The sequence below is a fragment of the Juglans regia genome, chromosome 7 (genome assembly GCF_001411555.2).
Source record: "Juglans regia cultivar Chandler chromosome 7, Walnut 2.0, whole genome shotgun sequence".
Classification (NCBI taxonomy): Eukaryota; Viridiplantae; Streptophyta; class Magnoliopsida; order Fagales; family Juglandaceae; genus Juglans; species Juglans regia.
Window position 1 is genome coordinate 42,970,408 of NC_049907.1, and position 129,975 is coordinate 43,100,382.

Genomic DNA, 129,975 nt, shown 5'->3' on the forward strand with positions numbered 1-129,975 from the left:
GATGAATCATCAGCCTTCTTCTGAAATATCTATTTTTAATGCTCCAACCAAAGCGGGAGACTCACATATAGGGCTCCAACTAAAGCAGGAGACTATTGAGCAACCTTTTTCTGCTCACCAATGTCACCAAATAAATGTATTTGCATATACAATTATACCAGAATGTTCAATTAATGCCACGAACCACTACAAGGGTAAGCTAATAAATTTGGGTAATAATGCCTCATGGTTTTGTGGATTTTGCATTAATCTAGCCGACTCAAGATTTATCTCAAGTCATTGCGTTATTTGGAGCGACCCATTATCAGGAAAAAATTGCAATAGCAACACGATGCTATTCAAATCTATTAGCCATGGATTTCACGTTATATTTAAAAAAAAAAAAAAAAAAAAAAAGATTATCAATTAAAACATAGATACAAAAGGAGGTGAAGAACTCAATTACAAAAGGTGCAAAACAGAAATACATCGGACACAATAAATAGCCGAAATGAAGCAAGCCCTGGCAGCATAAAACACGTTTTAAAGACCTCATTTCCTTGGTTGAGCTTGAGGATCGATTCAAATGTAGCTCTGTACACTTTGAAACAGTGGATTGTCACAGATAATGAACTAATTGCAGATGATACGACCCTTTTGAGTTAAAGAACAAATATTACGAGAAGAAAAGTAAAACGTTAAACGATGACATAAAACGTCAACTCGTCCATTTTACAACACTACCAAGCCTTGTTTGTACTAAGAACCAGGGACCTTGATTTTACACCACTTGCAGTGATCAAGAACAAAGTTCCTCCTGAAGCTCCATTTTGAATATTGAGTATTCCCTCTCAAACAGCAAGAATTCCTGAAAATGGAAAATCAATCAAATAGATGAAATCACAGTTTCTTAAGCTTTATTATAACAAAAATTTGGCCTTCTAATTTTATTTAGGGGAGAAGAAACTCAAGCCCACAGAAAATATATTTGAGAACCCCTATATAATTATGAAAAAAAATTATAAGATATACAAAAAATTCAAGAGAAGTATTGCGACCCCCGCCAACAATAGTAGACCATTCTCAAGAAATGCAAAATAAAGTCCGGAAAGAAGCAAACATTATTAGTGGAAAGCATTGCCAATCCATAGAAAATCCATGGGCATGGTGTTAAGAAGATCAGACTTGTGCTCATCATCCCTATCCACCAACTTAATGCCTCTTTACGACAAGGCTGGGGTCAAGTTATAGTCCAAGTTCCCCTTGAGGAAGGGAATGCATGCAGCTCCCCCACCATACAGGCCCTACCAAGGGTCTCCCCAACTAATATAGAGAACTGCCATGCTCACACCGAGGTGGATGGTACCAACCTTGGATCGTGTACCTTACCCTTTGGCTTTGGAAAAAGAAAAAAAAACTCAAGCAAAGGATTAAATTTTTTTTTTCTCAGAAAAAATTATCAAAACTATTTGTTAGCTTACCTGCAATTGTTGTTGGCTAAACAAATGAAGAAATCCACTATCAGGGCACGCAACTAGTTCAATCAAATCATCATGGCTTTCAGGTGGATCACCCGACTCCATGAGCGAAACTGATACCTACAAATGAGACAAGGACAACCATAAAAAGCTGCTGATGTAAGGAAATTTGAAACAGGAGTCTATAAAAATAAAAACGGTAGAGGGGAGCACTGTATTGTAAATGATAATTTAAAGATGGACATTAACTAGAGACTTCTCTAAAGGGAGAAGCTTACTTGCATGCATCGAAGAATGACTTCTGGAAGACAGCACCTACGACAAAGACTCCGTACAATGTATGTTGCTGGGCCTTCTAAAGAACCATCTCTGCTTGAATACCAAGCATCTAATCGTGAGATCTCCATCGTAACTCCAGCTTGAAATCGAAGAAGCTCACCTGCATTAGAAACAAGCAAGACGGTATAAAAACCTACACAATTCTTCCCACCCTCCAACATCTACAAACATTTTTTTTCTATTGAAAATTAATGAATTTTATTAGGAGCACAGACGGACATAATTAGGAAATATGCCAATGGCCTGTGGGTCAACGGGCCACTACCCAGGTCCTAAGGGACTTAGGGACCATGGGGCCCTCAGCTGGGGGGTTTGAATCCCCCCTAAAACTGGGCTAAAATGCCCTCCTAAAAAATTGCCTGGCAAAATAAGTACACTGGAAGTATATAGAAGGAAAAACCTAATTGAAGAGAACAAAAAGAGAAAAGCCTTTAAAGTCTAAAAAACTAGGAGATTTAAAACTGGGGTGAACAGCCATCCAAACAAAGAGGGTGGGTGCTGAATATAGTAGCTTTTAACCCTGGCACCATCATTTCTCGGCCTTTAAAAGTTCAAACATTGTATTGTTGTGAAATACACCACATTAAGCATAGGAGAACCATCCTCCAAACATTTGAATTTCTATGGCCTCCATGAGGATTCATGCACCCCACCACTCGTAGGGGTATTACCCACTCAAGCCAAAACTACTGAATATCACCACTCATACAAGCATAGGAGAACCATCCTCCAAACATTTGAATTTCTATGGCCTCCATGAGGATTCATGCACCCCACCACTCGTAGGGGTATTACCCACTCAAGCCAAAACTGCTGAATATCACCACTCATACTTCCCTAGCCAACTCATAATGTAGCAAAAGATGACCGATACTTTCCCCAATTTGCTTACACTTTGAACACCAATCCAATACTACAATGTGCCTCTTTCTCAAATTATTAGTGGTTATGAATTTTTCCAAGGTGGACAACCAAAAAGAAAGGCAACCTTCAAAGGCGCGTTGTTTCTCCAAATAAACTTCCAAGGATATAAAGAGCCAACTAAAAGAATGAGCACAGTGAAATAAGACTTAACCTAAAAAATGTCTTTGGACTATATCCAAAATACTAGATCACCTCCTCTTCTCCCCTGAAAGATTACAACTTGTTGAAGAACGAAGAGAGCATCACCATCTCCCTCCCAATCTTGGGCTGCTTTGATGGTTGTTCACAACTGCAGTCTTGCATTGGGATAAACAAAACAACTTTGAAAAGATAGTCTTCAAAGGTTGATCCCCGCACTACATCAAACCAAAATCTAACTTTTGACCCAACACCCACCTCATATGACATATCTAATAAATGGGAAATGCCCCCCTTTGCCTGATATCTTTCCACAGCTAAACCCCTAATGACCCGCTAACCTCATTGGAACACCCCTCCCCACATGTGTATTTGGCTCCAACCACCACTCACCACAATACTACCAACTCTATAGCATACCTCCCAATCCAACTCCCCAACAAAGTTTTGTTGAAAAATAACATATTTCTAATCCCCAACCCGACTAATAACGATGGAGTGCACATCTTGGACCACTTGACTAGGTGAAACAACTCATTGCCTATTCCTCCCCCACAAGAAGCCCTCTAAAGCTTCTCAAAATGGTGAGCTACTCAGAGGAGCAGAGGGAATAGAGATAAGTAATACATGGGAAGGTTTGAAAAAGTACTCTTAACAAATGCAACATACCAAATCGATTTCACCTTAAAAGCGCCACCAATGAGAGATCCAGAAGCTTTATAAAAAGTGATGACACATTATAGCCACGGATACGTACCAACCCGCCAATGCCATCCCCTTTTCCAACTAGAACTAACTCAAAGTTGGCCAAAATGATATTCAATCCTAAGACAGCCTCAAATCATAAGAATAAACTATGCAAATGATGGATATGCTTTTAGAATTTATCATCAATGAGCACGAGATGACACAGGACAAACACTTCGTTCTTCCTGTCCCCCAATGAAAACCTGATAAAAGCCCTCTAATTTCAACAGCTGACAACATTCTGGTTAGTGCCTCCATTTCCACTACAAAGAGTAATGAACATAAAGAATCCCCTTGTCACAATCTCCAAGAGCTTATAAAAACCTGAGGGGTACCATTTATCAAAACTGAAAACTGCACCGTAGAAACACAATGAGCAATCCACCCCGACCATCTCTCCCTGAAATTGCATCTCCTGAATAAATACATAAAAAAGGCCCAATTCATATCGTCATACGGCTTTTCCAAGTCCAGTTAACCCCTGGAATCCTTTATTTGATTATGCTATCAAAACATTCGTTGGCTATCAGAACTGAATCTCATATCCGTCACCCCTTGATGAATATATTCTGAGAGTTGAAAATAATCTTTTGCCAATAGCACCTATAGTCAACTAACTAGGACTTCGAAGATAATCTTACAAACACTTCCAACCAGGCCTTGATCTTCACCGCCTTGGCTACCTTGGGAATAACGGAAATAAAGTAGCATCGATGCTCTTGTCAAACTTGCCACAAGCATGAAACTCATTGCATAAATTCATCAAGTCTACTTTGAGAACATCCCAACAAGACTGAAAGAAAGCTAGTGAGAAAACAGAAAGGCTCAGTCTAATCACCATTAAGATCCCTCACCACCTCGAAAACCCCATTCTCCTCAAAAGCTTGCTTCAACCACCCCACATCCTTCTCGATAATAGAACCAAGACCAAGGCCTCCAGGTTAATCGTTCTGAATAGAGTTGGGTAAAAAGACAACAGAAATGTCCTGCACTTCTCAGGTGTCTAAAAAACAACATAAATGTCCCACACTTCTCTGGTGTCTAAAAAAACAACATAAATGTCTCACACTTCTCTGGTGTCTGAAGAGAGTTCCCCATCAATAGGTAGGGCATCAATATAATTGTTTTTATTACTCAAGTTGACCATAAGATGTAAAATTTTAGTATTATTGTCTCCCTTCTTAGGCCAAAGAACTCTCGTTTTCTGTCTCCAACTAGTTTCCTTTAACAGAATAATCCTTTCCAATTTACTAGAGACTTCATCCCTTCTCATCAATTAGGCCTCACACAAAGGGCGTTCTGCATGAATATCCAGATCATGAGTTCCTCCATAAAGTGGCGTTTCCTCTCCCCACCATGACCAAATACCTTGCTCCATTTCTTAAAATCCAACTTCAAAGCTTTTAATTTGCTATCTAAGATAAGACTGCATGTCCTAGAAATTATAGGACCCCATAAATGTCGCACCCTATCCACAAAACTTTTAGTTCTTATTTGAATGTTCTCAAACCTTAAAGGACTGTTTGTTCGACACCTTACCAGCACAGACAAGAACCGATGGAAAGTGGCCAAAAAGTAATCTGGAAAGTCGTAAAGGGAAAAAAAGGAGAAAACATCTTAAGTAAAACCACTCATTTTTCTTTTTTTCTTTTTTTTTTTTGATAGGTAAAGTATCATTACCTGGCCCATGCACACTCATTTTTCATTGTTTAGTGAAGATTCAAACAATATTACGGAAAATATTCAGGCGTTTGGTTGGCTAAAATTAATTTGCATACCACTACTGCCAATCCATCGAAAATGTCCTCTATAAACATAATATTCCCACAACTCATCACTTTGCAAAAAGTCAACCTTTTTTAACATAATAATTTATTGCCTTGGGCAAGTCACATATTGCTTGTTCCCGCTTTTTTTATTATATATTATAGTTATAACTTATTTTATCTTAATATGAAATAGAAAATGAATATAAAATATAAAAAATCTAATAGAAAAATTAAGGCCTTGGACACGTAATGGATCTTGAAGTAAGATTTCAGCATCCCCCTGACCGAATCCACCCACATTTGGATTACTCGTTAATGGTAAGTTTGATAGATTCTCCCCAATTCAATACAATATTCCGAAAGAGTTATTTTTTCATGATTGACAATAGTAAGTAGCAGCCAAACACCACCAAGCACAAAAATATTTCAGAAAAACCAAATTTTGGTGGAAACAAGGGTAGTCTGAGAAGAATTATCAGCTTCCCCTATAGTAAGAAAAAAAACAGTCTATGTTGCCATTGTTCCTTAAAAATGAACTATGTTCACACATGGTTTGTCAACTGACTATAGAAATCAACACTTCACAACAGCAAAAAATAGCAAAACTTTTTTTTTGGATCAGTAAATAAGATTTTTTTTTTTATAAGTATAGTAAATAAGATTTTATTGATCATAGAAATAGGCAAAAGCCCAAGTACACGGGTCATATACAAGAGCAATGCCTAGGAGTGAAGTCCTAGTGATACAAGAGCAACCCACATGCAAATTTACCAAGTTTGTACCACTATAGTGCCTCTTACCTTTGAAGCCAGCAGCCAAAACAGTACTGAGTATGCCACCATCTTCCTGAGGCCCAATTCCATCACCTGCTACTGCCAAGCATCGCAGTACAACCTCAATGCAGTAATTGTCCCTCGTTGATATGGAGACATTCACCTGCCCAGAAATGTTCAGAATGTGAGCAAAAGCAACTATCAAACAAAAATATAAACAGTGTCGATACATTAAAATTTTGGTTGCCAAAGGCCAACAAGGATTTATGTGGAGTGTAGGCTTAGGCTTTAGCATTGATTACATTTTCTAGGGTGAGGTACAGAGCCAGGACCAGATTTCTGGGTTGAATTTCTGTAAGATGTTAGGTAATGTAGAATTGATTAGGTTAGTCTGTTTCATTTGTAATGTATGAAAGATAATAATCATATACATTTTCATTGTTCTTGGCCATGACTACATTCCTCAATTAAGTCTACATTTATTGTAGGTTATCGCTGAGCCCAATGAATACTCTTTTAAAGGTTAAGCTTTTTTTTTAATTGGTAAGCTTTTTTTTTAATTGGTAAACAAAATTTTATTGATCATAAGAATAGGCAAGAGTCCAAGTATACAGGACATTACCAAGAGCATAGCCTAAACGTGCTAGTTTAGTGATACAAATAATTCATGAAAAGTCATGCAATTAAAATCAACTAAATGATAAAAGAAAAAAATGTAGTTTTTTAGCTTTTAAAAAAAAGTCTATAAATCAAGCCAAACGGATTCTTTATACTCAAGGTTCATCTACTTCTACCTATGATATATGACCTATGATGAGCCATAATTTGACTATCATTTTCCAGAGTCAAAGAAAAATGAAGACTGACGAAAGCATACTCGTAACATCAACTCAATACCAAAAAAAAAATTTATTTTTTCCATTTATTTCCCATCAGTTGTCACCCACAGCAAAAAAATTAAGCATACCATTAGTTGTCGATTTAACACAACTTCCTCGCTCACTGAAGAGTAAAGGGCACTTGTTAAAGTAGTGCACATTGTGGCATCTGGAGACATACATTCACCAGTCGGAAGGCAGAGCATTGCTGTGGCATGCAATTCTAGAAATAAAGGCTCTTCTGATTTATATATATGATCTTCAGTTGCGGCCAACCAAGGATTTCCTTTTCCTAGAGAAAGCAGTTAAAAAAGATAATTTAACGAACTTCTTAAAAGTAAGTATTATGAGCCTGAATCCACCATTCTTGACGGAAATTATACCACAAAAGAACATTCTTGCAAATTCAGAATAAAAGTTTGGCCTATGCTTTTGCATACAATAAAAAGATAGTCAATTCAAATTTTTTTTTTTTTTTTTATAAGTAAGATAGTCAATTCAACTTACTTAGTAGAAGTGAGAGAGATGCATTCAGTGTCTCTTTGGCCGCTAAAATGGCTCTTTGTTTTTCCTCCTGTGAGAGTTCTAGGGGTGAAACCTCTGCATTCTCCAATTCAATTTTGAGCCAATTCCGATATGTTGCGTCACAAGAGTAATACTCACTCTATACAATATTAAAATGCAAATTATTGTGCGGAACTATATTAAAGCAAGCTAAAAAAATCCAACTAAATGAGTAAGAATGAAGCATACCCAGTCTTGGAACTCTCTCAAATTATCAGAAATATCATAATCCTCCAACATATCATGATTATCTGAAAGCAGCTTCAAAGGTTCAGCAAGAAGACTGAGTAATGTGTGCGCACCAATTGGCACTGCTGGCACTCTCCACATGGAAATCAGAGCAAACTCCCTGAATAATATATTGCTATAGAAAAAAACCAAAGGTTAGATTCCGGAAAATCAAGTGAGACAAGATCAATAAAGGTTGTAATAAAGTCATGGCAGAAACCCATCTTCCAGAATAACACCCCAAAAACCAGTATATGATTCTCATTCTGTTTCTTCATATTCAATTAACACGTGAGGTACACAATTCTCCTGGAATTAGCTTTTGTGAGCCAGCCAGAACAAAAGATACTAATAAACAAATTCCATCAAACAGCTATTAATCCTTGCATATAACCTGCTGGGGCATCACCCTTATTGTTCTTATAGGGTATAACATTTTATTGTAACATAACATAACAATAACATTTTATTATACATCCAGCTATACAAGTTGAAATCAACTACCTATGTATTAGGGCTCGCAAAAGAAGTTTTGTGCTAACATCCTTAACATCGGCAATTGTGGATGGGGGTGTAAAGCAAAGCCATTGGATAACCATAGCTTTTTGAAGACCCTGCTGCCGGTGTTGTTCTAGTACATCTGATAACTTATCATATTTACCAACTTTGATCTCCCGAGATCTTGACAATACCCTGTTTAAAAAATATTAGAAATTCTTTTAACAGTATACAGAAATAGCATCATTTGCGTTCTTTCTACCTCAAAACTCCAAGAATCTGTTGAAGAGATACTAATACCTCTCAATAATTTCCTCAAAACTGCCTTTTGAATCGTCCCCAGGAGAAAATGGTAAGTACTCCATGGCAGAAAGGAAGATCTTATATTTGACATGCACCCTGTTGGCATTCCAAAAACTATAATATAAAACATTCACACAAAACATAATAAGGAAAAAATAATACTTCAGATACAACTAGATACACCACTATAAGATGACAATCCTAGTCATTGCAAAATGAGTATCTCTTAGACATCAACCACTGTTGCATATTAAACCAGAATATCAACAACAGTAGTATACTGACAGTGACTCCAAAACTTTTTCCCCTCTCTTGGGGAAGGAGTTGGCTATGATTCAGCTATAAACCTTCCCCCCCCCCCCCCTTAATCGGGGCAACCGGTTTTTGGTTTAAGCATAAGAATCGGCATTCAGACCCACTGTGCATTGCGCTCAAAGGTGCATTACAGTAATTGAAGTTGGTTGGCATTTGGCAATGATCCCACCAACTAAGGTGTTTAGTTCATAAAACCAATTAAGGCACAATTCTTATTACTCTGTGCTTGCCATCATCCTCAATCATCTATGCAGGAAACAATATTTTCTACCAAAAAAATAAAAGAAAAAGTATAAGAAAAAAGTATGACGTCAAAGTAATATCAAACAAAATCGAGTTTTTTTCTTTTTATATGTATTTCCTTATGCCTACCACATGTATTATTTCTTGTTATACAGAGACATAGATACATAAAAGTACACAGCGAGGAAATAAAAGAATGAAACTAAAAGCTCAAAGCTAGACCACAGATAATGTAAAGTTGACATAACACAGGCATCTCATTTTGTGGATGTGCCTGATGGTCAAGGGTATCGTGTCAGAACATTGTCTATGGAAGTCTTGGAAGACAATCTAGATTCACTCAATTACACATACAACTTATCTCCTTCAAAACTGGGACAAATATATACCATGACAGGTCTCAAAGTTTATCGCCATTTAGGGTAGGTTTGGGGGGTGGGATGAGACACAAAATTCTCATCTCATCTCATCTCATCATTACACCTTTTTCAAATCTCCATACAAAATATAATAAAAAATTCAACTTTTTCAAATCCCAATACAATAATAATACTAAAACATAATATTTTAAACACTAAAACAAAACACAAAATTCTCATCTCACCCTCCAAACCTGCCCTTAGTGTTTAAAATCTAATATATTCATATCTGAAAATCAGGACAGATCCGATTTTCAAAGTAGATGAAAGGCATAGTGAGTCACAAGTGTAAGACAACAGATTGTTCACGTGTAAATGAGATTAGTAATCCCACACTCCCCTTGGGCCCAGTCAGGATAAGATAATATCACATGTGGCCAGAGACAATATGTTCTTGACAGATATCAATTGCATTCTTCATCCCTAATCTTCTGCTTAACTGTCTTAGGGTTGGTTTCTGAACATTCGTTTTTTTTTTTTTATATAGGTAATCAAGAAGTTTTATTCATAGAAGTTTCTGAACATTCTTAGAACACAAGTAGTGAATTGGAAAGAAAACTGCACAACCCCCTCCCTTTAGAAAAAGATATCACTCTTCAAAATAACACCCTCAAGTTCTCATCACATAAAATTATTAGGCAATCTATATAACTCAAATCCCAGCGCCGTGATTTTATTTTTGAGAAAAAAAATAACAAAGAGATGAGAAGCACAAACTTGATAAGAAGTTATTTATACCCGCTGTTCAGCCTCAGTTCCATCATATGCACAAAGAGGTCAATGCAACGGTGATGTGCAAGCTGAGAAGCATATATGCCCACTAACTCCTCATGCTGCTTTGAAAAAAGAAACATTGCATACCTGAAACCAGAAAAGACAATGATATAAATGACAAACAAAGTAAAATTGTCTATTACCACAAACATAATAATCCTTCATAAACCACTTATGCACATGGTCAAATTGCGTGCATTTTTATCAATGGAAAAAACCAGAAGAAACTTCAATGCATTTTGTTACCAGTAGTCATAAGCCTGCAAAATATCCTACTACACGAGCTCATTTGTTTTCCTGCTAAAAATCTAGTTACTGGTTATCTGCTCCCTAGTTACAGCATCATGCTTATAAGATTCACCAAGTTATATTGGTCCTTGGTATATGTATGTTAACGTAACACAACTTCAAGCTACTTACATGTGTAGAATGAGATCACCAACATTCATTATTTTTTCTCTGAAAGCATCCTTCATTTCGTCAGCAAGTAAATGTCTAAGTACAAGCACTAGGTGTGCACCAAATCGAATCATTTGGGGATCTCCATGAGGCCTGACAGGAACCACATTACCCATTGGTCAATCAACTTATTCTGAACAGATTCAAATATTCTAGGAAAGTTTACAAGGACATATTTGTTCCCAGACAAACAGAACAATAAATATAGCAAATCAATGACTCAAACCAGAAAATTCACTCAGCAAACCACCAAAAGAAAGAGAACCAAAATAGATCAATTTCAGTATCAAAAAGTTATGATGATCTATAGAAGAATTTGCTTTCAAACACTTTACCTTCTTTTAACCATCATTTTATGGACTTTCAGTAGGTAGGAATGAAAAGAGACCATATCATTATCATCAGTATGTAGCCATACAAGAGGTCACCAAAAGTAGGAAGGTTCATATTAATAGATAGGTTGGTTAGAACAACAGAAAGGACATTACACAATTAATTTGTGCACACCAAAAATATAAAAATACAAAATTTTAACAGGGAGTTACACTTTTTCTCTCCGTACACATGCGAAATCGTTAATGCTGTTCAGGTAATGGCGTAAGTTTTTTGTGTTCATTCTCTTTTGTTAGTCATCTGGATGGTTGCAATGGGGTCATGCAAAGATGTTATTATTGATCACAAGACTTTTGCGTTTAAGAGGGAAAACACGATGTGGTGGAGAATCACAGAGTAGTCACCGAGTGTTGAAATATATCTCTATAGATCATGAAGCTCTGGTGTGGTTGGCTTCAATGGCATCCTCAAAGTTTCTAAGAACTCGTAGAAAAGGGAACCAAATGCTTGTGGTGTAGAGGGGTCAAAATTATTATGGCAGGTTCTTTTCTCTATCAAAGTTTGGTCACGAGAAGAAGCGAGGCCTGATTGTGGTGCCGGAAGGATGGAAGGGGGAGGGCTGGAGGAATTTCAGCAACACCTTGAAGCAGCTTTCTTCGTCCTCTGGTGTGTGCGAGGAAAACAGAGTCAGAGAAGGTATGAGAAGGTTGGAACAAACAGGGATGTCGAAGGAGGTTAGTAGAGGTGCTGGTCCTCCAAGGGTGCCCCCACCATCGTCGATGGTGCATCAGGCAGCTCCTTGGTCTTACACTGAGGTACTCCTAGGGCAGAAGGAGCTACCCCGAGCCGCAAAGCTTGCAAAGAAGGCAAGCCTGCCAGGTACAAACGGCCTTTCCATTTTGGCTGAGGCGCAAAGTTGCGAGGGGGGTTGGCAGCGACGTGGGGGTTCTGAAAAAGGGATGGTCATTGCAAGCGTTGGCTGAAATGGAAAATCAAGTGGGTTGTCTGTGGGATAATATTACTTGGCTTAAACGGTGCGTCAAGGGGAAAGGGGTTATGCAGATGGGCCTAGGCTTGGACCGGGGTTTAGGGATGGGGGGTATAAGGTTGTCTGATCACACTGGGCCGAGTCAGGGTTTAGGCCCAAAAAGGGTTTGGATGGTGAAGAATCGGGTCTCGGCCGATATTTTGGTCTCGGGTCTTAGCAACTCTCCCACGGCTCCGAAAAGTGTCCTACCGGACCCAGCCCCGACACAAAAATTTCCGTCGGTCGCCGACGACCATCTTGGTGGGTCGACACAGTCACTAAGGATATCAAGGTTGAGGATATCGAGGCTGGGGTTGTTTTTTATGGGGAGATCAGGGAGCTCTCAACACAGCCCAACTTCCTGGTGGCGGAGGTCAATGTTTTGAATACCGTACCGGTCAAAGCACTGGAACGAAATATTTCAGTACCGGTACCGTTTCGTGTACTGTTTCAGGATATTCGATATATGAATAAATTATATATATATATAAAAATATATATAAATTATATTCCAAAATAATAGTCTATATATGAATAAATTATATATAAATACATATATATAAAAATTATAAATAGCCTAGTCTGAATTGGGAATCAAAAAAATAAGCTTGTAGTTTGAAAAAATGAAAAAAAAAAAAAAAAAGATGGAAGGCCGAAATATCGGCCAGTACCAACCGATACAAGCCGAAATTGAGGCTGGTATGACCGGTACCGGCCAGTATTTGGGCCAGTACGAAACGTATGGGGTACCTGTACTGGCCAGTACGAACAATTTTGGCCGTACCGACCGGTACGGTACGAAATTTAAAATTGTGGCAGAGGTACCCACGACAGAGCTTGTCCCATGGTTGGGTGACCAGCTCCTTTCGGGTGGAAAGGTTGTGGATGATTTGGGGAGCACAACAGAGGTGCTGCCTAGGGAGTCACAATCGGCCTGCTCTTCAAGGAATGTGATGTCAGTTGGCTTATAGAAGGGCATTGTTATAGGCGGCGGAGATACAGGGGTTGTGCAATCAAATGGTTTTTCAGATGGTGGTTTGTGAGAAAGGGGGCGATAAAAATGAGTTGGGTAGTCCTACCCCACTATGTGCTATTCCACCAGTTCCCAAATCTTGGGATTGGGTGCTGAAAAAGGTGGCGGAGTTATAGGGGTATGTGAAGATTTCCTGTGAAGGCTTTGAAGAGCAATTCAAGGCCCTTTTAGTTGCTATAGAAGCAAGTAGACCAACGGTGCTGAAGCCGACAGCCAAAAAAGATAGAGAGCTGAAAAGATTGATTTGTTCTATTAATTATGATAACAAGGAGAGTAGTAGTGGGAGGGAAAGGTTGAAGGGGCGGGGGAGTTGTTAAACTTATGAAGCGTAGAATTTTATCGTGGAATAATGATGTTAACAAGCGACTTTGCATTATATCTCTCCTTCGTAGTTGGAAAGCTGATATTGCTTGTCTTCAAGAGATTAAGTTGTGCTATGTTGACAGAAATATTATTCGAAGCCTATGGGGATGTTCTTGTGTGGGGTGGAGTTATTTAGCTTTTTTGGGCACTTTAGGAGGGGTGGTGTTGATGTGGGATACGAGAGTGGTATAGTTAGTAGAGGATTGTATTGGGAATTATTCAGTGGCTGGGTCTTTCAAGAATATTGAGGATGGGTGGAGGTGGGATCTTGCAGGTGTGTATGGTCCTAATGCAGTTTGAGAAAGGAGCTCTTTGTGGGAGGAACTGGCGGGTATGCACTTTGGGTTGTGTGCGGGGGCTTTAATGTTGTACGTTTCCCGTGCAAGAGGAAGGGGGCTACTTATTTGACAAGGTCAATGGAAGACTTCTCGGAGCTGATTTTGGATCTTAACTTGATTGACCTTCCTTTGATTGGGGGGTTTTTCACGTGGTCAAATAGTAGAGGGGGGTTAAGGTTTGACGAATTTCTAGTTTCTACTTCTTGGGAGACACATTATCCAGACCTAAGCCAAAAGAGATTATGCTCTGATCATTTTCTCATCTTATTAGATTGTGGGGGCATTCATGGAGGTAGGCGTTACTTTAAATTTGAGAATATGTGGTTACAAAAGGTTGGTTTTGTGGAGAGGGTGAGTGATTGGTGGGCTTCCTATTCCTTTCACGGTACCCCCAGTTTTATTGTGGCTGGTAAACTCAAAGCCCTTAAGCTGGACCTAAAGAAGTGGAACATTGAGGTTTTTAGACACACAAATGAGCAAAAAAGTTTTCTTTGGAATGGGTTGCATTCTCTAGAAGTTGGAGAGGTCACCGAGGAGTCCTCGTTGAGAAAGATTGAGGTGGTGTCTGAGTTAGAAAAGGTTTTGTTGATGGAAGAAATTTCTTGGAGACAAAAATCAAGGATAACATGGTTGAAGGAGGGAGACAAATGTACTAAGTTCTTCCACAAAATGACAAATTCTCACAGGCGCAATAATGTGATTGAGGTGATCCACTCAGGTAACACAGTGCACCAATCCCCGCAGGTTATACAAGACCGTATCATGAATTATTATGAAGATCTTCTCAAAGAGACTGCAGTGTGGCGTCCTAAACTGGATGGGCTGTTTTTTTATCAGCTGGATGTTAGTGCAGCAAGTTGGTTAGAGAGACCATTTGAGGAAGCCGAAGTGCAGCAGGTGGTAAGTGGTATATTGTGATACCCCATATGATATGAATAATGGTAGGTAGTGTATGGGATCTCACATTGCTTGGAAGGAGAAGTTCTTGCTCTTTATAAGGTCTCAATGGGGCTCCAATTGTATCATTGACTAGTCTTTTTAGAGTATAGGTCAAGTGGTTTAGACCTTCCATTGGGGCGTTACAAATAGTATCAGAGCCTATCCTAACAAAAAATGTAGGACTTGAGCCATGCCACCTATAATTGAAAGGCCCGACGAGGACGTCGGGAATTTAAGGGGGTAGATTGTGATACCCCATATGATATGGATAAGGGTAGATAGTGTATGGGATCTCACATTACTTGGGAATGAGAAGTTTTTGCTCTTTATAAGGTCTCAATAGGACTCCAATTGTATCATTGACTAGTCCTTTTGGAGTATAGGCCATGTGGTTTGGATCTTCCATTAGGGCGTTACATATGTGCAAAGATAAAGCCCCTAGATTAGGATGGATTTTCTTTGACCTTCTTTCTAGAGTGTTGAGACATAGTGAAGGATGACGTGATGTGGGTTTTTCATGAGTTTCATCTTTGTCACAAGTTCGAGAAGTCCCTTAATGCTACCTTCATTGTCCTTATCCCGAAGATAGAGAGGGCCTTTGAGTTGAAAGATTTTTGTCCTATTAGTTTGGTAAGCGGGATTTATAAAATCATTTCAAAAGTGTTAGTAAATCGTATGAGCGGTGATAAAAAAAATTATCTCCAAATCTCAAAACGCTTTTGTAAGGGGTGGGCAAATTTTGGATTCAATTTTAATAGCAAATGAGTGTTTGGGCAGCCGGTTGGGGGATGGCATTCTGAGAGTCCTTTGCAAGTTGGATATGGAAAAGGCCTACGACCACGTGTGCTGGGATTTTTTTATAAATATGTTGGGAAGATGTGGCTTCGAGGATAGGTGGTGTGGATGGATCAAACATTGTGTTTCGACCGCTTGGTTTTCTATTTTAGTTAATGGCCAATCTTGTGGATTTTTTCAGAGTTCGAGGAGTTTGAGACAAGGGGACCCGTTATCTCCTTTCCTCTTTGTTGTAGTAATGGAGGCTGCTGTTAGGGGAGGTTTTCTTGCTGATTTTTCAATGGGTTATGTTAATAATGAGGCTTTATCCATCTCTCATTTATTATTTGCGAATGATAATCTAATTTTCTGTGATGCTGAAAGCAGATAGATTCAAGCTTTAAGGGAAGTTCTATTGTGTTTTGAAACTGTTTCGGGACTTAAGGTGAACTTGGGCAAGTCAGAATTGGTCCCGGTAGGGGAGGTGGCGGATATCAACCTTCTAGCCGAGCTGCTGGGATGCAAAGTAGCTGCTCTTCCTATGAAATACCTTGGACTCCCTTTGGGAGCCTCTTTTAAAGCGAAAAATATTTGGGATGGTGCCGTGGAGAAGATAGAGAAAAGGTTGTCGAGCTGGAAGCGGCTCTATCTTTCAAAAGGAGGGAGAGTAACTCTCATCAAAAGTACCATTTCCAATCTTTCCACGTACTTTCTTTCCTCATTTCCTTTACCGGTGGGGGTGGCTAATCGGATTGAAAAATTATTTAGAGCCTTTTTGTGGGGTGGAATGTGTGAGGAAAATAAATTTTATCTTGTGAATTGCCAAAAAGTATCCGGTCCAAAGGAGTTGGGAGGTTTGGGGGTGCGTAACTTGATCACTTTTAATAAAGCTCTATTAGGAAAGTAGTTGTGGAGAATGGTTGTGGGTCGGAAGTATGGTTGTGATTGGGGGGGTTGGTTTTCCAAGGAGGGTAGGGGGTATTATGGTGTGAGTCTTTGGAAATTTATTAGAAAGAAGTTGAAAGTGTTTGCAACACATCAATTTTGAGGTTGGAGAGGGCACAAGAATTAGGTTCTAGTTTGATGAATGGTGTGGTGAGAGAGCTTTATTTTCTGTTTTTCCAGGTGTTTTCAGATTGGCTGGAAATCAGCAGGCCATTGTCTCAGATGCGTTGTGTCGAGCCAATGGTACAGTGCATTGGTGGAATACGATATTTTCTAGAAATGTGCAGGATTGGGAAGTTGAGGAGATAGCAGCTTTTTTCAGCTTGCTTTATTCCAAGAGGATAGGAGGTAATGGGAGCAATAGAATGCTGTGGAAACCTTCAGGGAGTAAAAAATTTTCTGTCAAATCTTTCTATAAGGTGCTGACAAATTATTAGCCCATTGCATTTCCATGGAAGGGTATTTGGAGAGCTCCTGTGCCTCCCAAAGTTGCATTTTTTACTTGGACAACAGCTTTAGGAAATATTTTCACAGCTGACAATTTAAAGAAACGGGGATGATCGTAATGGAGTGGTGTTATATGTGTATGAACAATGTTGAATCGATTGACCACCTTTTTCTACATTGCAAGGTGGCAAGGGAGTTATGGGATGGCATATTTAGTAGATCCGGGTTGACTTGGGTTATGCTCAAGAGTGTGGTGGAGCTCCTAACATGTTGGAATAGGCATCATCATAGCCCTCAACTGGCTGCAACATGGAGGATGGCTCCTTTGTGCTTATTGTGGTGTATATGGATGGAAAGAAATGAGAGGTGCTTTAACAACAAGGAGAGAGCTATAGGGAAATTGGAGGATGGCTCCTTTGTGCTTATTGTGGTGTATTGGATGGAAAGAAATGAGAGGTGCTTTAACAACAAGGAGAGAGCTATAGGGAAATTATGGAATTTTTTGTGCTTTGGTTCAATGGCTTTCTGCTATAGTTTTGAAGGGGGGAATGTTCGTGAGTTTTTGCTATCTTTTCAGCTTTCTAGAATATAACCAGCTGTCTCTTTTATATACTTCATGTGTACATGGGCTTTGTCTAGCTTTGTTCAATCAATGAAATTTCTTACGTATCAAAAAAAAAATTTGTGCACACCATTCTAGCAGATAGATAAAGGGACCCAACACTTGGCATTACCTGAATACATTTTGATCATCTTCTGAAGGTGCTATCCACGACCATATAAGGTCCAGCAGGCGTGGTACATCCCCTAACATCATAATCATCTGTGAAGCATTGTGTTGTTAAAGAAAACAGCCAATGAAAGTTAATCAAAATGAGAAGAAAACCTGTCTCTTTCCTTTGAAATATTAGAATAACGTAACTAAGGACCTAAAGTAATGCACAAAAATATAGAGCCATTGCTGAGCTAAGTGCTATCTTTGATATGCAAGGAGGTGAAGAAAGACACATTTCAATCATATAAAAAATCCTCTCTAATTCACTTGATAAAATCCTAATCAAAATGCCAACGTTAATTCTTTTAGGATAGGTTTGAATAGTGAGAAGAGAATTTTTGGTTTTAGATGAAAGTTTAAAATATTATTTTTTAATACTATTATTGTTTTGGGATTTTAAAAAGTTGACTTGAGATTTGAAAAAGTTGAATTGTTTATTATATTTTGTGTGGGAATTTGAAAAAGTTGTAATGATGAGATGAGAATAGAATTTTGTGTCTCATCCCACTTGCCAAACATATCCTTAGTCTCTTTTAGTTACTACTTCCAAGTCACCCTCACATGAATGCATGCTTAATGAGAGAGACAACAGCGTTTTTGGGGATAAATTTGAGGCTACTACCTTTTGAAATTAAAGGAAACTGCCGAGAAAATAACTTAAGCAAGCAGGAGGTTCCTATATATCTTTGCACTGCAATCTCATAGGGACTTGTCCAGCTACATTCAGCCGCAGATCATTTTAAGTAAATCATTCTACACATTTCTTTGGGTCGAAACCATCTAAACAATTGTACTTAGGCTATGCCTATTTCAACATCAATAAAATATCTTCTCACTTATAAAAAAAACATCTAAACAATGAAAGGTGGATTATCAGCCAGCACCTTCAACAGCCAGTGGGACAAATGCTGTCATACACTATGACAGCATACACTATGACAGTATAGGTGGTGAATGGGATCCCACATTGCTTGAGAGGAAGAAGTGCTTGCTCTTCATACTAATTCCAAAGGACTCTAATTGTACTATTGACTAGTCCTTTTAGTATATAGGCCCAAATGTGACTTGGGCCTCCTTTAGGCCATTATAGATGGCAGCAGAAATTCAATTTCAGATTCAACGATGATCAGGCAGGGCAGGATGAAGCAAGTAACAGGGATTATCCAGCTAAATTAAACTAAATTCTCTTCTTCAGAAGTACCTCAATTTGACGTTGCTGCTCTTTGCATCCACGAGCAACACTTTCGTGCACTGTTTCCCTAATCAGAAATATATTTTTAAACCAAAAGATTAAACAGATTAAACATTACTAAAGAGAAAGGAACTCAATATTTGAATGAAAACTGCATTATACGTTGAATGAAGCTTCTGAAGAAGAGCAGAAAGTTGTCGTGGCTGCTGGTTCAGAACTTGGACTGGCCAACTTTCCGACCCAACAGGAGGCTGATGACCACCATTGAGATTTCCAGGACTTCCATCAGCTACATCTCCAAAACGGCTCATCTGATCCACTCTCCCGGGTTGTAGATGAGCTAGTTCCAAATCCACCTGAACATCTAGACATGATTTTGCCATTGCCCAGCATGCAGACTGCATCGATATTGTGTAGAAAATTTAAAAAAAGCTTCCAGCATTGAAAGTAATCATAAAGAACGTGACAGCAAATAATTATTATGATCAGAAACCTAAAAATAATCCATGCCAACACCTCAAACACAAAGCAACAAGATACAGCAAATATCAAAAATTAAAATGTCTCACGATTTTATAGAAAGCACTAAGATTTTCAGTATGGTGAAATTTGTAGCATGAAAATCTAATCAAATGCAGATCACCAACTTGATGACCCCAAAATCAAGGATTCACATGTCCACAATATTTTGGTACACAACCATATTTAGTTGCCGATTACAGCCAAACAATTGTCTCTCTCCTAGTACCTTGACAACCCACTATTTTACATGCATAATAAGTGAACAGAAATCATCCATTCTCACTCATCAACAAATTCAATGCATACAATGAATCATTGCTTCAAAAACAGGAAGATTCATTGTGGTGTTAAAGTTATACAATAAGCGATTAGTCAGCAAAGCTTTTCAAAATCCGCTTCAGTAGTTCTATATCAGCAAACCCAAGATATAAAACCATATAGTCATAGTCTAAATTATCAGCATATAACATAAACTAAACAGATATGATAACCAATGGAGGACATTCATTTGAGTAGGAATAGTGCCAATTTTGTTCCTCTATTCAAGTTTAAATGGATAAACATGACTTCTGCAGTCTTAAACATTTAAATTGCTTCCTTATCAAAAAATTTTTTTTGATCGGTAAACAAAATTTTATTGATCAAAAGTGATACAAAGGATGCTCAAGTATACGGGACATATACATGAGCAAATTTAAGTCTAGCTTAGGGATACAAGGAAGTCGTGCAAAGACCTGCCCTGAAAATCAAATACAATTGACCAATGGAGTAAAGTATTAAAAAACAAAGTTCTAAGCTCTTCCATTGATCTCTCTTGATCTTCAAAGCATCTTGCGTTCCGCTCCCCCCAAATGCACCACCATAGACAAATAGGTAGCATCTTCCATATGAAAGCAATTTGAGAGTTGCCCCTAATACCTCTCCAAGAGGCTAAAAACTCACTTACCTTTTCTGGCATCACCCATGCTAACCCCACCCGTGCTAGGACTTCGGACCATAAGGACCTGACAATCTCACAACGTAGTAAGAGATGGTCTACGGACTCACCACTCTTCTTACACATATAACACCAATTCATAACTATGATGCCGCGTTTCCTCAGGTTATCTATGGTAAGAATCTTTCCCCAAGTGGCAGTCCAAACAAAAAAGGCTGCTTTTAGAGGTGCCTTCGTCTTCCAGATGCTCTTCCATGGGAACGGGACTGAGTTGTGCACATGTAAGTAATGATAAAACGAGCGGGCCGTGAAAACTCCTTTCTTAGAGGGACGCCAATATAACTTGTCTTCTCCTTCCTCCGACATCCGAGTGGAGTACACAAGGTCAAAAAAGGCCGAAATGTCATCCATCTCCCAATCTTGTGCATTTCTATTGAAAGTAAGGTTCCATTGGAATGAGCCATTTGTAGAGCTAAGTAGATCAGCAATGGATGCATCTTTCCATCTTGCTAAGCTGTAAGCTCCTGGATAAACATCCTTGAGTGCCCGATCACCACACCATAAGTCATGCCAAAATTTTACCTTAACACCGTTGCCGACTTTGAAGCAAGTGTGTGCTGCATAGATGTCCCATCCTCTTCTGATATGTTTCAAAAGCCCTACTCCGTGGGGACCACTCACCTCATTGGAACACCACCCTCCCCATGATTTCCCGTGCTTCAAGGCAATGACGGTTCGCCACAAGGCCTCCTGTTCATGGTGGTATCTCCATAACCATTTGCCAAGCAAGGCTTGGTTAAATGCTCTCAAATTCCGTATACCTAAACCTCCTTCCTTAATGGGAGAGCAAATTGTAGCCCATTTCACTAAGTGATATTTAAACTCTTCCTTGATCCCTCCCCACAAGAAATCACGTTGAATTTTCTCCATGCGATGAGCCACCTTGGCGGGAAGTGGAAATAGTGAAAGGAAGTATGTTGGTAAGTTAGAAAGAGTACTTTTTATGAGAGTTAACCGGCCCCCTTTAGATAAGTACATCCTCTTCTAACCAGCTAGTTTCCTTTCCATTTTTTCTATTATTTCATCCCAAATAGCTTTCGATTTGAATGCTGCCCCCAACGGAAGACCGAGATATTTCATAAGCAACTGAGATATCTTGCACTCCAGGATGGACGCCAGACTCTCCACATTGGGTACATGTCCCACTGGCACTATCTCTGATTTAACCAAATTCACCTTCAAACCTAACACAACTTCAAAGCATAATAGAAGAGCTCTTACAGCTCGAATTTGCTCATGTCTGGCTTCACAAAAGATCAGAGTATCATCAGCAAACAATAGGTGGGAAATGTTAAGTGAACCTGAACTTGTCTCTCCTACTGAGAATCCTGATATGAACCCTCCCTCTACTGCCCCTCCAATCATCTTGCTGAACGCTTCCATCACAAAAACAAATAGAAGAGGAGAAAGGGGGTCTCCTTGTCGCAAACCTCGGGAGCTTTTAAAAAAACCTTTGGACATCCCATTCACCAATACAGAAAAACATGCTGTGGAAATACAATGAAGGATCCAAGAACACCATTTAGAACCAAAGCCACATCTCTCCAACATATAAATTAAGAAACTCCAATTGACGTGATCATAAGCTTTCTCCATGTCTAACTTACAAAGGAGTCCAGGCTCTCCGGATTTAACTCGACTATCCAAACATTCATTGGCTATCAGTACCGAATCAAGGATTTGCCTACCTTGAACAAATGCATTTTGAGGCTTCGAAATCAATCTTTCCATCACCTTACTCAATCTGTTTGCCAATACTTTAGATAGAATTTTGTACATACCACTCACCAAACTAATGGGGCGGAAATCTTTCACTTCTTCCACGCCTGGCTTCTTGGGAATGAGAACTAAGAGAGTAGCATTAAGACCTTTCTCGAACCACCCGCTTCCATGAAATTCCTGAAAAACCCCCATGATATCATCTTTAAGCACATCCCAACACGTCTGGAAAAAAGCCATGGAAAAACCATCCGGACCTGGAGCTTTATCACCCGCCATACCCTTGATCACCGACCGGATCTCTACCTCTTCAAAAGGCCTTTCGAGTCGTTCCGCAACTTGTGGGTCAAGAACATCAAAGGCCATCCCGTCAAGTCTCAGCCTCCACTCAAATTGTTCCGAAAGCAATGTATCATAAAACTGAACAATGTGGTTTGAGATCTCGGAATGGTTGGATGAGACCACCCCGTCTATCAATAAGGTATCAATCGCATTGTTCCGCCTATGTGAATTGGCCACTTGGTGAAAAAACTTGGTGCTTCTATCCCCTTCCTTCAACCATAACGCCTGTGATTTCTAACGCCATGATATTTCTTCCAATAGAGATAGCCGTTCAATGTCCGCAACCACTTGGGATTTGCGGGCCCGCTCGATTTCAGAAAAAATCCTCACCTCTTCCACACCTTCCAAAGCCTTAAGCTCCTCCATTAGAACCGATTTCTGGCTTTCCACATTACCGAACTCTTGTGTATTCCACTCTTTTAAGTCCTTTTTCAACGACTTTAATTTGCAAGCCATCTTGTAACTAGCAGTTCCATGGAAGTGGTAGGAAGACCACCATTGTCTTATTCTGTCCAGAAACCCCTCTGACTTCAACCACATGTTCTCAAATTTGAAGTGCCTTGGGCCATTTCTAATGCCTCCACAATTCAATAGAATAGGGAAATGATCTGAACACAACCTGGGTAGTCTCTTCTGAATAAGCTCCAGATAGTGTGCTTCCCAATCCGTTGAAATTAAAAATCTGTCTATCCTTGACCAAGAAGGAAGATCTCGATTGTTAGACCAAGTGAAGGAACCGCCTGCAAGAGATATATCTTGTAAATTCTGCTCAGAAATGAAGTTAGAAAAATCTACCATGGGTTGGTTGTAGCCCACTCCACCCGATCTCTCACTCGGAAAACGGGTTACATTAAAATCACCTCCAATACACCAAGGTAAGTCCCAAAAACTGCTAATACCGGCCAACTCATCCCAAAGTAAGCTTCGAGACCGATCAAAATTAGGCCCATAAACGCCTGCAAAAGCCCACTGATAGCCATCGATGACATTCATAAACGAACATGCCACCACATAATCCCCCATGAAATTTTCCTTATTTTCCACCACTCTTTTGTCCCGCATGACTAATATACCCCTGGATGCTCCAATGGACGGTAAGTAATGCCATCCCACTTGCAAACAGCTCCACAAGCTCCTAATGATGCGAAGAGAAATAACTTCCAACTTAGTTTCTTGTAGGCAAACAATGTCTACTTTCCAACTTCGGAGGAGGGATCTAATATATAGCCTTTTATTCACTTCATTGATCCCTCTCACATTCCAAGACATTATTTTAGGCTTCATTAACAGAAGAAACATCCCTCCCTTTTGTTCTATCTCTGCCCGAAGTGCCCTCCTTATTATCATAGTTAATGGAGCATTGCAACCGTTTCAGCTCTCTCTTTTTTAACAGCTGACTTCGTTACTGTGGATCTACCAGCTTCCATGGCTATTAGAAGGGCCATGAATTGGTCTTCATACCCATCACAGGAAATTCCCACCCAACCATAAAGCTCCTTTACTTTTTTTAGTACCCAATCTGATGCCTGAGGTGCTATTAGCGGTGGGAGCATCTGTAAGGGTGATGGGCTTCCCATATTCTCTTCCTCACTACCCACGGAGTCCATAACCAGAGCCAAACAGTTAGTACCCATCTCCTGTCCATCGACAGAGTCTCCTCCCACCAAGGATGTGACCATTTTCTCCACTTCCGGCCCCAAAAACCTCTCGTTTGACCCACCCATAACCTCCTCCACTTCAGTCGACACTATCTGTGTCTGTTTAGAAGGCAAGGGCTCGCCCACAGTCGACCCTTTTTGTCCCGAAATTTCTCCTTCCCTAAGGTGAAACTCCCCGCCTTTTCACTACTCGCAGACGTCGCCAATGGCTTCGGCGACGTTGTCTGTGCGTCGATAGCTTCCATCGTTATGGTCTGTGTACTGTTTGGGTCTTCGTGTTCTTTCGAGGCAGCAGAAAATCCTCCTCCATGCTCCGAGAATGCATTTTCCGACGACGAGCCATCCATCGGCGTCACGGCAACTTCCCGCGGGGTCGCCCGACCCTTCACCGCCGGTGGTGGCTCGGCCCCATCCCCTGATGGGCCATCGTCCTCCATCAGGGAACGAGGGCCTTTCTTCCTCCAGAAGGCTCCAACGTTCTGTTGGGCCTTAGTGGGCTGAGGCCCATCGCAGCCCACAGTCTTTGCTTTCCCTTTGGGCTCACTCGGCTTGGCTGTATTTTTCCTCTCCTGGCCCAGACTCAATCCTTCCCTCTCATTAATTTCAACGCAGCATTTTTAGTATCCCACCCTATAAGTTAGCTCTCCCAGCTGCGTCTCTATTTCACACAACACTTGCAGCAGATTTTCCTCTTTCATCCCAGCAACTACTCTGCCACCTCCATCCCGCAACTGAGCATTCCTCAAAGAAGTGACGGGTCCTGACTTCAACAGGTCTACTTTCTCAGCACTGTTCCCATCTCGAGTCCTCACCAACTCTCTGCCCCCCTGTAAAATGTCTCTGTACGAAGGAAAGTTTGAATTTTGTGTCGTCGTTAATGGTAACGACCGCCTTGAAACACCACCACTGCTGCCCTCCTTCAGCACCTCCACTAATTTTCTCCAGCCCATTCTGTCCTTATCACCTGGGATGAAGATGAAATTTCGACGTCCCCCCCCACCATACTCCACCAACGCCATATATTCTCCCCTGGAGTTACAACATCTTTGAGCAATGTATCCCCTGTCCCCATCCCGATAAGCAGTATAGAATCCCTTTCCTTCTAACAACAAGCACTCTTCCAACGCATTAGAGAACCAACGTACTGTCCCCAACCCCAAACTCAAATTTTTTACAACTTTCCATCCCACCTCTGTAATGTTTACGTACCCCCCATCCTCAGCCACCTCAAACACTTTAGACTCAATACTGATGCACTTCATGGGTAACAACCTATCGAATGAAAACTAACTAATGCACCATGATACGTTAAACTTCAGATAGAGCTAAAGCCATTAACGAAACACCACATTAACGAAACACCCCATATTACGGTAAAAATACATTTGAAATGTTTCATGTAGCTTATGGAACATACCACATATTAGACAAAACCAGGCCCTTGCACGCATCACATAGTGATGCAAGAGAGCACTTTGACCATGAAACCAGCCTCATAAGACCTTTTCTATATGAAGTGAAAGGTAAGGCCCTTTGGGCATACTTACTTGTCAATGTAAAAAATATTATCAGGGGAAACATGCTTCTATAAAGCTTTAGCTTCCACGAAATACATTTTTTTTATCGGTAAACAAAATTTTATTGAGCATAAAATAGACAAAAGGCCCGAGTATACAGCACATATACAAGAGTGTTGCCTATGCATTCAGCTGATGCTTATTATACAACAACAAAAGAACTAACCAGTTAGTTATCTATTGAACTAAAACATATTTATAGTTGCAAGAAGGTAACAGGGCTAAATCCCTTTTTTGGTAGGTCCCAGTTCCACTTTTCATAAGGGAAAACAGAAGATTTGGGTTCAAAGGGTACCAGCTAGGAATTTCACCTCAGTTTCAAATATTACTTCTTTGCTTTCTGTCAAACAGTAGAGGTACCCCTTGCCTCGTAAACCCCAAACCTTTTTTGGGTCAAACCTTAAACCCTCCCTAAAATAGGAGAAGTAATGCCATTAGGCTACACAACCATCAGTAAAACTCAAGAACCTAAAAATATAGACCATTAAATTGGAAACATAAGCAGGCTGCTGACTGTTATCAAACAAAAGCATGCATACACAGAAACATGACCCTAACAAAAGGAAGAAATGTTTTCAGTTCTGACTCAGTTTTGATTGCTAGTGAATGTTTAGATAGTCGGATGAGGGAAAGTATACCGAGAGTTCTTTGGAAGCTAGATATGGAAAAGGCGTACGACCATGTGAATTGAGATTTTCTTTTCTACATGCTCTAAAGATGTGGGTTTGGGGATAGGTGGTGTGGATGGGTTAGAAATAGTGTATTGATTGCCCGGTTCTCAGTGATAGTAAAAGGACAGCCTTGTAGTTTTTTTCAGAGTTCAAGGGGTTTGAGACAGGGAGATCCGTTATCTCCTTTTCTCTTTGTTATCGTTATGGAGGCGCTGAGCCGAATGGTGGAGGCTGCTTGGGGGGTGGGGGGTTCTTTCCAGTTTTTCAGTGAGAAATGCTAATAATGAAATTATCTTAATTTCCCATTTACTCTTTGCTAATGACACTCTTATTTTTTGTGATGCTGATTGTGAGCAGATTCAAGCTTTGAGGGCTGTGTTATTATGCTCTGAAGTTGTCTCGGGTCTTAAGGTGAACTTGGGCAAATCGAAGATGGTTCCGGTGGGGGATATGCATAATATCAACAGCTTGGCGGAACTTTTGGGGCGTAGAGTTGCTTCTCTTCCTATGAAATATCTTGGGCTTCAGTTGGGGATGTCTTTCAAGGCTAATAATATTTGGGATGGGGGCGTCTATCACAATGCTTAGCTTGTAATTAGGTTTACTTTCAGTATACTCCATGTGTACCTGGGCTATGCCTAATCACACGGATTAATAAAAAAATTCTTACTTATCAAAAAAAAAATTATTTGGGATGGGGTTGTAGAAAAGATTAGCGGGTTGGAAGCGGCTATACTTATCAAAAGGGGGTAGAATCACTCTTATTAAAAGTATTCTATTTGATCTCCCCACTTATTTTCTTTCATTATTCCCATTACTGGTAGGTGTGGCAAATCGTATTGAGAAGTTATTTAGAGCATTTTTGTGGGATGGTATGGGAGAGGAGAAAAAATTTCATCTTATGAATTGGAATAGAGTTTGTTGTCCTATCGTTGATGGAGGATTGCGGGTTCATAATTTGAGTAGTTTTAATAAGGCTTTGTTGGGAAAGTGGTTGTGAAGGTATCAAATGGAAGGGGAATCGATGTGGAGGGAGGTTATTGATCGTAAGTATGGGAGTGGTTGCGGAGGTTGGTGTTCAAAGGAGAGTAGGGGGACTTATGGTGTGAGTTTTTGGAAATTTATTAGAAAGGTATGGAACAATTTTGTGAAACAAATTAAGTTCGAAGTTGGAGAGGGTTCAATAATTTGTTTCTGGTTTGATGCTTCGTGTGGCGAGTGTGCTCTTTTTAGAGCTTTTCCGGCTATTTTTCAAATGGTTGCAAATCAGCAGGCTTCCGTTTCAGATTTGTTGATTCATTCTAATGGAGCTGTGCAATGGGATGTTAGTTTTATTAGAGCTGTTCAGGATTGGGAACTTGATGAGGTTGCAAAGTTTTTCAGTTTGTTGTATCCTCTGGATATTGGAGGAGATGAGAGGGATCAAATGTTATGGAAGCATACGGGAAGCAAAAAGTTTTCAGTTCGGTCATATTATAAGGTGTTGACGGTTCAGCATCACACTTTTTTTCCGTGGAAGAGTATTTGGAGAGTTTATGTGCTGTCCAAAGTGGCCTTTTGTACTTGGACAGCATCACTAGGGAATATTTTGACGATCGACAATTTGAGGAAGCGTGGCATGATTGTTATGGAGTGGTGCTTTATGTTTAAGAAAGAAGGTGAATTGGTGGATCATTTACCTTTACATTGTGAGGCGGCTAAGGCATTATGGGATGGTGTGTTTAGTAGAGCCGGGTTGTTTTAGGTAATGCCTAAGAAAGTGGTGGACTGACTTGCTTGCTGGAATAGGCCTCATAGCTGTTCTGAAGTGGCAGCGGCATGGAAAGTGATTCCTTTGTGCATCATGTGGTGTATTTGGATGGAAAGGAATGAGCGGTGTTTCAACAATAAGGAGCGCACTGTAGATGAAATCTGGAAATTCTTTGTGCTCTACTTGCTTTAGTGGCTTTCTGCTATTGTACTTAACGGAGGGATTGTTCATGAGTTTTTGTTTTCTTTTCATTATCCTAGAATGTAATTAGGTATTTCTTTTATATACTTCCTGTGTACATGGGTTTCGCCTATTTCATTCGATGAATAAATTTTTCTTACTTATCAAAAAACAAAAACAAAAGGAAGAAAAAAACCTACTAAAAATGCATAAACATAAATTTAATAATAAATGCAATTAAAAGTTGATCACGGGCATAAATAGAGGGAGAAATACCTCCCAGTCTGTGCAGATTGGAAGCATGCGCTTTAAATTGCCACACTGTGCTGCATATACAGCTGCTTCAAATTTACCACCATCTTGCTCCACAATTTTCTTCAAAAAACAAAGGTGAAGAAGCCAATCCACCGAATGAATGGATGGATGGATGGATGAGAACTTACAAGAGCTAATATCATTAAGCTAAGAATGTCTAGAATTTAAGGCATAACCACATAAAGGGAAATAGAGCACAGAAAACAGAATTAAAAACATAATGGCTTGACCTAAAAATGCAAGAAGTTTATCTGATGGTGTCCTTATAACCTACCTCAGATGCACAGTAGGAAGCCCATTTCCAAAGACGCCATTGGTGTCCTGGGCCACTTTCCAGTTCAATGGCTTGCAAAATCCTACTCTTTCCATTATTCACCACGGCTTCAACAGAAGGGAAAAGGTCCAACCCCCCAAATGGGCACAATGTTGCAGCTCTCCATGGCTTCCAAAATGCTACCATGTATCAGAACAGCACCAAGAAACATAAACTGTAACCTAGTTAATACAGAACATTGCTCACCTGTCCGGCTGACCGGCAAAGATCACATGCTTCTTCCAGTCTTCCAGCCCTTAGAAGAGTCCAGACATCTTCCAAAAGAGATTCATCTTGTTTCTGTTGAGCCAAGACTGTTATTGGTGAATTTAAGGAAAATACATATGCATTCAGAAGTATACATTTCAAATTCTAAGAGTTCCAAATCATGAAAATTACATCAAAATAATTACTTTCAGATTAGACACCAGAAATTCAGCATTGTGTTGTGCCCTACAGTAACATCACGCGCCCAAAAGGGCTGTTGTGCATTTTCAATAGCATCATTCAAACATATTCCTATTCATATTCAATAAATACAAAGGAAATAAAATATAAATAGAAGCACCGCCAGATTGTAATGAGCTATTACTTTCATCTCTCTTCCTATTTCTAATTAGGTGTTCCTCATGTATTCTACCTGTGTACTTCGGCTATCTATGCTTCTGGCACTTTTTAATAAAATCATCAATTACTTGTCAAAAAAACATAACATCACTAGTAGTGAAAGATGACAGTGTAAATGTAGACAGACTTTGCAGAAGTTTGTAAGACAATAATAAGTGCGTACTTTGTCATCAGGTAGCTGATGAGCATGTTCACGTGTTGGAGCATCAAAATCCAAGTGATTAATGGTATTTTTATTGGAGGCTCCTTTCTTAAGATACCGTTGAGTATGATGCCAAACACCAGAGCTGGGTAGATAGGTACCAACATGAGATCCTCGCACCTGAAAATCTTGATGAATTCCCATGTCAAACAGAAATAATGAACTCTTGACTGATTTTTTTATAAGTAAAAATTTAACAACAAACCATTACTGATAATAACAGAAATGTTATCAAGAAAACAAAAGCATCTTTTTACCCAAGAAAGAATGCAACAGAGACCGCTGTTGCATGATACTAATTAAAAAGCTTGTACGCCAATGAGAACAAGAGAAATACCGAAACGGGAGGGTGGATGGCAAAAGTCACAAAGTTGGGGGAACCAATAGATTTCATCCTGACTTAATCCCTAAGTTTAAAATTCAAGAATAATTGACAATACAAAGGATATCCTGCGAAATATATCACCAAAAGATTGGATTTTGGAAGATCTGCTCAACTGCTATACAAACTAAAGTCAACTGCAAGTATTTTTTCTGGCCTCAATATTTTTTATGGTTTTTATAAGAATCTTGTCTGTCGGATAGTTATATTTATTTTTTACTTAAAAAAATTATATTTATTTTTTTGATAGGTTAGTATATAGTTATATTTATTGTTGGCTCAACACCTATTACATCCATTTCAATAGCCATCAACCACATTCACATCAAAACTCCCTCATCCTTTTTTTACAACATGGAATCTCCTCAAGGCAGGGCCCTCTGGACCCACCCCTAGGAACTGGGAAGTAAACACAAAAATACACAATCTTACCCATCAGAACCGTGTACCAAATCAAAGGGAACTCTTAGTGCACACTCGAGCCTAGGATGTCTGAGTCTGCAGCTCATCCCATGTCCATCCTTTAAACATTAGGCTGCACCCTCAAAGCTAGAACTCACTCATCCTTTAAACCCAATCTGAACCACAAGTGGACCTTTAGCAATAACTATGCCCAAACTTTAATTTCATAGAGCATCAAAACACCAATTATGCATGTCATTTCCAGGAAATTCCATTGTTTACCTGAACGCAACCCAAAATTTGTAATAGCATTGCTTATAAAAAAAATTGTAATAGCATTATTTTTTATGATAAAATTTTAACAGCATTTATATAACCACGATCACAAAATAATTCATTAAGTGTGACAGTAAATTAATGATCAATCATTATTGCGGTATGAACTAGTGATAGTAACAAAACAGCACACAAAAAATTATTTAGTTACAGAGATAGCAATCCTCAGGTCAATCATTTTAATAGTATCAATTTGCAAAAATTTTAAATTCTCAAAGGATTTTTAGATGGACATCTCATAACACCGAGTCACCAACCATATATGGCAATGCAACTAAAAGCCCATCAGAAGGGAAACATGCAAAAAATAATGACAACGATAACAGCAGCAGCAATAATTATAGCTCAACGAACTAACAACAGGGAAGGCAATTATTCGGCCAGCAAGAAAGACACGAATGCTGTCTAGAAAGGGGCCTAACAAACAGACAAGACCATCGATCGACGGATTAGCAATAACACTCTCAAACCAAACAAAAGAAAGATACAAAATTGATCACCTTGCTTTCCAAATCAAGTGCTTTGGAGGCTAAACCCTCAAGCCATTGAACAATCCGGAGGCACAATTGTGCTGTATGATCATCTGCAACAAACTGGCAGGCCTCCAAGTGTGATGTTTGGGGGTACTGTCACAAGCCAATCACCTTAAATGAGAATCTGTCGTTTAAAAAATTCAAATAACAGAAAGTTTCTTCTTTACAAAATTTGAAAGACTATTCCTATGAAGCAGCACATGCTGGAAAAATGCATTACCAGGATTAGCTCTTTCGGGAGTTCTTCAGACACTGCAAGAAGAACCAAATCATCATGCACTAAAACCAAATATTTCATCTTTAAAATCAGAGTTTAATAAATCTTTGTTTCTGAAGAAAACACAAACAAGATTTCAGAGTAGATCTATACAGAAACAATATCTCATGGTCAACACATTTGCAAAAAGATATGCAGTGGCAGTTATATAATAACGAGGTTTTGGGATTGCCTACAATTAGTTATGATAGAGCATAGGCATAGCCAAGTACACGAAATGCATAATGCTATTATTTCAATTAAACAACTCAGGAATCTACACTTCTGAAACATTAACATTTCAAATACGCAGACATGTACAGACACTCCCCACTAAGATTTTTTGATAAATAATTGATGATTTCATTAATAAACGCAAAAGGCAACGCCTTAGTATACAAGAGGGCGACTGAATATACATAGAAAAGGGAAAAAAAAAATCACAAAAACTCTGCCCATTAAATCTAAGTTGCCCGAAGGAATAAAGCATTGAAAATGAAAGTTTTAAGCTATCCTCAAAAACAAGTCAAAACCCTCAAAAATCTCATCATATCGTACGAAGATATCAACAAATTCTATCCATAAAAGCATCAAAAGTAGAAGAGATTAAAGATTTATTTCCTTTCCCATAAAGGTACCACAAAAGAGACCAGGAAGCAGCCTCATCAAGCAGGAGCTGAGCCTTCTGCCTCATCAATTTCTCCTCTACGGCCCCATGCCTTACATTGGACCCATACCTATAGAAGAAATGCACATCAAGAAGTCAAACAGACACCGAATAAAACTAACATTACCAATATAATGCCAAGAACAAAGAGTATGTATTATTTTAAATTGCACAAGTGATGGAATGCAACGCTGCTTGATTCAAAATCCAGATCAATTTACAATCACACAAACTCATATGATTGTAACCGATACATAAGCAAGCATCTATTTTCGGACTTGGGCTAATCGTCGCAGGTATAAAAAAGAGAGGCTTTTATTCAGTTAGCTTAATCTAGCAATCTGGGATAATTTAGCCAAGAAGAGTGATAGTGCTCTTCCACTTTGAGAATATTATACATTATACACTCATACAAAAAATATTAGACATTGTTCTTGCATAGGAATTCACGTTTGGATGCTCAAACCTCAGAAAATTGTGTAATATCTAGAAAATGGAAAAAGTAAATAGGGACAAAAAGATCTGGTAGACAGCACACAGCCCCTTGTTTCGCCTTTTTCTTTCATTTTTATGATGAAAAATCCAAAGATTATGCAAACATGTCTTTAACTCAGTTAAACCCCAGACTCGTGTAGCGCATCCTTATCACATGAATAAGGTAAATCGTTGGCTTTTGATCAATGGGACGTGAACCCAAGAAATTTTTTGCAGCAAAAGGTTCAAACGTAAGACCTGGAAAGAGCATACCACTAAGGCCAAGGTCCTCTCTACTTGAGACAAACTTAAAAATTTGACCCTCCGCCCACCCACTAAGAAGGCATTGCATCTATCACAATCTTTAAGGAATGTAAATAGGTAGATTAGTAAAATGGGTGGCTAAAATTAACACCAAGACATCATTATCAAAATATAGCCAAATATATGAGCATTTGCACACTAAAAACATATGTATTAGCACATACACATTTTCAATCTTACAGGACACACCTAATTGACTCTGAAACATTTCGGCAAGATCCCTCAAATCTTAGTATGATATCAGGAATAGACATCAAACCTGCAAAAGAAAATTCACCATAGAAGTATGCTATGTCAAGCATTATTGCAAGACTTCAAAAACCCTAAAATAATGAAGAAAATTCAGATCGGCAACAACATGTTTTAATTTACAAATCATTCCAAACTAAGAACGTTTTTTGACTAGATAACTACATACCCCACCCCAACTTTGATAACAAAATACAGTCATGAAATAGAGACAACATTATTGAAAACAAAAAAGGTGATGTTATAGATGACAATAAAGGTGAAGGAAAAAGTATAAATTTGAGTATTTCTGATGTCGGAATTTGGCACTAGAGATATTAAGAGATCAAAGTGAGAGCGGTAGCTTTTCAAAAAATGGCCGTATGTCCTTTTGAGTCCATTTGCTTGGGTTACTTCGAATAGTTTAGATTTTATATTTATTTAATTTTTATTAGACTATTCATGCCTATAAAACCTAGCTTAAGGATTGTAACTGAATTATTATTCAGAATTGCCAAATACATTTGTAAACGGTGCCATTACGGTGAATTAAGCAGGGACTTGCAACCCTTTAAAAAAGCTGCTTCTGCATCAATGCATTATTACATATATACATCAAGCACCTTGAAATGCGGAATCAAGTAGCGATGCAAATATGGTAAAAGTGGTGTCTCCACCATCTGCCAATGAATCATCCTCATGCTTGCAAGCTTTCAGCAAATAGCGAACTGAATCAGCACCAGCATCCATGTCAGCCATTCCATGACTATCAATGGGCGGTCTCCTTTTAGAAGCAGATAGTGTCCTTGCAGGTGTTCCTTCCGAGCGATCAGCGTCAATGCTCTCCACCTCTTGTTTGATATTTTCAAGAAGTAAGGCAGCATTAGTTGGGCTATGGATGCTATGTCCATCGTACAATAGCCTGGATCCACTGTACTTAGAAGTTGAGTGTTCATGATAGGATGATGAGCTTGATGCTGAGTGCCTTTTCCTGCACATATTACATGTTCAACTGCCTGACAGAAAGCACGCCTATATTTATGCAGAAGCAAAACATGCATATTCCATCAAGGGTCATTTTTTTATAGGTAAAAAAAAAAGGCACACTCCTTTTTTTAACCTGATGAGAGTAAAAATAAGTATGAAATTAGGCGCTCTAATAACCCCCAGAAAGGTACACTCCCTTCCTTTAACTGCTGAGACAAACATCACAAAAGTAACATAGTTGGGAGGATATAAAGGCAACCTAGTATTCATGTAATAAGCAATGCCAAGTGCCGCATGTCCTTGAATTTGAGTCTTAGGATAAACATCTACTCTGTAGAATAGTTCCATTTTTTTGGTTAAAAATTCGTGCCATGTTTATTTAATGTTCAGAACAAAAGGAAGCTGCACATGGAAATAACTTCAGAAAGAAAAAAGCACCCAAACAGACTAATTAATTTTCCTAAAATGTCTTATGACTCACAAAACAAATATAGGGCCCCTCCTCCTCCTATAAAGCAATCCAACCCCCACAGAATTTAAATGGAGACATTCTGCTTCTATTAGCATGTTGTGTACAAGTGCACCAGTATGAATGGGACAATTCAAGAATCGCAACCATCAACCCAACAAAGAGTTACAATAAATAAAAGCCGCCAAAACCCTAATTGCCATAAAACGAAAATGAAATAGAAACATCGTGGAATAGCCAAAACAGCCCTAAAATTATATTCTGATTAGATAGAAAAAAGCAATCATTCAAATCTTATATATACACCAGAGCATCTAACGACAGTCTACGTGCTTAATTTAACTGTAACCGCTTAAACCCCAGTAATATCCGACCCAATTTCAGTTTTTTCTTTTTACCACCATTTGGAATCCAACAAAGACACTCGCAGGAAAAGAAATCAAACGAAAAAATAAATAAATAAAAAAGTGGACGGTCGGATTATACCCATATCGGCGGAATGGCTCCCTGATGGTGAGGTCTTCAGGGTCGAAATAGCTGGGAGAAGTGTCCATGCGAACGTCCATTTCCGCGCTAAGATGACGTCGTTTTTGCCCTCCAAACAGAAAACCCTAGGGCTTTCGCTGGCTAGTGGCTTGAATCTTGATAGTTAAACCCTAGAAAACTGCAGCGCGGTGACAGTGGGAGCAGTAGCGTGTTTAATAATTCAATTTTTTAAAATTTTAAAATAAAAAAATTATTAAAAATATATATTCTAATAATATTTTATTTAACTTTTAATTTTTATTTCAATTTATCTTATCTCATCTACGAAAATATTATCTAAATTAAACATTAATTAGGATAAATTTGAGAAGTAAAATGAGACTATAATTTTATGAATAGGAATAATATAATTTGTAAATGATAATGAGATACTTTGAGTTGAGTATTTTTTAGATTTTAAAAAATAAAAAATAAAAGATTGAATAAAAAATATTATAAAATTTAAATATTGTAAAAATATAATTTTATTATATTATTTTTATTTTGAATTTGAATTTGAAAAAGTTTGAATTATTTTTTATTTAAAAATTTAAAAAAATTGTAATTATTAATTTAAAAATTTTGTATTTAAATTATATTTAAAAATAAAATATGATGAGATTAAATGAGAATTGTATGTTTCATCCCATATTTCAAACATGCCATTGCGGCTACTATCACTTGTCAGCATTTGGTGCATAAGAAAAATCTACTTTGCCTATTTAATTTATCTTCTCATGTATTTTAATTTTTTTTTTACTTAATAATTAAGGAATTGACTATTAATGTATTGATATTTTTTAAACTATTTTAAAGTGATAAAACATTATGAATAACAAATTTGAAAAAAAATAAAAATGATATTTTGACCTAAGCGATAGAGTAGCACCGCTCTTTACACAATTTGATCATAACAATCCATCACATTATTCTATTATTTTTATTCAAAATTCTACTAGATTACAAATTATATTCTAATTTATTAAAATAAAATTAAGACTGGATTTTATAGACCTTGATAGTAGAGTTTTTCAACTTTCATACGTTAAATAATAATTATCAAGTATTTTTATGCAAGCGTAATATATCTTGTGTGTGTTTATATATTCATTTAGGAAAATACACTAATTACAAAAAAAAAAAGTATACAAAAAAAATTATACAAATTGTTATGACTTGATATGATTTATCTATTTTTATTGTAAATTAAATCTAATAGATCAAATGAAATCATAAAATTTATGAAATTATTTTATATAATTATTTTATAAATGTAGCAGTACTCATTTATTTATATAAAAGTAATGTCAGATATAGTTTATATATATCAGTATCATATATAGTTTTAGTGTGTGTAAATCACGCGTATTTAAAAAAAAAAATTATAATTAAAAAATTATTTTTCATATGAATTGTATATTTACTTATTTTTTCAAATGAATGCACAAAATTTACACATTCTATAATTGAAAAAAATGAAAGTATAATCTGTCTTTATACATGAGACGATGTTATTTATATACTTAAAAGTTAAAACCTAAGGATTGTAGGAGCTATTAGCCTATTATGATAAGAAATCAAACCTCTTGGACCAGTCTTGACAAGTCAGCAAGCCAGTGGCATCTAGTGTTGTTTCATTACTATCCGAGGTTATTTAACATACTGCTTATAAAGAAGGCCACCGGGACAATCCCCAACGTTTATCCGAAGCAATGGCGGTTGTCCTCCGTTGCTCCTGCTTCTTCACTTCTCCGAACCCTCGCCGATCTCCACCGCCCGTTCCATTAGTCAGAAAATCACATACTACAGGTCAGCACTCCTCGTCGGTTGATATCACTTTTTTATCATCCAATCATTCTTGGAACTTTTTGATTGCTCTGATCTCTTTTGACGTATGAAGAAATTATTGCTCACTGCTCTGGGTTTTTTAGTGCTTAATTTATCTGTAAGCTAAAATAATAAGAATGAACTGGAGTAGACCTCAATGTAAGCATAAGTTTGCCCGAGGATACAGGGAAATGCGAGATGCAAATTTTTTATTATTGAAGTTCTTAAATGGAGCTTCTACAATTTTGTTTATTTGCAAGTAAAAGGTGATAAATTCGTTAATGGAATAAAGGGTATTTGAGAGCATTGAGGAATCGTGATAGGGGGATATGAAAAGAGAATATAAGTGTTGCTTGATTTCCACGATGATGGCTCCGCATAATGACCAACTATTTTACAAAACTTTAAACTCTATATGATGCGTGTATAACATTGATCATAAACCCTCCATTAATCCATATAAAAGGAAGGCATAATGTGGCATAGTTGAACGGTTTTGTAAAGCAAAGGCAATGTAGACAGACATCCTGTTACTAATACAGAAATATATTCATTAACTGAATCAGGGAAGATGGATTCTCTTTCATTTAAAGGGGGGAGGTTTGTGTTGTCCCCAGGAGAGACTTTTGATGTACCATCTGAGATTTGCCATATTTTGCCAAACTTACAATGTCAGGTATGATGGTGAGTTCCTTATATCAGTTATTATGTAATTCCTGCAAATTATGGTTTCGACATATGTTGCATTTTCTTGCTTTAGTGCCTGAATAAGACAACAACGAATGGAAAAATGCAGAATCAATCCCTCTAAGAAATACTTTCGAGAACATTATCAAGTAAATTTTTGTTGCAGGTTGTTTTTTTGCTGTTTCTAAATTTTTTATTAAGTAGACCTACTTCTCAAGTTAACTACGCCTGTCAAGTTCAGCAGGCAATTACCCTGTATAAAATCTTCCAGGTTTGGTTTTCATTTAATAGACACCCACAACCAAACTACAGCACCATAGACAATGGAGTTACTAAGTATTAATGCTTCAAGAAATAATACACGTGCTCCAAGTTTCCGTCTGTGTTATATCTCCATCCATTAGACATTCTCAATTCCCTCCTTGATGGCTATTGCCATAATTAAATTATGCCATCTGATCAATAGTTTCCACTTTGGCAGGGGAACATACAGTTAAGGACCCCAACAATGGCATTTATTGTCAGTAATGCCTTGATGTTAACCACACCTTTTAAAGCTCTGGCAGAAACGTGTGAGGCTGAAAACTCTGTTTTCAACATGAATATGCCTTTACTGCTATTTGTGGCCCTTATAGGAGCCACTGTTGGAGGTAAGGTACCATTGGCTTCATGGTCTCCTCTAATATTACTTATAAGCTCTTTGAAGAATGTGTTCGGAGTACATATGTATGGTTTTCCAAGGGTGCGGTGCACGGGACCGGGGTTTACTCTGCAAGGGTGGGTCCGAATGGCTTTGCCTTGGAGAGGTTCCCCGACATAGAAAATAAAATAAAATAAAATAAAATATATATAAAAAAAAAAAAGCATATGTATGGTTTTTCTCTCTTTTTTCACATTAGGTTGCTTGTCCTTTTTGAAAAGACAAATTCGATTGTTTACCGCATGTCTATGTTGTATCTATTTTAGTCTCTTAATGAGAAAGTTCCTCAAAAGGATGGCCCACGGCTAGGGTTTATGACCTAGGCAGCCACATAGAAGTTTGATATTGAGACACAGAAAGTGCCTACTAAATTTCCAATCCAACATGCATGACTTGTTATTCTCTCTGCCAGCTTGATCCTATATCTTCACTCCCTTTGTCTCTCATCACCTATATAGGAAGCCATTACTACTCGTCAAGTCTTCCATGCCTGAGATCTATTTTTATGAATGGTAAGTGCATATCTATAGCTATGTCATGCACATTCTTCCCCTAATTGTCAAGTGCTTGTATGATAGGGTTGCTTGCTCGGCAAAGGAGAGGGGAATTGAAGCGGCTGAATGAACAGCTGCGCCAGATCAATGCAGCTCTAAGAAGGCAAGCTAAGATTGAGTCCTATGCTCCCAGCTTGAGTTATGCTCCTGTTGGTGGAAGAATAATGGAGAACGAAGTAATTGTTGATCCAAAGAAGCAAGAGTTGATTTCTCGATTGAAGACCGGAAAGAATTTTTTGAGGAATCAAGAACTGGAGAAAGCATTCATGGAGTTTAAAACAGCTCTTGAGCTTGCTCAGAACATAATGGATCCTACTGAGGAGAAGAAGGCTGCAAGAGGTTTAGGTCTGTTTGCATTCCCTTGCCTGTTATTTGTCTTTTACAAATACTTTTGTTATACCAAAAAAGGAAATTAAGCCAATGCAAGTTATACAGCATTTATTTTCATGAGTGCATGGATATCTAGTACTGTTGAGGTTTAGAATTTTATACTTACTCTGGGTTAGGTGAAGTCCTGGGGTTTTGTTTTTATTATTATTATTTTTCACTAAGTGCCACCTGGCATGGATTACAAGTAACAAGCCTTCTCTTGGGTCAATCGATGCCAAGACCTGATTTCTCATCGCCCACCGAGTAACCTTATTAGTAGAAGCCTAAGAAATATTACAAACATCCTTAGAGGACTGGCATTTTAGCCAAATGCCAGTGCATCTCTAAAGTTTGGCTAAATATCAATAAAATGGTCTACATTGGAGTAGTCAAAATAAGGAAACTCTACCTATGAACTACAGTACCACCAAAGTTTCTGTCAAATTTGGAGATACACTGTTCATCTTCAAAAGAATTATTTTATTCTAAAAATATACACCAACTACACCAACAGAATTGTTTCATTTTTTGTATATGAAAAACTAATATATTGCACAAGCAGGAAACTATTAAAATTAATATACAAGCAGGAGGTAAGGTTCCTGTACATGTGCAGGAGGAACATGTACATTTTTGTGCAATATACTAGCAGGAGGTTAGGATCTCTCCTGCACATTTTTCATGTACGTATACATTTTTTGTATATTAGTTTTGTGCAAACTAATATACAAGCAGGAGGTAAGGTTCCTGCACATTTTTTGTAGATGAAAAATAATAAATCGAGGAAAAATAATAGTTGGGAAACAAATAATCTAAGTAAAAATTAAATTATTAATTAATATATAGTTAGTGTAGTTGCAAAATATGAAAATAAAAAATAAAAATATTATTATTAAAAAAATAATATTATATTATTATTTTAGTTAATCCAATGTGGGGTTATATCTTGAATGGTTTTGATTTTATGCAAAACATGTACCTTTAGTTAAATTTTGGATATGACTTTGATAAAACCAATGCCAATGCTCTTAGGTAACTAGTTGAAACCAAGGACACGCGCCTTTTTCTTTTTATAAGTAAGAAGAATTTATTAATCCACATAATTAGGCATGGTTTAGGTACACAGGAAGTATACAAGAGATGAATCTAATTACAAGCTAAGCATGCACCCCTTTTTTTTTAGTTCATGCACCCTATTATTTCTTTCTTTTGAGAATCAGAATCATATATTCTTGAAAGCTTTAAGACAGAACCATTCAAGTTGACTTTATTCCGTCTTTTCTGACCATTAGTTTTGAGGATTTTTTTTCCCTAGGGGCATTACTTTTGAGTTGAAAACTTGAAAGTACAGTGCTCTGGATTTCACTATTGTTTTTTTCTCCTTACTGAAAATATGTTTTTCAAATTAATTTCTATGGAGGATAATTTTTTGTAATGGAGGATAATTTTCTGCATTTGTTTTAGTTTTCTGGTGGTAGTTTCTTTTCGTTTTTGGAAGTTGTAGGTGTTTCCTTTATATGCGTCATGTGTGCTTGGGCTTATGCCTATTTCTTTGAATAAAATTATTACTTATAAAAAAAAAATTAATTTCTATGGAAATTTCTTCCTCGACTCATGCTTTCTGACATTTGTTGTTTTTTTAAATAACATAATTTCTCAGAAGTTGATCGTGTAGTTTGTGATTGCTCCATGGTAGCAATCCATCTCAAGCTTTTCTGATGCATAGTTGATATTTCAGGAGCCTCACTGCAAAGGCAGGGCAAGTACCGGGAAGCCATCAAATACCATTCCATGGTTTTGGCAATCTCTGAGCGAGAAGGGGAGGACTCAGGAAACACAGAAGCTTATGGAGCAATAGCTGACTGTTATACTGAACTCGGAGATCTTGAACGAGCAGCGAAATTTTATGACAAATATATTTCAAGGTTGGAAACAGATTGATATGTTCCTCTAACTGGGAGTTTGTAATATTAGTCTGAGTTTGCAGACAGCTGGCTTAACAACATTGTCTTGCGGATCATTTCATTTTTGTATCGATGTTGAAAGTCACTTGATGCAGAATAATATCATTGGGAAATCCTTTTTGGTTTCAAGGGTTTTCCATTTGTCTGCAAATCTACGCAGTTGATGGTTGGTATGCCATCCAAAAAATTGTGTAGAGGAAACTCTCGTTGTACATTAAACAAGTCTTCAAGATTCAACATCTCAACTGACAAAATTTAACATTGGCGTTTTGATGGGCTAATACTGAATGGCTCAATGCTCTTCCCATTCATGTTTCAGCTGTCATGCCTCTGTCGTCACAGGAGGGGAAAAAAATTATTATTGCTTATGAGGGTTGCTAGAGACAAATGGATCCTTCACACTGATATGACACATTGCTAGTGTCACCTCTCCCACAGGAGCCGTCGACTCAAATCCCGACCACCCCGGCCAATAGTGGCAACCACGCGACAGTCAACCATGCATTCAATGTGCAAAATGTGCATCAATGTGCACAACGAGCTGCTATGAGCTCCACGCCAGTAGTGCCACTTGGACCACTTACATCTTCTGCCCACCCTAAAGTGGCCCCCGACAACCATGGCTGGAGTAGAGAGAGGGTAGGAGTGGCGGGCACGAGGGATGAGGGAGGGAGAGAGAAAAAAAAAATAAGAGAGAGACGTGACACATTAGCAGTGTGCCACATCAATATGTAAAATCTCTTTGTGTCTAGTGTTTTCCAAAAAATAATGGGGGTAGGGTTTGCTAGCCTCCGCTGTTTAAACGCACAGCATAAGAGCTTAGGAACAGAAAACATTCACTTGGCACAAGTGACTAACAAATGAAGCATGATTAGATTTACCACCGTCAAAAGTGACTATTTATATTCAAGAAGACTCAGCAACCGGAAGTTTATAGTTCAGTCAAACTCCCAATCTTGCAGAATAATTACCTTAACCACAGTAAAAGTAATGAAGGCCTGAAGAGTAACAGAGCATCTGGGTAAAGGAAAATTAATATAACCCACAAAAGGGTAAATCAACTAATATAGCTTGGAACAATTTATACATATTCTCTAAAAAGAGAAAATTGTTACTCTAAAAAAACCTTCAAAAAGAGAAGATCGTATGCATTACCCCTAATAATCATAATCACTTGTCGCTGCGGTGTAGACTGTAGAGAACACAACATAAACGAGGATACATATATCCATACAGAAAATAAGCACGTGAAAATATAGGGAACAACCTCACCGTTGGAGAACAGGAAAGAAAAAAACAAAAAAAAAAAAAGATAATATAAAGTTTCCTAGAGGTTTACAGACTCAAATAAATTCTGTCAAAGGCAGGAAATACAGGTTTCACCATGTAGCCAAACTCTCAATTGTGTATATTACTGGTAATACATGAGCTGCTGGGCGGCAGCAATGTTCTGGAACCCACCATCATATATAGCTTGGCTTGCTCCAGCCGCACCCATTCCCATTGCTGCCTGCTTAAGAGGATGCTGCCCCTGAGGGTGCATGAGTGCATGAACACCACCCATCTTGCTCATGGCTAGTTGTCGCTCATAGGCCAAAAGATCAGTGGCAGAAAGGCCAGGTAAAGGTGCAGCTGCAGGCGGGGGGAGTGGGTTCGAAGTTGTTCCAGATGGTGTTGGTTTGCTACCCCAAGAGCACTGAAAACAAGCAGAAACCCACTAAATAGTCAATACCCAGTACTCCATTTGGGCGGTGAGCGCGGGGTAACAGAAAAGATAAATATGCAAAAACTTCAAAAATCAATCTCCTTTATCTGAAACGTTAATACAAATATTAGCACCCTAGACATGACAGTTACCATTAATCTTCATTTTTCATGGGAATATTTTACCGATTCCTCAATCATAGAAAAGATGATATACATTAAAACACAGCATTTGGCATTACCAGATATTGAGAAATCACTACCAAACAAGGAGGGAAGTCTGCACAAACCAAATATATTTTTTCATGTCCAATATTCTTAAATCATAAAACTATGACCCAAGATGTCTACCAAATATATCTCTACTAGCCCGGGATGCCTCAGCCTGTATCATATCATCAATATCAAGGGCTAGCATAATTTTATATCCTATTTCCTTCCATAGCTCCATAGCAACAATACAGTCTTATACTAAGAAACAGGAAAACACACCTTAATTTGTTTACCACAAAGATATGACGGGGTATTTCCAATCTGAATAGCCAGTGCAGCCTCAGCATGATTACTGTATCTGACAAAACCAAAGCCTTTATCTCGCTGGACCCGGACCTCCTCAATTACGCCAGCACCAAGAGCATGGAAGTGGCGATGGAGATCAAGTTGAGTGACCTGCAGATCAGGCAAAGATACAATTTCTAAGAGATTAATGCCAACATTGGTATTTCTCATTTCCAAAAGGATACTATATCAATTCCAAGAAAAACCCTGGACAGAGCTCATACATATAAAAGAAATTGCCATATTTTTCCCCCTCCCTCTTCTAAGAAAAGTTATGGAATTGGTCTGAGAAAGCTCAGATGCATAAAGTGCAAAATTCACCTCATTGCTTTAACCTAAGTAAGTTTGTACAACATTCACAAAGACCGCAGAAAAGAAAATAATGCGTCACTGTATGTTGCGTTCATATGCACACACAAGTGTAAACGAGCAAAACAACAAGCTGGTTTAAGGAAGATGGTTTCTTGCCTCTGGAGCAAGATTGCCCACATAAACAGTGGTATACTGAGGGTTATTCTCTGGAGCGTCATTATTTGTTGTCTCTTTGCCATCTTCTACACAATCAAGTAACAAACAAAGATTTGTCATGCTTAGCACACCATCACGTAAACCAAAAATCTGTTCTCCCACCATGTAGCCCACTAAAAAAGAGCACATTTATAAAGAAACTAATAAAAACTTGTCCTTGCAGAAAAATCTGGGATAATGCAGCACTAAACAAGGTAATGAAAGCCCCCCATATCTGGAAACAAGATAAGGGTAATCTGCACCCAACTTAGACTCACCTGATGAGCCATTTGTAAGTTCTACCACACTTTTGGCATCTGAGCTCTGCTTGTCTTCATTGGATGCAGCCCCTTTTGTTGCCCAATTACAGCGTATCTGTCTACTACCAAGCCACTTACCTGAAAATTAAATTCGAGGTTCACATTATGGTCAACACAGAACAAATGCAAGTTAGCTATGAGGCATATACATTGAACAAAAACAATATACATAATGGATGGAGACGAAAGAATCAGCTATTCTTTAAAAAAATATGTAAAAACTAATAACACTTTATTTTCTCAACTTAATTTTCTAGACCTAATTCTTTTCTTACTACATTACCATCGAGACAATCTCAAGTGTATCATATGGATTCGTGAATAAGAGGTAAATCTGCAGCTTTACCTCAGGGTAGCCCCCAAAAAAAAAAAAAAACTTAAGAGCTAACACTTGCAGCCTCATTGCAACACAACAATGAAAATGTGGCATCTGGCACCATCATCCTTACCAGTTAAGTCATTTATTGCACTTTGTGCATCCTGGTAGATGAAGAAAAGGTCAAATTATGATCATAAAGAAAAACACTACAGTAAACAAATATGAAAGCAAGCAGACACCGATAGGATTATCACCTGTTGGCTCCGGAAAGAAACAAATCCAAACCCTCTTGACCGCCCAGTCTTCTGGTCCCACATAACCCTTGCATCTCTGAAACCAGCAAACACCAGGTTAAGTGCCACCCATCAAGGCACGAAGTATCTTTTTTCAGCATCATCCAATCATGAATAATGTAGCTTCTAATGACTTTTTCAATGACAGAAGTTTTCAAAAAGGCCTCATCAAGGCTTCTTGGTCTACCCAGAAAAGAAAAGGATATCAGGAGGGATCAGAGATATGAAGCTTACGAACAACTAGGATAAACAGAGAAGCAGGCAAACAATGTAGCATCTGTAACCTCAGGGCTGAGATCACCCACAAATATGTTGAAGTGACCTGCACAGAATTATAACCATATGATATACAGACCATGCTTATAAATGTCAAAGGATTGCAAGCATAGGAGTGCACATGTGAAAAAAGCATCAACCTGATGTGTCCTCCCTCTGGCCACTAGCATACGCCCAATTAACTTTGATAGGCTGGCCAAATCTGAAAATCATGTAAAAAGATGTAAGAGAGAGTCAACAGCCCGATCAACAAAATTTATTGAGAAGTCCCCTTACAAATGCCTCCCGTTCAGATGCAGTATAGCAAGAGCAGCTGATCTGCGATCAAAGTAGTGGATAAACCCATAGGATGACTGCATAAAACAGAGAAACAGACAACAATCTGTTAAATTGCCAGTGAATTAAGTAAATAAATTATCACCACTGAACAACTCAGAATTGATTAAATATACAGCAATTCAAATATCCCAAAAGAATAGGACAACCATCCATGACAAGTGAAATGCTACCTTTTCCTTTCTAATAAGCTTGCAGTTTTCCACGGGACCGGTACTTGCAAAAACTTCTTGGAGAAGTGGTTCTGTTACTTGGGTGTGGATGTTTCCCACATATCTGCATTTCAAGAATAAAGAGATTAGGAGTTGTAGACAACTAAAGAAAAACAAAAAACAAGGGAAAAAATACCTACCAGTCTCATTTCTCAAAACAGAAGATAACGTACAACTAATCATAATATTTACACCATCCTGAATGACTTGAGCAGCGACGGTAAAAAATAAAATGACTTAAAAAATGACAGTCATTGACATGGCTCAAGGTTCGTTGGAGAGAGTTAACATCAGTTTCTGGTTATGAAATGTAATAGGGATGCATAAATGAAAAAGCTCACAAACATGAAGGTGGAACAAACATTAAAAAACACACAAAAGCAAACAAAAATAAATAGAAAATGTCTAGACAGACACTCACACACTGCGGCAAGAACTTGGATCAAAACCAGGAGGAAGGTTTCCACTTGGAATTGGCTCAATCTGCAAAATCAAAATGTGAAAAGGAAAAGAAAAAGAAAATAAAAAGGAGAAAAAAAACTCTCACTTTATCTACCAACATGAAGACTATTTCAATCCAATAACTAAAACAATTTGAGAAGGTATTTGTAAACTAGCAAAAGAGCCAAAATGCAAACGGATCTAAAAGCGCATGAAAAAAATACAGTTTGCTGTTCCAACCTAAAGCAGGACAATAGCAAGGAACTTCGAAAGGATGCCTTTTTGACATCATGTTAATCAATATTATTTACTTTTCATCACTTTCTAGCTCCTAACTTGTAACTAGGTGTTCTCTATTGTATACTTCCTGTGTACTTGGGCTATGCCTATTTACTTGTTTTGATAAAATTTTATTTTACTTAACAAAAAAATATTATTTACTTTGCACTTATATTTCCAAATACTGCATGTCATGATCAAGTTGATAAAAAATCAATATTTTAGCAGTAAACAAGAATTTTATTGATGAGAAATAGACATGGCCCAAGTACACAGGACATATACAAGAGCAACACTTCGGCAGTTGAGAGAACATATATTACGACATGAGAAAGACATGCTCCCCTCTTTTGTTGGTATGAGAAAGACATTTTCCCTTCTTCTGTCAGATAATTGAATCCTACAGCATTTGTGACTACAAATTCAGGTTCGTATAACAATCAATGTTGCTATTGAAAAATCTGAACTATATCAAGCTTATTTCTCTTGTATATGTCCAGTGTACTTGGGCTATGCCTATGTTTTTCATCAATAACTTCTTCTTTACTAATGAAAAATTAATGCCATGATGCAGGAAGCAAAAGCCTTGTTTATTTCGTTTTAGATATAGGCTCATTAGGTCTTTATTTATAGAATTTTAGTCGATTAGGTCTTATTTTGGGTTTCCTTTGGAATTGGCTTTTATTTATGGATTTTACAGTTATATGATATAACCCCAATGATTTGCGTAAAAAAATGCAAAAAAGAAAATAAAAAGAATATATTAACAAGAAGATTCACACATGGCAAGGTGCAGTATCTAAAGCTTTCCGATACAAAAATAACGAAATGGAAAATATGTAAATACAGATTATTCAAAAAGCCTCCAAACATCGAAACAAGGATCTCCAGAAAAAGAAAATAAATTTGTTTTGATAAAAATAATAACTTGTCTCATACAGCACATCGTATAATTTTATTTTATTTTTTACTTCCCAACCAGTTCCCATCTTTTCACAGTAAACAAACAGAGAACAAGGAAAAAAATTGCTGCTACCAAATTCGAAACCCCATCCTATTCTTTTTTTTTTAGAACTAAATCCCCATCCAATTCACACTAATTTTAAAAAACTTTGGAAGAAAGAAAACCCTAGATAAAACACGACATATCCAAAACCCTAGATTGCAAAAACAGGTCCAAACAAACTGAGCTAGCCCTAGCTCCAACAATCCAGTTCCACACTACCACATACAAAACTTGTCAATCGGAGACAAAATAGAAGCGAATCGAAGTTAATCATTAAGCCAAATAAACCCGATCACTATCGAAATCGAGAATCGGAGGAAGTGTGAAGGAGAGAGCTCGGACCTGAGGAGGAGCTAAGAGGCCAGGGTGGTAGAGAGACTGTTGCTGAAGAAGAGCTTGCTGCATCAGAGCCTGCTGCTGCTGCTGCTTCAGCCTCTGTTGCTGCATTTTCCAGTCGATTTTCTGAGAAAATTCGATGTCCGAGAAAGTGAGGTTAGAGTTTTGGGGAGGAGGGTCGAGTAAGCGCCTCGATAAAGGGACAGAACAATGTGACTGAAACAAAAATACAAATAAAAAAATTAGTTTTTGGGTGAAAGCCTCTTAAAATGGGAAAATATAACTATTTATAGAGCTTCTTTTTTTCTGTGGAGGATGATGAATCTGATGATAAAAACTAAAGGGCGAGAGAGTGACAAATTGCTTAAAAGAAAATAAAATTGTATGGCCAATAAAAGACTAAAGAATTTTTTTGACAGTATGCTACTGTAGGCATGGTTAGGATACAGGAGGAGGAAGGAGTGACATATTTCCAACACAAATTTTACAGCAATTATTAATCGAGCGCATGCAATAAAAATTGAAAAATAATGAACAACAATAGATCAATGGTTGGGCCCTTTTTTTCTATAATTTTGTTACAAATTAGTAATTATACACATCACACATTTTTTTTATTAAGAGAACGGTACCTCAATTTTATTTAAAAGCCCTCACTTGTAGCGTAGAAAAGCCATAGTTACAAACTAGAAACCTGGAGGTTATAAATATTCAAAAAAGACTAAAACCCATACATCAAAAAACCCTAGACATCAAACTAAATTTCTAGCTGAAAAGAAAATACATAAGACTCAGGACAATCGACTTAAAAAATCACCTATAAGAAAAAGTCAATTCAAACAGATAATAGAATAATAAGTAGAAATAGCTGCAAGAAGAATATACCTCACTACGATATATGCAAGTAGAGAATGCCCTCACTTGTAGCGTAGAAAAGCCATAGTTACAAACTAGAAACCTGGAGGTTATAAATATTCAAAAAAGACCAAAACCCATACATCAAAAAACCCTAGACATCAAACTAAATTTCTAGCTGAAAAGAAAATACATAAGACTCAGGACAATCGACTTAAAAAATCACCTATAAGAAAAAGTCAATTCAAACAGATAATAGAATAATAAGTAGAAATAGCTGCAAGAAGAATATACCTCACTACGATATATGCAAGTAGAGAATGCCAATTATATCCATGTGCAAAAAGCCTCTTAACTTACCAGGCAATGTATCTCGATGCTCAACCCAATCCATATTCAAACGCTCGGCTTCAAGTTTAATAAAGAAATAAGCAACGACATATATGACATGAAATTTTATTTTTTTTCATACAGTGTATGAATATTTTTCTTAAGTATGAGAGCATTTTTTATAAAATATGAGATATAGATTGATGAATAATGATTAATAATAAGAATTTTTAAGCTGTGTTTGGATGTTAAATTGAATTAAGTTGAGTTGAGTCGAAATGATAAAATATTATTTTTTAATATTATTATTTTAAAATTTAAAAAAATTAAATTATTTATTATATTTTATATTTAAATTAAAAAAAATTATAATCATAAATTGAACTGAACCAATCCTAAAATGGTGATCATCGTATCGTAAAAGACCGACAAATGAATCCACATCGAACAGCGGTAATTGGAAGTGAAAGGCGCACTACATGAGTGATGCACGCAATTTCGCAACGATACCAAAACATTAGGCACGCACTTTAACGTGGGGGAGATGATACAATTCAGCCCTTATGTTGTCAGCATTTCACGCATTACGGTATTAGGTTTCCTAATTGGTCGTGTACTACATATAATTATGTTTTACAAAAATTAAGGAAATGATCAAATGTGCTGAGTCATGTTGGGTTATCGCCTAATTAAGAATATCATGAATCGTGATCATATCCCAAGTCGTGACAATGATATTAGAGCAACCTAATAATGCGCTGCGACGAAAATTTTGGCAAGAGAAAATGTGATACCACCAACAAATGGTATCATCATGGTAATTAACAGACTCTTTAAGAGGTGGCAGCAAAAGGTTGGCTGCTCTCGTGCGGGGCTCAGGGCTTGGCCCAAAGCCATCGTTGCAAAGGAATCAAGTAATGATCCATTTGTTCGAGAGAGGGGCTTCCGCTACAATTGATGCATCTTCTCAATGCATGAGAGAGAGAGGGAGAGAGAGAGAGGGAGAGTGGCTTGTGCATGGCTAATTCCCGTTTAACAGCTATTAGGGTGCGTTTGGATGTTGAAGTGAGTTAAGTTGAGATAATAAAATATTGTTAAAATATTATTTATTATTATTATTATTATTTTAAGATTTGAAAAAGTTGAATTGTTTATTATATTTTATGTTAAAATTTAAAAAAGTTATAATGATAAGTTGAGGGGAATTTTAGTTCCAAAAGAAGCCTTAAACTGCACATGAGTAGTATCAACACGAGGTAGGTATTTCTCGTAGTTAATTTAAGGTCTTGTTTAGATTAAGAGATGGTTTCATTTCATCATTATAATTTTTTTCAAATTTACATATAAAATATAATAAATAATTCAATTTTTTAAAATTTTAAAATAATAATAATAATAATAAATAATATTCTAATAATATTTTATTCAACTCATCTAAAATCATCTCATCTCATCTCACTATCCAAATCAATCCTAACATTTGATTAATTGATATGGTCATAATTAATATGTCCGACTGTATTAAACTTTGCTTAATGTTTAGAATGTAATTAACCATTCATGTACCCACGATTTTTAACTCCGTCAAAAAAAAAAAAAAACTATTTGTGTCTCGTTGTAATATAAGCCCAAACACACATGCAAACTCTCTAAGAGCACTCTCATTTGATTAGTTAAAGTTAAAATATATTTTTGATAAATGTAAGATGAATTTAACATTTAGCTATTACATTCACATAAGTTTCTACATTGGAATAGTTATTTTTTCATTATATGACAATAAAATAATATAAGATGAATTTAACTTTGAATATTCACATCAAATCTTCGTGTTAGATTATTCATTTATTCACTATATAGTAACGAGTAATTAATAATTTTAAAAAATTTTTAATTTTTTTAATTATGAATTTATTTTATTTTATCATATTTTACTATTCATAATATTATATATTAATTAGTAATTATATTTTAATTATATTTTTTCAATTGTCATTTAAAATAGAGAGAAATAATTGATATTAAAGGGAGAGAGAAAAAAAGAATATAAAATAGATTTAATAAATGAATAATTTCTTTCAAATTTGAAAATAATTTTAGATATTACTGTAATTATATTCTAAATATTTGAAATATAGTTATTTTAATGTTAGTTATTTTATGATTTAATAGTTAAATTTTTATTAAATTTAACTTTTAAATAATATAATGAGAATGCGGCCAACAACAATTTAACAAAGCCATGACGGCCGGCCTCAGCTCCAATCAACACCAATACATGTCAGTGAAATCACCCAATATACGTCCGTCCGGACAGGTGGCAACTAAACGCCCACAGATTTTCCACAAAACCAAACCTCTCAATCCCATAAACAGATCATGTGGATTCTCAAGGACAGATATCTGCTAAGCCACAAAACCCAAGTTGCCATACATGAGCAAGTTAGCAACCGAACCTAAGCCCACGCATTACAAAAAAAATAATTTTTTATGATTATTTAATTACGATAAAAAGATTATTTATGATTAAAATAAATTCATTTTAATTATAAATAATTATTTTATTAAAATTAACTAATTATAAATAAACAATTTTCTTATAACGACGATATATATCAAAGTTATGGCCACCTAAACCCACCAGCAACCTAACCATCAGGCACCTCCTCCTTCGTCGAGGAGTATTAATTATTGCAGATTAGTTGACCGGACATTAATTTACCCAGGTCGTATGCGACCCAAAACATGCACGCCAACATGATTTTAATCGTCTTGGATATACCCAAGTCAAACCCGGTCGAGTTTTCACGATCCTGCCACCAGGCTGGATGGATCTATATAGGTACGTGTACTATATTATATATAGCTGCTCGATCCCCATCGAATCTGACTATTCATAGCCCCTATGCATGAATATCCTCGATATATACATGAAGCACAACCCGCAAAAATGGGGGCAGGAATCGATCGACCAATAAGCCCATTTTCTTTACATACACGGTTTTGCCTTGGTCGTGCTTCCACATGCGAGGATGTTGGGTTAGGTTACATGCGCGTGATCATGAAAGGTTAGCATGAAAAATTTTCAATCAGACGAAGCAACTGAAGATCAGTAGAGAGATTTCAAGTTATTTTCAGAAACCGGATCTAATGGATCATTAATAATTTATACAAAGTTTTCTAAATAAGAAAACCAAAAAAAAGGTTCAAAAAAATTAACAACATCACAAGTATAGTTAGGATTTCAAGCCCCCGGAGGGCGATGATCTCTGTCATAGAACATGGCGAGGTGGTCAACTATAACTTAAGCTCAAGCTGTTTTGAAGATTCACCTTCCATGAGCTCAATCCATGGATTGCTTTCCTCGGGCTTGGGAGGAGCTCGGGGAAGTGGGTTCACTTGATACGGTGCTTTTGCCGCCACCCTAAAAAGGAAGAAGCAAAAACTAATTAAAAACGAGTATAAACTAATAATTGATCGATCAAACAAAAACGAAAGGAAAAAAAAAATTGCACTATTCAACAACTTTTGCTAAAATCTACCACAGGTAGCTTGGATAGCAGAGCAAGAGAAGTTTTTTGAAAGAACATATATATGAATTTGTTTCCTTTAATTTTTTATCTCCTATAAATTTTCCTACCTATCCTTCCTCTTCGCAAAGAACCGGTGGAGCGAAGCCCTCCTTGCAATTGGCAAATCTGAAAAGTAGAAGAAGCAATTAAAAACATTAGTATGAAATCTCTCGAAACCCTTCACTAACCTTCCGCATAAATCATTCACAAAAAAGCAAGGCAATTACCAGAAGCAATTTCATGAGGTTGTTGTTGAAGGCGTTCTTGGGTGGTATTTTTTTCGGACGTGGCTACAAGTACGGTTGATTCAGGAGCCATAGATCTTCCTGAATTAACTTTGTCCATGCCGGAAGCAGAAACAAAGCCACTGGAAGTATTAGAGCTTCCCTTGCTAGCTAAAGCCACGATCTCCCTTGCCTTGTCGGCAGGAAAGTCGTTCAGTACTAGTATTTGGCCGGCATAAAATATCGTCATCTGGGCTATCGTTACAGGCTCCTTGAGTGCTAGTTTCCTAATACCATAAAAAAATACTGATAATTTTAGGAAAAAAGAAAAACAGTTCAAGGATTGAAGCTTGAAGCTGAAAAAATAACTAGAATGCCCATATAGTAGTTGAATCAGTGTATGCTTTATGTATATTACATGCATGAACTTTCCTTTCCCTATTATACCCATCACGGAAAAGACTAAAATATAATATGAATGTAGGGATGCATTTGCATTCTTTTTTGTGCAAAAAGTTAGGGGTCTCCAGTAATTTCACATGACTCCATACGTGTATTGAGTTACGGGCCCACAATCATCAACGATTCAACTCTAAACTAACTTTGCGCCTCAGAAAAAATAAAGGGTGCGGCTACAATGCCGCCCCATGTTGACCGCTGGGCGTACCGCCCAGCGTAACTTTTTTTTTTCTTATATTTTTTTTTAATACATTTAAATATATTTAAAAAAATAAAAAAATACAAATACATTTTAAAATCACTTCCTTTAATCATAAAAAAAAAAAAAAAAAAAAGAAAAAGGACAAGCGGTCAAATAAAGGGGGCAAAGGGGGGAGGCAAAGTAGTGTTTTCCAAAAATAAAATAGGGATATCTTCCTTAATCTTCGTGCATATTTCGGAGGGAGAAGAGAAGAAAACACAAAAGGCCACAAACCTGAAGTTATTGGCAGCGACGTCGACCGAGTTTAAGGGACGGAAACAGTCCAACTGTGGAAGAAACTCCATGGGTTGCGCATTTGAGGGAGCCACGGCGTTCTGTCTCAAAGCCTCGGTTGAATTGATCTCCATTTTTGTTAATAAATCTTTAGTGGTTGCCACCGGAAGATATATTTCTGGATTTTCTGAAACGTGGCCAAACAAAGTACTGTAAGACACTTCGATCTTGAATTGAGACTTCTTGTTAGCAAGACTTATTTATTGACGGAAAATATAAATTAACATAGGTTTAAGAAGGCGTTTCCGTCAGCTTGATGAGAAATTCAAAGGACACAGAGAACAATCGGTTCATCTGAATTTAATTACCCAGTTTCGAAACCAAAATTTAGCTCTAGTTTTCTGAACTGCCGGCACAAGCCAACAAACGATTTACAGAAAGAAAACGTGAAGGAGAAGACCACCCCAAAAGACATAGGAAGATAAAAGAAAAAAAAAATGGCACCTTTGGGTTCCGGTTTCCGAGTGATTCCAAGGCTGAGATCTCCGAGATTTCCTCTCTCCTTCAAGTACTGGCTCAAGAGGTTGCATGTCTGTGCAAAATTGGACTTCTCCGGTGTCGACGACTGAAATCCGGGCTTCGACATGTTTGTGTGGAAATACAGAAGCTTAAGAAATGTTTTCTCCACAAGAATGAAGTGGTGTTTTCAGACTTTTGCTTTGAGAACAATTGAGGCGAGGATGGGACATATATGGGGGGGCCTGGAACTGGAAGGTGTTTACTTGCATTATTACTTAATAGCACGTGCTTCGAACCCGATAGGCTCTAGCTGTCCTTAGATTTTTTTTATTGCAAATCTCTGAATTTGGACATGCAGATTCTTTATTATTTATTGGTTTCAAGCACGTGTTTTTTGCATCGATAAAAATTAAGGAGAGAAAAGTAGTCCTCGACAGTCGACGCACAGCATTCAAACCAAACAAGTCAATGAAATCGAAGACAGCGATGGCATCCCTGCCGTGCTAGTGGAACTTGACACATTTACATGATTGCCCTATTGGGAACGGGACAATCAGCGCAACCGTATGTTTAGCAATTGAAATGAGACATAAGATTCTCATTTTATTTTATTATTAAATTTATTTTAAATTTTTATATAAAATAAAATAAATAATTTAATTTTTTAAAATTTTAAAAAATTAATAATATTAACATTTAATACTTTAAACTTTAATTTAAAATTAAAAATTCTCTTCAAACTATCCAAGCAACTTGGTCTGATGTTCTCTATATTTTTCTTTGACCATTTAAGATTTAAATGAAAAAATAAAAGCATTGGCAGATAAAATATACTTTTTAATCTTGGCACTGTAGCTATGGGTTTATTTTTACAAAACTTAATACCAAATATGTCTCGAGATTTTATAGAAATTATTCTGAATTATATTTGAATTAAGTAATAATAGAATCTCATGTAAAAATGAAGGAGAATTATTTTTGTTAGTTTTAACTTATAATCCAATTATTCGATAAGAGAAAATAAAATATTTAAAAAATAATAAAATAGATTATAAATTGAATTTTATTTATTTTTATCATTAATGTAATTTGAAATGCAAATACTTTTTCCAAGCTGACGGAGTTAAACGTCTAACGGGATTAGGCGGCATTGATTTGGACTTCCGTGCCGACACTTGACCTAGACGTGTACAGGCCCACGACCGTTCCAATCAAGCAAGCGCTCGTGTCACGTTTCATCGAGGCTCTTACGACTACGCTTTTAATAGAGCACGTTGAAAAGTACTCAATAAAAAATAAATATTAATACGCTGCTTGAGTTTATTGTTTATTATTTATTTGTTTTTAATTTTTTTAAAAATTAAAAAAATGATTTTTAATATATTAATATATATATATTTTTTTAAAAATATTTAAATAAAGCAGCTTATTTTGATTGCTAGTTTCAATTTTTTTATTTTTTATTTTTATTTTTTTATTATTTTAAAATATTATTTAAAAATAAAAAAAATATCAATACGAAATACTTAATAGTCACATCTTCTATTATTAAATAAAAATAAATTATAAAATAAAATAAAATATATAAGATGTCAAGTTAAGAACACAATAAAATGAATAAAGTAATATTTTTCATTTAAATTTTAAATATTTTAAAAACTAATAAAAAATAAAAATAAAAAAGTAATTTTATATTGAGTTCGTTTATTTTTTTAGATGATATAAATTAAAATTAAAATTAAAAAATTAAATAAAGTATTATTAGAATATATTTTTTAATATTATTTTTATTTTAAAATTTTAAAAATTAAATTTTTTATTTTATTTTTTATTAAAAATTAAAAAAATTATAATAATTATATTAGATGAAATGATTTTGAAAAGAAACGGGTAGCTGTCAAAGCGGCCGGTACGCTAGCACGACTATTTAAACGGTGCCCTACTTTTGCCAAGTGTCACGATCCTGCACGCCAATGCTGTGAGACACGCATTTCACGTGGCTGCAACTCTCTCGTTGTTGAGAAAGATTCGAGATACGGGAAGGAACATACGGAACAAAACACTGCAGGTAACATTCACTTATTAAGTTATGAGTAATGTGATAGGAAAATTATTATAATAGTGTATATTTTATATTTATTGTATGATTATTTTTAGTTAATTATTTTTAATATTTATTTGAGAAAATGTGTGGTCTAAATAATACTACATTATATATGTAAAATAGATATTTCTAATAATAATTTTTATCTATATTTATTCTTAAGTTATTAGTACCTAAAATTATTATTAATATAGAAATTTAATACAATATAAATAATAGATAAATTATACAATATGCAAGCATTTTATATTTATTTAAAACAAAAAGTAAGACATATCTAAGATCTATATAAAAAATCAAAATTTTTTATTGTCGATTTTTTCTAAAGAGCTATAGCATACTTAGTTACTTACTATATTGAAACTTGTCTCGGAAAAAAGGGGAAGAAACTTCCGTTACCGAATAGACAACAAAAGTTGTGCGAGAAAGCATGCAAGTCGTTTGTTTTTATAATTAATCTTATCTTATTTTATTATTATAATTTTTTAAAATTATTATATAAAATAAAATAAATAATTAAAATTTTTAAATAAAAAAAATATTTTATTCGAGACTTGTTAAACAAGACCAGAAAGTTGAAAACTACAAATTTAGGGGCTAAAATAGTAGTCGAATCGACCATCGTTATCAAGTTTGGCGGGAGGATAGGGGCAAGGACTTTTTTGGTGCACGAGACTTGGTAAACTTTGAACACAAGGCCAGAGGAAAAAGGATGACGGAAATAATGTCATTGTAAGTTATTGGTCATTTTCATCTTCTACAACCAGCTAGTGGTTGTTGATTTCAAACCCAACCAAAAAAAATAATAATAATTTTTTCCTTTGGACCTGTTTTTTTGAGGAAATGAGTGGTGTTACTATACAGCTTATATATTTTTATTTTATGTGTTGTTAGTATAAATTATATTTTTTTATTTTTTATTTCAAATATTTTTAAAAAATAAAAATATATATCAATATATTAATAATTAATTTTTTAACTATTAAAAATTAGTTTAGATTGAGAGATGAGTTGAGATTATCTTATAAATTTTATTATTATTTATAAATTATCTCAACTCATCTTATTTTTAAATTTAAATAGAGTCTAAATAAAAATTAAATATATAAACAGTCTAAATGAAAAAATAAAATAAAAGGACGTAATATTACTCAAAGTTTGAACATTCAAAAGTAGAAAGCAAAAGAACAACCTGTGTAAGATGGCATTTCCTAACCCACAATTGATGTTATAATAAAAAAAGAAATAGACAATTAAAAGTGTTGGGCCCTTTCTATCTATGACCAAAAAAGCAATGACTTGACTTGACTCGACTCTGGGATTGATGGACAAGACTCTACGTTTGGGTAATTAATATATCTCAATATGTTTTTAAGTATTATCATCTTATTAGAAATATTTTACATACTAAATGTAATGAACTATCTTCGTATTAAATTTTTTTTTAATTATTATAATATTTATCACTATTAAATATAAATAAAAAATAAAATCACTATAATATATAAATAAAAAATAACATTACTATAATATTTATCACTATTATATATATAAATAAAATCATTATAATATTTATTATTATTATATATAAAAATATAATAAAATCACTATAATATTTATTAATATTAAAAAATCACTATAATAAAATCACTATAATATTTATTATTAAAAATAAAATCACTATAATATTTATGAGACTCATACCTTTTTTAACTACTTATCCAAAAGTCAACAACTCAACATACTTCATACATCCAAAACTTAAAATACTCTCAATGGGATCCACAAACTCACTCTAATCTCTACTCATAACTATTCACAAACATTCTCAATACTTCTCAAGTATTCTCACTATCCAAATGTAAAGTTGTGTTTAGATATTAAGTTGTTGAGTCGAATTATTTATGTATAATAATAAGTTGAAATAGTAAAATAAATTTTGTGAAAATTATTTAAAATGAATTTAAATGTTTTTAAATATTAAGTTAAATTTATATGTATTTATAAAAAATTAAAAAAATTATAAATCCCACATATAAACAAATATTAAATTGAAAAAGGGTCGTGGATCTTTCATGTAAAGAGATTTTGAGTTAAAATAAATTTAATAATTTAAAATTTTAGTTTTTAAATATTAGACTTACCATAAAATTAGATTGAACTGGATTAAACTCGAATGAATTTACTAACTAAACAGAGTCTTAATTTCAGAAGGAAAATGATAGGGAGGGATACGCTGGGAGCTCCGCTCCAAATTTTTTTCTTACTTTTTAGTTTTTTTTTTTAACTAGTTAGAAAAATGTTGTTTAATAATATTATAAATTTTCTTTTTCAAAAATATATAAAAGTGTTAAAAAATAACATGAAAAAAAATTAAATTTTTTGTTTTTTTCACATTATTTTTTTAAAATTTTTAAATATTTAAAAAATTAACATAATTATTAAATAATATTTTCTTAATTATTAAATAAAAAACAAAACTAAAAAAAAGAAAAAGAAAAAAAAGAACAGGAGCTCTAACGGGATCCCTAGTATTACCCATTTCAGAAGTTAGTATTACCCATTTCATAAGTTGTTTGTAAATAATTTTATCTCCTTTCGTGACATTTCATTTCTCGAATAAATATCAATTAAATATAAATAATTATAAAATAATTTTTATTATGACTTTTAAAATTTTTAAACAAAATATACAAAATAATTTAATTTTTTTAAATATTAAGATAAAAATAATATATTATATTATAATAATATTTAAATTTTATAATTTTTTATTTAACTTTTTTTCTTATTTTTTAAAATTCAATAAATACTTAACTCAAAATATTTCAATGTTATTTACAAATCAACTTATTATTATCTGGTCTCCAAAGAAAATCCAACTAATCCAAAATTAAAAAAATATGAGAAAAATACTTTAATTAAAAATTATCACTTAAAAATAAATTTATAAAGTGATGTTGTGTTATTTGATTTTTTATAAATTTATTTTTATATAATCAATTTACGTCGCACTTCACTTGCAAGAATAGTCGGATCGGGATATTGTCTAGTCACAAGTGAGAAAACCAAGCAATTTAAGACCTCCGGAAAATAAAAATAAGAATTCATTGGGTTGATGCAAAAGTCGTCGTTAAAATCCTCTCTTTTAATATTCCCTCCCAACCAGATCATCCCCTTCCTGGCAACCATAATGCAATCATAAATATCAGAGACTGTTGTTATATCTTTTCATTGGATTATTTATTTATTAAAAAAAATTAATTTATATATTTTATAAAATTAAGTGATTTAATATGATATATTAAATTATAAAATATATCTAATATATTATATCAATTTATAAATTTATTTTTCATAAAAATGGAACTTTTCATATATTTATATAATCATAATATTTTCCAATCTTAAATTCTATACTCGAGATGCAACTTTTCGTAGATTTTAAGAATGTAATTATAGTACTCTAATCATGGCCATGAAGATGAAAAAGGTCGAAAAAATATAAAAAATAAAAGGGGGAGAGACTGTCTCATTATGTGCATTATGTACTATATTTCCTTAAAACAAAAACAAATCTTATTATTTTATGTAAATGGTCAAAATTATCCAACCTGATTGGGGCTATAAAAAAATCGATTAATCAGTTTCACTGATTGAACCGAATCAAACCGAATCAAACCGAAGTGTTCGATCCGATTCCGATTTCTCTCAATCAAAATCGGTTAGAAACTGGTCCCATTTTGGTTTTAATATTTATAACACCATTCGAACCGAATCGGACCACTAGATATATATTCATTTTTTAAAGTATATATAAAATATCCTTATATGATATTTTATATTATGTATAATTTTTTATATTATGTTATATATATTATATGCTAATTAATATAACAATAAATCTTAATCTTATTATTCGTATTTATTAATCTTATAACATAACATTAATCTTATAGATTTTAATATAACATTTGATTATTAGATAACATAAATTAATCTTGTAATTCTTAATATAAAATTTAGATTTTCATATAACATTAAAATTTTAATTTTATAATATAGAATTAATATAACATAAAATGAGGGAATTAGTCAATTAGTTGTTAAAGTTTTGTTAAATTATGATTTTGTTTATTCGTAAAACCTGAGAAATAGGACTAGACTGGACTGAAACCGAAAATCCCATAAATTTCAATTTTTGTGATGAATCTGTTAAATACTGATTCTTAAATTTTCAAAACTAGTATATATCGTTTATTCTACAAAATATCCAAAACGAGATGAACCAAATCAGTTACATTCTTAAACGTAAAGCACGGATTAATAAGTCATTATTTTAATGAGAAATTATATGCATCAGCCACTATTTACTCTTACACCCCACATCCCATATCTATAAATTTTTCATAGGGTGTGTAGTGTAGAGTATAGGGTGATGAATAATGATTGACAAGAATAACTTTTCTACTTCAATATATTGGGTATGTTTTATGTATTCGCAAAATGAGTATCCCTATTTTGGAACTATCTTAATAATTTTTTCTTGAAAATGAACCACCCAACCTAGTTTTTAACAAGTAAGAAAAACCAAATATGTAAAAGACTTTTTATAAAAATTAGAAAAAAAAAAAGAAAAGGAATACAGTAGATACCCTTGGCTAACACACAACATCAGGGTGGCCGGAGTACCCCAAAATGACATTCCATATATAATGCTCTAAATTGGTGTCTATGATTCATATCAAGGAAGAAATGATAAAAATTCCTAGGGACGGTGGAAACTGGAAAGCTACTTACCTAGAAGATTAGTTCGTCGGACAGTCATGGCGGTGGGCTATTGTGACACGACACTCTGTCCTTTTGCATGAGCTCTCGACTGAGAGAGTTTTATTAACTAAGAGCACTCACATCAGTCTCCTTAAAATGAAGGAATCTCCAAAAGTTGATGAATGGGGAGGGGGGGTTTAAAACACTGGCATTGAATTCGGTAAACATGAAAACTCAAATTTTGAGATGCAGGAAATTTATTTTCATTTTCATATTTAAAGACTCACTATTCATAATTTATCCCGATTATTTTATTACAAAATCACTTCTTTCAACTGCCCTTCCCATTTTTGCCCGTAATTTCATTTCTTTCTCCTCTCCCGTGTCCCTTTCTCCCATTTCTTTCGCTCATGAATCTGAAAAAAATTCCATTTCTCCATTTCAATTTTTCCTCTCCATTTTCTATCTTCCCTTTCTCTTTCTCTCATTCTCTCTTTCCTTTAGAGCCCAACACTCACTCACTCTCTCTCTCTCTCCCATTCTCTTCATTTTTTATTTAGATTTCGCTAAACCCAACCTCATAAACTCACCATTCCCCAGCTAAATCGTGTTTGAGGAGCACAAGGAAATCTTAGTGATGTCGTTCGAGTAAATCGCTCTTGAGGGATTGAGGAAATCATTACCCAATCCAAGAAATCACTGCTTGAGGGTATTTTCTTGCATTTCTCTAAGCACCCAAATTGAGAGCATTTTTCTTGCATTTCTATTATGAATCACAAGGTTTATGAGTTGATTTTCTTTGAGTATTTGCTATTTTTTAAAATTTCAAATTGGGTTTATGGGTTGATTGAAGGCATGGCTTCCAAGCTGTTGCTTGTCGTGGTGTTCGTTTTGGATCACTCATCTATGACATGAGTTTTGGTTATAGACTTGAAAGGGGCAGTCTTAGTGTGACTTAGCTAGCTTCTTTAATTTCTTTAGGACCTGCTACCAATCTTGCTACAAATTAAAGACACCCAGTTTCTGAAAAAATGATAAAACAAATGAAGTGTTCAGTGAATCAACTGTCTGTACTCTGTAAACCTTCTACACCAAATATGAGATGGACTTCCTTATGCCATTAGAAACGCAATTAATATGTCTTTGACTCGTGGGACAGTGAGATAGATGGGGTGTGGTTGGCCTAGGTCTTAGCCTTAAGTCTTAACAAATATAAAGTAAATTAATAATTCAGAAACATGAAACTCACAATGGTAAACTGTGACACCTCGCTTAATTAACCATTGATTAACCCTTAAGTACTCTAAATTATGCTTTTAATTATAAGTTAATCACTTTCATTAAGGTTGATAGTGGAATTAGTATTAATATTTGTACTTAATGTTAATGAGCTAAGGATTAGAGGGACAAGCTTATTAGTAAGTTTGGATCCAAGTATATACATGGGCCTAGCCCAAGAAAATATTGAACTAAGCCCTTAAGAAATCAATACTAGTTTCGGCCTAAGTATATGAATGTATAAGGCCTTTGGTGTAGATTGGACTTTTGGCCATTTTCAAGCCCTTATGGCCCAAAATTATATTTGGACTCATTTCACCATTCAAAGACCTAAGGACCAATACACCATACCATTGGTTTCCTTAAGTCCAAATCATACTCAAAGTACTCAAATTAAGTTTTGAAAATTGGCTAAGCCCATTAACCATCATACTTGATGTTTGTGCACTTTAAGTCATGCTTTGAAACTTAATCATGCTTACTATTTTCTTAAACTTTTTAATTCAAATTTGCTTGACTTAATACTCCCTTAAACCATGATTAGACCATGTTAATACCCTAACTAAACCATCTCATATGTCATTAAGAAAAATGACATAACAAGCCCAAACCATGCTTCAATCGGTTTTGTGCATTGTCTTTTGTAATGCTTAGACTGTTTTACCTTTAGGCCAAACATTTTTGTGGTTTGTTCTCATGGGTAATATGGTCCTTAAATATCTCATGAGACATTCCCAAACTCAGTTTGAGCCTTAGACGAAATTGATTGCATCAATCAACTCAAATAACCAGACCAGGTGCACCTTGGTCTAGTTTGTGTAGGAACCATTTGGATTGAATTTGAACCAGTCTCCTACCGTGGTTTGCACCACCACCCCACGCCACCTCCTTCTCCACCCAATCACCAAGAAGTCCCATGACCATCATCAAGGATTTTGACTCATTTTTGCTGCCTAAAAAATTCAAAACCGAACTGATTTTCTGCCACCACAAAACTACCTCCATCCACTTGTTTTCAATAGTGGTTTGAGGGATCTTCTGCCACCCAAATGATACCCCACGACTTGAATTCATCTACAGGACCCTTGTAACTACTGTGGAGAGGAAATGATGGTCGATTAGGACACTATTTCATTTTGTACAAGTGACCTAAGCTCTTGCAAGCAAATCTGTAAATGTTTTAGATTTGAGCACCTCCCACTTTTATGGGACATGCATATTGATTTTATGCATTTCATGCATTGCATATTTATCATTTTTTCACGATTGATTTATCTTTGTGTCAGTTAGCTGTTTAACTTACTGAAATTTCAAGTAAATCTCACCCTTTAGTGGGACCACTACTCGAAATGATAGAAGTTGTGTCAGACATCGATCAGGATGAGATTGCTTGAGCACTAGATTCGCACGATTGAGGAGGAGCCGACTTTGGAGAGTAAGTTAGATTTAATTTTGATGTTCATAACCCAAGTCTTTTATGGTTTAGATCGCATGAAGAAAATGATATGACTTTGTATATAAGTCTATGCTACTCTAGTATTTTAAACATGACGATTATCTAATGAAGTTTGAATGTTTTAGTTATTATGACATATTTTTCATTTTAACCTTTTATTTCCACTGCGATTATTGCATACTATGATGCATTACATATTAACTGTTACGAACGAGGATATGTAACCTTATATTGCATGTCCCGATACTCTAAATCTTCGTTCCATCTCAAGCGAGGAATGGGGGCGTCACATAGATTGTCGACACTGCCTTGCTCTGGACCTTTGTCATTGAATTTCTTATCACTTGCATATCTTTCAAGATGAATGTAGGCTTATAAATGACTCAGCCACGTATCTTGAGGGCCATTAATATAAGTTATAGGTGATGATTGGAATGTTTTATAACAGCATCAATTGTTTATTTCTTCATTTCATTTTTTTCTACAATTATCCTATAATCAAATTTTCATTTGTCTGGAAGATATTGAAAGCTTACATTTTTATTCAGCCTAATGGTTTGGATATTGATTGTCTCTTTTGTAAACAGAATTAGCAAATTGATGTTTATTCAAAACAATAGTTATAAAAAAAATGTGTTGTGGCTACAAGTATAAGGATGGATTTGAGTAAACTTGATTAGAAAAAAAAAATTGTTATAGTTTCAATCTTTATTCCTTACTGGTAAGTTATGCATGCCTTAATTAATAGAATGAAACTTATTTATGACTTTATGTAATCTTTTTTATGAACTTCAGCTCATTGGGAGAACTCCTCTTGTATATCTTAATAAAGTCGCTGAAGAATGTGGAGCTTATATTGCTTTCAAGCAAGAAATGATGCAACCCACTGCTTCAAAGACATGTATCTTATTTCCCCAATGTAGCTTTGTCCTGTTATCATAATGTAATACATATATTTACCATAGTTCCAATATAAAATTGTATTATAATTGTTTGTTTCTGTCACCAGGCCAGCACTTGCCATGTTTGCAGATCCAGAAAAGAAAAACCTAATTGCTCCTGGGAAGGTCAGCTGAATATTTGGCTTGTTAAACTATTTATTTTTTCCCTAGTAGACTCTACACCAAATGCTTTCATGCTCTAACAATTCTCTATTGGAGGTCCTGATGCTAAAAGCTTATATTTTGAAGATATTGCTCGAGTTGGAGTAAACTAATGGCTGTCTGATTTGATGGACATAGCATAGTATTGGTTTATATGTTTTGAGTAATAAGTCATAACACTACTAGAATTGACATGGTTGTCAATACCAAGGACGTATATGTGATAGATCAAACTCTACTTGAGTAATTTCAGCATGTTCATTCATCAATAATCATATGTTCATTCAGCAATAATCATATGTCAATACCAATGATTGCTCGAGAGAGAATATGCTTGTTATTTATTTTGTATGATGACAACAACTTGAGTTAGTTAGATTTATGGAGATATGCAACATACTACTAGTTTGGGTTTGAAAATTAGATTGTCAAATGTGTTTGTTGGGTAATTTGGTTGAAGAAAAAAATTAGTTGGATGATAATAATTTAAGTATCAAATTAAATTATTAATGTACATATGATTAATGTAATTGTAAAATATGAAAAAAATAAAAAATATTATTATTAAAAAAATAATATTATATTATTATTTTGATAAATTAAATAGCTAATCTAATGTGAAATTATAGATAGAAAAGTTTTCATCAAATTTTGAAGATGATTTTGATGAAGCTAATGCTATGGTACTTGGGCCAAGAAATGGAAGAAGCCCATGCATGAATGCATGCATATGACTCTTTAACCAAAACCTCTTTCTATTTATAGATAAATCCAAGAAGCCCATACACGCAGTCTTTTGGTAGCCTTCTCGAGACACCGTCGTAGAAGAAGTTCTTGTGCAAGATAGGAAAAAGGGTAAGATCAAAATCCAATACTGCAGACTTGCAGTGTAACTGTGAGATTGCAGTCTCGATCAGGTCGACATCGGGTCTCCAAATTAGTCGAGTCTTTCAGTCAGAATAAATATATATATATATATATATATATAACAAATGTTACGTTATATACAGTCAATTTTATATATTTTTTATACATTTTACTGATATAATTGATTAAAATAGTTATTTATATTAAAAAAATAATACAATCACACAGAAATTACAAAAAAGTGAGTATACGTATAGTTGTTGGTGGAAGAATAGAATACAGGAATGAGTCAATGACAGCCAAAATGCTCACTTTCTCCTGCGACGTACACTGGCCTGCCTGCCTGCGCCACTCGTGCAGCTCTGAGTTTAGATAACGACAGATTTCCCCTGACGAAGAAGATTGAGTAAAATCTCTAACTCTCTCACTGAAGAGGGTGTTAATTCAGGGGAAATCTAGTACTTAATTGGTGATTAATAAGCAAGTAGTTGTACTCTAGCACCAGGCCACCATCCACAAGACTCCAAAAATACGAAAATTATTTTCATAAAGTAGGACACAACCATCGATACATTGATGATCTTATTACAAAATAATTGCATTTCAAAATTATTACTTTTTTTTTTTAATTTCAAAATTATTCTTAATGTAGATTATAAATGTACGTGCAACAACCATGCATGCACGTGAATGTCGGCCTATATTGGCAGTAGATTGGTTGACTTTATTAAACTCTTCATCATCTGGCATCTTGATTCATTAATTAATTAATTAATTAGTTGGCAGAGATGAGCGGGAATATTTGCTAATTTTGAGAACTAGAGAAAAGAGTGAGAGCCACTGCAGCCAGCACGCTATAAACTAAGCTCTTGCCTATCTGCCCATTATATAATGCCAAGCTGTACTTTTTCTTTCTAATTTGTGAGATGCCCGTGTTGATCTTAACCTGGATTTTAATAACTTGGGTGCTCGAGGAATTTTGTGGGGGTGCCCAATGTTCATGGCAATTTTAGATCCAAAGTTCCCTTAAAAAATAATTAGTATAAACAAAAGAGAGGGAAAATAGAGCTTTTGGGCTTTGATTGGATTTGGCCCATAACGCTTACAAAGTGGGCCGAGTAAAGATATTTGAACTATTAATTTACAAAATATGTTATTTTAAAAAGTAGGCATTAGGCTAAGGAAATGGAAATCCAATCAAATCAACCAAAATAAAAACAAAAAACTGGGGGGGAAAAAGAATGATCCGTACGATATATATATCTGTGTAAAGTAATACTTTATACGCAATCAACTTCGAAATTTTAGGAGCAGCATTACCCTTTTTTTTGTTTTTTTAAACGGTCAAGAACTTTGTAGAATATCACTTTTTCTTGGGGAAAAAACAAATCGTATAAGGCCAAGGCTTCGACTATTTTTCCAAACATTACAATTTCAAAGGCCTTTATCATCTATTACAGTTTTTTTAAAATGATTATTTAGCGGCCGGGTTTGGATAATGAAATATTTTATCTTATTTTATTATTATAAATTTTTTTAAAATAATGATATATAATTTTTTAACTTCTACACATTATATTTTTTAAAATTTTTAATTTTTTTTAAAATTTATTCTTTTTAAACTAATTTAATTTTTTTATTCATTATTCATATATTAAATATTTGATAAAAGAAAAAAATAAAGAAAGTGTAGTACGTGAAAGTTATGTGAATAGTAAAAAGTTGTGTAGATTTTTTTATTTTTTTATATAAAATGTAATAAATAATTTAATTTTTTAAATTCTAAAATAATAATATTATTAAAAAAATATTTTTTTTAATTTTTAACTTTTATCTCACCTTACTTTATTTTATTTTAATTTACTATCTAAAGGACATCTTAATTTGGACATATATAGATATAATGGTAAAATAAAAATACTGTCATGACGTGTAATTTTCACTCTCTAAGCTCTTGTTTAGTTATATATATATATGAGATGAAATTTAAAAATTAAATAAAATATTATTAGAATATAATTTTTATTTTAAAATTTTAAAAAATTAAATTATTTAATATATTTTATACATAAATTTAAAAAAATTATAATAATTAAATAAAATGAGATGGTTTGATTAATCAAATTAGATGTAAGTATTATATAATTTATTTTTTTAAAATGAGAATATTTTTAACTAAACCATTAATTTAGGAACAGATAATTAGAAGATAAATGTGTCGGAAACAGATAGCCAAGTGGTAGCCAATGAAAACCAAACATCTATACGAGTCCATAATTTGGACTCTGAAAATTCACGTCAAGACAGAGAAAACAAAAAATCAAAGCAACCATACATACTTGTCCAAGCTCCTCCTCTGGCCTTCGCCAACACCAGCAGCACCTCCATTTCCTCCCCCGAGACAAATTCTCTCTCTCTCTCTCTCTCTCCCTCTCTACGTATATATATCTCTTTCCCAATAATTCATCAGTCCAAATATTTCCAGCGAAAGCAACCGCTTTTGCTAAATTTATAGACTGAAGTAAGATAATTAAAAGGAAAAAGATTATACTTCCTTCTCTTTCGATTTTTTTTTTTTTAATTTTTGGAATGGAGCCGCCGCCGCCGCCGGAGGATAGCAGAATACCGTTGGATTCGGCGGAGAAAATAATTCTACGGTGGGACTCCACGGCGTCAGAAGAAGCGAGAGAGAGAATGATCTTCGAGTCCGATCGCCAGGAGGTCGATCGTTACTTGCAGGCCATCGATGAAATCCAACGGTCGTTATCGTCGACCTCACTGTCCGGCGACGATAGCCAAGGCAGCAACAAGGTCAACACCACCATCCAGATCGCCATGGCTCGCCTGGAGGACGAGTTCCGCAACATCCTCCTCGGCCACACCTCTCCCATCGAAACCGACTCCTTCACCAGCACCACAGGCATCGATCCCAGCTCCTCCACCCTGTCCTTTTCTTCTATAACTACCAGTCCTACTGAACTCGACGACCTCGTGGATGACCATTTTGGGGAAGAGGATCTCGCGGACGCCAGCGGCAGATCAAGCTACCGATCATCCTGTAGCATCCGCGAGATCGATCTCGTACCGTCCGATGCGATCTTTGACCTCCGAAGCATCGCGGAGCGGATGATCTCCGCCAACTACCTCCGCGAGTGCATTCAAGTCTACGGCAGCGTCCGAAAATCAGCAGTTGACGCAAGTTTTCGGAGGCTAGGGATCGAAAAACTGAGTATCGGCGATATACAGAGGTTAGAGTGGGAGCAACTGGAGACGAAGATCCGACGGTGGATACGAGCCGCAAAGGTCTGCGTCAGGGTTTTGTTTGCGAGTGAGAAAAGGCTCTGCGAGCAGATTTTCGAAGGAGTGGGAACCGCCGTGGACGATGCGTGTTTTATGGAGACCGTTAAGGGCCCGGCGATTCAGTTGTTTAATTTTGCCGAGGCGATCAGTATAAGCCGGCGGTCCCCCGAGAAGTTGTTCAAAATCCTCGACCTCCACGACGCGTTGATGGATTTGATACCGGACATCGACGTCGTGTTCGAATCGAAATCATCCGAGTCTATACGGATTCAGGCAGCAGAGATTTTATCTCGGCTTGCGGAGGCTGCGAGGGGAATCTTGTCGGAGTTCGAGAGCGCGGTACTGCGCGAGCCGTCGAAAGTTCCAGTACCGGGCGGTACGATTCACCCACTGACGAGGTACGTGATGAATTATATAAGCTTGATTTCGGATTATAAGCAGACTATGAATGAGCTTGTCGTGTCAAAACCTTCTACTGGGTCAAGGTATTCGGGTGATCCGACGACTCCGGATATGGAGTTTGCGGAGCTAGAGGGAAAGACCCCTTTGGCGCTTCATTTGATTTGGGTGATTGTAATTTTGCAATTCAACTTGGAGGGCAAGTCGAAGCATTACAAGGATACTTCTTTAGCTCATTTATTTATGATGAACAACGTGCACTACATTGTTCAGAAAGTGAAAGGGTCGACGGAGTTAAGAGAAATGATTGGCGACGACTATCTGAAGAAGCTAAGCGGGAAGTTGAGGCAGGCCGCTACTAATTATCAGAGGGCGACTTGGGTGAGGGTATTGTATTGCTTGAGAGATGAGGGGTTGCATGTGAGTGGGAGTTTTTCGTCTGGGGTTTCCAAGACTGCTTTGAGAGAGAGGTTCAAGTCGTTCAATGCCATGTTTGAGGAGGTTCATAGGACTCAAGCTGCGTGGTTGGTACCCGATCCGCAGCTTAGGGAGGAGCTGCGGATATCTATATCTGAGAAGTTGATCCCGGCTTATAGGTCATTCTTTGGGCGGTTCAAGAGCCATATAGAGAACGGAAAGCACCCCGAGAATTACATCAAGTATTCAGTGGAAGATTTGGAGACTGCTGTCCTGGATTTCTTTGAGGGCTACCAGGTGTCCCAGCACCTGAGAAGGAGATCTGGATGAAGTTGAGTTTTGTGAGTTAGAAACTAGAACAGAAATTCTTTTAATTTTTCTGTGGAGTATTTTGGGTGATCTGGATGTGATGCTGATCAATCTGGGACTTCCTGAGCTCTCCGATTCATTTGAGTTTCATCATTCAATGGTCTGTGGGTCGGATGAGATCAACTTCTACGGGAAGATCAAGTGTCGCGCTCTGGAAAATCCTAGTCTCGCAGCTTGAATGCTTCTTACCCTGTAAGCATGTGATTTGTTCTCCTAGCACGTTCTAGATTTTGTTGCTTTCTGTTCATATTGGAATTGTTGTATGCGTGTATGCTTTTACTCTTGTAATGTCAACAAGCAGTTCCCTTTTTTATAGTTTCAGATGCATCTTGTATCATGTTTCAGTTTTGTCCTCCATAATATGGAAAATGGAATCTTAGTAGAGCATTGACAATCTGGCCGTTTCCTTTTCAGGGTTATAATGTTTCCAGGGTTGATTGAGTTAATACCAAAAATGGACTACTAGATAAGCTTCCACAATCTGATAGAAAACTAATGGAGAGTTGCTCAAGATGTTTTTTGTAGCTAAAAACTGCGTACATTAGTTCAAGTTTCGCATAAATCCATGTAATATTCCTGGTAATCCCAGCAACCATATATTATTTATAGTTGTCTGCTTCCAAGCTGCATCCTAGAATTGAGGTGCTTGTGCCTTGTAATACATACTCTGTTTGGAATTTCCAGAACCTCACGTGACGCGGTTAGGAATTTCCTGGTTAAAATGTGACGAGTTCTTTTGAGTTTTTCAACCTCATGTATTCTGATTCGAATATTGATGTTAAGTTCAGAACTTTTTCTTCCTACTTTCTCATAGAAAATGTAAAGGTCTTTTAGATTGGGTGATTTCACATACAGTGAGAATTTTGTTTAGATCGATTAGCTGTGGTCCTGTAGAACCCCTCCCCTCCCCCTCCTTCTCTCTTCAGTGGAAACATCGTCTAAATGGAGGCGCCTGACACTTGTATCTTTCACGGAATAACATGATGAATTATAAGTTTGCAAACTTTGACCCATCAAATTACATATCATCCTACTTTCAAGAATGAATATCTTTACCAATTACATAAAAGTTTACGTGAACCAAGAAGGAAAAACGACATGGGGTCATGCACATTAGATAAGAATGATATTCACACAACACATGTTATAAAATAAGGGTATTTTTGTAAAATGATGTTAGTTTTATAAGATATTTTATAAAAATATCCCTCATTTTAAAACATTATTGTGTAAAATGTTGTGTATTTATCATTTTTCTTAAATCAAATTAAAACATTATTGTGTAAAATGTTGTGTATTTATCATTTTTCTTAAATCAAAGGCGGCATCAGGTCGCTGAGTCGGCATCCATCCAGGCGCAGCATTTCACAGGTACCCACCCCGACGGCTGATGTTTGATTTTTCCTACAGCTCTGCGTAAGGGATTCTAAATTAATCCTCTCTCTCATCAACAAAATTACTCGAGGATCTTCCCTTCACACTAAAAAGCTATTATTTTTCTTTAAGTTATATTCAAGGAACAGGATCACGGGAACCTCGTTATATTGAGGAACAACACCACTAGTCTCCATTTTCTCATCTGTTACAGCAATAATTGAGCAATCCATTAAATAACTTGACAAGGACTCGGCAACAAAATTACCAAAGGAATTTAGGAACAGGAAAAAAAAAGAAGAGAAAAGTCCAAGTCACGTGATCATCGCAGCATGGAATTGAGTCGTGACCCCTACTTCTGTATACATGCTAGTGGGAATTCAGGGAGTAGCTGAAGGATTACAACAATGAAGCCAAAGTTGCAACTGGGTTTAAATTTACTCAGTCTTCTCTTCTTCCATATCACCGTTCGATACTCCATTGCCACCTTGCACCGGTCTAGCTTCAGGTACACTTCGAACATCCTTTGAAGGAATTGGGGCTGGTTTTATGAGAGTCAGGTTTGTATCATCCTTGTCAAACTCGTCGCTTGCATCTCCAGAGTAAGCATATCTGTCAAACAAAAAAATTGCGTGGGAGTGGAGCTCTTTGGGTAAGAAATACGCAGTTTGGACCTTGAAAAAAAAACATTTTTAGTAGAGCTTTACCGTGTTGAGCTCTGAGAGGGCGCCCAAAGAGCACAGATCACACATAGGAGCGAGAAAGACAAGGCTTGCCAGAATGCCGGGATGATCCATGCAGTCTGCCACTTCTCATTGTAAATATCTGTTGATTTGAAGTAAAGCTGCAAAGTACAAAGTGGGGTGAAATATTTTATCAATAATCTCATATATAGCTGCAAATACAAAGATGGGAATAATCACGTAGCAAGTGACTATTATTAAATCAAGGATGACACAACAGCACGATGAAAAAGAATCATTAATAAAACAAAATCTCACCCCTTTATGGGCATGAAGTAAAAACTCGGTCATACAAGAAATAAACAGTTCCAATCTCTTAGGCAGGATTGATTCTCTTAGGCAGGCATTATCAATCAAACATGTCCTAATATAAAGAACAATTTTTTAACAATGGTGTCTACTTTTTAAATCAATCCTATAACTTTAATTATCTTGAATCCATTTGTGCACCTAACTTGTATATAATAATTGCTTGAAACAATTGATAATGGTGATTTATGATGCTACAGTTTGCGTCCCTCCATGGGTTTTTAACGAATTCTTTCTATTATCTTCACCTTCCCCAATTTCTATAGATGTTATTTCTTGATAAGTTATAATTTCTATAGATATCATAAATTCAACTGGTACGAATTACTAGGTCATTTGGCAGACAACAAATTTCATGAATATGCTAGTAGATAACATTGTTCTCATTATCTTCTTAAACACGAGTGCCAGCGTGTGGATTACCTCATAGCATATCCAACCCACGGACACAATAACAGCTACGGCCAAAGCATTTGTAAACTTCCTGTATATATCCAGTTTAATCAGCATTCTTCTAGCCTGTCATGTCACAAAAAAGAAGAAAAAAAAAAAATCACTGCCTAGATATTTGTATGTTAAAACGCATAAGAAGATGAGGTAGCATTACATAATGCAAGCATTGATGAAGCTAAGGCTTGAACAGCCAACCAATTCCAGTGTAGAAGGCACAAACAGGTATCCTCCAGATACTCTTTGAAGGATTCTGTTGTATCTTTTGTATACATTTTGTGTACATGGGCTATGCCTAATGCTTCCATTAATAAATTTCTTAATTACTTATCAAAAACTATTTGAAGGATTCTGCCGATCTAGTAGTGTACCCTGAGAAGCAATTTTTATTTTGATTTTCTCTTTTAACAAGAGATCAAAGATTCCATAACCCCACAAATCATCCTCCCGAGTTTTAAACTGGCTTTTGTTTTAAATTTGAAACCACAATGGAAGGCCGTGTCTTTCCATATTCCCTAAAGGACAGTGCTAGGGGGCCGCCCAGCATGTACTGCCACGCACCCCTAGTGCATTTCCATTTTTTTTTTCAGACATTTTTTAAACATATTTAAACATTTTAAAAAAATACACATATTCACTAGTAGTCACTTTCTTTAACCATTAAAAAAAATTAAAATATGAGCCGTCAAACCGAGGGGGCAAAATCAGGCGGCTACTTGCATTTTCCTTCCCTAAAACTATAGCTTACACACTTGAACCAACTTTAGTTTTGAGGAACAAGAATAAAGTCATAAGAGCCCTTTTACTTGTAAGCTGGTGTGGAGAACACACCCTCCACATCAATGACATGACAAGATTTATTTGTAAAAGAAATTTAAGTTTCAATTTTCATAAGATCTTCACAGAAAGAAATACTAAAATGAATAAGAGCATATCTAACTAGTTACCTGAAGCTTGTTTAATGTGGCAGAGAGGGAAGTAAATATCCAAAGAATGAAAAAAGCATCCAAGACTGCCACAGGAAGAATCAAAAAGAGTCTTGCCTTTCCTGAAAGGTCACTTACTGCACCAACATTTTCTACCAATTCAAGTACTTCAGTTGCCACAAAGAATGTCACCCCGAGCATGACCACCTTTGATGTAAGCCCACCCAGGGTAGGTCTCACAACACCATAGCCCATCGCAACCATTAAAATGATCAAACGTGCTACTGTACGCTTAACAGACCCAGAAGTGACAGCCCACATGGTTATCCCAGTTGGCCTGATTCCAGTCTCGTTGAATTCGGCATACTCAAAATACCATAGAGTCATCTCAAACATGCCCAGCGTTATGACTAGTGTGATACAGTTCTGCAATGGAAGAACTTCTCTCCAAAATCTTGCATACTGGGAGAACCAAAAGATCCCAAGTATCAGAAAAGCAAAGGACATGAACCCGTAGAAATTCATAAGTGGTGCCATTCGACCAGGTAAGTAGCCAGCAGGATTTTTCCATATTGTATTTCCATCCACAACTAAACCTTTCAGCTTTGGATCGCAATGAATGAAATACATGTTATACATCCCAGTTTTAGCTATCTGTATTGACTTTGATGGCAACATTGCAGCTAGTTCCTCTACACCAAATGAGACGCTAACCACTTGGGGCCAGCCAGGATTCTCTGTAGATGGGCGGTGGATTATTTCTCCTTCTGAACATACACCTAATTTTGCAAGATCTGCTGAGCAACAGACTGCTCTTTGACCCCCATAGGCTGAACCCCCAATTGTTTGTCTATCTTCCACCTCAAAAACAATAGCATGTACTGGACCCGAGCTGAAGTTCGCAAATTCCTTGTCTCTCCGAAATGTAACCTTTTCAAAACTGGTTTCATATTACAACATGTCAGGCAATGGGAACAAATAATTGAACCAATGGAAACTAAAGCATTCCTTAATATATCACTCATCAACGTTATTCGTCAAATTCAAAATATAAAAAGGAATAGAGAATGCACAAATGGAAAATAAAAAATAACAGTGAGTTGACTCAAATGAAATTTTGACTATTGTAAGTGTAAGATGAAGGGGCGCCCACATGGGCAAACCCCTCCTATGCCATAACGGCATGTAACACATGGCTAAATGGCCATGCGTTACATGCTTGAGAACAAAAGTGGCAAGGGCCACTTTATTGCAAGGATTAAAGCTAGGCCAGCCGCATGTGACGCACAGGGAGGGCTATATAGATATTTTTTTTGCCCATGTGATGCACAGATAGGGTCTATATAGATGGTTCACCGTAAATCCTAAAAAAAATACAGAATCTCTCTATATTTTTGTTCACTCTTGAGAAAGTATCTAGGTCGTGGGTGTATAGAGTGTTACTCTAGTTTTATTCTAGAGTAGTACACTTTACCACCAAGAGGAGACGCTTGAGACTTGCTAGATTTTTTGTTCAGTCTGGATAGACTTGTGGAGCAACTCAATAAGCTGTGCTTGAGGTATTCAGCTGTGCATTCTTACAGCAAGAATATCGAATTCCGTCCCCCCTCCTTTTAAATGCGTAAATAGCTAACAATTGTTGTTAGTCGATGATCTTTGCCCTAAATTTCAATTCGCACCAGACTCACAATGAACATTTCAGTGTCTTAGGATGCAATACGCATTCCAAACTAGATCTTGACAGGATGTACAAAAATAAATCCAATAATCACCAAAAAATCATCAAATATAAGAATTTAAGCAACTTTTATCTTTGAAAATAACCAAAGCTTAACAAATCAACAAACTCAATCATTTACCGTATGTAAGACTCGCCATTGGTGGAAGTCTGGCTGTCGGTCTCGCTCGGAGTAGGGACCGAAGAGTAGATTCCCTCGCTGCCAGCGTGGACTACGAAGGCATTGCCTTTAGTGGCGAATCTCTCGCCGGCGTATTCATGAACCGAAGATTCGATTCCAATGCAGGCAAAGCACAGGTAAAGCAGAGCAGCAACCGTACGGGAACAGGAGAGCCGCGTCATTGGATTGAAGCTTTCAGAGCCAGAGAGAGAGGAAAGTTCTGGATCTGTGCTAGTGCTTTGTCGAGAGAGACGTCAGTCCCAGGTTTTCCACTTTGGGTTTGTTTGGCTGACTACTGGTTAAAAGCGTAGGATTAAGGAAATGATTGGGAAAACAGAAGAGTGAGGCGGAGGCCCATTATAATTTATAACCGTTGATGGTTGAGCTTTTGGAGAAAATGAAGGTAACAGCTGTGACTTCGGAAGGAAGGAAGTCTATGTTGAGGCTGACCAATGGGCTTTCTTTCTTTCTTACTTCCGGTGATTACGGAATAGCAGACTCGATGTCGGTGATATGCTTCCCTTTAATAATAACTAACGAGTCATGAAAGAATAATAATAAAACAAAAAAGATATTTGCAATTTAGATTGTGTAAATTTCATATTCTATCTTAAAAAATTATAAGAAAATTTAAAATTTATATAAAAAAATTATTTTTTTAATAATATATTACACTTTTTTAAGGAAGTGTGCGCGAAGATTTCATACCTTAACATTGTGTGTAGAATTTCTTAAAAAATAAACTCATAAAATCTATTTTATAATAAGAATAATCACAATTATAAAGAGATATTACGAGCTTGCTTTTGTAAAATTTTTATTGTGACTAAAATATTTATTAAAATAATAAAGAGATATTACGGTTTAAATAGTAAAATGTGATAAAATAATTTTAAATAAAAATTAAATAAAATATTGATAAAATATTATTTTTTAATATTATTATTATTTTAAAATTTAAAAAAATTATAATGATGAGAATAGATAAAAACATTCAAGGGAAATGATTTAGTGCTAAAACGTCAATATTTCATTAGAATAGGACAACAAAAAAAGTGGCTAGCTTCCGCATATAATTCAACTCTTCAATACGATTAAAGACATTGTATCCAAGGAAAAAAGAAAACATTATTAAATTTAAATCTCATATAGAATTCATCCAATTTTGGGAGAGACACCATTTCCCGTAAAAAGAACATAACAAATAGAAGAGTTAACGAACCTCTTGACTTTAATGGTAAAGACCTTTTTGTTTCTTTTGCTGAATAAATAGTAAAAAGATGTAGACGACGTCATTGCCATTTTCCCAATCTTTGGCTGTATTTGGTGAAAACCCCAAAAAGTGATGGGCTTACGAATTACTAACATCATCTATCTTCTAAATCAAAGAAGAGAAATACTACTCACCTTCATTCGAACAAATATTACACACGAGGAATTTGAAAAACGTTGGACCTTTTAGAATCCTAATTCCCAAAGATTACGCCCTCTAACATCATCTATCATTATCCAACAGCCAAAACGGGGATAGAGAAACTAAATGTGCTGAGAGAGAAGCCGCTATAATATTTGCGGACAGACATGTGAAGTTTTCCACGAAGTAGCCAACCTCATCAATCCAGGTCAAGGAATTCCATTCTTTTCCTCATGGAACCTTTAAGATCTGTAGCTTCCCTTTCTGCTTTCTGTGCCTGCAAAATTTTGATGCAAGTCAAATACAATATGAGGAAATCCAATACAAAATTATAGGGGAAAGCTTGCCGCCAACCCCTCCCCCCAAAAAATCAACAATCTTCATCACTGAAAAATGAAGAAAATTGAACTAGACAAATGAGTATGGGCTCGGCAAGTTAGTAAATGAGTATAGAATTCTGTGTGGATTCTCCACAATTCCACCTAAAAAAACAACCTTTTCAAGAAAACTCACAGAGCTAATTACCTCCACAAGCGTGTGTGTTTGTTGCTCTGGCACATCCCCTAATATATACAGTGATATACAGTAATACACAATCCATATTTATTTTTGTAACATGACAATACATTCAAAACTTTCCATACAAAATACAAATAACTTATTTACATAACACTTCAACAGATGATAAATATTTTTAACACTGAGTTTGTCTACCTTTCCTCTTCATACTCTCTTTTTTAATCAGTTAAGAAAGGTTCAACATATCAACGTTTCTCTCTAGAAATTTCTTTGAAACTATCTCTCTTAAAAAAAGTCAATTAACCGAATGCACTAAAGATAAATACAGGACCAACACAAGCCAGGTTAACATATCATTATTAACTCCGCCCCTAAGGAACTAATGGCATAACATATATTCATATTCTCAAATAGATAAATGCATAAAAAGAAACTACATAAGCGAGGAGACTTTGTGAACTACCAATAGAGCAATGATCATGTATCAAAAAGTCAACAGTTATGATCAATATATTACATTCAATATTTTGTTCTTTCCTAAACTAATTTATGGACTAAAAGAATATCATAATAGTACCGCTTACCCTTTTAATTTCTGCTTCAGAAACACGAGTCATATGTGGGGGAAGTTCCTCTCTCTCTAAGTCCTAAAAAACCAAGTGAAGATCTTAAGAAATACAAGGGTGTTTATTTCACAGGGAAAAAATCAACAGATATGAAAGGTAACTAACAATTGGTCATACCAGCTCACCAATTAAAACAACATTCTCTCCACGGATTATATATAGGCCCAAAGGAATATCACAATAAAGCTCACCAACAATAACTCTCTCACATGCTTCCTCAAGGACAGCATTGGCTGCAATAGGAGGAATATAACATTTTCAGTCATTTAAAAAATTATAGTTAAAAAGAACGATTAAAAAATTTTATAGCATGTGAAACCCTAAACAATCAGAATGGAAACATCAGTACCAAATTGATCAAAAGAACGAAGTATTCCCAAGAGCTTTCGACCATCTCGCAGCAGTACAAGAAGTTTCTCTGTTGCATTAATAATAGTGTGAGACCAAGAAATGGCGAGAAAAAAATTGGTCCATCCAGAATTTGTAAGCCAGTTTAAATCTACAAGGCAAAAACCTATGAGCTTCCGAGTCATGCAGATAATGTTTGGGTTAAAAATGCTTTGCATGTGAAATAAGGTAGAACAAAGGGAAGGCAAAACTCTACATAAGAAGACCCAGATGTTCAAGTAGAACCATTCAACCAATCTCACACTAGAACATTAAATATATTTTTTCCTTTTGTAGGAAGTATTCAAGATTTCCTAAAAGATGAAGGATCCCAATCTAGAAACCATAACTGATTATTTTAAAACATAAGGCCACCCAAAACTTGACCCTTGAAATTCAGAGCACCAAGTAAGCGAGCTACTAAAACTTTTCCTGTCTTGAAAAGAAACATCTATGTACGAAAACGTAAATCAATAAACAGAAATTCTTGACACCGCACACTTGCTGCATAAACAATGAAATTGCAACAAACCATTTACATAGTCATATCGAAACAACAAGAATAAAACAACCACTCCAACAATCTCTCTCTTGGTTATACCCATAAGACCACATCATAGATACTTGCTGCATCTCAAAATTCATAACCAAGAAAAATACCTAAACTGTAAAATGGTAACATCCAAAATCAAGCACACCAGCAATACGGAGACGTTAAAATATACAAGAAAACCACAGAGGGAGAGAGAGAGAGAGAGAGAGAGAGAGAGAGAGAGAAAGCATACTGTCAAGATAACTGGCAAGAGAGGTAGAGAGGTAGATATCTTCAGGGCCTGCCCAAGACATCGATAGTTAAAAATGAAGCTTTTTTCGGTATCTCAAAAACCACCGAAAACTTCTCTACAAACCAAACCAATAATGGCATTGGCAGCTCAGACTTCCCTTCGATATGCCACCTCACCAAACCCTTTCAGAAATCCTCCAAAAACAACAACAAAATAAACCCCGACCCAAAAGATCTCCAAAAAGGAACAAAACCCTAAAACTTTCAGATCCAAAAACCCTAGAAAGTTAGAGACCAAAGAAGTGGGTGGATGATTGATATTTCTCGCCCAGATTGATGGCCAGTCTAGGTTGGGGCTGCAGATGAACTCAGATCCAATCCCGCCGGAAGAGATTCAGAAGGAATTGACTGAAAATCGAAGGGAAATCGAGAAAGGGACACCGCGGGATTTCTTCTCCTCCCTCTTTTATTTGTTAATTGTTTGGGTTGAGTTTGGTTCGCTGATTAATCTTAGAATCGGAATGTAAATTGTAAACATAAAATGTTAACTATGAAGCTAAACGACTTGTAGTATTATTTCTTCTCTATGATCCATATGCTACAACTCTTCCACCTTCGCGACTAGGCCTTGTTTGTTTTTGGAGATGAGATAAGATGAGATGAGATTAAAGTTAAAAAGTTAAATAAAATATTGTTAGAGTATATTTTTTAATATTATTTTTGTTTTAGAATTTGAAAAAGTTGAATTGTTTATTTTATTTTGTATTGGAAGTTGAGAAAGTTGTAATGATTAGATAAGATGAGATGAGATGTTTTTCCAAAACAAACGAGCCCTAAAATAACGGCCTCTCTTCACTTTCATTTCTTTCACGGTTTCACTAGCAAATAATCTTCAAACTCTACTTTTCAGCTTGGCATTTCAATTTTTTATTTGTAATATAAACACAAAAAAAAATTTATATTATGCAAGGAAAATGACGATATGAATTTCTTTTTGAGTAATGCTACATACAGTTATGGAATGGACAAGTACCATACAGTTGCTTTGAAAAAAGTAAGGTTTACTATTAAAAAATTAAATAATTTTTTCATGTAGATTCAGTATTTATTTACTTTTTTCAAAATAATTACGTGGCGCTTGCACACTCACGACTACAACTATCATTTCTTTTTCTTCCCCACCCTCATTCCCATCTCCCTTATTTTTTTCCTCCCAAGTCCAAGCTTTACAGGCCAGGAGTTTTCGAACCCTCCACCATTAATGACATCTTCTCCTTTCTTGCCACACAACTTTGAGAATTAAAGCCACATTTGTTTTGAGTTTTCTCCATTACTAGTGTAGCACATTTCTTTCGTACCTTGTGAAATGAATTAAAGCCACACAAAAATAAATGAAATCCTACCAGGCCAGGAAGATAACAACTGCCTAAGCTATGAGAAGCAAATTAGAGTCTTTCATGCATGGAAACTTGTTTTAGTAAGCTACAATATCTCCATGATTCAATGTCCATATATATATGTATAATATTATTCACGATAACATAGACCCGGATGAAACATGTAGATATATAATGTCTAGCTTTGCCGGCCGGTACAACCTACAGAAATCCTTTTGACGATATCTTATAACATGTGTTGTAGTCTGTCCACAGATACAACCATGAAAGAAAGGGGGGAAGCACCGTTAACAAACGATCGAGAGACATTATCTGGATCAAATACATTTCGAGGTCCTCTCACGAGAGACACCATTAAAAAGTTTCCTTGATGATTGGTAATGATCCCCCAACTGCATGAGTTTCTTAGAATCCAAAGCATATATAAACGTTTGAATCTGCAAAGCTATCGTAGCATCAAGTTAGAGATATTCAAATTGCCAGTACGTATATAGATTCTTGTGCAGACAAAGATATGAAACTGATCATGCACCCCTAATTGAATTGCTCTCTTGATAAGAAAGATGAAATTGTTTTATTTTAGTTGGGTCTTCTTACCTAGTAATCGAAATATTGATTGTAAAGCTGGAGGCAGATCTATATCTCTAGAACAATATCTGCAGATCATCAGAGAACATGATATCACATTAAATGCCACACATTTTGTGCATGCAATTATCTTTTTCGTCTGAAGCTATGCAAGTTTTGTTGTGTATATAAACATTCATTCTAATCGATCGGTGCTTCACTGAAAGTAACCTTACATTCAGAATCTGTCTTGACCCATTTGCCTCCATCATTGGTCTTCTCCTGCATTTCTTCATCATTTCTCTGCTTTGGCATCTGTTTGTCTTCTAGATATCTCTTCATGGATGATGCCCGAGAAGTGCTTTGAGGGTTCATCTTCTTGTGAAGCATTACTCTCAAAAGCTGTAGGCCAAAATGATGACAAGAAAAAAATATCACTAAAGAAGTTCTATAAATCTAAGCTGGAAGAAAGATGATTATGCAGTAACATTAGTTTGGCATATGTGCACAAAACGATATTAAAATTTCAGATCAGATCCCATTATTAGTAGTGGACATTGTTTCAAATTGGAGAGCATTTCAATGGCCAGGGCCTTAGCAGCCCGGGCTTTTTCATGGTGAATTAACACCTAGGCCAAATAAATTAGCTATCACAAAGGATAGTGTATATTAATTAGTTGTAATATATATGCAGTACTTTGGCAAGAACAACATACACACTTTGGATGAATGCATGTTAGCCTGTAAGCTGAAACTCCCACATATTGATTTGTTTAGGTATACCTTCTCCATTCTCGACTCTTGAAGTGTATCCCTCAAACTGGGTGCTGGTGCAAACCCACTTCCACAAACAAACATCTTCTTGAGAAGGAAGGAAATTGATTTCTTCCCAATCGCGTTCTTTTTATTATCTGCACAGAATTCTTTACACCTACCAATTATGATACTAATTGTCCGGTCGATGTCTTCATCTCTATCATCCTGCAAATCGCTGCAAAGTGCAGTACTACTAATTCTTCGATCAACCTCCAAGCTTGATGGGCAATTAAGAAATCTATCCAAAGGAAGATCAGCAACAACTTCCTTGATCTCCTTATTTGGTTTACGTGATAAGAGCTTTGTCAACTCCTTTTGTAACTTTCCAACTTCTTCTGGAGTAAAATCTGATACTTCTTCAGATGAAGATGGATTATAATCTTGATCAGTACTATTTTGGCTGCCGAGATTTTCTTTCAAATCATTGTTTCCAAAAGTTCCAATCGCTAGCAAGCCATGGGGCCAGTCATTGAATTCTTCACGTGGCTCTTGTTTCACAGGATCTACACAATTGGAATATAGAATTTACAATCGCAAATAGACATTAAATGGGCACATGTTAAGAAGTCATGTAAATAAGTGGGAAAAAGGGTATATGCTATTATAAGAAGAATAAACCTAGCTAGTAGCAATGTTGAAACAAATTGTCTTGAACAAGGAGGAAGGCTAAGCCTCATGAACAAGTCATGACCCATTAAAGTTCAATATTGCAAACTTAATTTACATCGACATGTTGGATTAAGTTTCTCCCATATATATTACGTTGACTAGAATCTCTTTTCATACAATCCTTTTCCGACCGTTGATCATTTTGATTATCTTTTTGTATTGTGATTAAAAATATTAATAAATTACTAATTGGATATCATGAATTGGATTCAAATTTAGATCCTGATGTAGATCCGACCCATTCACAAACCCGCGTTGACGACAAAAAAGCTAAGCACGCAGGCAGAGCCGCAGAAGTCGAAAGGATGCTTACTGGTAGTTGAAGCTGTGTGCGGTTTGTTGTTGTTCCCTTGTTTCCCGTTAAGCTTATTTTGCATCCAACTGAAAAGCTGCAATCAACCAAATGAAAACCATCATTTCAGAACCATGAACTCGTATCATTTTACGTCGGTACAAGCTAAATGGACAGACAGCCAGCCAACCTCTCTCTCTCTCTCTCTCTCTCTCTCACACACAAACACACAAACTTACCTTCATTTTTTTCACAATAGAAGAACTGAAAGCTAGCTCTTTGAAAGTTATCGAAATGTGATGGAATGAGGTGGCGGGTGGTCTTAATTTGAAAGACGGGGGTGTTCAAAGCCGATCTTAAAAGCCAATGAAAATTGAGCTTTGGGAATTTAAAGCGAAGGAGGGGGCGGTTTTGCTGAATTTCTTGGGCAAGCTGAGAATAATTTTCTATTGGTTCAAGTTCCCAAAGACGACGGCCTTGTACATGACCTCCGTCCTCCTTCTACCTTTTATGCATGCCTTCTGTATTCAAACTTTCTTCTCCAATCATGCACTACCATAAAAACATTCTCATCCAATTTATAATCCATCATGTATATGCCAATAAAATATTTAAAACCCATGGACGAGAATTCAGTGGTCGACTCTGGAACATTTGATGTACGTAGTTAGGAGCCGTTTGTGTCATTGCTTGCATCAACTCGATAATAAAAAGTACAGATCTTAAGACATTTTTCGAGTAAGAAAGTTGAAACCGATCTCAATGCATGATCTGGCAAGATGTTGCTACAACAGTACCTCAAATGACTACTAGTTTAAAATATTTTCGTGCTTTCACTGTTTGCTTTTAATGTTACATAAAGTTCCACGACTATTTCCTCGATTCTTTACAGCATAACTTGGCCCTTCGTTCTACGATATTGCCACATGCTACAAATGCGCATACAATTCAGCATATGTTTGTGAGCTTAGAAAGAAAGATTTTATTTTAAAACATTAGTTTCTCCTTCCATTAACAACGTCTGCAATAGGGAATGTTGAAAATGGAATTTCTGGTCCCAACGGACCGCTAATAAAAGAAAGTTTCCTCTTCAGGTAGATTACAACGTTTTTTTTTCTCTTAACATCTTCACCAGCATATAAAATCAGTAGGTCATCTTTAACTCCATTTTTATTCTCTATTGAAGTTGGAAAAGATAACTACTAATTTTATTTTTTGTTCACGGGATCATGCGGTGAGGAAGCTCAGATAGAGAGAGACAGAGAGAGAGAGAGAGAGCTGCGCCTGCACGCTTTCCTAACAACAATGTAGACACGCATGTCGGTTTAGTATTATTAGCTTCTAGAAATGAAGATATGGGTCTCGTCCCGAGAGATTGTCGAGTAGCAGGCATGCATTGTTATTCATGACCACCCACCGTCACAGAAAATCCTGGAAAAACAAGTACGTACACTTCTTCACGAAAACTTGTCGAAACAGAGGCAGAAGTGGGCGGATCTCTTTGGCAAGAGAAGCAGGATATGAGTTGTTTGCATTCAAAACTTACTCAATTCAATTCATCTTATCTCATCATTACACTTTTTTTAAATTTCTACACAAAATATAATAAATAATTAAACATTTTCAATTCTTAAAACAACTTTTCCAAATTTTCACATAAAATATAATAAATAATTCAATTTTTATTCTCCTATTTACAAACTATCTCAATCTATCTCAACTCATCTCTGAATCCAAACCACTCCTAATCAACTACAAATCCCCCTTGCCAAGCAACACATGCATATAAGCATCATTATGAATTTGAAAGACTGGAATCGTTTATTTTTATATAATTTTTCATTTTATTTTATCTTTATAATTTTTTCAAATTTTTACATAAAATAAAATAAATAATTTAATTTTTTAAAATATTTTATTTAATTTGGTAACTTTTGTGAAAAGAAACGAGGTTGTATATTCCATTGAAATGCTAATTCATATTAGGCTACGGGGTTTAGCTACCAGTTAGCGCACAATCCATATAAGTTTTCTATGTACGACCAATTAATGCGTACCCCTTTCAAAAGTTAAAAGAAAAAGTGTGATACCATTTCCAACTTTGATAATGTAAATTTGATTGCAGCTAACTTCAAATTCATTCTTTGCACACTATTATTGGAGTAAGCAAGTTTATTATCTGCCGAAAACACTAATTGGAAGCATGATGTCGGACCAACACGTGTACCGAATGGGTCGGGTTGACTTCTATCATGATCTAACATTAATCTCTAATCCCCAAACACCCACATACATACCAGAACAGCCATCTCTTAGATTTATGCATAAACTTGTTCCTATCCTAGGGGCCGGCCACCTTATTGCAATTCCATCGCTGCCTTCAAGATCCTCTCTGCATCACTTAAGCATGATTGGACTACAATATTATAAGCAGTATCTTAATCTAATTAAACCATGATAAATAAAATGGGCATAAGCACAATTTACTTGGCTAAATGTTCTGCTTCGTCACTCCCATTGCACAATACAATAAATAAAGGTTTCGTACAGAAATGCATAGCATGTTAGTCATTATAAAATCTATAGTATGGACCACTTATACAATGGACATGCAAAAATGTACGGCCTCCAAGCAAGCTGCACCACAAAATTAAGATTTCTTCTCATGATTTTACATCTAGTTGACGATTACAGATGTTGAAGAACTCGATTACGTGTAAAGATGTCCTACAAAAGTAACACAACTTAAACCAACGCAATGTTCTAGACTCCATCATCAAAATATGAATATCCTATGAATGTAAGTGAAAATATCCCATGCATCCATCGTCACTCAGCTCATCACCGCCGTACCTAAAGAAGTTTTTATTTTTGTTTTTGATTTTTCGGAATTGAAAACTCCTCGAGATGCAGGTAAATGGCAAGTGAAGAGAGCCCAAAAGAATCACTCCCACCAAGATACAACCTTTAACGAAAAAGAGTAGAAACCATGTGGGTTATCGTATCTACTAGATGCCTAGTGTTTGAGACTTCAAGCAACAATGGAAGAGATTTACTAATTGTGGAATGTCACTCTTTGTCCAAGATAAACTAAGACCTTATCTGATGTGGACCTCTATCTTCCATAAAGTGGTGGCCATCATGGTTTGACTAGCTCATCTTTCATGGGATCTTCAGCAAATTAATTAAAAAAAAAAAAAGTGTCTAGCATTACGATTAAGCAAGTGTTTCATCGTGCAAGAAGGTCCCTTCAAACCTCAAGAATCAACATATTATATCTTACTAACATGAAAATAATAAAGTATGGCCTGTGTCTCTCAAACACAATGAGAAAGCCACCATTCCTGGCCGCTAATCAGGACATTGTTGGGCATCCTTTCGTTCCATGGGAGGGGTAGTCCTGTGGTCAGTAATCTCCACTGTATTTTTAGAAATCTCCTAGAGATGTGATAATGCCTATTACTCGTGGAGCTTTTTAACCAATCTCTACACAATATAAATACAAACAACTTCAAAAACTACTGGCATAATTAAATTCTTTGGGCTCTGAACCAGGAGTAGGAAAAATGTTGTAATCACAACAAAATTTATGCCCCATATGGATTTAAGCTTCCCAGTTACTTCTCTCAAACTTTGTATTTACGGGAACAAAACACAGCACTGTATACCTTTAAGACTATATGGAACTCACAAGTGCCTAGTTCTTCTATCTAGTTATAGTTCCCTATTAGTTTACTTCACTCAATCTGACAGGTAAAGTGATTTCCTAATAGAAGCGGCTTAATTTGGAAAACCGGATATGAAGATATATACATGAATACTAAGGCTCTCTCTCTCTCTCAACAGCCCTTGAACCAACTGGCTTGAACATTAGCTTTTTTGGACAACTTTTATCTCACAAGAATGATTTCAATCACAGGATATCTTACAATAACATCAATTGCCAAAATTGTTCTACTATGACAATGTTTCAAATTTACCCTATTCTTTAGCAAGTTGTTAAATCGATGCAGAGGACCCCCTATATAATAAACATTCAGTTGAATGGAAAAATAAAAAGCTACTAGAAGTCACAAGTTGTTGCACATGCTAGAAAGGACTGCAAAAATTAATCTGGAAAATGGAACAACCCACATGACAGTGTACCAAAACAGAATGAAAATGATTAAATGCACATTCTTGCTATAAATGGGCGGTTATGTCGCCTGATAATTGGAGGCTGCAGCCGAACAATGAGGTCATGGCAAGCAAATGAACCAAAATAAACTACAATGCCTATATTACAGTGTAAGATTGAGATATTAGCATGCATGCTAAATTTTTCTCTTTCCACTTCTCTTTGTTTTGTTGTAAGGAAAGTGGGGGCTGTTATGGTTAAAGATTATATATGACTAATGTAATTAAGACAACTATATTTTACCTCATGGATGACTTCTGAGTCATAGACACAATACTTCAACAAGATTTAACTCTATTCTATTGAAAGATGTACAGAAATTGCCAAGACCAACTAGTGTGTATATGCAGTTAACTGGATGCGTAACCACATGCATGTACAATCAGAGAGACATAAGATTTATCCTGGTTACTAATATCATTGCTTTCAGCACTAATCGACCATGCCAAAAAGTCAAATTCCTAGTAAATTTCAATCAGTTTAAGTTCCAAGAAATGAAGATTGACCAACTCTTGCATGCCCATGACGGGACTTTGAACTTGAAACTTACTCATCTTTACCCACCATGTTTTCATTTATATTATAAAGAATGAACTTTCAGCATCATATTCCGTGTTTGAACTAAGCACCGCATCCTCTAATAAAATTTCGTCAAAAATGAACCATTTGATAGAGATCAACTACCAATTGCCCTATTTTTTGGTAAAATAAGGAACTATGAGTCTCATCTATGCTTTTTGGTTTTAGGTGACCTCATCATAGCCATACTGGATAATGGATGATTACTAATCAGAACTCAATCAAACTTAGTTGCTTATATACAAGGGACCTCGTACCAGAAAAAAATTAGTTGAAAATAAACAGTTAGCAATCTGCGTTGGCTTGCACTGGCTTTAATTTTAAAACTGCTTACCTAAATAAAAGTAGAGTCTAGCCAACAATTATGCTTGAATTGCAAAGACCAACAAAATTTATGTATTATCTCACATTTTGCAATACTTAAAATACCCTATAGAACCCTCTGACAAAGCCCATACTAGTTTCTATATTACAGGAACCTATGAAGTTTAATAGAGCAGGACTAAGAAAGTTTACAAGTTTTAGAACAGATGGTCGAACCACTATAAAGGAATTGGAAAACAGTGAGAGTAAATAGTGTAAAGACTAAAGAGACTTGTACCGGTTAAAGTTTGTAATGTTAGGAAGCTACTCCACCTGTCAAAACAAAATCCATCAACCAAAGTAAATATATATATTTATATATATAATCTTTTTAAGCTAGATGCACTTCAGATATATCAGGTACTAGATATTTGGTTACTTGTTTCAGTTCACTATCTCATTTAAGAAGTTGATCTCATGATTACTAAGCCTGCAATTGGAAGCTGACCTTTTTTTTACTTGGTAACCTTTGCAGAATTTGTTCCCTTTTTTACTTGTGTCAGTAAGGTAAGCTACTAAGTTCTACTTTCTTCTCCCCCCTACACAAATAAGTTGCAATAACCATTTTGAGATCACAGATCAAATATCAAGGTTTGAAATCATGCATTGCAATTGGGTGGGAATGTTAGTTCTGAGATTTCAAATTTTAATCCGCTCTCCTTTACCTTCAACACGCAACTTTAGAAGTAGGGAAAGAAATGAGCTAGCAGAGAAAAAAAAGGGGTGAAATTAGTGTTATTAATACGTTTATTTGGGTTCACAGTAGGACAAAATATAAGCATACAGAATGCATGTACAAGCATACAAAATATAAGCCTACAAAATTAGTGTTATGCATTCATTTATTGTCAGAGAAAGTTCATATAACGATGTTAGACAAAGAATTAGCAATACCATTGGAACTGTGAGTTGACTCCTAAATGCTCATGGTTATATACATTTTTTTTCTCCGTGTCCTTCGTCTTCTATCTCTAATATAATAATTTCTGAGAGCTTATTCTTAAGCTCGTGAGCCAGAATTAGTTTGCAACCTAACTGAGCCTAAAATTAAAGGGGGTAAAAACAAAAAAAAAAGGAAAGCAAATCGTGTATCTTGGTCATGTAAAATTCAAAATGGTACTTTCTTTCTTTATCTCCCCCCCACCCCCCGCGGGAGCACTCTGAGCAATCAAACAAGGCAATTAGTAATTGTTATGGAAAAATTGCAACCCTAACTTCGTTTACCTGAAAGGTAAAGGGTCAACGATGCGAAGTTTCATTTGAAGGGTCAAACTGCAAAATAATAATAAAAGTAAATCCAATTAGATTAAAAGAAGAAAATCACCAAAAGGCACAAAACTAATAGAAATACTTCACAGATGACAGATTACGATCCTTCTATTCGTAACGCTTCGTTTGATGGCTTTGAAAATGGAGGAAAAAGAAAAGAAAACGATATAATTGATCTTACTAAGCTACCGTTTGAACATCTGGATCGATTAGGCAATTGTTGCTGTAGTTAGTTTTGGCTTTTTGTTCCATAAATTTGACATAATAAACGTTGAAAATTATATTTGCTTGCAGTTTCTGGGGAATCAAACGGGGAAATACCTGTATTTGTAGTCCACAAATTGTGGGGGAGAAACTCACTAGAAAGACCACAAGATAAGAAATTGAACGAGAGCTCACCGAGGTGGGCGGGAAAATGCACGGCGTGCGACATTTTAGGGGAGCGATTGGTTCAAATACTATACGTAAAAATCCCAAAGAAAAAATAATCTCGATACAACAAATTTTCTTTATTTTCGTAGATAAAAATAAATTTATTGCTTAATTTATAAACATATTTTTATTATAAAATAAATACATATAGTATAAAAGAGAAAAATTTGAGGCTGGATGGGTACCAAAATAATTTTCACACATGTTAATAAGAAACAGTCATGAAGGCACTCGATGAGCCCGCATGTACAAAACAAACACCCTCCCTCTCATTTTTACCTCTTGGATTATTTGTTGACGTAAGTCACGGTAGTTTCTCCTCATGCTACCAACCTTCGTTGCAGCCATGCACTACCGTAGGACAACTTCCACTGCCCAGTTTTATGCCTCCACACCCACGACGTTAGACCTTGCGGCCTCAGTTGCGCATCCTCACCATCACAAAAACCCATGCCAGTGTGCATCCACCCTGCACGGAATCACCTTGCCCAAACCTCACTACCAACCTGCCCCTCAACCACTCGTGGTGCCACCGCCATAGTCCACTGCTCAGCCACCGCAGCACTACCATGCACCACCACCCAACGCTACCGAGACTACATGAAGACGTGGGTTGCATCTTTGGCTTGCTTCTAAGAAATAGAGCACCTTATCCCATCCTCCTTCAATGGTTTCACCCTTTACCAACACCCCACTGATCATCCATTGTGACCTCCTTCCCACGCTCAACCTATCCAAGTGCCGCACCACGTTGCCAACTAGAAAACCAAACCAAGTGGAAACCACATGGACAAACGCAGCATCACACGCAAATTGCACCACCATATCTCGTAATCCAACCAAGTTCCACCACCGCTTCACATAGGACAACCACCATGCCCATCCCTCCACTCCTCTCGATTTTTATCTCATGCTAGTTTTCATTTTTTCATCTCAAGTGAGTGGTCCTCTCTCATTTCAGTCTCTCGGTTAGTCTATATATTCCCTTCACAAACTCAAAATGCATGTTAACCTCTTTGTGAAAAGTGAAAACCAAGACTCGTATAGTTGAACTTAATTACATTTGACATGTAAAAGGAGAGGGAGAGTGTTTGTTCCGTGCATGCAAGTTCATTTCTCATTTTTCTAGAATGCCTACGTGACTGTTTCTTATTGGCCTATGTGAAAATTATTTTGGCACCCATATGGCTCCAAGCTTTTCCCCATATAAAATCAAGTTTATTTATAAGATTTTTTTTTTTTTTTGTAGTTAGAACAATTTTCTTCTACTTAGAAAAATCGAGATACATTTATATTTAAAAAAAAAAATCCTCCATTATGAATTTGTAGACAACATACAATTCTATACACAATTATGACTTAAGGGTTGTTTGGAGAATATGATAAGATGACAAAGTGAAATAGTTTATGTATAGTAATGAAATTATTTGAGTTAAATGTGTTTTATTAAATGAAAATTATAGCATGTCTCATGAGTTTGTCCCCTCATTTTGACTGCTCGTGTATTTAATTTTTTTGCTTAATGGTTAAATAAGTTACTTTTAATGTATTGGTGTATTTTTTATTTCTTAAAAATATTTAAAGATGCTTATAAAATATAAAAAAGGAAAAAAATTAAAATATGCAATTTGTACTAGTGAGCATGCCCAATGGTCAAAATTGGGCGGCACACTAGCATCATCCTTTATTGAATTTTGATAAAATAGAGAGAAAATGTTTAATAAAAATATTAAATATTAAAATATTTTTACAATATAATTTTAATTTTGAAATTTGAAAAAGTAGTACTTTTTTGTATTTTGTTTAAAATTTTGATAAAGTTGCAATAATTAGATGAAAAAATTGAATATTTAAAATTGAAAATATTTATTTTTTAGTAATATTTGTAATGTAAATTATGAAAAATTTTGAAATGAGATGAATTTCCCAAACAACCCTTATGATTTATTATAGAATTTAAGTCTTAAGGATTTTCTTTTTCATTTTACAGAAGCGTGTAATATAAGCACGCATACAGAGAAACATTTCACTTACAATGTTTCACTTACAATTATTTTATAACTATTATATAAAATGAAGAGTAATTTTATAATATTGAAATTTATTTTTAGTAGAGTGGCATGATTATATTTTGCTAATTGAGAGTGAGTTATAAAATAATTGTAAAAATGCAAAGATATTGACTCAGCACATAAAAAATCACAGAACATCAGAACAAAATGAAAACCTTAAAACAATTAATTAATCACTAAAGGATAATGTTGCCGTCAGCTTAGTACATCTAACACAGCTCCATATACACATAACATCTGTGCATTATTATATTAATTTTCTTTTGGTAATTAGACATGGAAATAACTTATCCTTGTACTCGTATGTCCGACTAACTTTATATTAATGTAAATTAAATTCATGCACAAAGCTCATAACAACAATTGAGACACTCCAAACAAGCAAGGGCAGCGCAAAGCTGCGTGAAAGCAACTGCGCATCGGTCACTCATATACGAGCAAGACTGGAGGAAACACATACAGCAGCAGCGATCAAGCAGTCCGCCACAACAGTTGGAAGCAGCCTTTATCAACAGCTCTGCAGCATCAGGTGGCTTGGCTTCCTCGGCTCCTGGTGGAAGATTCCCTGCCGTTGCAGTCAAGTTACCAAAGCCGACTCCTAGTTTTCCCAAGTTTATGATCTTCTGGCCCTCCAACTCCTCCATCTTCAGCGTTTTTAGTTTCTTGTATACCTGTTTTGATGTAATTGTAAGGAAATCGATCGTTTGTGTACGCTTATAAGCACACAGTGACTCATTCTCATGTGAATTAAAAATGAATGTGGATTTACTTTCTGAAGTAGTTTCAATGAATTCTCTTCTGACATGAACGACTTTTTAAGAACATAAAAAACTAAAGCATACGAAGAGATCATTCAGGAAAATGATAGAATCTGTCATCTGCTTGGCTGCTGACAAACTTCCCCAAAAGCTTACACGTAGGAGTAGCAGAAATGATTTATGGAGTTCCTCAGGGAAAAGCAAACCTGTTGTATCCAAGCCGATTCAGGTGTTTTCTTTCCGGCATCAGTCTGAACCAAAGTCATTCGAGTGTACTCGCATGGAACCCCAGTTTGTACGCTCATTTTGGCAACCTAAAACAATCGGCTAGGGAAATTGATGACTTCAAAATAAACACATAAATAAGCGATTACAGCAAAGGAACAAGTATTCTACGTCGTTTTATTGGCAGTTCTATGTAGTAAGAGAGATAAAAATCATCATCCATGTTGACTGGTCTGGTGGTCAGAGAGTTATGGCAGACACGAGGGAAAAAGTTTCTTGTATGGTTGAAATGATCACGCAGTTGTTTATCTAACTTCTTAGGTGGGAATTTGAACTCCTGCGAATAGAACGATCATGGCTATCCACTGCAAGTTTTTCTCAAACTAACTTCCTCTCTCAAAGATTACCCTGCGTGCTTTGCAAGACTTTTTTTTTCTTTGTTTTTTGGAATATGTGTTTACTATCACATTGATGACTGAAATCAAACTCGGTTTAGGTGAAAACTAAGTTCAGATATGTCATTTTATTATGGCTAATCCAATCTGTAGGAGATTCTATTAGCAACAAACCTTCTCCTCCAGTTCTTTTGTTCCCGAGAACCATGCACAGGCTGTGAGTATATCAATATGTCTCCTAGCAAGTACCTGCTGATAGAACAACAATTAGAGAAGAAAAATGCAAAAGTATAGTAAATATCAAATTGCCCATTTTAATGGTGGCAATGCACCATCATCAATTTAAACATAAGCCTTCATTCAGGGGTTGTTAGACAGAATTAGATTCAAGCAGGACAGTTGAGGAAGATGGATCAACACCTCTTAGATAGTCTACAACCTAGGTGAATGATATCATCTTATTGGACATCTAAGCTGCTCTGAGGCTGTAGCAAAGAGGTCATCTGCTTGAGGAATCTTAAAAACAGTGTGCACGCAGAGAACCAGACATGCTAGCTAATATTATAGCTGATTTTGGGGGCAGATCATTAAGATGTAACTTCATGCAGCATATAACGAGTGTGTGGGAAGATAATTGAGGATTTTGTTTCTGGGCACCATCACAGATTCCCAACCCAACCCCAAACACGCCACAGAAATGAGAACAGAACCAAGTTAGAAACATTACTCTATCAAGAGGCAGATCCTTGGCTCTTTGCACTTTCAAGTCTATTACAAAGTTGCTCATATCTGCCAAGTTACCACTAATTTTAACAGCATCTGGAAAGCTTCCATTGTATCTGCCTGATATAATCAATGGGTTTCCAGATGAAAGGTCTGGAATATGAGATGGAAACAACTGCAATGAGGAATAGGACGTATTTCAGCGTTACTCTGCAGTAAAAGATATCCTAGTAGACAGGTAAATGAAGGTTCCCTCCAAATATTGAAGTACAATAAAAATTATTTGTGACGGTAAAATATTCGCATGATATTTTGAATCCTCAAACGATGAGCAGAATCGGTCTGAGTTTAGCAGGACCATCCTCTTACGACCTGTGTACCTCAAGTGAGTCAAGATGTTCTAAAGCGTCCATTTGAATATCGGCAAGAATGACTGACGAAGCATTATCAATTAGTCTTTGCATTGAAAAGTCAATTGTATCTGGTCAAAGAAAAGGTAACAGAAGATTGTAAAATATATCATTATAGTTATTAAATTACAATAACCAGTATATTTGGGCTAAGTAAAGGAATCATGTGTTGTTTAACAATTAGTCAGCAATTTTCGAGTAATGCTACATGCAGTCGTGGAGTACGCAAGCGTCGTATAATCGCTTTGAAAAAGAATAGAGTTCACTATTAAATTTTTTTTTTTATGTGAGTCCCATATTTTTTTACTTTTTTCAAAGTGATTGCGCGGCGCTTGTGCACTCACGACTGCAACTATCATTTCTCTAACAAAAATCTTGATGGGGGTAATGATAAAATTTGCTAATACAAAAATGGTAATTATAAAGTATTAATAACAAAAAAAAAAAAACTGACCTGCATCATAAGCAGCATCATAATGACCCCTCCCAATGTGTGCTAGCATTTGCAGGAAGTAATGGTTACAATATGAACCTGGAAAAATCTCCCACTAAATAAATTAATCAATAATATTTTTAAAAAATAGCAAAACTAGAAAGTGCATCACAAGGATGAGTAAAAATTCATTTAACTATACACAGTGAAGACAACAAGTTAATGCACAAATGCAGAAAGAGAGAGCTCACTTTTTTTTTTTGGGTCAGTCAGAAAGAGAGTTCAAATTAAAAGAGATAAACAGAATGAGGAACAGAAGCAAATGGGTCAGAGAAGTACAAAAACTGCCTCGGATTTCATGAGAGAAGGAAATTCTGAATTGCTGGGACTTGAAATTAGTTGAGTATATTACATTGAACTACAGAAAATGCAAACCAATCAGAAGTGGATTTGATGAGAGATGAAGTGATTTTGACGTTGGTGATTTGCAATTAAATACTTTATATGAAGCTGGAAAAGATTGATAATTTAGCTACAAGTATCAAGACTACAGATAGTTGACAAGAAGTGAAACCCCAACCCAAAACTCTTACCTATGCCAAAAGTACATATGCGAGGACAAATTGATCCCTCCCTCTTGAGATAGCCTTTAATAATATTGCAAATCTCCTTTTCATCCTCAACAGCACCATCAGTAATGAGGAAAATGAGAGGAACTGAATCAGTAGTCTCGGCCAGCAACTTCATCGCCTAAATTAGGACATCACAGGGAAAATTATGTTTTTGAAGTAAACATCAAAGAGAGTGAAGAGTGCCTAATAATATGTATTGAAGGCCATAAATTAGTCATGATAAACTACAGCCATATGCTAACGTAGACTGTGTGGCTACTGTCATATTATTAGGAGAACCTTGTGCTATAAGAACTCCTTATGCAATAGAGTTTACTTGATCTTTTTCGCTAAAACGACAAGATCATTTAATCTAATGATGTCAAGAAATGAATTCAAATGTTTATAGTGTTCATCAATAGATTTTAAGAAAACAAGAACATCATCTATGTAAACGATGGTGAATTGGGTGAACGAGTTGAAAATATCGTTCATGATATTTTGGAATTCACTAGGAGTATTTTTTAAACCAAAGGGCATCACATTCTACTCATAGTGACTAAATGGGGTATTTAAACAAAGGGTATAAATATTTACATGTTGGATCAGTACAGATTGCGGCCAAACCTTTAACAAGAAAAGGTATAAATGCATCTGTACTCTTTTGTTTACGTGATGCTAGATTTAACAATTTTGAAACCAGTATCCTTGGTATGATCTAGTCCTCAATTTTAGAAGGACCAGTTCATTTTAATTGTTTTTCTGATTTAACTCTTCTTTCTCTTGATGATCAACATATTATCAAAGTTTTAACTTTGAATATTTTGACCTCTGATTATGATATGATTGAGGGAAGCAGACCCCTTGCTTTGATTTTTTGGATTTATTATCGTTTTTTAAAAATGAATTTAGATCCAAAATCTATTGCAAAACCTTCTGCGGGAAGCACTCTCTTGATCCAGAGTTCAACCCCAGATGCAAATATTCAAGTTCCAAAGATACTTTGTTGGAAAGATATAACTCTTCCCAGTGAATGAACCTTGTGCTAACGTAGACTGAATGCACAATTAAATGCAGGCGGTTAAACCGACCATATGCATGTATGCAATACAAGATAAGATAAATGAAGAAAATAACATTAACATGAAATTATAAACATAAAGTTTAGTAAAATTACAAAACTTTCAAAACAGGTAGTGCAGATTTGCACTTACAGAAATATGGAAGAATAGGATGAGAGCAGAATATGGTGAGTGGGATAGAAGGTAGAATGGCTCTGATGGGCTCTGCCTAATTCCGAACAAAGGTTCTCCTTTTATAGCACAAGGAGTTCCTATTTAAAATTATTAAAGTAAACAGTAAAAGTAAATCCGTGAGTGAACAGTGGGTACTGTTTAGGCACGGGCATAGTTGGGTTGTCATCTTTATGTCTTGAAAGAACACTGATATTCTTGATAGACTTAATAAAAATGATTTAATCAAGATATTAGAAAAACAACTGTCAAAGTCTCTAAGTAATGATTTTGGACAGGACAACAATTCAGACGCATCATCAGAGGCTTCATACAGTAATGTCTTTGGTCATGATTCAGAGGATACTCCAAGATTATCTGATGACTGACTACTACTTGAGTTCAAAGAAGACTGTCAAGCTCTCCTTTGATAATTTGTCACCTTGTGCCGAAAGCAGATTCCTTACTGAACCCGCCAGAAGCACAATAATGACTCCTGATTTGTCACTATATGCCAAAAGCAGCCGCCCCAGAGACAGCTAAAGACATAAAGATGACAACCCAATTATGCCCGTGCCTAAACAGTACCCATTGTTCACTCACGGATTTACTTTTACTATTTACTTTAATAATTGTAAATAAGAACTCCTTGTACTATAAAATGAGAACCTTTGTTCGGAATTAAGCAGAGCCTATCAGAGCCATTCTACCTTCTATCTCACTCACCATATTCTGCTCTCATCCTATTCCTCCATATTTCTGTAAGTGTTAATCTGCACTACCTGTTTTGAAAGCTTTGTAATTTTACTAAGCTTTATGTTTATAATTTCATGTTAATGTTATTTTCTTCATTTATCTTATCTTGTATTGCATACATGCATATGGTCGGTTTAACCGCCTGCATTCTCCTTATTGTCTGTCTAGTACCCTAGGTAAGTCCCGTTTGTCAGAGAGCGTTTAGGGCAGTTTGGGTTGTCAGGTCGGATGAGGTAAGATGTTCGCAGATCCCTAAGGTGCAAAGGTCGGTATTGTCTAACAACAAATTAATTAGAATGTTTAGATCTTTGAACTCGAGTAGTAGTCAGTCATCAGATAATCTTGGGATATCTGATGACCAAGATGGTCAGGTACTGCTATAAGTAGGCATGTACAAGTCATCTGTTTGTTCCATAACATATGACATTTATCTTTTTTTCTTTTAAATAAAAATTATGTTGCATGAAAGACAAATGAAATTGACATTGAAAAAAAGAATGTGCACTGCCGGTGTAGTAATTGGAGTACATCTGATCGTTAACTTGAAACGCATTCAAATTTTAACTTACCTGATTTATGGGGAGCAAAATGTTTGTACCACCATCTGCTATAAGATTAACATCAATCCACTCTCTAGCATTTGAGATTGCTTCATTGGTTGCCAGCTTCATTGTTGATGAGAATAATTGTACCTCTCCATTAAAAGCAATTATGTTAAAGGTATCTTTAGAGTTTAGCTTGGACAGTGAGGCCATTAGTGCATTCTTTGCATTCTCAAGAGGTTCTCCCATCATGCTGCCACTTATATCAATAAGAAATACCACTTCCTTTCTAAAAACCTGTCAAATTCACTAAAATTAATGGAGTGGAAATTACAATGTTGCATTTTAAAAGACGTCTAAAAAACATTTTGTTTATAGTACAAGAAGTCGACTCTAGGTCCCTGAGGCCACATATTGCAGAAAAAAATAAGGGCGGTCAGTGTTCCACGAGAAGGCCATTAATTAGTGCTCCACTTGCAAAAATTCCTGTCCTTAACACTAATTTTTTTTCTTTAAAAGACTCGTTTGTTTTCACAACTTCTTGCAACTAATCTCATTTCATCTATCTAATCATTATAACTTATTAAATTCTGACACAAAATAAAATAAATAATTCAACCTTTTTAAATTCTAAAACAAAAATAATATTAAAAAATATATATTGTAACAATATTTTATTCAACTTTTAATTAATTTCAACTCTTCTCATCTCATGTGCGAAAACAAACGAGGCCTTAAAGGACATATTGTCCTTTTAACTCTATCCGTGCTGATGCAATCATCACAACCTATTGCTTTCATAACTTAAACTAATACCGACCATCCTTATTCAAACATCAAAAGGAACCCTCACATGAAAATTTCTTTAAAAGTGAGACGTCAAGTAGATATATACCCCATAAATGCAGACATTGAATAAAAGAAACATTTACGAAAAATTGTAGCAGGTTATGCTAACAAACCTTCTTACTCTGGATATTTCCAGGGAATAGATAGAAGCAAAACATCTCTCTTTTATCAAAATCACCCAGAAATGGAGATTGCAAGAGGACACCACCAAAAATGTCATTTGATGTAACCTATAAAAACAATAGAGCATTTTAAAATAATCATTCTTTCATGCCTGACGTCACCAAATTATGATCATCAACACTGTGTATTCCAACCCTTCCTGTAGTGAGTCATACTAGGAACTATTCAATCACAAGACAATCAATGGTTAAAGTTCTTACAGTATAAGAGAAATCGAAGTCTTGATCTGACCATGCTGGTACTTCAGCTTCATACGAGAAACTTACTTTACTAACTTCCTGTAAAGTCGTAAAAAACAAAGTTTATTATGTGTATCTATCAACTGAACAAAATATATGAGAAAAAGTTACCTTTAGAGGATGGCTGGTACTTCCGCATAAAAATTCTGTCCCAGTACCAGGGTTCACTTTCAGAAAAATCTTCTCTTTTTTGGAAATTGTCTTCCCAACGGGATTGACATATGCTGGGAAACTAAAAGGTACATTAAGGAAAAACTGATCATCTTGATATATTAACTTCTGAGACCAACTCATCTTAATTGAGAGAGTGGAGCCTCCAAGAACCTAAAGGATAAACATAATAGTTAACAGAAATAATGGGAAGAAATAAATACTGAGTGATTGACATGAAAACTGAAGTAAGCTCTGCATGCACCAGATAATAACCTGTGGAACTTTTAAAGTGTATATCCGGCCTTTAAGGAAGCGCCCATCTTCAGATCTGGCCATTTTCTCAATGCCTGTTATATCTTCCATTGTAATCAACTGAGTACGATAAGATCTTCCACTAACATCAACCTCGACACCTAGAAGTGAACCCTGTTAGCCACATCATATTTTTTCTTGAGAACTTACGATAACTTGCTTCAAAAACTAAAGGAAAAGACTGATCAGCACGTAGCTCAAATAATTTATAGCATGCCATCTTAATTGTATTATCAGCATACATATAAAATTTATGCGCGTGAACGACAAAATGTGAAGCTTTAATTTTACTTAACTTTGCAAAAGCTTTAGAAAGAAAAATGGATGCTTTTTCAAACAACCGTTCTTGAGTTCATATTACGACCCAACAAGACACGAGTTCAAACAACCGTTCTTGAAAATACATATTGCTGCTAACGGGCAGCATCAATCGTGTATCGTATGGATCATAACATGAAAAGGGGTAAAAAAGCATGGTAAATGGAGATGATGCCGCCCGTTAGAAGCAGAAACCAGTCTCAAGTGAAACCGTGATGCATATTTTCGTTGCAACGATTCAATATGGGGTTCTAAAGCTGTCGATTATCGTTGAGGTCATTCGCATGTTTTGGGAAAGCAGAGGCAAGGATCTTAGCGCAGACTGAAAGGCTCTGGACTCTGGTTTTCGGAATGGATGATATTAAAGCGGTGGATCTTATAGGTAAGCACACACGGAATGATGGATATTATTATACATCACATCAAGTCAACAATATGATTCGATTATTATCCGAATAAAAATAATTGATTTTCCACCTCTAAGAATTGACGTTCATGTTCCTTGGAAACTTAACTCTGGAATCCTGCATGCTTTACTAGGGGTGTAACCAGTCCGGTCCGGTCCGGTTTTGGACAAAATCTAGGACCGAACCGGTATGTACCGGTTTTGTATTTTTCAAAACCGATTACGCCCCGATTACCCTCCTAAACCGGTACTTCCGGTTTTACCGGTTTCCGGTCCGGTCCGGTCCGGTTTTCCGGTTTTTTTTAAATGTAAAAAACATATAATAAAGTGTTAATTCTTATTATAAAATATTATTAAAAATTTAATATATATATTATGCTTAAAGCATATGATCAATTAAATTTTTATCTTTAAGATTAAACTTTTATTTTATAAATTATAACAACATTATCTTATATATAATTATATTAATAACATATGATCAAATAAATTACAAATGTTCATATTTAAGATTAACATTTTATGTTATTATTTATAAATTATAATATAAAATTTTTTCATATATGATATATAATTATATATATTATATATAAAAATTTAACATATAATTATATATTATATATATAAATATTCTGTATAATATATAAATTAATTTTTATATTTTTTTTTCCAACCGGTCCGGTTCGGTCCGGTCCGGTCCCAAAAACTACGGAACCGGAACCGGACCGGAACCGGCCGATTTTCATAAAATAGGAACCGGTTCCAGACCGGACCGGTTCAAAACCGGACCAACCGGTCCGGTTCGGTCCGGTCCGGTTTTCCGGTTTCCCGGTTTAAATTTACACCCCTATGCTTTACAGTATTCTTGGGACATCTAATATTGCACTGATTCATACTAAAGATTACTTGCTGAAATGAATTGCATGCACTCCTTACGAGCCAAGCCTGAGTTAATTGGACTATGTAGGCTTCAGGGACAAAATCCATTTATTTTCAAGCTCGTGGAGCCTAAGGGTAGGTTTGGGGGGTGAGATGAGAATTTTGTATTTTGTTTTGAAAGTTAAAATATTAAATTTTAATATTATTATTGTTTTGAGATTTGAAAAATGTGTATTGGGATTTTAAAAAATTAAATTATTTATTACATTTTGTATGGGGATTTGAAAAATGTGTAATAATAAGATGAGATGAGATGAGATGAGAATTTTATGTTTTGTTTGAGGTCCCAAACCTGCCCTAAGTATTATGCCCGCAACCCATAACATTGCCATTCACGCACAAGAACCAACTAGCTAGCGCCATTCAGTCCAACTGTCATGCGTTTGGATGTTGAACTGAACTTAATTCTTTATAAATAGTAATGATTTAAGTAACGAATAAAGTTATGTAAGGTCTATTTAAACTGTGTTTAAAATATTTTTAGATATTAAAATAAGTTTAATATTTTTTATAGAAAGTTAAAAAAAATTATGGATTATACATATAAATATGTGTTAAGTTAAAAAAATTATAAGTCTCGCATAAAAAGAAGTTTTGAATTAAGATAAATTTAATAATTTAATAATTAAAATTAAATTAAATTAAACTAAATTCAATTTAGTTTTGCAATCAAATGCAGACTAAAATTCCAAGAGTCGATATGACATTTTTACCAAGGTTTTGTTTCTCTATACAGCTCGTCAATGCGTGTGACAGTGACTCGTACAATAATTGCTTCCATGACTACAATAATTACTAAAATTAAAAAAAACTAACATGCACAGATACCTTTAATAAATTAATATTGATTGAACACATTTTTTAAAAGAAACGCACTATTCGAAAAAAAATTAATTTCAATAAAATCAGTAAACCACACAGAAAATAATTTAAATAAGTATCTTTATTTTTATAAATAAAATAAAAATATGAAGAGTTGAGTTAATATTAAAATTAAAAATTAAATAAAATTTTATTATAAAATATTATTTTAAAAATTTTAAAAAATTATAATAATCAGATAAAACAAGATAATCGAAATAAATTACGAAGCGAATCACTTTCAAAAGTCGCAGGTTCGTAACTACTACCTGCTCTCCCATCGGCACCGCAATGAGGCAATCGCACCTCCGGCCCGCCATCACGCAATGCACGCGCCACGTCCCGTTCACCGAGACGAAGGCAGTGTCCAAATAGCTCTCGATCTCCATCGCCACCCCATGCATTTGCAGCGGTATCAAAGCCGGCGGCTCGCACCGGCCGTACACGTAAGATTGGTAGCTCGGAACGTCCGGGTTGTCCACCACTTCCGGCTCCGGCACCACCACATACACCATGGGCGCCGACGGCAAGTAATCTGATGAAGACTTCGACATAGCTGGAACTACCGCCGGAGCAGACGAAAAAACCGACTCCTTACCGTAGTATACTCGCTTCGAGAGTTTCAGGCCGTACTCCACGCATGTTGAGAACTCAACCGCCATTTCCTTTCTGCCTCAGAGACTTCCCGGGGACGGTCGTTGATTATGTTGTTAAAAGCTTTTTATCTTTTATTATATTGAGAGTACGGAATCACTGGCAAATCTCGTCCGTCTTTATGGAACAGTGATTGTTTAACCAGAGGCTCAACCAACCGTCCTAACTGTAAGTCTTTGGAATCACAGAAAATTAGCGTCAGAGTTTGACAGCTTGCGACGCTTCGATAGGCTATGAGGTATATTGAGATAATATATGCGAGAGAGAGAGATAGTTGAGGTGAGGCCCTGCTTCTATGAAAGAGTGAAGACGGAGGGTTTGTACTGTGCGGAGGGAAATTATCAATCTGTTTGGTATGCCGAAGAAAAAAAGAAAAGTAATATTTCTATATGAAGGAGAGCCATTGGAAATTCGGCACGTGGAGTTTGGTGGAAGGGTATTCTATCACAGTAGATAAGCCAATGACTAGACGACAAGTAATGTACCTTTTTAGTTGTGATTGTGTGCGGCCAAATGAATGCTATAGTTCTGAGCTGACCAATAGGCTTCTGCCCTTTATACAGGACACTGGACTACCTAGTACCTACCCCACTAGTTACGGCACTAGTTACTGTTGATTGAAAATCCACGGGAGAGCATCAAGTTGGAAAACTCTACTTGAATTTACATGATTTGGACCCCAAAACTGATATATTACTACTTTTGAGACTATTGAAAGTTGACATTCAGCATCTTAATTAAATCATAATAGTTGGGATAAAAGAAAACTAGAGGACATAAATAGCATAATTATCACAATATTTTTATGAAAAGTGTAAAATGCTAGTCTTTAGTAATTGAAGAGTACATTTTATTAGTTCCATAGTTTGAAGCGTAAAATATAAAATCTTTGATAATTTAAGGATCGTAAATACGAAAAAAAAAAATTAAAGAAAAGTTATATTTGAGACTGGTGTGAAAAGTTTTTTCCTAAATATTGATGTAATAAGATTTAGGTTTCGTTTGGATAGTGAGTTGAAATGAGACGAGCTAATATGAGAATTGAATAAAATATTTTTTTAATATTATTATTGTTTTGATATTTAAAAAAATTAGATAAAATTCTTCTTATATCTAAACAGAGTCTAAATGTTATTAAAACTTGAATTTAAACTTCTCTTATAAATTAAATAAGTAAAAAGAATTTTAAATTTACAATATATTAATTCAAATATTTTATTAATTAACATAAAAAATAATTTTAAATGCATCACCTTATTTTATTTTTTTTAGTCGGAGATGCCACATTACTTCTGTCAATGCGTTTCACGTGGGACTTTGGAGATACTCTAATAGAAGAATAAAGTATGGATTATATTGATTATGACACTTAATTTATTCAAAGTAAGCCACGGGAGGTCCCACCATTATTCTTTAGTTATTAATTATTTAATTAACTTTATTTCTTTTAGTTTTATAACTATTAGAAGGTTGAAACGACCACATAAAGAATGTTTGCATCATGAGGCATGATAAGGTTCTCTGTAGAATTTTTCCTTTTAAAAAAAAAATTGAGAAGGGACAAAATCATCAAAATTCACATTATATGCCCGAGTGACAATGGTTTTACTATCAAGTACTGCCACCATATCATGGTCTCGACATATAATGATGGGAACGACCACATAAGATCATGTTTTTCGTAAGATGCGGATTACAATTTCCTTCTATTATATCTATCTTGCTGTAGATATCTTTGTCTAATGAGCCTTCGTGAGTCGTGCTGCTTGGACTTGGAGGGTCTCATCTTGAGATATTGGGGACGACCCCATCTGATTATGGCCCTCAGTAGTGACAGCTTGGACTTTGAGGTGACTCGGTGGCCTTGTTGCAATTAAGTGATGGTACTAATTACCGTCTTCTACCCTTCAAAATAAAAAGACTATAAATAAATGTCAAATAATCGGGTACCCTCGGGACCACGGTGGTCCCAGATCGTGGTCCTTTCGTGCTTAATGGTGCTCGATTTTCCATACGAGTTGTGGACCTGTCGTGTCAAAATAATGTGTCCCCAAGTCTTCGATGTTTAATCCCGCATTTTAAACTTTGGAAATGCTATAATTATTTCAGCTAAATACAATGGAATAGTAGGAAATTTTCAAATACAAAAAGAAAACCAGACAATAATCATATGCTTATTTGTTTTTTATTAGATAAATGTTAGATTGTACTACATCATATAATATGAAAAATTTTGCATTTTATTTGAAAAAATATAGTCTATCATTAAAAAAATAATTTTTTTATATATAAATATTAGATTTATTATTATTATTTTTTAAAAATAAGTAGATAAGATTTGGACACTCGACTGCAAATATCAATTATTCATCTAATTATGCCAATATCTACTAATATTTATAATTGGCATCGTATGTTCTAATCTTAAAAAATGCTAAAAACCTCTATTTGCATTAAAAATAAAAGATAGGGACGTAAATTATAATTTTAACAATATATTCTTAAAGAAAGAGACAGTTTGATAAGGGAACAAAATATCGATGTAAATAACCAAAAAAACGTGTTAAAAATAAACAAGACTTGCGAGAAGGGTTAAACTGATCGTGATATATGGCGGAGTTTAATGATATTGTAATTGTATGGTCAATTCACAGTATAAAATACAATTTCTAAAAAAAAAAAAACAACAAAAAAATTGAAAATGCCGAAGCACATTGGAATTTGAAACCCCAGAGACCACAAGGGTTTTGGAACATATTATGAACTCAGGGTAAGAAGATGGGAGCAACCTCATCTGATTACTACGCCAAAAAGAGTGATGCCAGCTTAGTGCGATGATTAGTTAAAGGGGGCAAGCAATTATCTGCGATCCACTGGGCCAATTATCTGTCAGCTTCAAGGATAAAATACGATAATTTTATATTAATCTAGATCAGGTGGTCCCCTCCGGAATGTGGGTATGATCTGGTTGTATATCACATCGTTTATTTTTACAAATAAAAAGATATAAAAATTAAAAATTAAAAAAATATTATTAAAAAATATCTTTAATAATATTATTTTTTTATAGAATTTAAAAATGTTAAATTATTAATTTTATTTTATATAAAAATTTAAAAAAATTATAATGATGAGATGAGATGAGAAATTTTATAAAAAGAAATTAGACTTAGCCACGTACTTTCAATATCCACCGACCATTTTTCACGAGGATGCACAAACGTGTTCTCTTTTAGCGAATGGTCCTTAGCTACTAAAGTTGACCAATTTATGTTCCACCTCGCACAAACGTGGAAAATGAGAGAGTGTCTTTGGCAATTAACAATGTTGATTTCATGTGAAATAACTGGGCTGTCAGTTAGCTGGAGTGTCAAATTATTTTTGTTTTGTTTCTACGTGGTTCTGATGTGGGGATATTGTGAAATTAATATCGTACCTGGAAGATCCCGCTGGATAATTGATCGGTTCAAATTTCAAAAGAGACCAGTTGGCATGGCGTAAGATTCGTTGTACTGCTGTTTAGTGTTTGAAAAAGTCTGGCATCAGTTACTGTGCGACATAGCCAAACTATTCAGTCAACAGTATCTCAACTATTTTTATATATTTTTATTATTATTCTTTATTTTATTATTATTTTTTATCTATTTTATTATTATTCATTATTTTTCATATATTTTTTTATTATTATTCAATATTCTATTATTATTTTTTCATTACTTTTTTACTTCTATTCACAAATATTCTCAATACTTTTCAAATATTCTCACTATCCAAACGTAAAAGTGAATTGGTCCTCACCTCTCTTAATCTCCCCCTCCCCCCGTGAGGTCCTCTCAATCTCCCCCAACCCTTATCGAAGCCCTTGAAGCCTGCTTTCTTCCCCACCCCCCAATCGACTATAGGTTTGGATGGCGTTGTGATGAGGATGGCTTCTTCTTCTTTGCAATTTCGAAGCCGGTAACCATTTTTTCCGAACTTCTCACATATTCTGTTATTACTCACTCACACTCAGATTCTCACCACTCACGCGCACACACTTCAATTTCGTTCATTTACAAATAGATTTGAAATAGATTTGAAATTTTTAAGATTTGTAGTCAATCTAAAATTGGAAATTTTATCCCAAATTACTAAAAGTGGATCTCAGAATCTAGGGTTTGTAGGCGATCTGTACTTTGTAATTTGGCCTTATAGAGTGTGTACCACCATTTCTGTCCTATTGAGTATTATTTGCATTGGAGAAATCGTGGTTATTGAGGGATGTTAACTAGTTTATCCATTTAGATTGTCAAGAAAAATTATGAATTCGAAATTTAAAAATCAAGAAGTTGCTGCACAAATAAAAAAAATTGTCATTGACCTTTCTTTTTCTTATTTGCGATAGTATGCATCCATATTTGGTTGGATTTAGATAAATTTGATGATGTTGGGATCTTCAAACTGTGTTGCACTGTGCTTTTCATGACATACAACTCAGTTTTCATCTCTCTATCCCTCCCCCGGCCCCCCGAAAAAAAAAATTGATAATACAAAGTCCATGTACTAATTTTGTGTTGATGACTCGGTATCTCAGTGTTATTCTAGGGCATACTAAAATGTTGCCACTCTGATATTGGTGGTGCATGCACATCCATATTTCTCTCAGGTGAGGGCAACGGAAAGTGGCATGATGTGCACAAAGTAGTATGATCCCATGGAGTCTTGTGTGTAAATAAACAAGAGGCCATGCTATTGAATATGTATTATAAATCCTATAAATTTTTATGGCTCCCTCTCACTGAATGTGGACAGTCAATTTTGTGTGTGAGTTCTTAATGCGAAAACTAATGTTTATTTGAATGAAACTTTGTGAAATTTTCAATTCTGTACTTCAATGTCATCCATGACTGTCCTTGATTAGTGAGTAACATTAGCACGCAAAGTACGGTGGTGAAGCCGGCCGTAATAGATATCCTCTATTACGACTACCCTTGCCAAGGGCCAATATAAGAATGACCAAGATTATGAAATATGAAGACTTTCCGAATTGTGGTTTCTCATATGTGTGTGTGTGTGAGGCAATTGATGATCTATGAAATATGCTAAAATATGACAAGTCAAGAGAAAGTCAAACGTGGGGCAACTCGCATGCATGAAATTAAAACTTCATCATGTATTACCCATCTGAGTGATTAATCATAAGCAACAATTTGGCAACCTTGTTTCACTATTGAAAGGGTAATATTTTTCTCATCCTAGATCTTATCATCCTTCGTTGCACTTATATCTATGATACATTTTAAGTAACTTTCATGCAATGATGACTTTAAATAAGCCGTAAAACATGCCAACATGGTAATTGTGTTTGGTAATGACAAATTTTAACATGAACAATATTTCTCATACAGGAAATGTCTAATCAGTTGCTTAGTTATTGAAAATGACTCCGCCAAATTTTAATGATCAATGCATTTCTCATCACAATTAAATAAGCTTTCATCACCAACGGCATCAATATTCATTATAATTGAACAACGAGTTCCACTTGAACAAAGAACAAGTATACAAGACTCTCCCTCTCTCAAATAGACAGTACCACAATATGCATAAAGCAACCACGATGTAAGCACATCATAACAGAAAGATTTACATATATGACGATGATACTCTCAATCCATCTCCACATTCATTCATTTTTTTAGATGAGGGAAGCAAGTATAAACATCAGGCTTGGGGTGCTTTCCTTCCGCATGCTCCTTGCACTTCACCTTCGTAGTGGTGCACATAAATGTCTGCATGCACACCTTGCACTGCATCGAGTATTTATCAAAAACAAAATTAATTAACCAACAAATTGAAAGGAAGTACAATATGAAGGACAATCTTTTTTTCCAGTAAACACAATTTTATTGATGATAAGAATAGGCAAGAGCCCAATTAATAGATAGGATGATTTTATTTGAGACAAGATATAGCTGCACCAATATTTCATCCTCTTGATCCATGATTTGATTGAGATGTAGAAACACAAATTATACATGATCATTGTTTGTGACTCTGTCTTCTCTACTTTCATGTGAACTCATAGGTGCCTCATAACTCCTTCATTTTTGCTTCCCTTTTTATATTAATTGTTCCATCTCCAGCACACCACGAGTCCTTTGTTTTCCTAAATTTTTGCCCCTTTTTAAAAGTGGAATGGATTGAAAATGACTATTAAGTTGGTATGCATGTTGGGTTCCATTGAGGACAACTAGAACAAAAATAACAAAAAAATGGTTGATTTGAAAAGTTTACACTATAAATAATGTGATCATAAAATCCCAAATGGTTGATTGGATGTGTGTAGGGTATCAAGAGGTGGAATTATAATTTTCTATATGATGTATCACTGTGAATGAAAAGCCATAAAACTTTGAGTGACGACTGAATTCAGGAGAGTAATATCAAGTATGTAGGGTAGGAAAGCCAAGTATATCACAATACATTGAAAGATTGTATAGAAATCAGTTTCTACACTATGGGAAGCAATGGGAAAAAGGCTGGGATCGTCACTCAAATTCCAACATGTCTTGTGATCAATGGCAAAGTAGGCAAGAGGGTGAGGGGCAGGGAGTTTATGGTCTCTAGGTCTTTAAAATCCCAATATACTTCATTTTTTTCATCTTTTAAATATGTCTGTGATGGATTTTTACATATAGCTAAAGCAATTAAATGCAAGAAGCCTTTTTCTAACTCAAACACAAAAATCAGAGATCAAATTGCAAAATAATGATAATGAAAGAAAAATTACGCACAAGTAAACTGAGAAAAAGAACAAAGAAAAATTATGATTCTTAGATGGTCTCACACAAGAACAAAGAACAAAGGCATCTACCAAGAACAACTTCACAGATCTAACAAATATCGATTTTACCTATAAACCTAACATAAGCTTCTGAAAGAAATTATATTTGGAGGCATAGTTATCAGAAAATAATAAATATTTGAAGCAAAAGTTAACGAAAAGAGATTTTGGACAATACCTTGAAAGAAAGAGAAAGTTGGGCTACAAAATCTGAGAGAACAGGAGGGTAGTCGTGGACAATTCCTTGAGAGAGGTCGTCAGTAGGTCAGAGAGAACACAGAGGAGGACATGTCATCGGCAGTTTAGAGAGAACACGGAGAAGGATGCACGGTGCGGTGGAACACACACGAAGGGTGCTGGCGCGCGCTGGGAGGGGTCCGAAGAAATTTTCGAATGGAGGGCTGGAGAAATTTTAAAATTAGACCAAAACACACATTTAGTTAGCAAACGAGCGTTTAGGAGGGAAAAAAAAAAAGAAGAAAGAAGAAGAAGAAGACAGCTAATGTGTGCTACGGATCAGCCGTGAACAGTGACTGATTTGTAGAATATTTATGTTTGTTTCTTTCTTTGTTGTCAAACATATCCAGACATGTTCTATGTAGGTAGGCTCCTTTCTGAATAGTTTATGTTGGTTTTGTTTAGTAGTGTATGCGCTCGTGTAGTAGCCATGTTTCATGGGTCGATCATTGATGTCGCGAGATTTCGATTTTTGTAGTTTTTGATGTTATATCCAAAACTCTTGGGTAAAAACGTGAATTAAAGAGAATTATATTGATTTTTATTTCATTTGAGATCTTATAATTCATAAATTTTTTGATGTAATAACTCAAGTTTTTGTTTGTTTTATTTACCAAAATGATTTTGCTTACATACTTAATCATGCAACGGTGAAGGCAAAATGGGAGTTACATAGCCCATATATGTTTCTTCATTTTTTTTTTCAATCCCAAGTTCCAATTGGAAAGATATGAATTCATTTTCTTCCATTGACCAAAAGAAAGAAATAAATAAAGAAATGAAGAGTTGAAGGAGCTTGGAACTCTCTAACTGAAATGTAGGGTAAAATCAATAACCTATAATTTAGCCTTAAGATGAGGCTGAAAATCAAGTTAAGAGATAAAACCAAGAAGAGATATGACAAGTTGACTCATACTCCTAAAAGGAAATTGGACTAGTTTGGGTATTGAGAATACCTCACTGCTATTCATTATTTTATTATTACTTTTCACTATTATTTACTACTATTCAATATTCTATCATTAATTTTTTATTACTTGTTCGCTATTATTCACATAATACTTGAGAATACCTCACTACCCAAATACAACCTGACTTCTAAAAGGAAAAGGTTTCACAAGGCAATCACTCCAAAGAAATAAACCTCTATATATATAGAGAGATCTCTACAAATGGAAATGAGGACTCTCCACAGAATCTCCTACGCCAAACTTCAACACACATAACAATTCCAAAAGATCTTCCATAAATTCATTCATTGTATTGAGCGATACGTGAGCTATGAGAGATTGTAAAATCATCCATTATAGTGGATTTCTCCATCAAACAACCCATGAACGTAGACTTTTATGCCGAAACACATAAATCTATGTGTCTATATATATTTATTATTATTTATTTTATGGATGAATGCGAAAACCATCATATTGACGCCCGAATCACCATCGCAGGCAGGGGATAATTATTTCATCCTTTCTAGTCTGTTGTGCAAATTTAGGTATTACCGGCTTGCACCGTCAGTGAAACTGACAAAATCTTATATACCGTAACTGAGAGAAGGATATTCTCTGACTCACAAGATCGTCTTCGGAAAACCAGATAAGATCGCCTCAACTTTTCTATTTCCTATTATTTATTCTCTTAATATTTCATGAAATAAATAATAATAATGATAATAATAATAGAAGAACCACAAAGCAGATTGCATGACACTGCGCACGTGCAGCATGCATTGCGTATGTGCCATGCACAACGTATGCAAGGGGTGCACGACGTGCACCCAGATGCTTCGTCCGGTAGAACCTGCAGCCACCAGTGATAACACAACGACGGAGATACAACAACAACGAAAACTTCCGCCCCTAGCTCGTTGAATCGGAGCACTTTGCTGTGCACAGTGCGGGAATCAGGAAGCACCGTGAACCCATGTGGAAGCATACAGGAACCACCCAGTTGCCCATGGACTATTACGATCGTCGGTTGCCATGACTGGGTTTGTCGACGTTTTCTGTAGCCGGGGAGGTGCTTCTCGCATGTTGGCATGCCCATATTCGATGAGCAGAGGCGAGCAACATGCTGCGGGCAGCGTCACCCCACTCGCTAGATAGCAACCACATGGCTCGCCGGAGGCCTCTGTTGCCCACACAGTGGATCTCTACCACCGTTAGCCACCATATGCATCGTTAGAGCTCTTTGTCGCCGGTGAGGTGGTCCTCAACCATTGAAGTAGTTCACATTGGGCATAGTGTAGGCAGAGGATAGGCGCTACTAAAGATTCACAAAAACCTGGTGTTCGTGTGCTGGAAAGATTGCCGCCAGCCACCATCCGAGTTGTTGGAGATTTATGTCGCCAACAAGGAGGTCACCGCCCACACAATGTTGCTTGCCAAAATCCCTGGCCGTTCTCACCAGTGCGCACCACGGGCAGCTTGCTCGACTGTAGCTCGCCGCAAAGGTCCAGTTGCCGACCACCATCTAACTCGCTGTGATCTTCTGTCGTTGGAGTGGTTGTTTCCGACCATAACGATGTTCCTCACCACTGTCTCTCGCCTCCATCATCGTTTGCGAGCCATGCAGGTCGCAACAATGGATGAGATGCAATCGTCGCATATTCACCACACCACCTCCCTTAGCCATGACCAGGGACAAACCGCCATGATTGCACTGCCGTGAAGTTGCCACCGCGAGGCCGAAGCCCTCAGCACGATTCCAAAGTGATCCACAACAATTCCCTATTTTATGATACCAAAAGTAGAGCACTCCACAGCGACAACGTGGCCGCTGTCACGTCCAGTCCATCCAACTCCACCAAAAGAACACTGTGAGAGGTCCTCAAGTGCCCATCACCGCTATCCAGTTGAGCATCTACATGAAAGTCTTACATCCATGTAAATTCTTGTGTCTCTCTTTATTTATTTTATTTGCTTATTTATTATTTATTTCATGGATGAACGTGAAGACCACCATATCAACGCCCGAATCACCATCGTGGGCCGGGAATAATTATTTCCTCCATTTCAATCTGATGTGCAAGTTTAGACATTAAACTGAACATAGTGTAATCCTTAAAACGAGTCTCGCTTACGTTGATAGAGACTCGAATCTATAACTTTGTTCGTCCGGTATTCTCGTTTTTGTACTTTTGTTTGGTCTGTTTTGAAACTAATTAGAAAAGTAAAAACAAGAGATTTTAAATGGGCCTTAATTGTTGAAACAGGGCCCTTAATTTTTGAACGGGACGTAGATTTTAAATGGGCTTTGAAGAAACAATAAAGAGAAGAAGAAAAGGCATTGCGGTACTCGTCGATAGTCCGCTGCTTTGGGATTTTGAATGACACGTAGAGGCCCAGCCCAGCTCAGCAATTGAAAACGACGTCGTCTTTACTGTTTAGAAGACCTTTTCGCTTTACTGTCATCTTCGTTCTTGGGGAGAAAGAAAGCTTCGGTTTTAGTATTCATCTTTCCCTTCCAAGCTCGTCGGTCTTTCTGAAGTCTCTCATACACAAACGAAACCCTCAAAGTACAAATCAAAGCAGTGCTAAGCGATGAGTCGTGGAAGCGGAGGTGGCTACGATCGTCACATCACGATTTTCTCACCCGAGGGCCGTCTCTTTCAAGTGGGTATGTGTTCTGTAGCAACAAGTATCGTTTGATATTTTTCAAAAATCCATTTTCAATTTCAGATAGTCTTTATACGGGTTATTACACATGTAGGACTGGTCGTAGAAACAAGTGGTGATTAATTGTAATGTCGGTTCCAGATAGGTATGCAATATCGCACAGATCCACTGATGTTTCAGTTGAACACATTGGTTCAAACGATGGAAGTTTTGTGGTTTTCTGGGCCACTGAGTAGAAACCCTATTAGAATTTTTGGTGGTTTATTTGACCCTTTATATCGTTGCTGATAAATCCGATGAAAATAACGATAAATGAATATTACTTAGACGTTGAAAAACATAGCACCTGAAATAGTTGTATTATGTAGTCTCAATTAGATGCAAAATCATGTACCTGGATTGACAAGTCCGCTGAGTGTGGTATCAGAGCTGTTAAAGTAAGAAAAATTTTGAGTGGACACTTCCTGGCTGTGTGGGAAAGTATAAGTTTTTATTTATTCTAGTTTTGGATATCCAAAAGCTTATATCACATTTTCTGAATCTCAAACAAAGTCACTAGTTATGCCTCCAAAGGCTTATTCTAATTAGGCATCCAGTATCAGCTACCTGGAGTGATAAGTCCACTGAGTGTGGTATCAAAGCTGTTAAAGTAAGAAAAATTTTAATTGGACACTTCCTGATTGGGTAGGAAAGTATGGTTTTTAGTTTATTTATTCTAGTTTTGGTTATCCAAAGGCTTATATCACATTTTTTGTATCTCAAACATAGTCACTAAACCAGAAAACCCACTTGAAAAGGTCTAACCCGACCTTTTGTTTGGTCAATGTGTAAAAATTGAATTCTATTATTCGTACTTTTAGGCCTAGTTTAGTTATATAAACCATCTCATCTCATCTAATCATTACAACTTTTCCAAATTACAATAAAAATTTAACTTTTTCAAATCCCAAAAAGAAAATAATATTAAAAAATTATATTCTAACAATATTTTATTAACTTTCAACTTTCATCTCATCTCATCTCATCTCATCTCATCTATGTAATCAAACGAGGCCTTAGTCTGTTATAGTCTAATTTGTTTGTGTTTGCATATGAATGAGTGAATAGAGTATGCTTTTAAGGCTGTGAAGGCTGCTGGAATAACCTCAATCGGTGTACGAGGAAAGGATTCAGTATGTGTTGTGACTCAGAAGAAGGTCCCGGTGAGTATCAGTTGCTCTTTCCACTAAAATCTCGCTTTACCTTTATTTATAGTTGATGCAGGCGATATAAATTTAGAAAATTGATACAGGACAAGCTGTTGGATCAGACAAGTGTCTCACATCTTTTCCCCATCACTAAGTATCTTGGGTTGTTGGCAACTGGCATGACAGGTTTGATATAACTCAAAACAGCCTCTCTGCATTTAAATTGCAAAATTTGTTGTAGAAAGAGTTCATATGATAACGTGCCAGACTACATTGGAATTTGACTCTCCAGTAACTTTTATTGGTTGAATACTTCATCCTTTTTGGTTATAATATGAAGATCTAGTCTATGATGTTCTCTATCCAATGAATCGAACCTTAATAATTTTGGGATCCCATTTTCCAGCCGATGCAAGAACCTTGGTTCAACAAGCAAGAAATGAAGCAGCTGAGTTTCGCTTCAGATATGGATATGAGATGCCTGTGGATGTATTGGCTAAATGGTATGAGGTTCATTTCTTACTAAATCAAATTCCTGCTCAAAAAAAAAAAAAAAAAAGAAAAAAAAAACTAAAACTAAAACAAATTCCACCACTCTTCAATTTATAGTTTGCAATGTGTTTGAACTTTGAAGTTAGTCAATTACTTTACTATATATGTATTGAGTTAGAAACATTAATTTTGACCCCTCCCTGCAACAAACTGCTTTTCTTGAGTGAAACAGATTCCAATAGTTTCTTCCCCTCCCAATAGATGATAAGTACAATGAACTTTCTACATGGTGCATTTGACTCAAAAAGAGGAATTTCTAATTTTGTAGTTTATAACTCCTTTTTCTTCTTATTAATATATTTCTATGCTTAATTTTTATTATTATTTTTTTCTCTCTCTCTCTCTCTCATGTTTAGTATGTGCGCTTTATTAGTCGGTTGAAATAAATATTTATACTGTTGACTTAGCAGATATGCTCCTAGTGTAGGAAAGGGAACAAATCAAAGATCTCTTCATTGTTTAATAATTTTTGTTCACTTGATTTCTAGGTTGAATTAAATGTGTGGTTTGTTCTCTTTCCCATAAGATATGTTCCTGTTGTCTTGGTTTAAAGTAACTTGACCACCTTGATACACATTCTTGGGTCAAATAAGATATAAAAAGTAAAAGATGAGGATGATGAATTGAGGGTTATGCAGGAAGGGACACACGGTGTCCTGTTTTATGAGACTTTCTGAATTCATGAACCTGGATGCTAGGGAAAGTTAGCAACTCAGTAGCCAGGGAGACATTAGATAAGACTTCTTAATTATTGTATGAAGATTCACAGTTTTTTTAGTCAATAAACTTAATCTCCTTGATTGCTAGAATGTTAGTTTGGTCAAATGTTAACCCGGAAGCATAAAGGGTTTACTACTTGAGGTTTTGAGGAAAATACACTCAGAATACTCATGTGTCAATAATTATGCTTCCTCAAATTACGAAGCATATGTACCTATCCTTGCCACTTCTCTTTCCCTTTCTCTGTTCATGAACATTTGCTTATGTTTATACACTGCAATCTGAAGCATTTGGAATTGTTTGCATGCCAGGATTGCTGACAAATCACAAGTCTATACTCAACATGCTTATATGAGACCACTTGGAGTTGGTTTGTTATTGGCCTTTTCCTTAGCTGTCAAAGAGTTCCTTTTTTAGGGCTGTGTTATATATGTATGCTTTATTATTGATTTTTTCCTGCCACCTTTGATTTTCTGTCTTTGCTTGGAAGTCGCCATGGTTTTGGGCATTGATGATGAATTTGGACCTCGACTTTACAAATGTGACCCAGCTGGCCATTTCTTTGGTCACAAGGTATTGTCAAGTTTTATCCTACACAATTTGTTTTTTTCTCTGACCTTTAGTTTTTTTGTTCTTACAATACTTAAGAGGAGCACCACAAGAACTTTCCTACCCTTATGCACGTATGTTTTGGGTTGGCAATTGCCTTGAGTACTTGCTTACAACATTCTCGTCTGGACTAATCTTGCAATCATAACTAAGTTCTGCATCTCATTCCTGGAGTACTAATAAAACCCACATGATGATGGATTAATTCTAACCTGACTACTACGATAGTATTTGTATCCAGATAAATTTATATGAAGGATCAAGTGTGTATGGAGTTTCAAGCAACAAAGTTTCAAAAAAATGAATTAGGAGCTGTAAACTACGTATAAAATCTTATGTTATAAAAAAAAATAGCTAAGTATTTTGTTGCCTGTAATGGCTCATATACGGGTTGATCAATATAAGATTACTAGATTGCATAATCACAATCATAGGAGTCTGTCATTTGCTGTTAAAATTTCTAGATCAGCTTATATTTAACTAAAGTTCTTCAAAAAAAAAAAAAAAAAATTAGTGAGTGGTGATCTTGAGATGTTTACATGTACTGTACTGTAGTTGCTTTTATGTATGTAGGAGCATCACTGTATATTGCTTGTTCACAATCATGTTTTCTTTGTTTGGTATTAGTTTGAATTTCAACCCTGTGAGTTCCTCATGAGTCATGATATACTTTGTTTTAGGCCACAAGTGCTGGGTTGAAAGAGCAGGAGGCAATTAATTTCTTGGAGAAGAAAATGAAGAACGATCCTGCATTTACCTACGAGGAGACAGTGCAGGTAAATAATCATTAGTCAATTTTGAACAAATTTCATGTGTCATTAACAATTGGTTAGAAATTGGGTTTAAGTAATGGTTCCATTTCATGGATATGTATTTGAGTCCATTTACTTTTAATGATCAGTTGTTTGATCCAGGTCCGTTATAATATCTGTAATGGTTGATTCTCATTCTACGCCTAATTTCTCTAATTGCTTTCGTCTATAGACTGCAATTTCAGCCCTGCAATCAGTTCTGCAAGAGGATTTTAAAGCCAATGAGATTGAGGTATTGAATATCCCCACTGATGTTGTCCCTATATTATCTATCATTCACCGCTTTCTTGAGTTTCTGACGACGATGACAACAACGACGATCTTGATTCAGCTTTTTTAATTTCGTATTATAGGTTGGAGTGGTGAGGCAGGACAACCCGGTCTTTAGAGTGTTGTCGATGGAGGAGATTGATGAGCACTTGACTGCCATAAGCGAGCGTGACTGAGACTGCACCCGAGCCTGAAACCATCTGGAGGAGTAGCTCGATTCACTTTGATGGTGGATGCATTTTAAGTCTTTTTTTCTTCCTTGTGTTATTTTGAATCCATGAAACGTATTTTTAGGATTTTTCCTTCCGAGCTATTGGCGTTTTTTGAAGTTGATATTACAACCGGATACGACATTATGGCATGTAGAAACTGGAAATATGCCTTATTTAACGGTTTGTAATTGTATCCTTCAAAAGGTCTATCAAATTCTTACTTAAAAAAAGAAAAGAAAAGGGTCTATGAAATTCTTCCTCGGGATAGTTATGGTCCCAATAGATTTGGGCTAGTTGGGGTCAACTGCCCAACCTGGGCACCGCGTTTTTTCCTTTTCTTAGCTCACTAAATACCCACCCAGCGAAGGCTATCCCATCCCTGTCCCACTTTAGATCTCCAACCAGTTTCTGTTCACGTCGGTTCCAACAGCGCCGTCCTTCTCCAACCGCCACGCGGTTAAAACCGAAAAATACTTGAAAAAACTATATACAAGTTTTTAGTATTTGCTATTTGGGATATGCTAATAATCTCTAGTCATATTTGAAGAGACTTTAATTTATGAATTCATTATTTAAATTAAAAGTACGGATTTCGATTATAAATTTTTTGAATATCTGGGTCCTTTCAGTCTAGCATATGCCTTATTTCTGCTTAATGTAATATTATATACAGTTTTAGAATACATAGTTTTTGTGCATTTTTTTTTTAAAAAAAAAAATTGGAGGTCACTATTATAAAAATATAAATTTTAGATTTACTTATTTTTTGAAAAAGGAGTTGTGGAAACTATAAATTTCAGTTCTCTAAGATTTACGATGAAAATAATTATGAGTCGTATTAGGCTGCCGCCCAACAATAACTGCTAGGTGTGCCTCCTAGCACAAATTTGTTTTTTTATTTTTATTTTCATATTTTTTTAATATATTTAAATATTTAAAAAAATAAAAAAAATACACTAATATACTAAAAATCACTTTATTAATTATTAAGTAAAAAAATATATATATATATATATATATGTGCAGTGAAAATGAGTAGACAAATTTTGGCGGCATATTAGCGTTTCTCAATAATTACTCTTGTACAATTTTTAGGATCTAAAATGATTAGGTAAAGTGGAGATTATAGAATTAGTTAGTATTTAATAATTTTAATATGCTATAACGTCAAACAACTACAGCTATATGAGATAAGACATTTTAATATCCACGAGAAAAAAATAACTGCATGAAGTTATCTAATTCTCACCCCCAAAGGGCAAAAAAAAGAAAAGAGGAAAAGAAAAACGGAAAGGGAAAGGGTCTCGAGATGTATGCTTCAAGTATAAACTCTTTCTGGTGCCTTGAGATATAATCCAAATTCTCAAGCTCTTCAGGTTCGTTTCGTTAATTTTCTCTCCGACTTTTAGGGTTTTTTCGTGTACGACCATTGGTCATGTTCTTCAGGTTTTAACGACTTAGTTCCAATTCTTTGTCTTGGATTTTTTAATTTTCTTGATTTTGGCTCATATTTTCTTTTCTAGCCCGTGACTTGTGTTTTGGAAATCAGAGGTTAATGTTGTTTTTTTCCTGTTGGAGTTCGAATCGGTTTGTGTTGGCTTCAGTTTTGTTTGGTTGCTGAGAAAATGTTGGAAGCAATAAGGGCGCCGCTGAAATGTGCGTGATTTGATAAATTTCTTGTATTTTTCATTCTTTATTTTCTTTGAAAGCAAAGCTATATTATATTAAGGTACTATGTTCCGATTTTTCTGTTCTTTTCTTCCTGAGTTTTCTTGGCAACCAAGCAGAGAGTTAGATTTGATGAAACCTGAACTTTTGTTTCCTTTGGATGGAACTATTGTATTGATAGACATTACACAATGTTAATGAATTTGCGTCTCGAAGTCATTAGAGATTAAAGGGCTTCTTATAAAATATTCATTGATTTTGATTTAAGAATTCAAGTGTGTGTAGAATTTGTGGAAACTTGTTTTGATAGTCTATGTTGTTTGATATTTTCTTATTGTAACTGTTATAGGGATCGTATAGTCATGGCAACCGCAACTATGGCCACAGCAGCCGGTGCTGCTGCTCTTTTGTACTACACATTGAACCGTAAATTACGGTCGAATGGGTCTCATGACGATGATAATGATGATGATGGTGATGAAAATGGTAGTGATGCCACTACTGACATTCGTTTAGGTATTGACCGTGTTTCACATAGGCTAATTCAAGCACCTGCTACATGGTTAGAGACGATTTCGACATTGTCAGAGACTCTTAGGTTTACTTACTCTGAAACTCTGGGGAAGTGGCCCATTGGGGACTTGGCATTTGGGATCAGCTTTCTTCTGAAGAGGCAGGTAACTGTTCTAAAATGTGATATACTTACAAAAGTATGTGGTATTTTTGTACATCATTGAAAGAATTTTTTGTTGTTATTATTATTATCATTATTTTTTGGTTTACAAGACCACCAAATGAGTTCATGCATGGCAGGGATCTGACTAGAATCTTGCCATTGATGCTCCTTGTTATCAGGCCAAGCTTCTGACTGTTTCATTGTACTTTGCAGGGAAACTTACATGTTGCTAGTGTATTTGGTGGTAAAGACAGTTTACTGCTCAAAGGACCAGATATAGCTGCTGAACTTAGATACCTCTTAAACTTGTTGACGCTATGTTGGCATTTTTCAAAAAAACCGTTTCCTGTATTTTTAGAGGAGACTGGCTATTCCAAAGAGAGTGTTATCCTTCAGGAACCCAAAGCAGGAGTAAGTCATGTTCGAAGTTTGAAATTTTGAATTCAGCTATGTTTTTTAGTTGTCAGACATTTGCCTTGCCTTCTCTCTCTTTTTCTTTTCTTTTCTTTTTTTTTTGGGGACGGATGGACAAGTTTTGTTCAAAGGTGCCAGAAGCAGTAGTTTACTTTCTACGGTTTCAAAGCATAATTTACATTTTTTACATATGCCCTGGTTTTTCTGTTTGTTTCTCTTCTGCAGATCTTAAAGCCAGCTTTCACAATTTTAGTTGACCACGACATGAAATGTTTTCTCTTATTGATTCGTGGGACCCATAGTATCAAGGATACTCTTACGGCTGCTACTGGGGCTGTTGTACCTTTCCATCACAGCGTTGTGCATGAGGGAGGAGTAAGCAATTTGGTTTTAGGTTATGCGCACTGTGGGATGGTTGCGGCTGCTAGGTGGATTGCAAAGCTTGCTACTCCTTGTCTTATTAAAGCCCTTGGTGAATATCCTGGTTATAAAATCAAGGTAAATCCACGAGGTGTAATTGTTCTTATCCTATGCTTATGTATTAAATCAATAAATAGGCTTTGCTACAAGGATAAGCTAAAGTGGCACATGATTTAGTTATTGGTAGCTGAAACAGTCTTGTATTCTCCTTGTTTCAACCAAAGGAGCTAATGTTGATGCATGATACCATAGCTTCCGGAAAGAGAATATGGTTTCATTAGAGCGTTTTAATACCAATTACTCTTGTTCAATCATAATATTTTTGTTATTAATGTTTGTTATTTCTCTCATCCTGCTCCTGCTAACTATCTCAAGTTAGTATTTATGCTCCTGAAATTTGAAAATTTTTGAGTGGCCCCCCTTGAACCTGCAATGAGCTTAGAAGCATTTAATTGAATATTTATATGGTTTACCTGTTTGGTGGGTGGCTTGTTCCAGTACTGATTATATCTTGTTAAGATATCTACTTACGGCATTCTTTGGGTTCTGACAGATAGTAGGGCACTCTTTAGGTGGAGGCACTGCAGCACTTCTAACATATATACTGAGAGAGCAGAAAGAGTTCTCAAAAACCACCTGTGTTACCTTTGCTCCGGGTTTGTGTTCATTATAAAATTATATTCTGGTATTGTTTTACTTTGAAAACTTCATATTCTGTATTATTTACTTTGAAAACTTCAGGTTCTGATTTCTCCTTATATCCAGCCAATAGAATGTTAGCTATGTCATTTGTTGTTGTTTTCGTTCTAATATTTGTAAAGTTAGATTTCCTAAATTTGCATGTTGCTTTATGACATAGCTAGAGGACTCACAAAAGTATTATCCCATGCAGCTGCTTGTATGACGTGGGAATTGGCAGAATCAGGCAATGACTTTATTACTTCTGTTATAAATGGAGCAGACTTAGTGCCTACATTCTCAGCTGCTTCAGTGGATGACTTGCGTGCTGAGGTAATCTTAAGCTGTATACTTAGTTCTAACGTCTGTCTTGCCTTTAAGATGGATCATATTTGGGTATTCATTTTTATACTACCCTTGTATCTTATCGTATGATCATGGTTAGATGTGGCATCATTAAATCATTCTGACGTTGCTCAGAGGTATTGGTCTGGGTCTGGGGTAATATTGCTTGGTTTTTTAGTTGGAGAGGACTAATTTGCACCTGGCTGGTGTAGTATGGCTTGTCCCAATGTAGGTTGTTTATTGAGTATGTTGGAATCCCCATAAACTTCATGCCTCATCATGGTCAGAATGATACAATGAAACTAAATCTTCGTACGAAAAATGAATCCTGCAACACTTTTTCTGATCCCAACTTATCCTGCTCTTTGTTTGATCTATTCACTTGAGATGTTTATGTCACGATGCATGAACTCTAGCTACTCTCATCCATGTTAACAACAATTACACGAGGACTTGGGTGGCCTGGTTGCTTGGTATTTGATACAATATTCACCCTTTTGGTTCCTTTATATCCTTAACTGCATGATCCATCTTATACAAGCGTTTTTCAAAAAGTTATTTTATTTTACAGGTGACTGCCTCTGCTTGGCTTAATGATTTGAGGAATCAGATTGAGCGTACTAGAATTCTCAGTACTGTCTATAGATCTGCTTCAGCACTGGGTTCTCGTCTTCCATCCATTGCTAGTGCTAGAGCAAAAGTTGCTGGGGCAGGGGCTATTTTGCGCCCAGTTTCAAATAGTACACAGGTAACTCCTTTCTAGTATACAAAATTAATTTCCCAGTGCATTTTATTAATGACATTACCTTTTCCTCTGTCAAGCCGTACATAATACTAGTTTGTTAGCGGCAAAAAAATGGGGGCATTTTCAACCAAGCAGCCATTTATTGATCCTTTTGACATTCTGGGCCTTGTTATCTTCCCTTGCAGTTAATAGTCATGAGTACCTGAATTTACTTGATTTGCTGATTGGTTTAAATTACACTATTTTATTGAACCATTTTCTTTTGCTTGTCATGTCTACAGGTTGTGATGAAGAGAGCTCAGAGCATGGCTCAGGCGGCATGGACACGTCCTACGCTTCACTTGTCTTCTTGGTCATGCATGGGTCCCCGTCGACGGGCCACAGCTGCTCATATGACCTCAAAAGAGGAGGGGAGTTCTCCTGAATCTTCCTCTACTAATGTAGAAGCTTCTGAGCATCTTCTTTCATCCCCTAAGAAGACCGCAACCACAACTGCCCTTGAAAGCATTGAGCTTCCTGTGTCTTCGTCTGTAGGAACAAAATGGGCATCAGAGATTGAATGTTCTTACTCTGATGAAATAGGTCCAGATGCTGATGGCAATGCTGATCTCAGTGATGGTGAGGATATAGTTAGCCATAGTAGTCACGAAGACCGCATGACTGAAGTTGAGTTATGGCAACAACTTGAGCATGAGCTTTATGATCGGACAGAAGGTGAGGAGGTTGATGTGGCAAAGGAAATAAGAGAAGAAGAAGAAGCAGCCATTGCAGAGGTAGGTGAGGACCAGCCAGAGAGCTCTACACGAGAAATAAAAGAGGCACACAGATTTTTCCCTCCAGGGAGGATTATGCATATTGTTACCCTTCACTCCGATGGTGCAGAGTGTGAAAGTGATGGTCACCCTACAACCAGTGACTTGGACAATGGGCGGCTAGAAGAGACAAAGGTCGGGATTTTCCTCACTTCAAGATCACTGTATAGTAAACTGAGGTTGTCACAAACCATGATTAGTGATCATTTCATGCCGGTCTATAGAAGGCAGATTGATAGATTAATCAAAGAATTTGAGGAGGAAGGTATCGTTGATGACCATAAGACTGGAGAAGTAGTTTTATAGGGAAAAGGATTCTTCCAACAAATAGTTGTTAATAAGAACAATAGAAAAAGGAACCCTAATTGTTTACCTCATTGGTTTTGAAGGCTGGCTACCTAGACAGAGTAGTAGTCCATTGCTTTGCTGCAGTGTGGTGGTAGAAAGCCACCAGAGTCGGATTCCTTGACTGGTGAACCATGGAAACGGTATCATTTTTGCTGCTCTGAAAATGATGTTGGAAGGTCATCTCGATTACGTATACAGCAACCAAAATCGCAGTCTCTGTATATTGGAGTTTTGAGGTCACGAACTTACTCTTTTATTCTCAATTGATTGATTCGATTTGATGTTTGTCATTGTTCTGACAGTATCAATTGTGAATGAGTAATGCTAAGTACAAGTCTTAAATAGATAAGTTTCATACAAGTTTTTTTATAAAAAAGTGGGTCATTCTAATAAAAAATATATTTTCTTACACTTTTTTAAGGTGTGATATACTTTTTTATAAAGGCTTGTATAGGGATTGTCTATTTAAGCCCTGTACAAATCGTTTCTCATTGCGAATTTTAACTGCTAATACAATTTTCATTTGGATGATTGCATGAATATGTTTTGTTGTAACTTGCTGGACTTGTTTGACTCCTCTAAATGGGAAGTTCCCCACGGCTGTGCCGAGCCATATATGAACGTAAACCAATCAAGAAACTCGGATCTTGAACAAGAAATTCAATATCAGTGACAAGTTTTCTCATGCTGAATACGTGTGCAGGGAAAGAAAAAAAAAATGAGAAAATAGAAAGATAGAGAAAATAAGAGTAAACCAAAAAGATGGGTTAATTTTACGCCCATGGGGGGCGATTAGTAAAGTGTCATGTGTAGAGATAAACAGTAACTTATATTTAAGATAGCAAAGTGTGTCACCGATATTTAACATTAGTCATATAAGATTATTATTTAGGAACAAACTAAATTATTAAAGTCACTTATCTAAACCTCTCACTTGAGTTCTATCGGACTTAAGTGAAAGATAAAAATTAAGATAGAAATAGCCATGTAAGATTTTTTAAAGTAAATAATAAAAATTAAGTAAATAAAGATAAATTTTTTTGTTGAATCTAAGATTGAATATTATAAAGTCTCTATAATATAAATAAAAATAGTTATGCGAGATTTGTTATATTCATTCTTAATTGTTAACTTGATGGTAATATATATATATATATACTTAATAATAAAACTAATCCAAACAAGTTAGCCAGTAGAAAACTTGATAGCTAGTGAAAAATTTAACCACCAACGTAGGTCGGCCCTGGAGACGGAGTACATATTTCGCCATAAATGAGCACATGATAGGTTGCAGAGCAAGCATCCACATTAGCTATCAGAATATGTCTACAAATTAAGACCGATATCTTCACCAATGATCTCTTGCTATTTTCCTTTACTAATGAAGTTTCCAGCCACAAATCAAAATGCGCTTTCGTGGCTAAATTGGAATCTCTCTGTTAACGTTGTTTTGAATGCGTTAATTGGTCCAATCACGATAGTTGTACTTGTTGATATGAAACGGATCTTTTCCTAAGCATTTAATGTGATTCTCATGTGTTGTGTCCAATAAGATAAGCCATTTCGGATTGGCATGAAAGCAACGAATGCAACTCTCTGCCTGCAGCGATTTTGTGCCTCATTTTGCTGCTCTTCAACAAGACCTTCGATCGAAATCCCTGGCCACAAGCAATTTCCCTGAGAAAAAAAAAAAAGAAAAAAAAAGAGCATTCCCTAATTATGCAGATCACAAACATACTGTTTGGTTAGTAGAATAATAAATCCTGATATTGGGATTATAAAAGGAGTCCACTTGCAGCCAAGTCTTTACCACTTGACCAAGTAATTAAACAATAATATAATTTTGATTTGGCTTGCAGACTATGTAAGTTTTAGTAAATATTTCATATTTTTTCTGGGCACATATTATTATTTTACAAAAATAAAAAATAAAAAATAAAAAAGAGCCACTGCATCCAAATTCCAAAGTATATGTGATAATGATAGTTACCAACATGTTTACACAAATTTATTTTATTTTTTAATTTGACTGATGATTGCTATTAAATAACCACTGGATCAATCATGGACCACATCAAACTTGTAAAATTTCAAGAGTTATCACTAAGATATTCTGTGCATTTATTACAACTTAAAACACAAGCTTGTGATTGTGCAGTTACCAGCCAGCCCCCCCTACCTATTTCTTTGAGAAATGTTGAGTTTTATTTGTTTGGTTCCGTAATTTATACGAGAAGAGATTAGATATTTTGTTAAAATTTAAATAAAATATTATTAAAATATAATTTTTATTTTAAAATTTAAAAAAATTAAATTATTTATTATATTTTGTATAAGAATTCGAAAAAATTATAATAATGAGATGAGATAAAATAATTTTGTTTACAAGACTATAACTTTCCTATAACTCTTTCTAGATCCTTAGATTATTAGATGCTCTAAATTTTATTTATTTATTGCTGTTTTCGACATATAAATCAATTCCTAACGATATCTTCAATTTGATCAGTTGACAAATATATCTTAAAAAAAACACACCCACACACAAATTAAGCACGTGATACAATTATCATCATGTTGATCTAGACTTGGACCTCTGTGAAAAGGATAACCATGTCTGTTAGTAGCTTAGCTGTAAGCAATCGAAAGTAATTTCTTGAAAAAAAAAAAAAAAAAAAGTCCCCAGACGAACAATAATACATTTTGGCCACGTGTCAATTTTTTTAAATTTTTTTTCCCTTCTTTCTAATTTTTTCACCTTCCAATCTAGTACTTATAAATCTTATTTGAGAAACACAGCTTCCTTTTGAACACAGAGGAAGACAATAATCATTTTACATCAAAAAAGCACAATACCAAATCATGTAAGGAAAAATTATGATTGTTTAATTAGGACCCACTTGGTAATTATCAAAATGAATAATGTGTGACACGTCAGCCAAGATCATAATGCCATGTCAAATTTAGTTTTCAATTAATAACCACGTCACCCGCTAGACTTTTCACCGGAATCCCCATTAATCAACACGTACGTAGGAATGCAAATTGGCCTTGGTTGACCAAAGTTCAAGCTAAGCACGTCCGCTCTTCTTTTCCTCACAGAATAAATGAAAAAAAGTAATAAAGATAGAAGAGCACAACTTTTTTTGGGGGGCTTAATCATGTGTTCATACGTTAGGTATACCAAGAATCAAATCCCATTAATGTTCAAACTATATAGTACCTGACAACTTTTCCTGCTGTCAATTTAGAGCATTTTCTTCCAATTTCTCATAAAATTTTCTATAATTTAGTTAAAAAAATATATTTTTTAAATTTTTTTTTAAAATTTTACTCATATTTCAAAATTCTCTATCTCATTCCTTATAATTTTTCTATCTTATTAAAATAATATTTCTTTATTACTTTTTTCTCTATTAACTACTCAATATTTTTTCTTATATTTTAAACTATTACTCTAGTAAATATTTTAAACAAAAAATTCAATTTTTTTTTTTTGTGGATATGATAATATTTTTAAAATTATTATTTACAAGTATAACAAATATGAATATGAGAAAAAGTGTAGATGATTGAAAGAATAATTTATTTTATGTATTAGAATAAAATATTGATAAAAAATGATTTAAGAGATGAATAGTAATTTTCTATTTTGATCACAACCATAAAATAAACCTTAAATTATAGGAAATTCGGTGCTTTGGATCACCAAATGTGAATGCTCTAAGGTCCCCCACATACTAGATAAAACATTGACAATACGGTGCCCTCACACATGCATGTTTAACGTGCATGAGTGTGAAACATGGATGATCAGTGACAAGCGATCGATAGATGATCAAGATGTGTACATATTTACACAAATGTTCAAAATTGATGGGGCATAGAGAGATCATGAGCATATACATAGAGCTTATTTTTTGTGATGTTGCAAAAAATGAGATCACTATTCATGTATATTCATGTTGTGGTGGGGGAATGATGGTATGGTGGGTGTTCCTCTGTCTGTCATGCATGGCAAAGAGATGGGGGGGTGGGGATAGTGCATGTCCCTTTCACGAATCGATATGAGCAATAATAATTGAAATGATCTCTTTTATTTCCTCTGGCAATTCTTGGTCCATTTCTTTTATATATATATATATATATATATGCATACATACATAGAACAAAAGCATATGTATTTTGATTGCGACTGCTCGGATTTTGATCATCAAATCAGATATTGGAGAAGGAATTGCCACCGAGGGATGGTGGGGACTGATGGAGGAGAGGGTTTGCGTAGGGTGCACTGCTTTGCAACATCAACCTCAATAATGAAAGGCGTGATCATGAATTATATCAGATTGGTCCCTCATTTTTTTTCTTTGTTATATATAAGAAAAAGTTGATATGTTTCAAAATGTGTACCAAAACCTCCTTCATTAATTAATTGGCATCGTAACTCTTCCGCCCATAACTTTAAATTACTCTATTTGAAGTGACACGAGTAATAATATGAAGCAAACTTGTGCAGACCCATGCATATATATATATATATATATATATTTACGTACGTCAATCTCATTGATCTCGATATTATTTTTTGGAGAATCCATGTGAATTGTTCAATCCAAATAATTAGGAATAACTCATGTGACGTGTCAATTAGGCCTTGGAGAAGGTGATGATCAAGCATGCATGCATGCTCAATTAAGAAACTATTGACCAATTAATGCCCTCAAATACCATTGAGTTGATCTGTTACTTACAAATTAATTTATAATGTACTGTCTATTGTACGATCACATTAATTATAAAAACTCCTAGACGTGAATTTTTTTTTTTTATATTAATTATTGTGGTGGGTTTTTATATTAATAATGTTGTTGATCAACGATGTGTCAGTAAGCATATTTGCACGTTAATTTTTTAGTGCAGAATTTAACTCATTCCCGGTTGTTTTAAGAACTTCAATAACCACACAAATTCAAAGAGGAGTTAAAGATTAAAGCGAGTTTGATATAGAAACGATTTGATTTCGTTATTATAATTTTTTTAAATTCTTATATAAAATATATTAAATAATTTAATTTCTCAAATCATAAAATAATAATAATATTAAAAAATAATATTCTAATAATATTT

At 35.7% G+C, this 129,975-nt stretch overlaps 11 protein-coding genes across 21 annotated transcripts; 4 read left to right on the forward strand and 7 right to left on the reverse strand.

Moving 5' to 3' along the window:
* Window positions 1-449: 449 nt before the first annotated feature.
* On the reverse strand, window positions 450-35,604 carry LOC109001958 (nuclear pore complex protein NUP107). 2 transcript variants are annotated; one of them, XM_035692106.1, is made up of 24 exons: window positions 35,412-35,604; window positions 34,093-34,460; window positions 33,431-33,500; window positions 32,398-32,513; window positions 31,741-31,772; window positions 31,488-31,613; window positions 29,829-29,987; window positions 29,246-29,338; window positions 29,000-29,167; window positions 28,687-28,785; window positions 19,157-19,392; window positions 19,004-19,061; window positions 17,762-17,850; window positions 10,790-10,921; window positions 10,334-10,456; window positions 8,616-8,714; window positions 8,322-8,510; window positions 7,779-7,953; window positions 7,533-7,689; window positions 7,115-7,317; window positions 6,175-6,310; window positions 1,736-1,896; window positions 1,461-1,577; window positions 450-847 (listed from the first exon to the last, which is right to left on the reverse strand). In XM_035692106.1, the coding sequence occupies exons 1-24, from the start codon at window positions 35,489-35,491 to the stop codon at window positions 779-781; spliced, it is 3,255 nt and encodes a 1,084-aa protein (XP_035547999.1). In that variant the 5' UTR covers window positions 35,492-35,604; the 3' UTR covers window positions 450-778. The 2 variants fall into 2 exon arrangements, with proteins under 2 accessions (XP_035547999.1, XP_035548000.1); XM_035692107.1 differs by having other exon boundaries at window positions 31,741-31,834; window positions 32,376-32,513.
* Window positions 35,605-37,133: 1,529 nt separating this feature from the next.
* On the forward strand, window positions 37,134-41,810 carry LOC109001961 (protein FLUORESCENT IN BLUE LIGHT, chloroplastic). 2 transcript variants are annotated; one of them, XM_018979488.2, is made up of 5 exons: window positions 37,134-37,259; window positions 37,844-37,953; window positions 38,446-38,614; window positions 39,243-39,563; window positions 41,326-41,810. In XM_018979488.2, exons 1-5 carry the CDS (start codon window positions 37,163-37,165, stop codon window positions 41,526-41,528), a joined length of 900 nt encoding a protein of 299 aa, XP_018835033.1. In that variant the 5' UTR covers window positions 37,134-37,162; the 3' UTR covers window positions 41,529-41,810. The 2 variants fall into 2 exon arrangements, with proteins under 2 accessions (XP_018835033.1, XP_018835034.1); XM_018979489.2 differs by lacking the exon at window positions 37,134-37,259 and having other exon boundaries at window positions 37,854-37,961.
* A 759-nt stretch (window positions 41,811-42,569) lies between these two features.
* On the reverse strand, window positions 42,570-48,398 carry LOC109001962 (oligouridylate-binding protein 1B). 2 transcript variants are annotated; one of them, XM_018979492.2, is made up of 12 exons: window positions 48,145-48,398; window positions 46,498-46,559; window positions 46,038-46,140; window positions 45,805-45,881; window positions 45,669-45,730; window positions 45,487-45,574; window positions 45,214-45,289; window positions 45,090-45,120; window positions 44,599-44,718; window positions 44,282-44,364; window positions 43,748-43,924; window positions 42,570-43,247 (listed from the first exon to the last, which is right to left on the reverse strand). In XM_018979492.2, exons 1-12 carry the CDS (start codon window positions 48,247-48,249, stop codon window positions 42,963-42,965), a joined length of 1,269 nt encoding a protein of 422 aa, XP_018835037.1. In that variant the 5' UTR covers window positions 48,250-48,398; the 3' UTR covers window positions 42,570-42,962. The 2 variants fall into 2 exon arrangements, with proteins under 2 accessions (XP_018835037.1, XP_018835036.1); XM_018979491.2 differs by having other exon boundaries at window positions 42,679-43,247; window positions 44,282-44,367; window positions 48,145-48,397.
* A 4,063-nt stretch (window positions 48,399-52,461) lies between these two features.
* Window positions 52,462-54,832, reverse strand: LOC109001963 (protein TIFY 10A-like). Its single transcript, XM_018979493.2, has 5 exons — window positions 54,558-54,832; window positions 54,054-54,240; window positions 53,123-53,406; window positions 52,964-53,021; window positions 52,462-52,747 (listed from the first exon to the last, which is right to left on the reverse strand). The coding sequence occupies exons 1-5, from the start codon at window positions 54,697-54,699 to the stop codon at window positions 52,621-52,623; spliced, it is 798 nt and encodes a 265-aa protein (XP_018835038.1). The 5' UTR covers window positions 54,700-54,832; the 3' UTR covers window positions 52,462-52,620.
* Window positions 54,833-68,455: 13,623 nt separating this feature from the next.
* Window positions 68,456-71,435, forward strand: LOC109001964 (exocyst complex component EXO70A1-like). Its single transcript, XM_018979494.2, has 2 exons — window positions 68,456-70,827; window positions 71,050-71,435. The coding sequence occupies exon 1, from the start codon at window positions 68,740-68,742 to the stop codon at window positions 70,594-70,596; it is 1,857 nt and encodes a 618-aa protein (XP_018835039.1). The 5' UTR covers window positions 68,456-68,739; the 3' UTR covers window positions 70,597-70,827; window positions 71,050-71,435.
* Window positions 71,436-72,160: 725 nt separating this feature from the next.
* Window positions 72,161-76,780, reverse strand: LOC109001965 (transmembrane protein 87A). The gene is made up of 5 exons (XM_018979495.2): window positions 76,297-76,780; window positions 74,459-75,377; window positions 73,485-73,580; window positions 72,717-72,853; window positions 72,161-72,621 (listed from the first exon to the last, which is right to left on the reverse strand). Exons 1-5 carry the CDS (start codon window positions 76,515-76,517, stop codon window positions 72,447-72,449), a joined length of 1,548 nt encoding a protein of 515 aa, XP_018835040.1. The 5' UTR covers window positions 76,518-76,780; the 3' UTR covers window positions 72,161-72,446.
* An 856-nt stretch (window positions 76,781-77,636) lies between these two features.
* Window positions 77,637-80,576, reverse strand: LOC109001967 (sm-like protein LSM1B). Its single transcript, XM_018979498.2, has 5 exons — window positions 80,067-80,576; window positions 79,244-79,312; window positions 79,012-79,127; window positions 78,853-78,915; window positions 77,637-78,026 (listed from the first exon to the last, which is right to left on the reverse strand). Exons 1-5 carry the CDS (start codon window positions 80,125-80,127, stop codon window positions 77,949-77,951), a joined length of 387 nt encoding a protein of 128 aa, XP_018835043.1. The 5' UTR covers window positions 80,128-80,576; the 3' UTR covers window positions 77,637-77,948.
* A 1,079-nt stretch (window positions 80,577-81,655) lies between these two features.
* On the reverse strand, window positions 81,656-90,609 carry LOC109001966. Of its 7 annotated transcripts, XM_018979496.2 has the most exons (9): window positions 90,516-90,609; window positions 90,150-90,197; window positions 89,374-89,464; window positions 89,164-89,198; window positions 83,828-83,903; window positions 82,813-83,348; window positions 82,266-82,431; window positions 82,060-82,118; window positions 81,656-81,907 (listed from the first exon to the last, which is right to left on the reverse strand). In XM_018979496.2, exons 5-8 carry the CDS (start codon window positions 83,889-83,891, stop codon window positions 82,099-82,101), a joined length of 786 nt encoding a protein of 261 aa, XP_018835041.1. In that variant the 5' UTR covers window positions 83,892-83,903; window positions 89,164-89,198; window positions 89,374-89,464; window positions 90,150-90,197; window positions 90,516-90,609; the 3' UTR covers window positions 81,656-81,907; window positions 82,060-82,098. The 7 variants fall into 7 exon arrangements, 1 of the variants encoding a protein (XP_018835041.1); XR_004801969.1 differs by lacking the exons at window positions 81,656-81,907; window positions 82,060-82,118; window positions 82,266-82,431; window positions 82,813-83,348; window positions 83,828-83,903 and adding an exon at window positions 85,937-86,198; XR_004801968.1 differs by lacking the exons at window positions 81,656-81,907; window positions 82,060-82,118; window positions 82,266-82,431; window positions 82,813-83,348; window positions 83,828-83,903 and adding an exon at window positions 85,937-86,206.
* A 2,312-nt stretch (window positions 90,610-92,921) lies between these two features.
* LOC109001969 lies at window positions 92,922-104,042 on the reverse strand. Its single transcript, XM_018979499.2, has 13 exons — window positions 103,313-104,042; window positions 100,481-100,633; window positions 100,166-100,378; window positions 100,016-100,093; window positions 99,746-99,862; window positions 98,811-99,080; window positions 96,236-96,392; window positions 95,664-95,741; window positions 95,180-95,280; window positions 94,804-94,974; window positions 94,251-94,325; window positions 93,663-93,770; window positions 92,922-93,369 (listed from the first exon to the last, which is right to left on the reverse strand). Exons 1-13 carry the CDS (start codon window positions 103,703-103,705, stop codon window positions 93,037-93,039), a joined length of 2,247 nt encoding a protein of 748 aa, XP_018835044.1. The 5' UTR covers window positions 103,706-104,042; the 3' UTR covers window positions 92,922-93,036.
* Window positions 104,043-114,155: 10,113 nt separating this feature from the next.
* Window positions 114,156-118,990, forward strand: LOC109001970 (proteasome subunit alpha type-6). Its single transcript, XM_018979501.2, has 9 exons — window positions 114,156-114,381; window positions 115,488-115,582; window positions 115,672-115,753; window positions 115,974-116,070; window positions 117,151-117,209; window positions 117,330-117,412; window positions 118,129-118,224; window positions 118,433-118,492; window positions 118,614-118,990. Exons 1-9 carry the CDS (start codon window positions 114,306-114,308, stop codon window positions 118,704-118,706), a joined length of 741 nt encoding a protein of 246 aa, XP_018835046.1. The 5' UTR covers window positions 114,156-114,305; the 3' UTR covers window positions 118,707-118,990.
* A 979-nt stretch (window positions 118,991-119,969) lies between these two features.
* LOC109001971 lies at window positions 119,970-125,138 on the forward strand. 2 transcript variants are annotated; one of them, XM_018979504.2, is made up of 8 exons: window positions 119,970-120,118; window positions 120,760-121,087; window positions 121,300-121,497; window positions 121,726-121,998; window positions 122,474-122,576; window positions 122,813-122,931; window positions 123,515-123,691; window positions 123,970-125,138. In XM_018979504.2, exons 2-8 carry the CDS (start codon window positions 120,773-120,775, stop codon window positions 124,804-124,806), a joined length of 2,022 nt encoding a protein of 673 aa, XP_018835049.1. In that variant the 5' UTR covers window positions 119,970-120,118; window positions 120,760-120,772; the 3' UTR covers window positions 124,807-125,138. The 2 variants fall into 2 exon arrangements, with proteins under 2 accessions (XP_018835049.1, XP_018835048.1); XM_018979503.2 differs by lacking the exon at window positions 119,970-120,118 and adding an exon at window positions 120,175-120,398.
* The last annotated feature ends 4,837 nt before the right edge of the window (window positions 125,139-129,975 follow it).

Excerpts from the sequence above, each read along its gene's own strand:
- LOC109001965 (XM_018979495.2), bottom strand. The coding sequence starts at position 76,517 with ATGACGCGGCTCTCCTGTTCCCGTACGGTTGCTGCTCTGCTTTACCTG. Across the intron at positions 75,378-76,296 it reads AATGGCGAGTCTTACATACG|TTTTGAAAAGGTTACATTTC; the intron begins GTAAATGATTGA and ends ATATGAAACCAG. Across the intron at positions 72,854-73,484 it reads TGGGTTGGATATGCTATGAG|CTTTACTTCAAATCAACAGA; the intron begins GTAATCCACACG and ends TGTACTTTGCAG.
- LOC109001961 (XM_018979488.2), top strand. The coding sequence starts at position 37,163 with ATGGCGGTTGTCCTCCGTTGCTCCTGCTTCTTCACTTCTCCGAACCCT. Across the intron at positions 37,954-38,445 it reads TGCCAAACTTACAATGTCAG|GGGAACATACAGTTAAGGAC; the intron begins GTATGATGGTGA and ends CCACTTTGGCAG. Across the intron at positions 39,564-41,325 it reads GAAGGCTGCAAGAGGTTTAG|GAGCCTCACTGCAAAGGCAG; the intron begins GTCTGTTTGCAT and ends TTGATATTTCAG.
- LOC109001962 (XM_018979491.2), bottom strand. The coding sequence starts at position 48,249 with ATGCAGCAACAGAGGCTGAAGCAGCAGCAGCAGCAGGCTCTGATGCAG. Across the intron at positions 45,731-45,804 it reads CATCTGAACGGGAGGCATTT|ATTTGGCCAGCCTATCAAAG; the intron begins GTAAGGGGACTT and ends CATGATTTTCAG. Across the intron at positions 45,575-45,668 it reads CCAGAGGGAGGACACATCAG|GTCACTTCAACATATTTGTG; the intron begins GTTGATGCTTTT and ends AATTCTGTGCAG.
- LOC109001964 (XM_018979494.2), top strand. The coding sequence starts at position 68,740 with ATGGAGCCGCCGCCGCCGCCGGAGGATAGCAGAATACCGTTGGATTCG.
- LOC109001969 (XM_018979499.2), bottom strand. The coding sequence starts at position 103,705 with ATGGCGGTTGAGTTCTCAACATGCGTGGAGTACGGCCTGAAACTCTCG. Across the intron at positions 100,379-100,480 it reads ACACTTTAAAAGTTCCACAG|GTTCTTGGAGGCTCCACTCT; the intron begins GTTATTATCTGG and ends TTTATCCTTTAG. Across the intron at positions 95,281-95,663 it reads TGATGCTGCTTATGATGCAG|ATACAATTGACTTTTCAATG; the intron begins GTCAGTTTTTTT and ends TTCTTTGACCAG.
- LOC109001958 (XM_035692107.1), bottom strand. The coding sequence starts at position 35,491 with ATGGACGTTCGCATGGACACTTCTCCCAGCTATTTCGACCCTGAAGAC. Across the intron at positions 29,988-31,487 it reads CACTTGATTTGGAAAGCAAG|GTGCGAGGATCTCATGTTGG; the intron begins GTGATCAATTTT and ends CAAGATTTTCAG. Across the intron at positions 1,897-6,174 it reads TTTGGCTGCTGGCTTCAAAG|GTGAGCTTCTTCGATTTCAA; the intron begins GTAAGAGGCACT and ends TTTCTAATGCAG.
- LOC109001970 (XM_018979501.2), top strand. The coding sequence starts at position 114,306 with ATGAGTCGTGGAAGCGGAGGTGGCTACGATCGTCACATCACGATTTTC. Across the intron at positions 115,583-115,671 it reads TGACTCAGAAGAAGGTCCCG|GACAAGCTGTTGGATCAGAC; the intron begins GTGAGTATCAGT and ends AAATTGATACAG. Across the intron at positions 115,754-115,973 it reads GTTGGCAACTGGCATGACAG|CCGATGCAAGAACCTTGGTT; the intron begins GTTTGATATAAC and ends CCCATTTTCCAG.
- LOC109001963 (XM_018979493.2), bottom strand. The coding sequence starts at position 54,699 with ATGTCGAAGCCCGGATTTCAGTCGTCGACACCGGAGAAGTCCAATTTT. Across the intron at positions 54,241-54,557 it reads TCGGAAACCGGAACCCAAAG|AAAATCCAGAAATATATCTT; the intron begins GTGCCATTTTTT and ends GCCACGTTTCAG. Across the intron at positions 53,022-53,122 it reads ACCTCATGAAATTGCTTCTG|ATTTGCCAATTGCAAGGAGG; the intron begins GTAATTGCCTTG and ends TCTACTTTTCAG.
- LOC109001966 (XM_018979496.2), bottom strand. The coding sequence starts at position 83,891 with ATGCAAAATAAGCTTAACGGGAAACAAGGGAACAACAACAAACCGCAC. Across the intron at positions 83,349-83,827 it reads GCACACAGCTTCAACTACCA|ATCCTGTGAAACAAGAGCCA; the intron begins GTAAGCATCCTT and ends CCAATTGTGTAG. Across the intron at positions 82,432-82,812 it reads AAGAGTCGAGAATGGAGAAG|CTTTTGAGAGTAATGCTTCA; the intron begins GTATACCTAAAC and ends TTTGGCCTACAG.
- LOC109001967 (XM_018979498.2), bottom strand. The coding sequence starts at position 80,127 with ATGTCTTGGGCAGGCCCTGAAGATATCTACCTCTCTACCTCTCTTGCC. Across the intron at positions 79,313-80,066 it reads TCTTGCCAGTTATCTTGACA|AGAAACTTCTTGTACTGCTG; the intron begins GTATGCTTTCTC and ends TTAATGCAACAG. Across the intron at positions 78,027-78,852 it reads CTGAAGCAGAAATTAAAAGG|GCACAGAAAGCAGAAAGGGA; the intron begins GTAAGCGGTACT and ends AAAATTTTGCAG.
- LOC109001971 (XM_018979503.2), top strand. Across the intron at positions 121,498-121,725 it reads TTCAGGAACCCAAAGCAGGA|ATCTTAAAGCCAGCTTTCAC; the intron begins GTAAGTCATGTT and ends TCTCTTCTGCAG. Across the intron at positions 121,999-122,473 it reads ATCCTGGTTATAAAATCAAG|ATAGTAGGGCACTCTTTAGG; the intron begins GTAAATCCACGA and ends GGGTTCTGACAG.